The sequence below is a fragment of the Triturus cristatus genome, chromosome 3_1 (genome assembly GCF_964204655.1).
Source record: "Triturus cristatus chromosome 3_1, aTriCri1.1, whole genome shotgun sequence".
In the NCBI taxonomy this organism is placed as follows: domain Eukaryota; kingdom Metazoa; phylum Chordata; class Amphibia; order Caudata; family Salamandridae; genus Triturus; species Triturus cristatus.
The window spans coordinates 535,059,041-535,203,219 of NC_140583.1; the positions used below are offsets into that span (position 1 = coordinate 535,059,041).

At 45.5% G+C, this 144,179-nt stretch overlaps 1 long non-coding RNA gene across 1 annotated transcript; it reads left to right on the forward strand.

Annotated features, from left to right (window-relative positions):
• The first annotated feature begins 4,857 nt into the window (after window positions 1–4,857).
• Window positions 4,858–97,643, forward strand: LOC146860549 (uncharacterized). Its single transcript, XR_014979167.1, has 3 exons — window positions 4,858–4,998; window positions 12,234–12,380; window positions 97,154–97,643. It is a non-coding gene; the product is annotated as an uncharacterized LOC146860549 (long non-coding RNA).
• The last annotated feature ends 46,536 nt before the right edge of the window (window positions 97,644–144,179 follow it).

The window sequence follows — 144,179 nt, forward strand, 5'->3', positions numbered from 1 at the left end:
TCCCAACTAGCTGCAATTAACCATGGCCTTTACGGGCCCGCCTTGAACCCGGCATTTGAGATGGACAGGACGCTTCTGCCCGGTGGCGATTATAATCGAGCGCTCTACTCTGGCGCGCCCGACTCCCGTTTGACGGGACCGACGCGTGTCATGGTGCGTGTCTGGCACGCGGCCAATGCAGCTATGGGGTGGAAGGACCGTTTGACCCGAGCGTCTCCGCTGTATGCATCTGAGAGGTTGGGCTCCCTGTGGACGTCGAAGGGCTTCGAAAAGTGGGACACGATCGGAATCAGCACGGTGGGAGATCTCTGGACGAGGGGGGGATTCAAAACTTTTGAGACGCTGCAGGCGGAGTTTCAGCTGCAGGGCAGTGAGTACTTTCGGTACCTACAGGTCCGCCATGCGCTGGGCTCCGTCTTCCCGGATGTTGCATCCATTCCGGAGTCTTCCCCCCTGGAGGACAGAGTGCTAGATGGCCATGTCCCGGACAGCACGATCTCCCTCATATACAAAAAATTGATTAACGATAGATCGTGTCTGCTGACTAGTCTCCGCGAGGCGTGGGTTGCCGACGGGCTGGAGCTGGACGACGAGGATTGGATTTCCGCGGTGGCCTCTCCGAAAGAGGTGGCCATCCCGGCTCGCCTTCGTTTCGTCCAGCTCAAGATCCTTCACCGGGTCTATGTGACGGGGCCAAGGCTTTTACGTATGGGTTTTGCCGGTGATGGAATGTGTAAGCGTGGCTGTGGTGCGTTGGCGACTTTCATGCATATACTGTGGGAGTGCCCGAAGGTGGAGCGATTCTGGCGTGGTGTGCATGAGGTTCTACGAATGGTTACGCGTGTCGCGCTGCTGCCTGAAGCGAGGAGATGCTTGCTGAATGTCTGGGAACCAAATGACTACTCGGTCCCGCAGGCGCGGTGGGTGACGCTGGGATACATGATAGCCAAGCGTGATATTGCCCAATTGTGGGGATCCCAGAGGCCCCCTGCGGTGTCTGCCTGGAAAGAACATATGGATTGGTGTATGTTTCGTGAAAAGGTGGTGTATGTGGCGAGGGGTAAGCCTGGGGCGTGGATGAAACTCTGGGGCCCCTGGAACGCCTACCGCGGGGGTATTTGTGAGCCGCCGCTGCTACCAGCGGCCTCGCCGGCTCCGTCTCCCTAGATGGCGCCCCTCCCTTGGCCGCGGGCGCGCGGTCCCCCAGTCCCTGATCTACTCCCGTCCCCCTCTTCAGAATTTTGCTGCTGGTTTGGATCCCCCACTTATGGAGCACGTGTTGTCACTTTGGATCGAGGGTTGCCTTGCGGTTGTGGTTTGTTTATGTTGTTTTGTATTAAGAAAATGGAACCGTACTGTGGGCATGGAGCTGTGAGGCCTGCACCATTGATCACTCCTGTCTTCCTACTGTGCACCGCTGAGAAAATTTTTTGCTGTATGTATGTAATATGCTTTTGATGCTCTAGCGGCCGGCCGTGTGGTTGTAGGCCCATACCTGTAACTTCTATAAACTGCAATAAACGGTTTCAAAAAAAAAAAAAAAAAAAAAAAAAAGAAAAGGTAAAACTACCTGCCTGGTAGGTAAATACTATTTTAATGTGACCTCCGGTTGGTATGTTTAAAAACAGGGAAAAGGTAGAAAATATATGTCATAATGTACCTGTCTTGCTAATGGTCTACATATTTGAAGCCAAACTCAGACCAAGGATCTAACTCCCTGATACCACTACTTTTATAGTGCTGAATAGATGCACACGCTCTGCATGCTAATAATATACAAACTACGGGACCTACTTGGGGTTTACTCCTTGGCAATCTGTAATATATAATTGGAAAAGTTACCCTGCCAAAATCTTGCCAGTATACAGAATTACACACAATGACTGTGCTTATAATATTTCGCTTGTTGTATACGCTTAGCAATCAAAACACCTCATTGGGAAAGTTGTGGTGAAATATAGTATATTGTTGGTTGAGGTGAGCACATCTAGTAAAACCAGTGATCCTTGTGACACACAACACAGAGCACAATGCACATTTAAAATCTCAAAGCCTACATAAATAATTCAAAACTCTTGCATCATGGGTCCTCCGGTGGAGCGGGGCACTTGTAGTCACTCTATATTGCAAAATGAGAGAGATAAATATCGGCATGTGCAGACCATGAATGCTATCTTCATTTGAGGAAACATCAATGCTGTGGTTGTTGTGGCTATGCCGTACTTACTATGCCAAAGCGTCTCCTTAATGCAATGACCTAGTTATAACAACCCGGGGCCCAAATCTTATCTTTCTCTATCCCCTGTGGGAATCACATACTGAATGCTGGTAAGCAGAGCACGTGGACACGACATCCTTACTGCTCCGTGTAAATAAAATAGACAGCTATTCCGTATTCTAGATGGCGGCTACAAATGGAACAGCTTTGTGCTTTTCGGCACTATTTTTACTTAAATCTTTAAAAATGCATTTCTCCGGTTCTGCTGATTGGATTTTTGTCATTTGGTTCTCAAATCATTAATTACATTTTACTCTAGTTTTCGAAGTTGGTGTGAGATTTCTCTTGGTTCATGTTTTCACTTTAATTCTGTTTGAAGTGCTGCATAAATACTTAAGACATTTACTCTAGAGTTGAGTCGGGCTGCTTTTGTGCCAAGCTACCAGAGGACTTAGCAAAACTTACTTTGTAGTTTGCTTGTGAGTTCACCCTGATAGGAATTGTGGTTTCTGTTTGAGTAGGTTCCACCCCCGTCAACAAGTAACCCACTTTCCTACACCTGTGAAACCTCATTTCTTGATTGCAGCTTCATAAGGCTAGGTGCTGCCTCCGAAGGCCAGGTGCAGCATCATAAAGGTTCCTTAGAACTTCCTATTAAGAATAATTTCTCTTTTCCTATTGCCCGTTCATGAGATGTGCCTGTGCCTGAGCAGGTACCAGTCATGACGCACGATGGAAGATGTGGCTGCACATGAGCAGTACTATTTGCACAATTTACTGGATCCAAAATGTTTTCTTCTTCATGATGTCACAGACACAAAGTATGGGTGGTAAAGAACATTGTGAAAAGATGCTGCATCCCCCAGTTGTCATGCACCTGGAGCAGGAGCCTCCAAAGAGACAAACACTATGCAGAGGGAGTGATAGGTCTTCAGTTACAAGCCTCCGCCTGGTGCTCAGACAGAATATCGAGTTTAAAATGTCGACATACACAAATATTGAGTTTTAAATATCTTGATACAGAAATATCGACAGGAAGAACATCGTGGTCAAGAATATCGACTTGCAGGTAAGAAATATAGTTTTTGGGAATATCAAAGTTGTTAATATCATGTGCAAAAATATACTGACTCCATCCCTGGTGCACGTTCCTTCCTCAACAGAATCTGTTTTTCTTGGATTCCAGTAGAGCCTAACTGCGGCAGGCTCTGGAAGTGAATGCATAGGACATTTATTACTTATAGACAGGGATTGATGTGCTGAACCCTAGGTCAGCCGCTGTTGGGAGTGTTTTTTCGGTTGCAAAAATATAGTTGTTTAAAATATCGATGTTTTAATTAGTGTTATGTATTTTAATATGCATTTTAAAAGTATGTAATCTATTTTTTTGTATAAGAATTTTTTTATTTTTTTTATATACGTGTTACATTTTCAGTAGTTATTAATCTTATGTTATTAAGTTCTGCAGCGGGTTGTGGATTTATAGGGAAATAGGGTGAGAAGTAATTTAATTATATTAAATTAATGATTATTTTTTATGTATTAGTATTTATTTAATGTAGATTTTTTTAGTGTTAATTGTGGAAATTAATTTATCATTATTTATTTATTAATTAGTTGTTAATTATTTTTAATTAATTGATTGGCAATTATGTTAATTGTGTCATTTGTTTAGGAGCGGGTTGTGGGTTTATAGGGGATTTGGGTGGAAAGTAATTTAATTATAATGAATTAATTATAATTTTTTATGTATTAGTATTTATTTAATTTATATATTATAGTCTTAATTGTGGGAGTTATTTTATTATTGAATATTTATTAATTTTGCTGTTAATTAATATTAATTAATCAATATGCAATTAATTATGTTAATTGTGTAATTTTTTTAGAAATGGGTGGTGCGAGGCCCTGCTTTGAGCATGCACCCACAGCAGAGATCCCGGGGGCTGAGGGGCTGCGAAGTAAGGTCCTGCATCAAAATGACTAGCGCTGCAGCAGTTCCAGGAGTTTTGTGGCTGTGATGCAGGTCCTGCTTCGAGGAGGGTTTATGCAGATGCGGCTCTGATGAGCTGCGGGGTCCTGTGTAGGGAATGTGGTGGTACAAATGCAGAGCTGCCATGTGTGCACCTTTGAATACACTGGAATAAATGAAAGAAAAGAAACAGTGAAAAATAAAGGACATGGATATAATGAAGAGGACTCAGGGGTCGAGTTTCCGGTCATGGCCAACCATTTGTAGCAGGGGAATGGAATCGGCATTCAGTGGACTGTAAAGTTGTCGTTTTAAAGCATGAACATCAACTATTTTTATATATAATAACAAACAACTATGCCGAAATTTACAGATTCGCATTGGTGCACGCAGTGCTGGTTTATGATTAATTATAGTGGTTACGCAGAGGATTGCACTGGTAATCTGAGGGTTGGGGAGTACAGATAATCGAGAAAGACATGTTTTTGGGGGTTCTGGGTAATGTAGTATTCATTTGTAAATAGGAGTGAGTGAGTGAGTTTTGAAGATCAGAAGTCCGTAATCCAGTGTTTCTGTAGGCTCTGGTCCCAGACACATGTGATCAATCACCTGGGAGTAGCCGGGGAGTTGAGATAAGAAGTCGTGGTTTAAACATTGGATTCCACCATGAGTGAGAGGAAGGCGTGTGCTTCGGCACGCTTGGAAATGTGAACGAGATACAACGCATTCAAAACGCTTGTTTAAACAAAAGCCGGCATGAAGCGAGTTTGGGTGCTTTTATAATGCACGGAAATCATTATGTGTCACGGTAAGCATCTTTAAAAATGTGTTTGAAGAGGTGCTTTGAATAAATACGGGAGAGGCGTCTTCTTAGTGTAGGAGGTCCAATTTGATATTTGTGGCAGCTGATAACGATGTGGGTGTTTTTGAAAGGGGATGGTTGCTTTAGTTTGGTGTATGACCTTGGAGGTTTAAATGCAGTTGTTTATATAGTCAGCATGCAACTATGCATTGGACTGGAATGAGTAATTGAAGAAGTTTGAAAAACTGGAGAATAAGGAAATAGAGTAAATTATGGATTAACAGAAGAATAAAAGGTTTAGCATTTAATTGATTGGATTCATTCAGACACACAGTTGTGCAGCTTGAGTTGGGGTACCAAATGAGGTCCCCGTGTGTTCTGTTGCATTGTACGCATTAGGCGGAGCGCGTCAAGCATGCACACCATCATGGTTCTGAAGAAGTCAAGTTTTTAAACATTGTGAGTACGCTGATGTGCATCTCACCCTCAAAATTGTTAATTACTTTATAAAAGTAGCATTTTCAGACTTGTTACTTGAAATCTGACTTTACCATTAAAGCCGGTTTTAAATTAGAATTTTTAGGCACCAAACTACCAGCTCCCATTTGAAAGTTAATCATTTATTAAATGTAATATGGTAGCCCAATATTATCCTATGGGAGCGGTAGGCCTTGAAATAGTAAAAAATTAATTTAAGAGTGCTTCACTACCAAGACATATAGACGTTAAGAGTACATGTCCAACTTTTTCAATACACTGAACCATGCCCTGTGGACTATTTAGGGCGTACTGTGCGAGTTACTTATATCTATTAAAAAGGAAGGCTTAGGCCTGGCAAGAAGAATAGCTTAATGAAAATTCCGATAGAATGCATTTCAGCCATCAAGATACCATTTTCAACCTTTACTTTTTTTTGTAACTTTAAACAATATTTGGTGTGCAACAATTGTGTGTGTGCTCTGCCCACCGCACGCAAGTAAACCGATTATAGAAGCTGGGGACCAAATGGTAAATCAGACCCAGAATACACAACCTTTAATCCCATAGGCTGTCGCAATTTAAACAAGATTATTAATGGTTATACAGTTAGTTGAGACATAAATGATGTTCTGCAATGATTCAGTTGCTTTAATTAAGGGGCTGATTACTGTGCTGTCCGGTAAGGCTTTGAACGGGATTCAGATTCGGCAAATCTGATTCAGAACCTATGTTTTCAACCGAATCGATTCGGATCCTATGTTTCCAACTGAATCAGACAGATTTTCGAACGACCAATTACAATACAAGGAAACTGTTTGGCTGTCCGAATCAGTTTCCAAATAGCATTCTGACAGCCCGAATTGTACAGCTTTATGGACATGGTTTTCGAGCGAGCGATTACGATGACCGATTTGGACAGCTGTACTGATTTGGTCTGTCCGACACAAAACAGCTGTCGGAATCTGACTTTGGGGGCCATAGTAGGCCCCCCTTAACCAGGATGCCTCCGGTTAGGCCCAAGGGACCCCTCTTTCCAACCATGCACAGTATGGCCGGCACCATGGGGTGCCAGTCACAGGGTGAAAGGTTTTCCCAACAACCCCTTTTTTCAACGGGAGCCCGAGTTCTCGTTCGGATCACAGCCTCTCATTGAAGTCAGTGGGAGTCCGACCGAACAATGTACGGAAGCATCGTAATCGGTCGGTCAGACTCACAGAAACAGATTCGGTTGAAACTAATTCCGAAACCGATTTGGTCATTATCGGCCCCTTAGTGATGATAATATTCAAAACCTCATACAGTTTACTGCTCCAAACACGTAGCTGCAGAAACTAAAAAATCCCAAATCCGTCGCTAATTGGCAGTTATGATGTAAACCCAATGCATTTCGGGAAAACCCTTAATCAGGGGTAATTGTAATGTAAAACAAAAGAAGATCTGTTCAGAACAGTTTGTAGAGAGCTTCAGAGTATTCATAGGTGGCAATCGATAACCAGGATGAATGCAACATGCAAATTCAGGTGCAAAATGGTGTCCAACACAACATGTGATCTCTTTCTTAAATTAATTTGTGCCTGAGTGCCTCAATATCAGAGCCTCATGCACTGTGTGAACACTGTGTAAACATCAATACTACACAACTGGAAGAAGCAATAATGAACATGCGCCCAACCAAACAAAACCGTGAAGTAAGCGGAAATGCAACCCAAATGCAGTGCTTCTGCATGATAAGCCGCTAGGTGTTGCTCCCCTCAAATATATGGTTACTTATGATAACCTGTCAATCCATAAACATGAACACATCTGTGATTGAAAAACTCTGTGGTAATTCTCTGAATGTTATTCTGTGTGTTAGCTAACTAAAAATGAGTTGAAACAAGTCTTTACCTCTCAACACGTAGACTGACTCAATACGCTGAAGATTTATGTGAATGAAAACACATGCATCCCAGACTCGCAGCATACTATGTTACACCTCTGCTAGTGGGGCAAAATTCTACAAAATATAGAGAGAAGTAGTTAGACTGATGATAGATAAATTATGAGGAAAGCAGTGGGGTAAAATGTGAAGGTGTGTCATTTACCTTGCAGAAATGAAGGGTGGATAGCCTCCCTCACAGACGAAACCCAGAATGAGATCTGCATGCCTCATGTAAAGCATATGGTCCGGAAGGGAACGAAAAGTGTGGTCAAAAGAAAAGACATACTCCCATATATGTGCAAGATGCATTTACTATTGCACAGTATCTGAAAGATATCAATTGCCAGGCTGCCATGCTGCAAACTGTGCGGCAAACACAAACAGTCTACAAAGGTATCAATATTAGGTTGCACTAGGATAAACAAAAGTGAAAGCATGACAAATGTGAACATAACATGAGAAGCCATTGAGCATTAAAGCTGTAAATGCAACATGGTTACAAATTTACACAAACAACAACAACTAGTGACATGCTAACACAGCCAAGACCTCATTGTAAACATGCTCATTATACAAATACTTTCATGTGGTAATCAACATTTGTATAATTGTTCAACATCAGTGTATACAAAACAGCCTAGGATGGTATAATATTCAGCAATGATTTGAAAGGTTCCGGAAGGACCCTGTTACCTTGTAATAATGCATGAAAACACCATGCATGAGCAACATGTTATCCGTAAAGGTTGAGAAACCAATAGATACAAACTATGTAATGGTAATAAGAAACTGTGCAGTATAATGGATTATTATCTGTGATATGAAGTGCACCAATCATAAAAAGCACAGCATCTCAATTTTGTCATTTAACCTCTGGGTTAAGAGAGTATCAAATTTCTTAATCCAGTAGGTTTCTCGTTGCACTAACATTTTATGTATGTTCATTTTAGAATTAGACCTGACAACATTGAAAGTGAATTTGAGCTATCAAGTATCATGCGTTTGTGCTCAGTAATGCATATCTTAATTTTCCTTTCAGCTTTTCCAACATACACAAGTACAAAAGGACATTTATGCTGTAAATGACATTTTTGGTGTTGCCACAATTTAATTGATTGGCCTGTTTTAAGTTGTATGGCTGTGTCGTCGATGAGGACATCATTGCAATGTATACAATTTGGACATTTTTTAGTGCGAGGGTGTGTTTCCAAATTCACTACTTTTTTTTAGAGGCAAGTATTACTTTGAGATGTCTTGTTTGTTGATGAGCAAGGATAGGTTTGTGTGCACACAGTCCCTTGAAGTCTGGCTCAGTTTGTAATAGCTCCCATCGATGGTTGATGATGCATTTGATAACAAGAGACTTTGTAAAGAATTTAGGAACAAACGCCAACCATGAAGGTTTGTTAGTTGTGACTTTTTGGAGCAGGCTTATTCGATGAAAAGATGACACGCGTTGTATAGCTGCATCAAGTATGGCAGTGGGATAATCTCTTGTGCGGAACGCAGATCTGTATTCTGGAAGGCTCGATGACCACTTCACTTTGTTAGATGTGATCCTTTTGATGCGAAGATACTGGGAAAAATGTAGATGCTGTTTTAAGCACTGAGGGTGAAAACTTTAAGAACGTAAAGAATTATTTTGATCAGTTTGTTATATGCTTTGGTCTTGATGCCCGTTGGCGTTAGTTCAATAAACACATTAAGAAATTATATAGTTTTATTGCTGATGGTGTGGGTGAATTGAATCCATGTTTTTTGGGGTTTAATTGAAAGATGTGAGTCTCAAGATCCTCTTTTTGACCCTTACAAATGAGGCAGAAATCATCAATGTATCAGAGGTATGCAACTAGGTGTTCCTGCCATGTCTGTACAGTGAAGATATAATGTTCTTCAAGCTTTTACTTGAGAAGTTTATATAGCTAGTTGCCCCCCAAAAAACTCATTGATGTTGAGTTCTTTTGGAGATAAAATCCACCATACCACAAAAAGTGACTGTAATTTAAACAGAAATGCAACAGTTCAAATAGGAATACTTTGTTGGCACCAATATGTTCTTGCTGTAGTAATGCCCATTCAGCTGCTTCTATGCCATCATTGTGAGAATTAATGTATAAAGTGCAGTGACGTCAATGGTGCAAATCCACCATATTTTGCTGTCAATTGCTGTTGTTTGTATGATGCTATTCAAAAAAGAAGTGGTGTCCTGTATGAATGACTTGCACTTTGGAGCAAAAGGTCGTAAAAAGATGTCTAAATTTTTCGAAGTGGTTCATGCAATGATCCACCAGCTCATACTATTGGTCTAAAGGGTGGATCTTTGGGATGTTGTGTATTTTTGGTAACATGTATAGTTTCAGTCTTTGAGGAAAATCAGTGGTTAGAAACTGTTTAGTCTTATCATTAATCCACTCAAACAACAACGCCTTCTTTAAGACTTCTGCCACTGTGGCAGAGATATCCATGGTGGGATCACGGTTCAGATGAAATGATGTATTTTCATCAGACACATGAGCCGTTCCATTAGACTTGTAGTAAATACAGTCCACCACTACTAGGGCTCCTTCCTTGTCTGCTAGTTGAAAAGTCCAATTCTAGTTATTTGCCAAAGAGTGGAGCAAGCCAATTCTTTTCTACAATGCACAGAAGAGGAAGCCACGTATAAAGAATTTAAAGTTAAACGTACCTTCATGGCACCCACCTCACGTGACACTGGACACATTTGAATCATTGGTCAAGAAAGAGTTCAAATGCCTTATATTCAAGAACCAAGAACAATTACAGAAAAAGAAAGGGGCCTACTCAGCTCAAGGGGAAACACATTTATTTGAAGATGGGATTATAAACAAGTTAACCCAGCACCTGAAAAAGAGAGATCACTGAATGTTTCAAAGTAAAAAGTTGAACTGGAAGAAATTATTAGAGGATGTTTAGATTTTGAGAATTTGACCCAATATCAGAAAATATAATTAATTTACTTGAGTAAGGAAATTGCAATATGTGCAGCAACTACATATGATAGACTGATTGATTTGACCCGAAAACATAAAATTGATGTTTAAGAAAGTTTTCCATTTCTGAAAGGTTTCAGGGTAAAGATGGATGCTGAAGAAATTGAGACAATGCGGTCTTCAAGAATGCGATTACACATTGCAGAATTAGTCAAATTCATTTGTAAATGGAATGGTTTTGAGAAATTGGAAAGCAAGTGGCCAAGGAAACATGAGAAGGAATAGAAACCACCAGACCTAGTTGGAGTGTGTGTTCATGTACCATAGAACAGAGGTGAAAGTGCAACATTTGTGAACAATATTTCAAAATTTAGAGACAAGCATGTATACTGGTACCCACAAGTTGATGAATTTGTTAAAACTTTAAAGGTGTTGTGGATCGATTTTTGGTTGTTGGGCAATAGCCATGTGAGGAGACAATGGTAGATGGTTGCATTAACGCACCATCTTCTGTAGTTATGGAGAAACATGAAGCAGTGATTTCTTTCATGAAGGGCTGAGTGCCACCAAAATAATTGAATTGAGTTCATATTTATCCAATGGCCCAAGACCCAAAGATATCGGTTCATGGATTTTATGAAAGATTGCTTCAGGAGTTTCAACAACACAGTAGGAAAGAATGTCCTGATGCCAGCGACATGAGATTCTTTGAATCCCAGTTTATTATGGATTAATGATCTCTGGTCAGATCAATGTGCACATACGGTAAAGTTTGATTTGTTGGCAAAGAAAGTTGATAGATGGTATTCTGAGGTATGAAGGGTACTGTAGTGATGGGCAAGAAATAATGCAGAAAGAGATCAAGGTGGAACTTATGATATGATGACTCAGAGGAAGTTTGCTCAGGGAGGATTTCAGAATAAGTTGTTTGCAGGGAGTGAAGGTGATATGCAAGGTGATGTTCCACAAGCAGAAATACAAGGAGCTCAAGGAGGTTTTGGTGTTTCACTGGATAGAGGTAGAGGTGTTTTGGTTGGTTCAAATTCAGTTATGGATGTTGCAACGGTGAAGAAAATGACCTTTTGCCATCTTTATAACAGATTTGACCATTGGAAGAGGAAGTGTAGACTTAATTCTGACACAGTAAATGGAAATGTGAAAATACAGAGAGCAATGCAAATACAAAATGAGCTAGTTCAGCAAATGTAAATGTCAATTCAAAACCAGGACCCAATGATACAAGTTGCATAAGCCCAGATACTCCCACAAAAAATGTAAATCCCTAACAATAATTTAAATCCGTTGCCCAAAGTGAATATGAACTCTTTTCAGAACCAAAATCAGAACACATTTCTGTTTTTGAAAATTACAGTTTTATCCTCAATGTTTCTGACATTATCAGATCCATTGTCAGAACAGTGGAGGTTTCTACACCTACCCCAATTTGGAACGAAGATCCAAGTTGTAGGAGTTTTAAACAAACAAATTACAAATCCAGTTTCAGAGAAGGCTGCAGTAAAAATAGGTTATTTTGAGGAACGTCTCTAATTTGTGACTCCAGACTCTAGCTCCTGTATTAGTGTTGCATCTGCAAACTTTGGCAGTAGACCAACTATCAGATTGATGGTGACTCGTCTACCATCTTATTCAGCAGCATCAACACAAAGAACTACTAACATGCAATCTCATTGCTCATATGCTTGAAGTTAAACTCAAAGAACGCTGGGACATTTTGGAATAGAGGAACTGGTAAAGTACTCCGACTTTGGGGTACATGTTCAGGAATCACATTTGTTGCTGGATATGGTAGAATTGTTTCAACTGCAGCCAAGATGGAGCCCTATAAATATGGCAGGCCTTCTTAAACAGGATTGTTTTCTCTTCAATAGCAGGTGGAAACACGTCCTGTAAAAAGCAAGATAGCAGAGAATGATGAATGGTGGCAGAGCGAAATCTGCTGAATAAAAGAACTAACATGACCCAGACATCAAGGAGCGCACCAAGAAAGAGAATCAGCAGCATGCCATTGTACTAAGGTAAATTATAAACTGGATAGGGAATCCCCATTGAGTGCTAAAAGAATAATCATTCTATGCATGAGGAAAATAATTCCCATTTATTCTTGCTCATAGGTTGCATGACATCCACCCCAAGATGATATTTGTGTTTTTATTCAACAGGAGCACAATTTTATTCTAGAAACATTGTTGCAGCGGAATCCCTTTTCTTTTTCTTTCATTTCTCATATATGGGCCCATGTACTGAGTTCATTCTACCATACATTAGAAATCAAATAATTGTAAGCACAGTTTCTGTGGAACGAACATGAATACACAATTAACAAAGACTCTTTTTTTTATGGGAAGTTTTGGATAACTGCTATTGCAATAAAGCTCAGAATCAATGCATAGAAGTTTCATGTTATGCAGTTCAGTCACAAGTCTTACAGCTTGTAGTATAAAACCACACATTTATTCAAATAAATCTATTGCCGAATAAAAGAATCCATAAAGAGGATGGCTCGGGTTAAGATTTCCTGCCGCCAACAAATGTGAGAGTATGGTTCAAAAAAGTTCTCTTAGCATGGGAAAAGGGATCAGATTAAAGTCCACTAAGGAAATGTACATGGGCATGGGCAAGGGGAATTGAGTTATAATTAGGAAAGTTCAAGTCTGGTCTCTCACCAGAGTGCTCCAAATCATCAAGCTGGTAAGTTAATCAACAAAGGGCAAAAAGCAAGGGAACGAAATGTGCGGCGCTAGGAATGGTAGGTCAGAAATTGAGAGAGAGATTCCATGGCTCCTCTTTATAACGTCACTTTTCATCCCTAAAATAGTTCATTTGTGACATCAATTGTCACTATACGATGGTCTGATCATCATGTGACCATTAGTAACTCACAAGGCACAAAATGTGTACTTAATTTCAAATTGAGTCACAAAAAAGGTAATATAAGCTCATAAATTCATACCAAACATGATAAAAAGAAACAACCTTGTATTTTACAATACAAGACAATGTAGCACCGAAGGAGTATGCAGTTCCTGTAGGGTGGGGAAGGAAGAAAGAGGCTAGGTTGGCCAACACCCTTACTCAGTAGTGCAGTGTGGGTGACTCTGTAATGAATGTGGCTGCTCACCATCAAGCCACACCCAATACCCCAACACTCCCTTAAAACAGAGGTAAACACAACATTCCCTTAAGGTGAGGTAAAACACAACACTCCCTTAAGCCAGAGGTAAAACACAACACTCCCTCAAGGTGAGGACCCTTTCACCACTGCACCTTTTTAAATAGTACACTTTGCACAGCACCACCAAAAGACAAGGCAATTACGCAGCACTTCCTCATGGTGGGGCAAGAAAACAAATCCTAATGTATGGAATATAACACACATAAGTTTATTAATGTAATATTTATCGCAGATTAATAAAAGGTTCAAAACGGTCGGCCAAATATATCAGTAAAGGCAGATTCTCAAATGCCAATTACCTAAAATAAACAATTAAAATAAAATGCAATATGTACAGGTAGCAGAGAGTAGAAAATATATATACAAGAGAGAGAGGTTAGGAACACCTCACCGACTGGCTATGCAACATTCTTTCCATCGTCAGCTGGGGAAGTCCTTTTAACAGCCCAGGAAGAAGTACTAGTCAGGACTCAAATTTCATCACCAATCCACAGCAACACGTCTATTTTGTGGTGAACTTCCGCTTGGGCTCCAAAAGCCTCTAGCTTTAATACTATTCAAAGTGAGGTGAAGCTTCCAGCAAACCTCCCCCCCCCCCCTTTCTCATTAGAAAGAACCGAGCTGGCTTGTACTACTCCTGGGCGTAGTTTACGCAACTACGTGCTACGAGAATTGCACGTAGCACAGTGCAAAAACGCGTAGCGGGCATTTTTTGCTTGCTCACGGTCCTCAACATCAGGTTGGCGACCGCGAGCGAGCAAAATTACATTCTGGAGAGACGTTTTGCTCGCTAACGATCAGCAGCATCAAGTTGACGATTGCGAACGTGGAAAATAAACCTCCCTGTGAGATTATCAACGCGGAGAGGTCAGGTTTCTCATTGCGAGTGGTCACGTATGCTCGCAACCGCTCGCGATGAGAAACTACCAGTCCGCGTTGTGAAAACTGCCGCTCGAGTACAAATCTACTCGAGCGGCAGAAAACGACAGCTTGCACTGTGCAAGTCGCCGTTTGCAATGATTGCACAGTGCGGACAAGCATCCGGCACTGTGCAATCAGTGCGAACAGCATTTTCCCTACCGCACTACGCAGCTCGCATAGCTATGCGTAGTGCAAAGTGCACTTCGCGTAGCTACGCATAGCGCTACTACGTAAACTACGCCCAGGGTTAGCTTGTACCAGTCTGCGTCCAGGCCAAAAACAGTGGCTGGCCAGGCCCCTTTATAATGGCTCCGAGGCCAAGTGTGCACATTCCACAGATAATATCCAGTTCTCTCTGGTCTGTGAGGTGCGAAAAACAAGTGAGTAGCGAAAAAGACCTTGAATATGAATTGCAAGCACAGCTGTGTAGGCAGGAGCAAGGCAAAATCAGACATGAGGCCATGTCAAAGCCAATAGTAAGAACTCCTAATTCTGTGCAGCAGAAGCAAGGCAAAGTCAGAAAGCAAGATGGCATGAGACCATACGAAAGCCAATAGTCAAAGAACAAGATGATATGAAGCCATGTCAAAGCCAATAGTAAGCCCTTATATTATAAATGTACGGTTCTACTCCATGACAATTCCCACTAAAAGAGAATAAGATTACAAAACAGAAGAGAAGCAGGCATATGCAGGACCGTACTACATTAAGGCTAGGGTAAAATAACACACTAAAGTCATGGAAAATGGTGGTAGTTGAGGGTCGTCATAGGGTGCCAAACCACAAGAGTGGCTCTTTTACTACAGTCTCCCAATTTGGGAAGGGGGCCCTCACACACCCATTAGGGTGTCATGCTTCATCACAGGGCTTTCTCTTCATCAGGCCAGTGCTGCAATGCCTGACGGGCACCCTATGAGGGGCTTGTTATCAGAGATCTTTTTCCCAATTCATACAGGGGAGGTGCGTGTGAGCAGCCTAGTGGTGTAGATGTGAGGAGAAATAAAACGAGGCGAGGTGGTGCTCCAAAATGAATTTTAATCTGTGAGCCCACTCGTCTCAATTAAAATCAGAATAGGGATACCACCAATTATAATGGTAGGAGGTGTCTATATATTTATTTCCCTATGTGTGTAAATCAATCGGCAATTCTTCAGGACCTATCTTAATGCACAAGCTACACGTGTGGTTGGTTATGGAAAATGAACCAATCACTCTGATGACCTTTCAATGAAGTACCTTAATAATACAAATCACGGGACCAACCTAATGGGATTCAAAACAGAGGGAGAAAAACAACGGTGCATGAATAAGGTATGCACATACAGTAATAATGCCTCCACAATGAAATTAAAAACATGCACATGCACAAGTGGTTAGTGCAACTAAAGAGGTTCATGGTCAGACAACCATAATAAGCAGACTTGTGGCACACCTGACATTTACAAAACCTACTGGTTTCATTGGTGGTATCCAACCACCGTAGGAAATGGCGCAATGGAACTCACCCAATTCGGGTTCAAGTCACGCCTCATCAATAGTTAGGCAGGGCAACGATCATTACAAAAGTTAACGTCATGCTGGTTTTGAGGAGAGAAAGGGGGAAGATAGAAACACGATGGGTATAAGCAAGGATGGAAGGCTGCCCAAGGATGAGCATCCTGTCAAAGTAGCATAGGTCTCTGGTGCCAAAAGGGGGCAGGGGGGAAGAACAGTGGGGCAGCTTACTTACAGTTTTCCTGGAAAACAGGGGCCGGGAACCTACTCCTCGCTCTGCTTTGTTGGGAGGAAGCAAGGTATGTGAAGCCAGTGGGTTTAAGTAGCAGGGAAGAACGTCGGTCTTAAGATATACACGGGGATCTTGGCCAACCGGCTTGCACCTTACATGCCTGGTCTTATTGACCCGGACCAGACGGGGTTCATTCCAGAGCACCAAACACCTGACAACACGAAGCGCGCTCTACATCTTGTCGAGAAGGCCTTCCGTACGGCGGGAGAATATATGCTGCTCACAATCGATGCCGAAAAGGCGTTCGATCGTGTCCACTGGCCCTACTTGGAGCTGGTGCTAATGCGGATGGGACTGGGAGAGAAATTTCGCACTCACATTTTCAACTGCTACAAGTTCCCGTCGGCCTCAGTTTGGGTGAATGGCCACACGTCCTCCAGATTTCCTATAGAGAGGGGCACGAGACTGGGATTAAGTTTGGGGGATATGATCATACCATCAGCCTTTATGCGGATGATGTGCTTTTATCGTTATCCAACCCGCGTGAGGCGCTGCCGGCTTGCCTAGCGGACTTGGACACCTTTGCACAGGCCGCGGGGTTTAAGGTGAATATCGACAAGTCGCTGGCTCTTAGTCTCTCCTTGTCTCAGCCCACCTGGGAGCATCTTTTGAGCCTACTCCCCATCCAGTGGGCGGGGTCTACGGTCGCATATTTGGGGATTCAGCTGGCCTCCACCCTTACGCAGAGAACTCGGTCAGTGGAAACACTACCCTCTCTCTTGGTTGGGCAAAATCGCAGCAGTCAAAATGACAATGCTGCCTCAGATCCTTTACCTCTTTCGCACTATCCCTCTACATCCGCCCACTGGCTGGATACAGCAGACACAATCAGAGCTCGCCCAGTTTATCTGGAATGGTCGGAAGCCGCGCATGAAGCGGTCACTGTCCACCCTCCCGCCCAAAAGCATTGGGCTTGGGATTCCCGACCTACAACTCTACTTTGAAGCTGCCCATTTATGGCACTTGGTGAAATGGAGTCGTTGGGAGTCAGAGAAACACTGGCTGTTTCAAGATCAAGCTGTGGCAGCACGGCCTTTGCAGGAAATCCCCTTCCTACGCAAACAACATCGGCCCCCTAATCTGTACAACTCATATATCACCCGTGTTCCTCTGGAAGTGGAGGACCGCATCAATGTTCACCATGAACTCACCACCTTTCCCTCTCGGCTTACCCCTTTGTTCGATAATCCAGAGTTCTGCCCGGGGATGGATTTGGCGGCCTTCGCCGGCTAGAAGCCGGCAGGATGCCAATTTTTTTATATTATATGTACGATGCAGACGGAGTTATTCCGTTCCAGCAATTCAAACAGGAATACAGGCTGTCTGAGGCGGAAAGGCTCAGGTAACTACAAGTTCGTCCATTTGCGGATAGACCACTTTCCTAATACGAGCGATAGCTCCTAACGCGCACATCGGACAAACAGCTAATCTCTGACATATACAGCATGCTACAGGTTAGATTTGTACACACTTACAATCCCGGCAGGATGCGTTGGGAGAGGGAGCTGGGTAGGAGACTGACTCACAAGGAGTGGGAGGGTATTTATTACAGGGCCAGACATTCAGCTTATCACATGGGGCTTACAGACCCCCTTACAAAGGTAGTGACATACTGGTACTACACCCCGGAACGTCTACACGCTATGCATCGGACAAGGGATGCGAAGTGCTGGAGGGGTTGCGATCATATAGGCACCCTGGTACACTTACTCTGGGAATGTGAACACAATCAGCCATATTGGACTCAGGTGATCGATGAGGTGGACAAGCATTTTTACACAGCGATACCACGCTTCCCGGTGTATATACTGTTAGGCCTCCCAAATCCCTTGACATATCCGCTTAAATCACGCAGGGGTCGACAAATGGCCATTGCGTTGGGATCAGCGACACAGAACATACTTATTCACTGGCGCACCCCCACCATTCTGACCCTCACGGGCTGGGTATACCGTTTGTGGCATTTCCTTGGCATGGAGAAACTTACGCTAACGCTGGCTGGGGAGGGCACCAAGTATGGGGAGTTGTGGAAACCTTTTCTGGCGCTCTTGTCCTCTGAATTCCGAGAGGTTACTTACCATCGTTACTTGCGCTTGTTGCACTTATCAGATGAGCAGGGGGAGGAGAAGGGATAAAGACTTGACGGGGGAGTTGGAGGGCTGCGTTGATGGAAATGGAAATACCCAATTCACCAACAATATCGATCTGCAGGCCGAAGTCAGACAATCATAGAGGGACACACAGGTCATGCAGTAGAGTGATTTCAAGTGGGTGAAGTCCCCGCATTGGGATGCAAATACTGACCCCTTCGGTTTGGTCTGACAGGCATCAGTCCAGATCACTTTTCTTGGCTGCTTCCTTGAAGTCAGTTCTGTCAAGGGGGCAACAATGGTCCTTTATCCCTTGGAAAACTGTCTGCAGTACCTAATGAGACCTAAAAAGGTCCTCACCTCTGTCTGGGTCTTGGGGGGCTCCCAAGCCAGAATGGTCTTCATCTTAAGCTGTAGGGTTGCCACCCGGCCACTTCCTACATGGTGCCCTAAGTACACCACAGATCCTTGCCCTATCTGACACTTACTGACCTTGATAGTGAAGCTTGCCTTCTACGGAGCCTTCAACATTTTGCAGAGGTGTTGCAAGTGTTCCTCTCAGCTGGAGCTGAACACAGCAATGTCATCCAGGTAGGCGGCACTGAATTCCTCCAGCCCGAACAGTACCTGGTTGACCTGTCTCTAAAATGTGGCAGGGGCGTTCTTCAACCCAAAGGGCATGACACAGAACTGGTAGTGCCCCTCTGGCATTGAAAATACTGACCTCTCTCTTGCCCCATCAGTCAAGGCAATCTGCCAGTACCCTGATGTTAGATTAAATGTACTGAGGCACCAGGCAGCTCGCAAGTGATCAATAAGCTCATCAGCTCAGGGGATGGGGTGCACGTCAGCTTTTGGAACCAAGACCACAGGGCTAGCCTGGGGGCTGCTGGAGGGCTCTATTATCCCTAACGCCTACATCTTGGAAACTTCTTCTTCCTTATTGTTCACCCTGACTTTGTCAGTTACTCTGTAAAGTTTGTGCTTTTACAGGTAAATTGACCCAGTGTCAATGAGTACACCAACTGGTGATTCCTGGAGTCAGGGAGAACAGGGAGGCAAACAGTCCCAGCACCTGGCAACAGTCCCTTTGCTGCTCTGGGGTCAGGGTGAGAGAGAGGTTCATACCATCCACTGATCCATAATATTCCTTAGCAGACATGAGGTCAGGAAGAGGCTCACTCTCCTCTTCCATTCTATCATCTGTAGCCAGGATAATTGTCACTTCAAACCTCTCAGTGAGGTTTGAGGCGGTTCATGTGCAGGACCCTCAAAGGATTCCTAGGAGTCTGCAAGTTCACCAAGTAGGTTACTTCACTCTTGCGCTCCACCACCTTAAATGACCCAGTCCACTTGTCTTGGAGCTCACAAGGTTCCACTGGTGCCATCGCCCACACCTTTTGGCCAGGCTGAATCTCAACCAGAGTGGCATGTTGGCCGTAACATCATTTCATCTCCTCCTGGCTCACCTGAGTGAGTTTCCTGAAGCGCTGAGTCTGGTTCCTGGAGGCGAGCATATAGCTGAACACATCTGCGGGGGGGGGGGGTCTTACCAGGAGTTTTATCCTAATGCTCCTTCACCAGACTGAGAGACCCTCTAACAGGGTGCCCATGCAGCAATTCAAAGGGACTGGACCCTAAGTATTTCTGCCGTACCTCCCTGAAGGCAAACAACAGGCATTGTAACAAAACATCCCACTTCCATCTCATGAGTTCTGTAAGACCCTTGATCAGGCCTTTCAGGGTTCGATTGAATCTCTCAACCAACCCATTTCCTTGAATCTCATACATTCCACCATACTCCTCCCACAATGACATCATATACCTAAATATGAAGTTTGCACTACGGTCAGAGAACGCCTCTGGGAAACCCCACATGGAAAAAGATCCCCATCAATGCACGGCTCACCACAGGGGCCGTTATTGTCAAGAGAGGGACAGCTTCCGGGTACGAGTTGGCATGGTCCACCAAGGTATACTTGTTGCCTAACGCTGTCTTGGTTTCCAGCTAGGCCTGGGTGGTGAATTACGTTCCGCTCGGGGAATTTGCAAAATTTAGGCAATTTTGCATTCCGTGGAAAACACAGAATCTGCCAAAATGTTTTCGCTTGTTCATGCTCTCAAAATGCGTGTTTGCGAGATATTTCCCCCCGAGCTAGCAAACAGCATTCAGGAACAGGAAAAAAGCATCGCGAACGAGCGGAACAAGCAATGCCGCATGTTCGCAGAATTTCTGCGTGCTCGCGGAGATTTTTTACCATTTTGCGGACCTTTGCGTAGCGCGACTATGCAAATTCCGCCCACCCCTAGTTCCAGTGGCTCCACAATATCACTACTCGCCCACTCGAAAGGAGTGCACACCACAGGGAAGAGTTAGAGGGGAGCCGTACACTTCCCTCCAATCTTGCTGCTTTCCTGGCAAGTCTGGCAAGTCCTACAATGAGTGTCAGTGCTCTTCTACATTTGGGGCAAAAGAAGTGGGTTGCAAACCTGTTAAAGGTCTTGTCACGCCCCAAATGTCCTGCTAAAGGCACATAATGAACTAGACCCAGTAGGAAGGCTCTGAAGCGCTGGGTACCACCAGCACCCTGGCTGACCCTGGTTCATCAACCTTAAGCTCACTGTAAAGGGGACCATTCTCCCAATAAATCAAATGTGGTCCAATCTGATCACCTGTGGCCTGGTCTTCAGCCTGCTGGTGCAAACCAACAAGAGTAGGGCACTCCATCTGCACCTTGCAGAACTCCTCCCTGGTGGGACCCCCTTCCTGCTGCCTATGGGTCAGCTCAGGCAGGACTCCCACTTCGGCCACTTGCTCCCCTGAAGGTTCCAAGGCACCCCCTCAAGATCTGCCTCCTCCTGTACCAGGGGAACTTCAGGAGTGGGTTTCCCATGCCCCCTGCACTTCCTCTTTCTGGTAGGCACCTGGGCCACTGTTTCAGTCCCCAGGTCCTTTTGATTACCCTTACTGGCTGCCATTGACTGAGTGGTCACATACGCCCGCTCAGGCAGACCGAGTATCTCTAAATGAGCCCGGGTTCCAACTCCTTCCAAGGAGAACTCACCAGGACATTGCCATGCAGACAGTCAATAGGCATGGATGAATTCACAATGACCTCTAAAGGACCGGGGGCCCCCACCAACTCAAAGGGAACCTGCGCCACCTTACAAAGGCGCTCAAAGTTGTCTGCAGCAACTACACGGTGAAGTACATTAGGGATGACCAGCTCCTCAGACACCCATTGCCATCTGACAGATGTCGCACTGGCTCCTGTGTCTCTCAGACCTTCCACCCTCCTTCAATTGATGGTCACCAACTGCAGGTACTTTTTGATGTTATCCAGCAGACAGGTTTCCTGGACCATCTCTTTATCTCCTAATGAGATAAGGGGCATAACAGCTGGCTCCCCACCTTTACTAGGAACCAACTCCTCCCCCAGCACTACACTAACTAACCCCAGTTACGGTTCACCAGAGGTTGCTGGTGGCGCTTTAGGGCACTTGGGATTACAATGCATGTAACCTTCCTGACCACATGCATAACACTTGCCGGGCCCAGGTTGTCTGGCCTACCCCTAGGGGGCATGGCTTCCTACCAATAGGGGGGTGGGAATCTTTACCCTCTGAACTATTTTGGGGCCCTTTAGAGAACTCCTTTTGGTTAACCTTGTCCCCCCACTCTTCTGCTGGGGACCCTGCCCCCATTGGCTGGGTCTCCCACATACCCTTTGTAGACCCTGGTACTCGTCCTGTGGCCCGCCTCCTGAGCAAGTTTCCGAGGGCAGGCAGCTTACTATCCATCAGATGCTGGGGCAGCTCTGGAACACAAAGACTACTCAAGTGCTCCCAACCAATCAATTGTATAACCCCTAGTAATCCGTTACCTTGCTGCCCTTTATCCAACCATCCATTGCTCTGCAATAAAGATTCGCACATTCAACCCATGTAATGGATTTGAGCTTCTTGAAAGACCTAAACATTTCCCTGTACTTCTCAGGTGGGAACCCATACCACATTGGGATAGGTCAGGGCACCCGCCTCCTTCAAAGATGTCACGGTGTTCCTCTCATTGGCCTCAAAGTGTTTGCACAGGCCCGCCCCTCAATGATCATCAGGGACCTTATTCATACGCAGTGCTGCCTCATAAGATGCAAACCAAGCATAAATATTCTCCCCCTTCCGGAAATACTGCACTTGGTCTTTGGGAATCTACATCTTACCCCCTTGCACTGGCTGTACGCTACCACCATTTGCACTGGACTCTGCCTGTTGGGCCTTGATGTCCAGTTCCCTCATGCTTAACTAATGTGCGACAATCAATTTCTTTTCCTCCAGGGCACGAGCATTCTCCTCTGCACGTGTTTAGTTCTCACTGTTATACTTGAGCTTTTAAATCTCCCTCTGGTGCTCTCTCTCCTGTCGCCTTCCATCCAGTTCCTCTGGGGACAGAGCTCTAGAAGACAAGCTGCTGCCAGGCCTGGGGCACCCTCCCCCCACTGGCAGGTCTTGAGCTCCAAAATTCTTCTTGCTGGCTATGGAAATCCAGATCCACATCATCATTTCCATTCACCCCAGCCTCTCCGGCTTCCTACCAGGCCCCTAAGGCCTTCTGCAGCACCTCTTTCCTAGAGTTGCTCCTCATGGGACATCCAAAGCTCTTGCTGAATTGTTTGAGTTGTTCTACTTTGTAACTACTCAACATTTCAATGTCAAACTCCAATTCTCCAGCCTCACTTGCTGGTTTACCATTTAGAGACATGGTGCGTGGATACTTCAAGGCTTAACAAAAATAGAACCAAAAGAAAAACAGTATGTGGTTGCATACTGAATGAGTGGTCTGCATTAAACTAGTGATGCACACCAATCACTGTGGGTCAATACAAGTTCCATCCTCACCGCTGACCACCAATGTTAGAACTGGGGGTCTCCAATTGGCAGAGGTATGTACCTTTGTCCAAGTAGGGACTCTTGCTTCTAGTCAGGGGGATACACTTTAGATAACCCCTGCTCACCCCCTTGGTAGCTTGGCACGAGCAGAAAGGTTTACCCATAAGGCAATGTGTAAGTATTTGTACTGAGAACACACAGTAACACAATGATAACACCACAAATGGACGAACACCGCACCAGTTTAGAAAAGACCAAAACAACAAATTCACAACATAGATGTAGTAAAATAGCACTTCAATACAAATATTTCAAGAATAAAGCTTGTAGAAAACAAATAGCTCCTCCTGGGGCTATTACGACATCTGGACAGCAATTAATCCAAAGTATGGCGCCAACAACGAGGTGCTCAGCGTCCGGCATGGAGTCACAAGGATCCCCAAACAAAGAGTACCTTGGAAAATAAAGTCTATGACCAGGCACTGCATCATGGAGGTGAGGCTTCGGTGCCGCGGTCAAGACCAGCTCCCTGGCAGCCACGTGGGAGGTGAGGCGTCCTGTCTGCAAGGAGGCAAAGTGTTGAATCCAGGACAGAGGAAGCCGGTTGCATCAGTGATGGGGTGTTGGTTCCGGTGAGCGATGCAAAGTCGGCAAGTTCATGGAGTCACCCTTGGTGGTTATCCGCACAGCAATAACAGGATGCAGGAGCTGGCAATGACAGACATTGAAGGGCATCAGAGCTACGGTGCAGGCTGGGCGGTACATCGTGCACTTCACGAGAGGTGACCCTGGCCTTGGTGAAGTGTCGCTGATGGTGTTGGAGATTGCTTTTCTTCCTTATTTAAGGTTTCTTCAAGCTCCCAACACTAGGAACAACCAACAGAAGCCCAAAACTGGAACAGGTACCTCCTGGCAGGTCACAGCTCTCAGCAATAGAGATCAGGGGACTGTTTGTGTCCCTCAGACTTCAGAACAGGATGCCAGTACTAACAAGCTCTCAGAGATTTTTCTTCAAGCAAGTTTCTCAGCAAAGGTCCAGTCTTTGTCTTTTCCATGGCATAAGCAGCAACCGCAGGCCAGCCCCACACAGCAAAGGTGCAGTACTGCTCCCCACAGCTCTCCAGCTCTTCTTCGTGGCAAAGGTTCCTCTTGAGTCCATAACTGATCTAATGTTTTGGGGTTTAATATGCCCCATTTTGTCTTTGTTCTTCTTTGTGCAAGGGTCTCTGAACCCAGTCCAAACCAGTTCTGTCCTCACTGGTGCAGTATGACCACAGGGGGTGAAGACCGCATTGTGCAAGGGAGACAGGCCATATTCACGTGCAAGGAAAACTTGTCCCACAACTCTAAATGCATCCAAGGTCTATTCAGCTCCGCTCTGAGTCATCCAGGAAGGCCCAGGCATACCTCAACCCCTCAGTGGCTGTCTATAGTAAATGTGCATCCCCAGTCCCTGTCACTCCAAAACCAGACAGTCAATCCACAACCAGGTGGAGGCACGCAGAATTGTTAAACAAGAAACTGCCTACTTTCTAAAAGTGGCATTTTGAAACACACAATTTAAAAACAGTATTCACTAAAAGATGTGGTATTAAGGTCTGAATCCCAAGAGCCTAAACGTTATTCCTCCATCTTGCCCAAATGGGAAATTATACTTGTAAGGGGTTACAAAATATCTCCTATGCTATCCTATAGGACAGATAGCCTTTCAATAGTGGAAAACAAATTTGGCAATATTTCACTATCGGGACTTGTCACACACACACCAGTACACGCCCTACCTTTAACATACACTGCACCCTGACCAGGGGGGTACCTTTGGCGTACCAGAGGGGTATCTTGCATAGAAGAAAAGAGAAGATGAGGGCCTGGTAAGTGAATGCATTTTACAGATTGACATAGAAGTTTAAAACTGAGCTCAGACACTGCAGTGGAAGGTTTGAGATACATTTTCAGGGCTACTCATGTGGGTAGCACAATCAGTGCTGCAGGCCCACTAGTAGCAATTGATTTACAGGCCCTGGTACACTCAGTGCACTTTACTAGGGGCTTACCCGTAAATCAAATATGCCAGTCATACATAACCAATCACATAGTAATTTATATAGGGAGCACTTGCACTTTGACACTGATCAGCAGTGGCAAAGTGCCCAAAGCATCTAAACCAGCAAAAACTAAATGCAGCACATCATCAAACAAAATACAGACAGTAGAGGCAAAAGGTGAGGGGAGACCACGCCAAAGATGCCAAGTCTAAAAGTAATCAACTCATAAATATGTTAATGTTATTATTCTATTAACCCTGCTACTTCTACAAATCCAAGCAGACTTTGCTTGTACTTCGGCTTTTCTTAGTTTCGGTGCTGTTTTTCTAAACCTGTGCAAAGTTCACATTATAGTTTCATTGTAATAATAATTTTTATGTCATGTAAAGAATGATAAGCTTCTACACTGCATCAAGTCCCCCTCTGATGTCGAATCAATCTCACATTTATCCACATCCGATCATCACAAATTTCAGGTTTTTTTAAAATCTGAAACCATTTTTTTCTGGATTCCATTCTTCCAGAATTTTCATTTCATCAAAGTATTTACATTGCTTGTCTTTTAGTTCAAAATCAGATCTTGTTCTTTTCACTTCCTGTATATTCTTTTTATGTCTACATAATTTGATAGATAATATCATATGCAAGATGAAATTGCCACTAATGGTCTCAAGATAGAAATCACTAGTCGATTACCTAAATTACCCAACCAGTTGCTGACAGTTGACAATCATTTTCCTATAATTTCCCAGGCACTATCAGCTTTTAATCCTTTCAGTTCTTTGTAAAAATCAGTTATCTTTTTAATATATTTTTCTAATTTTCTGCTCTTATACAGTGTGTAGGTGCCACATTGTTGGACCTTTAACAACCGACAGACTCCAGCCTCCTTTGCGGGAAGGATGAGAAGTCGATTTTGCATCACCATTAATCTAATTGAAATCCTTTCAATATCTACAACAAAAATTCCTCCAGTTGTACTGGTGGCAAATTTATCAACTATAGTTGAAGTTTTCTAATTTTATGTGAGTTTAATGCTACTCCTACAGATGGTATGACCGCTCCAAAAATATCACCTTCTATTTCACTTGCACTAACACTCCCATTCTGCTCTTTTAATTTTCCTTCAATTTGTTTCACATGATACATTTCTGGAAAGACAATTCCCATGTTACAACTTTAAGACCATCCTTTTGGCAATTTATACAAAGCATTCTTTCCACAAATAAAAATAGACTGCAGGAAAGACAGGATCGACTCCTTCTAAATAGCTTCCCCAGTTCTCATAAGCATTAAAAATACGTTCACATTCGCTAAAACTTACAAATTCGGTGTTAATATTTGAAATTTTTCGATATATACAAAACATTCCTTTATGTTAGCATTCTAAAGCTAATGTAGCCGTTCCTTCTACTATTTTATGTTCTTGTTCCAGCAAATTCCAGACAGTTAGTTTAGGAGGTGCAGTAGTTTTAACAACTGCATTGTTTTATCTTGTTTTTACTAAATCTATGAATTTCTTTTTGGCTCTCCCTAGTTTACATGTTAGGTCATTTTTAATGTGCATAAGCCTTGTCCAAAGATTGAGTTGTTATAAATACATAGCCCATAGGTTCAGCTAGTGAAGATTTAGGATGTGGATTTTCGTTTTTTAATACAGGAAGTTCTGAAAAGATCAGATCTTCCTTTGTATAATAACAATGCAAATGATCAGTACCATAAAACAAACTAGTTAATACACTGTAAGACATTCCATATGTTAATGGTAAACTATGGTAGGCAACACCTTCAGCATCTGATGCAGGTGATTGCATACATACGTAGCAATCAATCAGAAATTCAAACTTTGGAATCAACTCCCTCAACAACAATTTGGCTACTGTGAGACTGTCATTTCTTTGTGTTGGATAAGCTTCCACCATATTTCAGAAAATGCAAGCAATGACAAAAACATATCTCAAGCTCTTGCAAAGGGGCATTTCAATGATCCATTTGCATTTAGTTAAAGTGACCTCCCGATCTCCATACATGTCTCATTGTAACTTGTGTTTTTCTTCCAGCATTTTGTTGTTGACACACTGCACATCAATGACACAGATTCTCAGCAAACAAAAACCATATCTTCCTACATGCACAGGACCATGCTAAAGTATAGCCATCAGTGGCAACAAATTATCAGGTAATACAGGTCTGCCGTCAGTGTAAACCCAAACTTTGTCTTCCCTCTTCTTGCATCCAACTCACAACCAACTTTGCTGTTCCACTTCTGTAACTTCTTCCTGCTATCTTATGTTATAATAACTTAATATAGCACAACCACTAATCATCGAAAGGCCATCTCGGGACTTGAATAGCAGAGTGGTTAGCCATGTGCCGTTAAGAGTCAGGTCTTCAAATATCTTTTAAAACTTGAAAAATTGGGACATGCCCTAATGTGGAATGGGAGCTGGTTCCAACGGTGGTGGGCAAGGTATGAGAAAGAGCGACCACTATACTTTGGAGTTTGAATACATCAAGGTTGGAGAAGGAGCTGGTTGCTTGATCTTTGCAAAAGATATGGGGATAGTTTATCCTGTAGATATCTTGGTCCTGTACCTGACCTCGCTTTGAAAGTCGGACAAAGTAGTTTAAAGATTGCTCTTTTCCTTACAGGTAACCAATGAAGGGTCCTACGCAGAGGAAAAGATGGGGTGCTGAGTGACAATTGACTTCCCAGTCGGGCAACTGTATTTTGCACCACCTCTAGTTTTGATAGAAGGGATTAATTGGATTCTACGAGTAAAGCCTTTCGGTAGTACAGGTGACTGATTATAAACGCCTGGACTAGGGTGTTAAGGTAGGATACCGGTAGCCATTAGAATGTTTTCCTACAATCTCTTTACCTCATCCCATGTATCAATAGTGGTTAAAAACAGTTTAGAATGTGTGACACCTGATGTATTGTTGATCAAATCCCTAATAAAGGTATGAGCCTTTAATGCCCAATATTTAGCAATCCCATAGATGTATCTATTGCCACCAGTCATGCAGTCAGTGCCTTGCCTGTTAGCTACACACTTAACTACAGCAAAATGGCCAGACAATTGCAGGGACCACAAAAGGTTCATCACACTTTCTCGATTTTGTATGGGCAATCTGGAGGAAGTCATGAACCCACACTGTGACCGCAATTGGACGAAGTCATTTACGACTCCAAAGCCATGCTGACTATCAATTAAGATTGTCACCCTGAGTTGTACTGAAATGCTGCTAGCCCATGTCAAGGTAATCAATTCAGTAACCTGTGCTGAATACACTCCTTGCAACCATGACGCTTCAACAACACCTGTAACTCTACAAACGGTATAAGCAGCTTTCAGATTTCCGTCGTTGTCTCACAAACAGGAACCATCAACAAGCAACACATGATCAGATTCAGGCAAAGGTTAATCTTGTATATCAGGTTGATGCTTTGTGCATAACTCAGTCACATCCAAGCAATCATGTTCAATTTCATTGGTCACAGCTTCATTTCCAGGGACTGGCAACAGAGTGGATGGTTTCAGAATTGTGCACCTTTTAAGGGTTACATTCTCTGTGCCTAAAAGTATTTGCTCTTACTTCTTCAGTCGACTGTCAATCAGATACTGTGTCCGAGTATGGGTCAAAAGTATTTCCACTGATTAGGCCACAAAAACAGTCAGTGGATGTCTCATCACTATGCTTTCACACTGTTCAAGACTCGCAAATGCAGATGAAACTGCTTTCAAACATCCATGCAAAGCTGCAGCAACAGGGTCAAGAGTTGCAGAAAGGTAGGCGATTGGCCTGCAACTACTTCCGTGCATTTGTGTCAGTACTGAAAGACTGCCATCTTCCCTTTCACTACAGAACAACACAAAGCACATGTTATAATTTGGTATTCCCAGATCCGGTGCCCTAAAAAGGCATTGTTGCAGCTCAGTCAGGCAGTCAGACAAGACTTTGACTGTTAATCTCTGGAGAGCGTTTGCTGTCAAGAAAGAAATTGGAATCCATTGTTGACAGTAGCCCGCCATTCCTAGAAACATATGGACTTTTTTGGGGTAGTTGATTTTTTTGGGTAGTTGGTGGACTCGTGTTGAGAATTGTAAAGAATATTTCTTGTAACACTTTGATTGCTTCTTTTTCAATGTGGCGTCTTATGTACATGACTTCAGTTGGCAAAATTGTATCTTAGTCGGGGATACTTTATGTCCATTTTCAGTGAGATTATATAAAAGTGCAATAGTATCAATCTTGCAAGCTTCCTTAGCATTTGGCACCACCAGCAGGTAATCAATATATGGTACTAGCACTGAGTGATTTGGCATTACAGGAAAGTCAAGAATCTGTTTGAGAATCTGCTTGAAGATTCAGGGGCTTTCCACGCCATGCCAAAACGCGATTGCCAAAACAAAAAGCAAAAATGAACTGAATATCCTCATACAACAGAATAGAGAAAAAGGCCTGATATAAGTCAATGACTGAAAACCATTCGGCCTTCTGGGAATCTAAAACAATATCACAGCTGGATTTGGGATCACAGGACAACATGGGACAGCAATAGCATTCACTTTTCGTAAATCATGCACAATACGATACTTGCTATTTGGCTTCTGCAACCCCATAATGGGAGAGATTCTTGGACTCCCCATTATCTCCTTTAGGATTCCTTGCTCAATCATTGCGTTGATCACAGGAGTAATACCATCAATTGCTGGGATTAAATTGTATTGTGGGAATCTTGGAAACTCTCCTTTTGGTTTTAAAGTGATTCAGCCTGGTTCCAAACCTTTGATTAGTCCAATATCTTTACCTGTAAAGCCCCAGATTTTAGGTAACACAGTGTCTCTCAATTCAATGAGCAAGTCATATCTCTTCAAGAAAGGGTGCATTGCCATGTCAGATCTCTGTTGGGCTAGTTTAAAAACAACATTCTCATCATTAGTATGAAATTCAATACCTTTTGGAGTGCAATAGATGGAACAATTGAGCTTGCACAGTAAGCCACGTCCAAGTAGATTCCCTGGACTTGAATCACACACCACAAATCGATGATGATTCTCAAAGGACCCTCTTAAAATCAGTCAATCAATTACTTGGTACTTGTAAAGCACGGCTTATCATGGTGAGGGTGTCCAGGAACTGGAACTGCTTCAGAAATTGGGGTAGACAACATTTTATTTGAAACCCCTACAACTTGGATACTCTCTCCTGAGAGGGGTACGTTGGGAAACTCTGCTGTTGTTACAGTAGAGCGGGTAGCACCAGTGTCAACAAGGAGTGAGACATGACTCCCATTTACCTCTCCGTGCACCTAAGGACCACTCTGATTTACCTCAAAGGCTGTGCCAAGCACGCATTCCTCCTCCCTCAGGCAGCATTAGGCGGGTGGGTCCTGAATGAAATTGTCTGAATCAAATACTGTTTCAATGCATTTTGATTTGGGAAAGAGTTTCTGTTTGTCTGCTGACTCTGATTCATATTGAACCTTTGTACCTGAGCATTCTGTTGAGGTATTGGAGCATGTGGTATCTGCATTGATTGGGATGTATTAGGATTTTGCACTCTTTGTGTTTGAGTCTGGATCATGATATTTCCCTAAGACTGTGCATACCCTCCATTCTGCATCTGATTCCCAGCACTGTCCACATTAAATCTACACTCGCATTTCCAATGTCCAGATTTTCTGTACAAGTGACATGGATTTGTATTATTCAAAGCTGACACATAAACAACCATTCTAGAATCTACTGGAACACCATGACCTCAACCCTGTGACTGAAAGTTAGTTCTGTTGTTGAAAACATAAAACATTAACACCGTGCATCATTCAAACTTGATTATATCTTCCTTGCACCGGAACTGTGTTTTCAAACCCTGAATGAATCAAAATTTCTGCACAGGTTTTATTTTTGCAGTCATTAGCTTTTCTTTCAACTTCTTGTTTTTCACTTCAAGATCTCATCAAGTGGTTTGCTCTGCCAACAGATTAAATGCTAATGAATCATAGAAGAAATCTTTGGTCTCAAACTATTCACAAATCTGTAAACAAAATGTCCAATATCTTTCTCAGCCACATTTTCCATTCCGCTCTACTGTCTGAAAACCTGTATCAATCTCTTAGAGTAGGCATGACCTGATTCTTTCAGTTCTTATCTCATTCTGTCAATCTTTACCAATCAAGCTCTTTAGGATCTTTAGGGGAAATCTTGGTTTTCTAGTGATTTATTACCCCTTGGTATTTCTTTAATACCACTGGAGATGATGCACCTGTTTTGGGATCCCTAGCTGGTTCTGCATTAGGCCAATCCAGAGAAACTTTGCACTTGGTTCATATCACCTGAAACCACAATGTCAAAAGAAGGTATTCAAATCAATCCATAAAACCTTTACAATTTTCACAAACCTTTCAATCTGTCTGTACCATTCCGCTAGATTTTCTCTAAAATCCAGGAATTCATTTGTTAAAGACAAAATATCAGACATAGTCTAAGGCACATGTACATATTCTCCACCGAGTACTCCCCTCAAAGGAAGCATCTGTATTTCTTCATGTCCTCCGTCGATAACAACTGGAGATGTCTCAATTCTAACTTTCTTTGTTTACTTATTTTTTGCCCATGGACCTTCCCATTTCTCTCTCACTCACTCACTCACTCACTCACACTCTCTCTCTCTCTCTCCTTTTTTTGGTTAGTGTTATTAGTACCTTAATCTGCAATATTATTCCAGCTGGCCTCATGTTTGCTGTATCTCTGTCATAAAAGTCTACTCTATGTATCCTTTGCAAAACCTTTGATATCTGAACATCACTTTCATATTTCTTGGCCAATTCAACTTGCTTCTTGTGTTTATGCCTAGCTTGTTGGGTAATGTCTTTACAGAGAAACATTAGTTCCTCCTCCTGGTAGGTATCTAACCGAGATGGACTAAGGGTTCCTAAAACCATTTCTTCTAACTCTATCTTTAGCTTGGCCACATCTAATGTTCTTCCCTTTACTGGGACTTGAACAGCTTCAGGACTTAGATTATTACTTGGGATATTAAACCGTTTGAGCCAATCATCCAAATCTTGAGGAGTACATCCTGATTGTTCTCTTGGTCGAATTTCTACTCATTTCTAGTTGCATATTTAATGCAGACATACAATGCTACTGTCCCCATGGGAATTACAGTTCCTTATAACTTATTTCAGGAGGCTCACTTCTTTGGAGATAAAAAGGCGGTAACTTCGGAACCATTCTGCATAAAGGGTCAAACTGTGTCTGATATTAAATGGAACCTGTACTCTTAGTACCTGTAGTATTGCTTCCAGTCGGAACCATAGGTGTCTGAAGCAAAGATCTTGTTGTCAACTCTAATGGATAGCCATGTGTAATATTTACTCCAGCAGGTATATTCAGAGTATGGGCAGTATTTACCTGTAACCTAGATTTATAAAGAGGTACAACATGACCAACAGTAACGGGAACAGTTAAAGCATCTGGAGCATTCAAATCAAGTGGGTGCAATGGAGCTGTTCCCCACCGTACAGGAGAAACCAGTGTGGTCTCTTTGGCACTTCAAGTACAACAGGGGCATTTGGAAAGTGCAGCTGTATTTTCATTGGTCAAACTGTCATTCTGAGATTCCTTGTATGGTGGTGGAGGATTCATCAACAAGTCATTCAAAAAATCATCTGTCACTACTTTCTCCTTTTGTTTAAGCATCACTCTTTTCTGTCTCAGTATGTTTCCGCTTCTCCTTTTGTGTTCCCCCAAAGTCCCCTTCAACAGCTATCAATGGATACATTCCTGTCCCATGAATAACATCTGCTCTCCATACTTTCTGTTGGGCATCCCATCTAGTTTCTACACACTGATCTATGGTTCTTCTATATCTTCCCTGATATTTTTCTTTCCCTTTTTTATGAGCTATGTGTACTCAAGTATTTAATGTCTCAAATTGAACAGGTCTAGGAGGTGGTTTTATGTTGTATAATTTCCACCTTAAATTCTCAATGATTCTCACCATGCAAATGCAAATGATTTAGATCGTGGTGCCACTTGGCATGTATAGGGAATATTGTGTGCCTCTAAATGAACCAGGAACATTAGAGAGGATTCCTTCTGCTTCTTTAGTGTGAGACATATGGACAGGACCTTAAAAACAGGCCCTCTTAGTGGCTCTTTCTTGGTAGGTGCAGAATTTTCATGCACGTCTCATCCTAGTGGTATATAGCTTATGGGGATATTTAAGCCCACAAACTAGCTGTCAATGTACTTATTTTATTTTGAGTATTTATATAGGGTGAACATAGCCACAGAGGTCAGACAAGCGCATTACAAAGTATGGTAGAAAACAAGGCACGCATCTTTGTATGTGAGTTACAGGAGCATGGGCAGATGATTACAAAGGAGGGGAGAATAGTTTTTCAGCGGATGCAGTATTGACAGGGCAGGGTGCATGTATATTTGTGATAATGAGTTAACAAGTTAAGCAAATATTTACAAATGTACAGATTTACATAATGTACTTAGTTTGCCTAATTGCTGTGTAGTTTCCTTGACGCAGGAGACGTAGGACGTTTCAAAAAAGTTGAATGTTGAGTTGAATTTTGATTGAGATTAAGAAGGAAAAAGTTTATTTTAAAAAGAGTGAAAAATTGTTTCGGAGAGTATGAAAACACGTTTCTTTGTTTTTTCATCTCGGGTTTTGGCAACTTTCAGCATCGATTGCTTGGTGCTGATCAGTTGTATAAGACAGGCCTGTGAAGAAGAATTTACTTTCCAGGTATTTAGGTTCATGAATGGACGTGGCTTCGCGATTAATGCATATTCATTTGAGTTTTATGCATGCTGGTTGTGAGAAACAATGAGGATTCCTGAATGTAGAGATGATGGGAGCAAATTTCCCTGTGATGAAGTAAGTAGCCATAAGGTGGTTTTCAGAGGGATGAGAGTGCAGTCTGAGAAGCCAAACAATTGCTCGTCGTCTCTTTTGATGGGGAATACAATGACGGCTTGTACAGTTTTGCTGATTGTGTGCTTGTGCAGGTGGAAGACTTGGTGCCAGGCAGACTGGTATTTATTTTCACGTGAACTTTTAAAGATAGGCAGCAGACATTGTAGTAGGGATCTGGTATTGTTGAAGAGGGTGAGAGATGAAAACAACACGTTTATTTTGTTTAGCCAGCTTGCCAACTGCAGTTTTCCACCATGAATATGAATGAATTCCATTTAGTCGGGCATACAAACCTGAGTTTTAGAAGTTCTATAGCAGTTTCAGAGAACAACATAGGGTTCATTTGTGTGTCATCAGCGTGGTGGTGGAGGGAGATGTCATGATAAACAACACACATAGATGCTCGGTGCAGATGCTGAAATGACCAAGGAAAGAGCTGCCATTCCGAGTATGTCATAGGCAAGAGGGGATCCTGACGAATGAGTGTGAACATATTGTATTCTATTTGTGAAAAGGATGCAAACCATTTGCGAGTTCTATGGGATACCCTTGCAGGTAGAGAGAGCATCCAATAGCACTTGTTGGTCTATGGTGTTGAAGGCTGCATTATCTATGACTGACAAAGTGTCATCAATTATGGGTAGCGTTGCCACTTTTATAGGCTTTTAATAGATTATGTGGTTTAGCATACCTTTGACGAGAAAGTGGTTCTTTCAGTCTTTACTGAGAAGGGGTTTAAAGGTACAGACTCGCCTCCTTCTCTTGTTGCCCATACATTAAAGAGATGGCACTCCAAAAGAGACCATAGAAGGGTGCCCGTGAATACATAGCCGTGCTGGTAAGGGGGTTATTGTGCCACGAGCTCCTTCTATTATTTAAAGTGATACAATAATCCAGCATTGCACGTGCAGCGATACAATAGTTAGAAAGCAATAAAACCATATTACAGTAGTGTGGTATCTCCTAACACAGGTGTCCTCTTCTCCCTGTCGTCCGCACCCCTCACCCCAGGGGTCCCGAAGGTATTGCCGTCTCGCCCATTGGCATTTGGAATGTTGGTGCCAGGGAGTTCTATGTTGAGCTCCCTGAGGCAGAGTGATGGTGACAGTTGGTGATGCTGTCGCTGGGATGTTCTCCAGTTATATTTAATAAAGTATTTGCTCCAACCTACCAGTGTCTCCTGTGATACCCGAAATCAGAAGTTTCACTGGCGACAGAAGACAGGATAAAAAGATGAACAGAGTAGGAACATGACAACACGCAAGTAGGAAAGGCTGGTTTAAAGTGTGGCACCACTTACTACGAAGTTTTATTGTGAGTACCCAGGACAGTTAATATACATGGAATCTTTTCAGTGCTTCCTCTACCCAGAGCGGCATACCCAAAGTCTCTAAGGGTCAAGTTGGTGGATATACAGTGCTGTCTTTCCTCCGCGTAGTATTAGCATAAGCGGGCATAGCTGTGCTCACCAGTGCCAAAGAACAGTATGGGCAAGATGCGTGTTAGCACTACGATACGTGGTTGAACAGTGCACGTCCATAGTTCCACCCCGAAAACACACTAAAGAGACCTCGGAAACACTGTGAGAGGCCCGAAGCGGGGAATGAGAAACGGTCAGCTGGAGTGCATAGCTACAGCGCAGTTCATGCGTGAAGAACCCTGCCTGACTTGGGCACAAATGTTGCAGGGATGCTAAACGAGTATGAAATTAGCATAAGGAAGCTAGACAACCATTTCTTACCCAAAGTTAGCACCATAATGGAGTGCTACCACTTCAGGAAAAGGGGTAACAAAGGGGGAAAACTGGAAGAATGTCTATCTGACATGAGGAAACTGGGTGACAGTTTGGGGCTACATGTGAGGAAAGGATAAGGGATCAGTTCTTATTGGCATGCAAAATAGAATGAATACATGAAGAATTATGGCTAAAAGACAATCCCTCCCAGGCAAGGTATTAATTGTAGCCAAACAGATTAAACACATGATGCACTCTGTCATGAGGAAAAAGCTAGAATTAATGAAGTCCCAGGAGAAGGAAGTGATGTATTGGTGTTCGGAGGGACAAGAGGTGAGCTCAAAGAGACAAAGGGTGGGGTGACGTTTAGAGGAAGTTGCTATAGATGTGGGAAGGTAGGACACGTGGCCAACAGCAACAACTGTCGAGCATTAAAAGCAATATGCAATGAATGCGTTCAAAATGGTCATTATTGAATCTGCTGCAGAAGCAATATATATCCCAGAAAGTATATTAAAAGTGGTGTGACCAAGTGTGTGATGAGATTGTTCTACAGATAAAAGAGGGGGAGGCGATCCACCCGAAAGATATTGTAAGCGTTGAGAAGCAAAATGTGGAAGTAATGTTTGATTCATGTTTAAAGTTGACAATAATTTCAGAGAAAATATTTGTAAATATGTTTAATGGAAAAAATATACAGTATAAAATGGATGCCAACCCGGGGGGGAGGGAAAGTGGGGTATTGTGGCCAAGCCATACAGATGAAGGGGTATTTTTGGGGAAGCACTGCATACAAACCTAGATGCACTGTTACTAAAGTATATGTCTCACATAAGGGGGGAGATATTTTGGGATGGCCGGCACAGAAGGATCTAGGGATATATCTCAACCCCAAGAAATACCCCCAAATATTTGTTCAGAGCATTGACAAAACACCAACTAGGGTGGAAGAAGATTTTCTGAGATTTTCAACGATCAGTTAGGGTGTCTGAAACACTATGTCCACCGATAAAACTGAAGTAAGATGCCCAACCGTTCGCAGCATGGGTGAGAAGCTTGCCTTTGTTCATGCGCAAAGAAGTTAGAGGGGAGCTAGAAAGGCTCTGCAGCCTGGGAGTAATCCAGCCAGTAGAAGCCACCGAGTGGTTGGCACCCATAGTGGTGGCCAACAAAACAAGATTGGACGGTGCACCTTTGCATAGATTTGAGAGCACTGAATAAGGAAGTAGAAGTACACACCTGCCCCTACCAAACATCACATAAATTATGACCAAAGTCGCAGGGGCCGAGATCTTCTCCACTCTTGACCTAACTTCTGCAAGTTACCAAGTTAGACAACATACAGAATCCCAAGAGCTCACAGCGTTCATCACTCCCATGGTGGCCTAAAGGTGCAGGTGCATGCTGTTCTGACTCATATCTGCAGCTGCAGTTTTTCAAGGGATAATGACCGGTATGCTCCAAGGGATCACTGGTGTGTTCTGTTACCAAAATGACATTTTGATCTTTGGGGAGAGCAAAGAGCAGCATGATGAAAAAATCAGGCAGGTGTTGAGAAAATTCAAGGAGCATGGTAAAGAGGGAAATGTGTAGAATAGGCTTCCCTGAAATAGACCACTTAGGCCACTGGATAACAGCAGAAGGCACACTACCCGAGTCAGAGTTAAAAGACTCAATAATGAAGTCATACACAAATCAAGCGGAAAAACCTCTTCCGCTTGGTAAAGGGCCGAGAGGAACTCGAGGAGGAGTACACCCTCCCGTGTTATAACACTATTTCACAACAATTACTCCCCTGATTGCCTAACCGCTTTCAAGTGGTTTAGTATCCTGAAACAATCCCTGGATTGTTCCAGAATACAAAACCACTTGACAGCGGTTAGACAATAAGGGGAGTACTTGTCAATAATGAAATTAACATGTCCCAAAAGCAAAAAAGAAGTCAAGTTCTTCCTGGGACTACTGGAGTTCTACAGCAAATTTGTCAACAACTATGCTAAAAGCACATACCCCATTTGTATGCTGTTGAAAAATGGGCTGTATTCCGACTGGAGCGAGGAGTGCCAAACAGGATTTGTGGACATCAAAGCAGCACTTGCAACAGCACCCAGTCTAAAAGCATTCATACCTGCCAAACAAACCATAGAAATGATCAATGCCAGTTCCAAAGGCCTGGGAGCACTAATTATGCAATTGAGTGAGAAGTGTGAAGAAACCATTGCCTTTGCTTCTCGATCATTGACACACGCTGAAAATAACTATTAAGTATTAGAGAAGGAGGCTCTGGCAGCACACTGGGCAATCAACACATTCAGGAATGATCATTTGGGGAACAAGATTCACATTGAGGACTGACCATAAACAAAGAAGCCTTCACAAAAAAAGGCTTGGACTCCATCTCAAGTAGGATCTGATACTGGGCGTTTAGCCTCAAAGAATATTCTTTTGATCTGTAATATGTTCCCTGTGCAAAGAACTATGCAGCAGGTTGCCTCTCACACTTGGTGAGAGCTCAGAGGAGGAGAAGGAGTGTGGGACACTTCGGGGAGAAGAAGAGGTAGATATGCAAGACATACAGGTGTGTGTCATCACCAAGGGAAGGGAGAGGAAGCACAGTGGAGGGAATAGCTGTAGTCTGATCTCCTGTTACAGAGGGTATGCGAAAAAAACAGAAAGAGGGTGAGTAGGTCAAGAGAAACATGATGTGTAAGTTAAACCATTCTGGATGGTAAGAGAGGAACAGTCCTTAGTGAAAGAGTGTCTCTTCAGGGCACAAAGTTAGTTCCTCCCAAGTCTGTAAGAGACAAACTCATCAATTTAGCCCATGAGGGACACTTGGGGATCACCAAGACAAAACGGAGAATATGCCTGGATTTTTTTTAGCCAAATATGGACCTAGACATAGAGAGAAAGATACAGGAGTGTGTGCTGTGCTTGTCGAGCAACAAGGTACTGAAACTACAAACATCACTTTTGCACTGCAGAGGTCTTCCGGAGGGGCCGTGGGTAGACATGGTCTTGGACATAAGTCCCTTGACAGGGAGAAACAATCACCCTACATCCTAGTACTACTGGCTCTTTACTTCCGTTGGCTGAGGTTTGAGTTGTCTTGGAGGTCAACACCAAAACAGTCATAAAGTTCCTGGTGGATATTTCTGAGAGAAGGGTTGCCCAGCTCCATACTAACGGACAATGGCATACATTCCTGCTGTCTAGAAATGAAGGAGTTCTTACATTGCAATGTTATTGAACACAAACTCTGTGCCCTGCACCACTCAGAAACTAAAGAGATGATAGAAAGGCTAAATAGAACCATCAAGGAGGGCAGTCAGTTAGCTGGAATCAATGGGTTGTGTTGGAGAGAGGAGGTATGGAAGCATACAGATTGACATCCCACCCATACTACAAGGAGACACGCTTTGAGCTGATTAGGAAATCCAATTCCATGCTAGTACCACGGTGAATGAAGTGGCACAAGGGGTGTGTAGACACCATAAGGAATGCACACCTGAGAGAGAGTGTGTGTAGGGCACAGGAGGAATGGAAGGGAAGGTATGACAGGATACAGTGGGCCAGAGAAGTCAGTTTTATAGTAGGCGAGCTGATTAAGGTCAAGGCTCTCACTGGAAGAGCAAAGTGGTCAGGATTTACGGAACTGATGAGGATCGTAACACTATTCAGAAATGCAGTGAAAGCCCAAGATGGGAGAATATGAAACATAGGTAAAGTGGCAAAGTGTACCATCCCGGAGAGAAACCCCAGTAATGGGGAAGGTCATGGGGAAGGTATGTCCGAGGGAGCTTGGGTTTCTACAGCACCCAACCTAGAAAAGGTCAAGGGTCCCATCAGACCAGGTGGGAGGTGGATGCACCATCCAAGTTACCTAAGAGGGTACATAGTTTCTACCACATTAACTTTACAGGTTTTTAACTCTTCCCCCCTTTGCATCTCTCACAATCTATGTTAAGTTCCAAGGAGGGCCAGGGATATTTTTTGTTCTCTGCACAACTTTTCCCACTTCACCTTTTCCTCATCTATATTGTGAAGTTGTCCTAAGTTGTAAAGAGAGGGGATGTGTGGTATCTCCCAACAGAGGTGTCCTCTTCTTCCTGTCATCCCTAACCCCTCCCCCTGTGTCCCAAAGGTATTGTCCTCTCACCCATTGTTAGAAGGGCATCACAAGGCATTGGGAATGTTGCGTTCATGGAGTCCAATGTTGAGCTCCCTGAGGCAGAGTGACAGTGACAGTTGGTGATGTGACAGCTGTGGCTGGGATGTTCTCCAGTTATGCTTCATAAAGAATTTGCTCCAACCTACCAGCGCTTCCTGTGATACCCCAAATCAGATTTAACAAGTAGGAAAAGCCAGGTCCAGTAACAGCATCAACAGGCTAGTCCTACCACAGCACCAAACATTTCAAATAAACAACAGAAAATCTTTTTGTGGAAACAATTCTCCTTTTAACCCTTTCGGTGCGCAATTTCATACGCACGCTAGCACTAAATTCCTTTTTCTTTAGCTTCGGGAGGTTTGGGGAGAGATTCCCCAAACTCCCGAGGCATTTTCTTTCCTCTGTGAAATGACGATCAGCACGCACCGGGGTATATTCACAAGAACGTGTGATAACTACCGCAAGAGTAGCCTAACGTAACTTCCAAAATTGCAGCCCAAAGCGGGAAAATCACGCCGTGCCAACCAAGTATTCACAACGTGGCGCTAGCATGCGATAGTCACCAGATAACGCGCCAAATGGCCGCGCAAAATCCAGCGCCACACCGCAAAAATGCAAAACACGAACGCAAAAAATCATGTGATGAGGCCAATCGCGTTAAAAAAAATAGCAAAAACCAGCCACAGGCCTGCAGATCCCATGCGACTGGTGGGAAAATGCACTATAAAAGAAACAAAAAAAACCACCAAAACCGATTCAAACTGCGTAGGACCATGGATGCACCCTGACCGAGTGCAGAGGACATGCCAAACTCACCAAGCCCCACAGAGGACCAGCACGGAACCCCGGGGTTGGGGAAGGGCAAGGAGAAGAGGAAGAGGAAGACGGGGTTCAATCCGCAGGAAGACCGGATCATCGTCACGGAGGTGATAGAAAACTATCAACAACTGTTCGGTACCTCCCCTGTGGCACTGGCAACACAAACGGAAATATGGCACTCCATCGTCACAAAAGTCAATGCAATCGGATTGTCAAGGAGGTCAATGGAGGAGGTCAGGAGGCGCTGGCATGAAGTGCACAACCAAACTAAGGAGAAACTCACCGCCAACAGGAATGCAGCAACGGCGACTGGAGGTGGGAGTCCTGCGACACTAGAGGAGCTGGATGTGCTGGACGAAATGGTGGCCAGAGTCAGCAGTGTTGAGACGATGGCAGGAGTTGTGGTCCTGGACACAGCCCGATACGACCTGACGCAACAGCAACAGGGAGAGTAATAACCAGGGACGGGGGGATGGGGAAGATGGGCACAATGGTACACATGCACAAATATGTGGTGCACACTGCACACCCACAATGATCGTAGAACATGTCCCTGACAGCCTTGGCAAACTGCAGCGCACATAAACACCAAGCAGGACCCCGTCCACTATGTGTACAAAGGGGCCCCCCTCCCCAACACCAATATCACAACCTACTCATGCACATGTGCTGAATCCAGGAAAGCAGCAGCTCTGTGAGCCACACTGACTATGCAAGTGACAATGCATGACAGATAGCATGGCTGCAGTCACAATACATGCCATGGCCCACGAATCGAAATGGAGGTGCCCCAGTGCAGATCACATCCGTAAAGGAGCAGGTCACACTCTGACATATCCACGTGCACCCACAACCCATGTTGCACAACACATGCAGTACACAAACAAGGCACCAGGCCACAAAATCTGTACAGGAGCACATATGACCCTAGTCAAAAACAATACAGCCCCCGAAAAGCACACAATTCAAAGGCACCTCGCCTCAAAGGGAGAAGGGTACACAAAATCAGAGCTGTAGGGGCAACTCCCCCACAATGCATCACACACACCTAGCAATCACAGTACACCAGCAATGACGGCAACGTGGTACAATGCGCAACCCCAGAGGACAGAGCTCACAACATGTTTCACTTGTGCGTATCAACTGTCCACTCACATCATGCATTGCCTGACACTGTGTGATGACAATGTACGGGTACTACCACACATCCGTCATGTAGTCGGTAAACCCACTGTCTCCCATCAAATATCCAGCTCCACCAAAACAGTCACAATGTACATTGGCATGTAGTCTGAATGTAAACATCTGCAATCCTTCAACATACATGTGCAACACTGTTAACCTGCATCACCCCTTTAAATTTCAGAGGGACAAAGAACACCTCGTGCAGAGCACACCACACTTCCCATCAGTGATGATGAAGAGGACAACGCGCACATACGTCAGCACACCCTCCAACGGATAGACAGCCTCCGCACCCCATTCCCAGGAGCAGGGCAGGCCAGCTGCCTCGAGGTGACCCCACCACCTGCACAGACCACACAGCAGGAAACACACACCACCACGGCAGTCTCCCAGGACCCCCCAACCAAGACATGGAATTACAACAGCATGTGTGGGCATGCCAGGTGGAGTTGGCTGATCAGCTGCGGGTGGGATTCGAGCTCATGGCAGCCAAACTCGATGCCATATGTGGGTGTCTGAGTCCCATCATGAACCATGTACAGTCCCTATTGGACACCCACTGCATGCACCATGCTCCACCACAGACCTTAATCGGATACAAGAACTGTCGGGTCAGACAGGCACCAGCGATGACAGCACAGAGTTGGCACATCTGCGGAGGGCAATGGAGACCATGGAGCAGATACAGGCTGGACATCTGGCTGCCATGTCTGGACTAACCCTGGGTGTAGGACTACGCTACGCATGCGTAGTTTGTGCATCTACGCGAATTGCAAGTAGCACAGTGCAAAAACATGTATCGTTGTCATGTTGGAGGAACACCAGGGTAAGCCAATCCATTAACTGGTCCGGGCAGGTGTGCTCTGCCCACGCCGTTTCCCCAATCCGCAACACAGCCCAAAAGGGGAGCGCCTCGATGTGGTCACTGCATACGAGGAATTGTGTAATCTCCCATGCACAACTGCCAATACATACGCAGTATGTCAATGCATCCCATGCATGGCTTTCTCGGTTACACTCCTGTTCGTGATCCAACAGGGGGCGCAGACACAAGTCATAGTCCAATTCATCTACGGTTGTGTTGGATAGGCAGAAATCCATGGGACACTCGAATGTGCATGTTCGGCAGTGGAACCAGGGCTGGACGCAGGTGACGTAGACCTGGCGGAAGCTCAACCGGTAGCTGATCCACAGCACTGTCAGTGGCAGTGCGCCCAGTGAATGCAGCATACGTGCACGGTACTGTTCCATGTGACAGGGGTTGTGCATGTGCCCGGGATGGCCTGACATTGCTTTGTTGCATCTCGTGGAACCAGCACTCTTCTGGACTGCGGCAGTTGTGTGGAGGATATGCCACAGCTCTGGGCTATGATTAAATTGTGTGTGCCACGTTGGGTAGAATGGGTTGCTGTTTCTGTGAGTGTCAAGGGCATCCCATGCAGGGATACCTCAGGCAGGTCCTTCTGTGTGTGGGGTGTGGATCAGTTGGATTGTTCATTTGCACAATGCATGGTGTGGGAGTCGTCCACGTCTGCCATGGCATCTCTCTCAGGGTGTTCCAGCCGCGTTCAGGACCAAGGTCGGAGGTGCAGGTGTCTTCCCGCCTTCTGCATTGGTACAAAGGAGCTTTCATCCCTGATGTGTGTCTGCATTTTTGGCATGTGATGTGGCTTTGGCGCAGAGATTGGGGCAAGGCCTTGGGCTCATGGTGTCCCGATAGCGATACACACACACATGTTGGCATGTACGGGCAGGTGCCCGGGAGGCCTTGCACTGCTTGTGGAGTCTCACTCCATCTCTCTTCCTCCCTCTCTCCCTCCCTCTCTCCCTCTCTTTCCTTTGTTGTGCGCATTGCACTCCTTCTTCTCTTGGAATTTGTCTTCCAGGCTGTGTCCTACAGATTGTCCAGTGCAGACCCGCTAGGACTCATCTAAATGCTGTTTGGGTTTTAGTTTGAATGGCATTTTGTGTTGGTGATTGCATTGCTGTATGACTGATACTCCATTTTCTGGGCACGCATGTGTGTTGGTATTCCTACTTGTGCGACATCAGTCAAAGTATTATTTTTTGGGAGATTCGTGGTGTTGGTGGGCAGTTGTCTGGGGGAACTGGGGGGGGCCAGGGTAGTTGCGGGCCTGGGTGTGGTGTTGGTGGGTGTTGTGGCCCTCTTGGGTGTCCGTGCTGCATGGGCAGCTGCTCGGGGGCATCTGTGGTTCTTCATGTGTGGCTCTGGGCTGGACTCCCTTTCGTGATGCAGGCTGTGGTCCGACTTAGCACCAGGTCAGAGCAGGTGTTATTTTCCTGCTGCTAACACGCCTTATCGCCAGTTTTGTGTTCTTATCGTAGTTCTGTCTGGTCGTTGTGAATGTTGTGGAGTTGTGTTGTCGCGTTTTTTGGCACCGGAACACCTACTCTGCATCTCATTAGCGATAGTTGCAGGGGTCATCCGTGGTGATGTTTTTTGCGGCTGCTATCGCGGGTAAACTGGTGCTGTGGGCTGTTAACACCAGCTAGTGAATGGGGCAATAAATTTATCGCAGCCAAAGTTGTGGTAAAATTATTGGCCCACTCGGCGATAGTTCCTTGTAAATATATGCCCCACCGTGCGCTAATGTCTTTTCACTGAAACCAAAACTGAAATGAGCACATCGTTGCGTTTCAGTTTCACTGTCTATGTCCTTGTGGGGCTATCTCAGCCCCCGAGAATCTTCCCTTTCCAATGGCACCCTTCCCTAGTGGATCCCTGCCTGGGGGTCACCACAAGCAGACTATCCCCCAGCAGTGGATTACCCACTAGAAACCAGGGAGAAGGGAGCAGCCCACTTGGCAAGTGCTTTTGTTCCCCCTCGCCCCAATGTTTTGGGCAAATTTCAGTCTTTCTGCCCCCCCAAACTTGGAACCATGGATTTCTTTCATTTATGTATATAGGGGTGGGGGCAGCTCAATATGGGCATACCAATGCCCCTACCCCCAAGACAATTGCCACAGTCTTTCTGCCCTCCCCGGGAGGCAGGTGGCAGAAATAGCCCCTTATCTGCCTCGCCAGGGGGCAGAAAGCCCACTAGGCACCAGGGATTGTGTTTTTTATTATGTGTTGTGGTGGGGCTGCCCTGAATGGGCATGCCACCCACACCCCAAGAAAATTTGCCACAGTCTTACTACCTCCCCTGGGAGGCAAATGGGGGCAATAGCCTCTGATCTGCCCCTCCCCAGGGGGGGCAGAAAACCCACTAGGTACCAGAGATTATGGTTTATTTTGTATATGTAGGGGTGGAGGAGAACGTGTACTGACCTTTTGGCTGTCATTTTGCTGGGGCTGAGTGTGGCCTTGCACTTGGCTAATGGTGTGCCCCCATCCTGGATTTCCCTAGGTGTCTAGTTTTCAAATATGTACAGGTATGGTAGGTTTCCCAAGGTGTCGGCTGACTTAGGGTCCAAAATCCACAGCTGGGCACAATGCGAAAAAGGGTCTGTTTTCACTGAAAAAATGTGATGTGTCCACATGGCGTTTTGAGCTGTTTCCTGTTGCAGGCACTAGGCCTACTCACACAAGTGAGGAAGCATTTTTATCGGGTGACTTAGGGGAACACATAATTGTATAATGAGTGTTATTACCAATTGACTTTCTAAGCATTACTGCCTTTCAAATGTAAGACAATGTGCAAAATAAAATGAAGTTAGAAAAACGTTCTCTAATTCACATACTAGTATGGGTACCCAAAATTTTGGAGATGTGCAAATAACTAAACTTAATATGTTGTTCCCATTTCAGAAATACATAGGTGTCCTAGTTGATACCTATTTTTCCCCTCTGTATATTTTACCAAATGCATTGATACATACCCAGTACACAATGAAAAACCATTGCAAGGTGCAGCTCAGTTATTGGCTCTGGGTACCTTGGGTTCTTGGTGAACCTACAAGTCCTATATATCACCACAACCAGAAGGGTCCAGCAGGCATAAGGGTATATTGTTTTAAAAAAACTTGACATATTTAGAAGCAGTTACAGGTGAAAACATTGGCACAAATGGCTGTTTTCAACTCAATTTCAATATTTTTTTTATTTCAAACTGTTAGTTTCCAAAGGTAAACATTGAATGATCTACACAAATGACCTCTTGCTGAATTCAGAATTTTGTCTACTTGTCAGAAATGTATTGCTTTTCAGGATCCATTATTGCTTTCATACCCATTTCTACCACTAACAGGAAGCTGGTTGAAAGTCCCAGTAAAATGCCAAAATTTGAAGAAAATGTTGGTGTTCTGGTAAAATTCTGTCTGTTCCTGAAAGCTGGGAAGATGGTGATTTTAGCACCAGAAACCCTGTGTTCATGGCATTTTCATGGAAAAAATGAGACAGTTTCTTCTGCAGCACTTGTTCCCCATTTAAAAAAAAAAAAAAATTAGCTGTACTTTGGCTAATTTCTCGGTCCCCTACATGGGAGTCCACAAACCCTGGGTACTTTTAGAATCCTCAGCATGTTGGTAGAAAAGTAAAAAAAAATGAACGTAGATATCATATGTTGACAAAACGTTACAGGGGCCTAAGCGCAAACTAATCCAAATAGCCAAAAAAAGGCTTAGCACAGGGGGGGGGGAATAGGACTAGCAGCGAAGGGGTTAATAGAATGTTTGGCACAATATCATGATTACGGGACTAATGAGGTAATTGCCAATTTGCGCTATTACAGCAAATTAACTAGAAAGAATGACTGTCTCAATGTCTCTGTCACTGATGACACAGGTGAACACAGAACTCATAGGCAAATCGTTCGCTTGTGAGTACAATACACCGTCAACATTTTCTATAGAGTAAAAGTTAGGAATAATATTTGGTTACACCCAGTTCCAACTGAAATGTATATTTCTGAAGGTGCAGTTTTTAAAGTGTTATAATGGATTATCAGCACTCACTACAAAATCATTCAGTTGCTGCCTAATTGCCGATTTCACACAAAAAAATATATCTGACACAGATTTAAAGTTATTATAAAATGCAGGGAGCAGAGGGTGCAGTTAAGTGGCAGACACTTGACAAAAGTTAGTAAATCAGCTCCATCTGAAGATTGCTGTATTCAGTTATTAAACAAGCATCAAAGAGGTAAAAATGTATCCAGATAGTATTAATGCCTCTAACTGATGGACTGGTGATAAGCATTTGACTATAATTCTATATAACAGGAGTAGCCCAAATGGCGAGCGTAGCTTGGAGGCCAATAATGGCGGACGCTTGAGCCTGTTGATCCGCGCCGGCCCGATTATATTCTTACAGCATCTGAGCGCAGGGCGGGCAGCAAGACATATACAAGGTGCCTACAGTACAAGAGTGTACATAATCCCGGAGGGGAGCAGTCGGATCTCCGCGAGAAGCCTAATAGCCGGGTCGAGTCCACAATCTGCTGAGGGCCTGGAGGTTCAAGACAGATCTAGTCCTGAACCCGGGCGGTCCTGCTGCCCAGGGATGTCACTGCACTCAGCAAATGGCGAGAAGGCTGCAAGACCCTGAGATAGGTAACGGAGTAGCCCTGTCTGCCACAAAGCTGTGAGTCCCGAAGAGACAGCTGGAGCAGCCCTGCGACAGAGGATTGTCGGAGAGGCTGTGGTGCTCTGGTTGATGCAGCGCCCTACCTGAGGGGACTAGCTGCCGCAAAATAGACCTGCCCGGACTGCTTTGGGAGTGAAGTTGTGTAGGGCGGCACACCACGGCTGAAGGAGGGGCGGAGATCACCTGCACCAGAGGGGAGACGGAGCTCGTACCGGGATCTGGCCTGGTCCTGTGGCAGTGCTTGACTTGCAGAGCTCCTTCCTGGCGACAGGCATGCAGGCATCCATACTGGTGAGCACAAGGGGGAGCTTTATGAGCTCTGCTGGGCGTTGAGGCCTGGGGTGTGTATGGTGGGAGACATTGCCCCCTCCCTCCTCCCTGGGCATCTAGGGGAGCCTGATGAGGGCCACTGTTGCCTTTGGGGAGGAGCCTTACCTTTGCCATGTGTTGCTCCTGGTGGGGACCGTCCCTTAGCCCCAGGCATTCTGCCTAGACTTTGCAATTTGCCACAATTGGGAGGACCTGTAGACGGACCCCACCTCTCTGAGGTGTATCGTCACTAGCCAGCGGTAGCGGATTTTGGAAAGCCTGGAGATCCAGATAGGAAGGCGGTGTACATCTTTCGAGGCAGGCAGATGTGGCAGTAAAAGGGTCCTGGTCAGGACTGCGGAGACTCGGGTCCCAGATCGAGGCCCAATGGTGGTCTGATGGCTGCTCTGGTGCAGTGCGGGCCCTGTCTAGACCTTTCACTGCCTTTCTCTACTACTTGTCAGACTTCTGATACACAACTAAAATTGCGGGGGGATCTATGCTTAGTCATATGCCCCGGATGGACTTTTCAGGAGACGAGGAGTGGGGAGATCAACCTAGAGGGGCCTCAAAAGGGAGCACACCACTGCTGTAGGTTCTGGATGGTTTTACTCATATAGAGAGCTCTCACACCACACCCCTTGAAGTGTTTCCTATGCCTGTGTGGGACAGCTGGGAGCCCTGTGTAGATATCGGGCTTTGACTTGCCCTACATGGCTCAGTGAGAAACGTGGATTGTATTAGGGGCCGGCTACCTGGAGACATACAAGCACCGCCTCTCCTAGTACTTCCCTACTGTTGGGCAGGGAGAACTGCACTTTCCCCAGTTGGAGGCCTGATAAACATAGTGCATGAGGATGATAGAGGGCCAGCTGGGGGCAATCTGGGATTGACGCTGCATAATCCTCCTACACACAGAGCAGTACTGAGTTTGTGTACCCTATTGGTGTACTGTTGAGGCTCCTGCAGAAACACGCTCTGTGGTGATGGGAAAAGCCAGAGTGAAGGTGGCATGAGTGTCATCTAATTGGGAAGATGATGCCCCTGAGCAACAGCAACAAACACCGGGAACAACAGTTTTGGTGGACCCAGTACAGCAACAACTGGCCAAGAAACTTGAAGCCATAGTGGATACTGAGGCCACCATGCACCAGGATATTAGTTTGGTGTCAGTGGGGTTGGGAACACTTAAAACAGGACATCATAAGCTGGAGGTGAGAGTGAAGTTTTCAGAAGCCTCAAGCGCAGACTTGCATCCTGCACAACACTCATTAGCACATCAGGTTGCAGAACTCACTGAACAGGTCTGCACGCTTGAACACAGGACAGAAGATGCAGAGGGTTGCAATAGGAGAAATAACATTAGAATGGTCAGGCTGCCAGAGGGGACAGAAGGTAAGGACATGATAGCTTTCCTTGAACCTTCGCTCCACACTGTGGTGGCCCCAGAAGGCCTCTCGACCTTTTACACCCTTGAGAGGGCACACCAGGTCCCCACCAGCCCACCCGTGCCGGGTCATCCACCACACCCAGTGGTGGCAAGACTCCTGCATTTTAAAGACAGGGATACCCTCCTGCAGAAAGCGAGAACAGACGGCCCTTTTGTGATAGATAATAGTAAGGTATCAATTTTCCCTGACTAGATGCCTGAAGTTCAAAGGCGACATGCCTCGTTTCTCAAAGTCAAGCGGGCGCTACATGAAGAGGGCTTGTAATATTTCCTAATGTTCCCTGCTTGGCTTTGCATAATACTTGAAAGAACAAATTATTTCTGTGATGATCCTGGGGTGGCCTGGGAGTGGTTTGAAACCTACAAATCTGGGGGACTACCGCCGAAGACGGACACTGCTGCTATAGGCCAGGATCTACATTTCAGGAAGAGGGCCCGGAAAAGGTCCAAACGGAGACTGTCTAAAAAACCAAGCCCATCTCAAACTGAGTAAGAGCTGCTGCACTCCAGGCTGTAACTGAAACCATGAAACCTAAAGAGTCTGCCTCGGAGGCTGGCTCACAGTCGGTGAAGGGAATGAGGGACTCTGACTTGGACTACTCCCGAGCAGACAGTGTCTTGCTGCCAATAGTCACCCCAAGAACACCAGATGATCATTGAACAACGGGACCCTGCTTCATGGGGTCGCCCATTTGGATGATATGGAACGCTCTGCTGATATTGGAAGTTGAAGGGCTGGAAGTTACTGGTGTCCAGACCGGCACGGGCTGATCCAGAAACTGATGCTTGTGAGCTGTAGCCCACCCCCTCTTGGAAGACCGCGCCTATGGCTGGTTGGGGTCTTCTTCTGAGACTGATGCAATTTGGGTGACTGGTCATTGCCAGACTGATCTGGGAAAGAGGAGTTCTTGTTTGTGTTTTTTTTCCATTGTTTTATTCTGTTCTGCTGCAGGGGTGGTACCAGATTCTTTTCTTGGGTGTGGGATGTGTGGGGAAGGGGCAGTGCACTGAGACTGGGAATGAGTTCCTGATAATGGCACCCACACACTACACACTGAAATTCCTGACGTGGAATATTAGACAAGACAAGGTGCACCTCCTCCAGAACATCTCGGCCCATATAGCTGAAGTAACGGTGGTGGATATGATCTTAGGGGGTGATTTTAATTGCGTAGCTGTTGGACTTGGCCCTTTTTGCAGGGTCATCCCTGAACTTTTTGCCTTCCTCCTATATTTTTCTGACCAGTTGTTGGCTGTTTTATGACTCTGGGCACTTTACCACTGCTGATCAGTGCTAAAGTGCATATGCTCTCCCCATTGTAAATTAATGTATGGATTAGTGATTCCATGATTGGCTGATTTGGTTTACCTGTCAGACCCTAGTAGAGTGCACCAGGAGTGCCCAGGGCTGGTAATCCAAATGCTGCTGGTGGGCTTGCAGCACTGGTTGTGACACCCACAGAAGAAGCCTGTAAAAGTGTGTCTAAGGCTTGCCATTGCAGAGCCTGCATGCAGCCTGGTACTGGCATGCTGACTGGGCAAGTGCACCCACTTGCCAGTCCCTAAACCTTCCCTTTTCTTCATATCACAAACCCCTATGGTAGGCCCAAGGGCAGGGTGCATTGTAAGGATAAGGTAGGACATGCCCTGGTGTGTGTGACATGTTCTAATGGTGAATTACAGCCATTTTCGTTTTTCACTATTGCAAGGCTACCTGTTCTCCATAGGCCAGAATGGGCAGTTTGATTATTACATCTTATAATCCTAACTGACTCAGGGGACATGGTAGAAATTCGAATTTAGTATTCCTGAACTCAGAATGATAAAATACATCTTTTAGTGAAGTTGGTTTTAACATTCTGTGTTTGAAAATACCACTTTTAGAAAGTAGGTATTTTCTTGTCTAACCATTCAAACCTGCCTCTGCTAGGCTGTGTATTCCTTGTCTGGAGTTTGAGTGACAGGGCTGGGGAATTCCAGGAGACAGGGTGAGGTAGCCCAGTGGTGAATAGAGAGATCTGCATCTAGATGGGAGGGAGGAGTTGCACCTGGGACCTGAATAGGGTTGTGCCTTCCCTCCACAATGCTGGCTCCACCTCCTGTGGTGCATCTGATATGTCTGCCCTGCACTCTGAAAGGAAAGAAGGAGACAGGTAAACAAAGTGCTCCAGGACTGACCAGAACTGTTTTGAACAAGGCAAAGGCCTCTCTGCCTTCAGAGAACAAAGGAAAACTTAGTATAAATATTGGGACCCCAACCCAAGAACTTTAGATCACTTTGGGAAACGAGAAGAAACCATTGCTGAGGAGAGGAACCAAGAAGAAACTGAGGAGAGACTATCCCTGAAACTGGGGGATTGGCCTGCAGGGGTTGCCTACTGCCAAAGAGAAAAGAAAGGAACTTTGTGTGTACTTTTCCTCAACTTGTGAAGGATCTCCAAGCGCTTGGAAAAGAGCTTGCCTACTGCTGAAGTCTCAGGGACAACTGACTTCAACCCCCAGCTCCCCAGAATTCTTTGGAAGTGCCTGCTGCTGTTTTGGGCCTTCTGAGGGGCTGCGTGTCGCAAGGAGCTGGAAGCGCGACTCACGAAGAAGAAGCGTGTCGCAGCCGCTGCTGTCGCATCACTGAACAAGGGTGTCGCCGCTGTAGCTGTCGCATTGCACCGCATCAAGAAAAGCACCTCGCATCCACGGAGAAGCGTGCTGCCATCGGAGCTGCTGCCGTCACATCTCTGAAGAAGGGTGTCGCCGCTGTAACTGTCGCATCGAGCGGAAGCACCTCGCATCGCTGGAGAAGAGTGTCGCCGCCAAAGCCGCTGTCGTCGCATCACTGGACAAGGGTGCAGCCGCTGTAGCTGACGCATCGAGCCGAGGTGTCTCGCAACATCGGAGAAGCGAGCCGCATCAGGAAGATCTTCACATCTTTATTTCTTTGCACCAAACTTTCATCACATCAACATCATTGCAACACTTTTGTTGCCCTGCGTGTCGCATCTACAGGTACATTGACTTAAAGTGTTGCATTTAAGAACTAAAGAGAACTAAGCTAAAACTACCATATAAAGTAACAGTATTGTGGATTTTTGTCGTTTATGGTCTTGTGGTAAATCTATATAAAGAATACTTATTTTTTATATAAAACTTGTGTGGTGTCCATCTGCAGTGTTGTCACTTGATTACTGTATGTGTTCACAAATGCTTTACACACTGCCTCTGAGATAAGCCTGTCTGCTCGTGCCAAGCTACCAAGTGGGTGAGCAGGGGTTATTTTAGGAGTGTACCCCTTTACCCTGACTAGAGGCGAGGGTCCCTATTTGTCACAAGTGCATACCTGTGGCAACTAGAGACCCCAAGTCTAACATTGGTGGTCAGTGGTGAGGATTCTGGACTTGCATTTGTGACTCATGTACATTGATTGGTGAACACTTTTTGTGAGTGCAGACCAAAACGCAACCACATACTTTTGGTAGATTTCTTTTTGGGACTTTCTATTTTTGCCAAGTTTAACCATCATGGAGGAAACCGCATCCACAGCATCTCTTGATCTTGAATGGGAGGAAGAGAAACTGGGAAGCTACAAAGCAAGGGAGCTGAAGTACTTCTGCAAGAAATTCAATGTTTCCACTGCTGGGTGCAAAAATAAGCCAGAGCTCTACAAGGCGAGAGGGCCTGGGTAGAATCAAGAAATGCCCTTGATAATGAGAATGCAGAGGAGCAGCTGGAAGGGCCATTGGGCCCAAGGGGAAGGAAAGCAGTCTCCCCAGCAAGTAGCAGTGTTTCTTCCAGAGGCCTGAGTTGGAGGACAGGGAGAGATGTAGGGTGCATGAGATGGAGCTGACCAAGCTCAAGATTAGTGGGCAGTTGGAATTTGAATTGCAAATTAGGAAATTAGACCTAGAGGAAAAGAGAATACAGTTTGAGCATCAGTTAAGAATGAGGAAGCTTGAGTTAGAGCTCGAGAGGCTTGAGGCCATGAGTGTCTCAGCCCAGCAACAAGAAATATGTGCAGCTCCGAGAGTGAGCTTTGCTGAGTTGGAGGTAGAATCCAACTCAGATGGTGGCAGCAATATAGAGTTATCTAGTGCTAAGAGAGTAGTACACACACCCAGAGCTGTGGCGCCAGACTTGAAGGAGGGGGATAATTTACACCAGGAGGTTCAAGGAAATGAGGTAGCTCCAGTGGTGCACAGTGTCCCTGGGATGGATTGGGGAACTGGCACAGGGGTTCATAGTCCTAGTGGCGGGAGGGACACTCTACTGACTCTAGATGTGAGGTGCAGGGAGAGGAGTTCCCCCATGGTTAAAGTCCTGGTGTGTGAGTGTGAAGACTGCCCAGAAGAGTGAGGGTTGAATGACAGAGACAGTCAGATACTGTCTTGCCAATCTCAGGAGAGTGGTGTGGTGTACGTGTGAGTAGCACTGGATGGTGTGGTGAAGGATAGTTTAGTTAACCCTTGTAGGGGGCTGTGTGATCCATATTGTAAGTCCCTGTTTTCCAGAGCTATGCCAACACCTATTGGAGAGTGAGTTCTCTGACGCAGGGAGCTCACATTGGAGGCAGACCTTTTGGTGGATTCCAGAGGGTCTGGAGAGGCATTTGGGGGTGATCCTAAGGACAGTGATTCAGGTATCTTCCCGCCCAGAGTGGGGGAAGAGGTTCAGTGTAGCCCAGCTAGGTCCGAGTGTAGTGGGAGGGGTGTAGGGACCCACATCCTGTCTCCGTGGAGAAGGAGTGAGTGTGGGGCTGCATGTCCCCCGGTGCCCGAAACCCAGTCTCAGGGCCTGGATGGTTCTTTAAGGGAATACCAGGAAGGGAGCCTAGGCTGTCCTGATGGGCCGCCCGTTGTGGGGGATCCCCCAGTGTCTGGTGAACTGGGAGTGTCTGTAAGCAGGCCTCCATCCATTCTGGTGTCTGGCAGTGCCACTACTATGTGGAGGGTGCAGAAGTCCAGACTGAGGGGTGGGAGGGGGAAAGAGTCCCCAGTGGAAGAACCAGTGCGTCAGGGGCCAGCCAGAAGGGCTGCGTCACCAGTGAATGACCATGGTGACACCACTTCTGTCCTGGGGGATCTTTGCGCACTGTCAGATGGACAGGGGTCGGAAGATCTGCTCCAGGCAGACTGTCACATGACACATGAGTTGTGTCACCCTCGGGGGGCATAGGTGCTCCCCAGGAAGTCCTGGTGCACCGGGCGAGTGTTCAACTGCAGGGGTTGGTCCCTGGGTTGGGAAGCCAGGTTCAGGTGTTGACTGACCTGGAGGAAGGGGCAACTGTAATCAGTGTCCTGACCGATGTAGCTTATAGGTGTACCACTCCAGGTGAGAGGGTACAGCACTCTGGAAGGAGGTGCAGAGGGAGGGAGTCCTCGCCTCGGACCCCGGTGCAGCCTGAGGGTTTAGACCCTAGGTTGGAGAGCCAGGTTCAGGTGTTGTCTGACCTGGAGGGTGGGACAACTGTAAACAGTGTCCTGACCGGTTTGTCTTACGGGGGTACCGCTCCTGATGGGAGGGGGCAGTACTCTGGAAGGGGGTACAGAGGGAAGGAGTCCTCACCTCTGGACCTGGTTCAACTGGAGGGTTTAGACCCTAGATTGGAGGACCAGGTTCAGGGTGTCCCCCCTGACCTGGACGCCCAGTTGCAGGATAGAACCCCTGAACTGGTGGGCGAATTGAGCAGGACACCTGCCACAGGTGCCCTGGCAATTCTGGAAGGGGTATCACTCGAGGTTGGAGGGTACAGACCCCCAACAAGGAGGAGGAGGACCGGGTGTGGGAAAGCCCACCCCAGTCTCCTGTCCAGCCGCCGGGTACAGGCCTGGGGCTGCTGGGTCAGTGCCAGGATGTCATGCCTGACCTGACAGGAGGGAGAATGTACAAAGGGTGCCAAGCACCTGGGCATACTGCCCTCCACTCTCTGACGCCGCAGAGGTTTGAGAGCCCTGAGAGGCATAAGGTCTGGGTCTCATCACTGACTACAGCCAGTGGCCACTGTGGCTTGCTGTCGGTCTGTTGGGACACACCTGTGAGCAAGTTAAGGTTAGGTGCTGCACAGGTGGTGTCCACAGGTGAGGAGAAGGGTTCCACATGGGTTAGCTTTGCGGGCCCTGAGAGTATGGACAGAGGAATTGGAATGGGTTCAGATTGGTGTAGAACTGGAATATGCCCCTGCAGTTGCGGGTCAGGTCCAGGTTCTATCACCCAAAGCAGAGAAGCCCATCAAGGTAGTGATTTGTCTACCCTGCGTTTTGGCTGGAAGGGGGTTGTGTTGGACTTAGCCCTTTTTGCAGGGTCATCCCTGAACTTTTTGCCTTCCTCCTAAATTTTTTCTGACCTGTTGTTGGCTGTTTTATGACTCCGGGCACTTTACCACTGCTGATCAGTGCTAAAGTGCATATGCTCTCCACATTGTAAATTAATGTATGGATTAGTGATTCCATGATTGGCTGATTTGGTTTACCTGTCAGACCCTAGTACAGTGCACCAGAAGTGCCCAGGGCTGGTAATCCAAATGCTGCTGGTGGGCTTGCAGCACTGGTTGTGCCACCCACAGAAGCAGCCTGTAAAAGTGTGTCTAAGGCTTGCCATTGCAGAACCTGTGTGCAGTCTGGTACTGGCATGCTGACTGGGCAAGTGCACCCACTTGCCAGTCCCTAAGCCTTCCCTTTTCTTCATATCAGACACCCCTATGGTAGGCCCAAGGGCAGGGTGCATTGTAAGGATAAGTTAGAACATGCCCTGGTGTGTGTGGCATGTTCTAATAGTGAATTACAGCCATTTTCGTTTTTCACTATTACAAAGTTACCTGTTCTCCATAGGCCAGAATGGGCAGTTTGATTATTACATCCTATAATCCTAACTGACTCAGGGAACATGGTAGAAATTCGAATTTAGTATGCCTGAACTCAGAATGATAAAATACATCTTTTAGTGAAGTTGGTTTTAACATTCTGGGGCCGATTCCAGCCGCAAAACGTACCGACCGACACGGACCCGAACCGGAGACCGACCGACATGGATCGGCGCCGTACGACCCATGCAATACGATGCAACGCGTGTGAATTACAACCGACACGTACGGAATACAAGCCATACGACCAAGCTGTAGGGAAAATAGTGAACCGGCCGGAAAACTGACATGAGTTGCACAGACCGACACAAACCTGGATGAAACTGACCGACACGTACCCGCAATGTCCGATCAGCGCAGTACGATGCAATGCGTGTAAACCCAGACTGACTCGCACGGAGCCCAAGCCGCATGACTGAAACGCACAGAAAACAGGGCCCACAAGTAATAGAGATCTCCACGACCGACGCGTATGAAACACAGAAGAAAGTCAGCGTGAACGAGGTGGAGAAGTCCGCACGAGCCAACATCAGCGTCCACCTCGGTCAGAAGAACTTCTCCTTCATGCCTAGAAAACCCAAAGAAAAAAGACAAAAAAAGGACCAAACAAGCAATGACAAAGCCAATAAATATCCCCCCCAAAAAACTGGGACAAAGCTACACCCACAACTATATAAAGGACATCAATCACTACCATGATCCTTTGCAAATAGGAGACACAGCCAGCAGCAAACACCATCACACAGCAACCACAGACACACTCGCAACTCACCCATCACACAACTCACACACCATTAGCACCTCACTAAAAGCACTCACATACACAGCTAGCTAAACCAACACTAACCCACCCTCATTTGTACCCTCACACACACATCACTCACCACCACCACCCATCACCATGCCCCCAAAGAAGAATCCAAAGTTCACAGATGATGAGTTAGAAGTGCTGGTAGACGAGATCATCAGAGTAGAGCCACATTTGTTTGGTACATTGGTTCAAAGGACCCCCATGTCACAGAAAACAAAGATGTGGGCCAGGATTGTGGACAAGGTGAACGCACAAGCACCAACCTTGTGCAAAAAGGACGATATCCAGAACAGGTGGTATGACGTGCGCAGGAGAGTCAAGAAACTCATCGAGAAAGATCACGCCTTGAGTCAGTGCACCGGCGGTTCGCCTCTTGCCAAACCAGTCTACTTCAGGACCTGGGAGGAGAAGGTGCGGGACATCCTACCACCAGAGAGCGTCCATGGTCTAAAAGACATACCAGAGCCTGGTGTGTACACAACATACTCAATATTGTGTGGCAAGGGGACTATGAAACCATGCGCCGTAAACAAAGCCACAGTAACCAATAGATAATCATCCCAAGATGTGTATGCTAGGCAGACAAACACAATACCTGCTATCTCATAGTGACTTGGAACTGTTTCATGACATGTACAAACCTAACAACAAATAGAGCAAGCCAGTGGCACAAAGCCAAATAAACACTGTCAGACAGTTTGCCACCACAAACACACTACCTCACAGTGCAGCTGACAGGAAGGAATAGTGGGTATGCAGGTGAAGTGAGTGTATCCAAAAGCATGATGGGGTTTGTAGTCACAGATAATGCTCCCCCTCAAAATTGGCCCGTCAAGACCTCTCTGAAACATGCCCACATCACAGGGAGTGGAAAATGACTGACAAGATAGCTGACACTGACAGGGTCCTGCTGTGGGGAGCACAAGGCCCTGGTAGGGGTTGTGTGCAAATCACAAGCAGGTCACCACTGACTGACATCCTGAAAGACCACTTGCACGCCCTCCAATGGAAGCACGTTTCATGGTGGGATGTCTGGCCGGGTGGGAAGGAGGACTGACAGCTCTGACTATACTTACCAGCATGTGGAGACAACCCCCCAATGCAAACTCCACACAACTCACCGGGGAGAATGCATTGACCCACACCTCAGTGAAATATCAGCAAAAGATACCCCGTACTGGGTGCTGCTGTGTGAAGCACAGGGGCTCTCTTTGGACTTGTAGCCAAACAAACACCAGGATTTCACAGTCAGCCATCTTGCCATTGCTGTCACACTCCCTCACAGGGAAGCAAAATCAAGAGGAAGGAAGTATGGGCATGCTTGGAAGGGGGGTGTAGCCAAGAGCATGATGGAAGTTGCAGTCACAGACAATCCCCAGCCACCCACATGGCCCAGCAACCTCACACTTAACCATGCTCGCCTCACAGGGGGTGGGAAGGGATGACAAGATGTCTGACGCTTAGCTCTGTTGTGGGGAGCACAAGGCCATGCTGGGAACTGGGCAACAACAAACACCAGGACTTCACAGTCAGCCATCTTGCCATTGCTGTCACACCCCCTCACAGGGAAGCGGAGTTAAGAGGAAGGAAGTATGGGTATGCTGGGAAGGGGGGTGTAGCCAAGAGTATGATGGGAGTCACAGTCACAGACAATCTATACCCACCCACATGACCCAGCAAGATCAAACTGAACCATACTTGCCTCACAGGGAGTGGGTAGGGACTGACAAGATGTCTCACACTGGGCTCTGTTGTGGGGAGCACAAGGCCATGCTGGGAAATGACAAACAACAATATCAAACTCTGTCCGTGACAAGCTGGGAAAAAGCAGTGTACAGGCAGGCATCTGTTCGAAAAGTAGTAAATGTCATGTTTGTGAACCAACGATGCATGTAGAAACATAAATCACATTGTGTGTCTCTTCCAAACACAGGTGGTGCTGGGCACCCAGCACCAAATGATGAGGATACCCAGTCCCAGACTCTGGTGGACACTGAGGTCTCTGGTCTGACTCTCTCACTGTCCTCTTCGGATGCCGACGACCAACCTGGCCCCTCCGGTGTGAGCCATCATGCAGCACCAGCAGCATCAACATCTGTCCCCCCTGTAGCCACGCCTCCAGCATCTGGACACCAACAGGGCACCCCCACCAACACGGACAGACCAAGGCCAATCAACACCCACAGCACAGGGACACAGGACCCCCCCCCCCCGGAAGCTACAGCAAACACCACCAGCAACACCACCCAAGGGGTCCCCGTGTCACCTGTGCGTCCCGCCACTGGTCCTGCCTGTGTGGAGAGGGGTGCTGGGAGGGGTGGGAGGCACAGGGCGCGCCTTGCAGAGGGGTCTGGACTGCATGATGACCCCCACCTGGCACGCATCTTAGATGCGTACCAGGATAGCACAGGAGGATTTGGCCAGGGAGTGAGGATCCTCAAGGACATGCAACATGAGCAGGTCACCCACCATGCCCGCATGGAGGCCAAGTGGGATGACATTACTGCGGTGCATCGGGACATACTACAATTCCTCCGCCAGATCAACACCAACCTGTCCACAGTCTCCTGTGTGCCCACAACATCTGTCGCAACACCATCTGCCAGTGCCACAGGGAGGGAGGAGGACTCTGGCGGAGAGTCCCCTGCACGGCAGAGGCCTGCACATGAGGATCCCCCCACCGGAAGAAGAGGGGTCGTCCGAAGAAGGACATGTGAGAGGCAGATGTCCCAGCACATCCCCCAGGGCCTCTAAACCTGTTCTGGACAATGTCCTTTGTGCGCAACCCATTCACCTTGTCCAGTGGCACACAACTCGCCCACATGATATGGAGGGTTCATGTTAGGCTAATGTATCAGATGACTGTGGACTTTACTCTGGATATTTCATCTACCAACACTTTCAACTCCAATGTGAACTTTGGATTCCCAAACCAATATACAGCACCCACCATCCTGTGCACTTCCCTCACACATGTTTGTAGATAAACTCACCAGTACAGCATACTTGCCTCTGTTGTGATTCCAACTTGTCATGTTCAGGGAGATGTCGATCTGCTACACAACACAGTGCATGCCAAATACTGCAACAATGTGACCAAAGTAAGGTGAGTCATGGGGATGTGACACATGTGAGGGAGACACACCTCTATGGGAACACAAAACCTACTCACCATGGCCATGTTACTCATCTCACACAATTATGTAGACCTGAAAGTCATTGGCATGCACAGACACAAAACCAACCCCAGTCAGTGGTAACAAGTTAGCAGGTGAGGTAAGAAGATTGTCACTCAGATGTGGGAAGACAGATAACGCATATAACAAAGAGTAGCACAGGTTCATTACACATCAGCAACACGTTTATTCCACAATAGTTGCACGGTAATTCTACGTAACAGTGGACACACGCTCACAATGTGTTGGAGAATGGAAGTCCAGGGATGTGTGATACATCAGTTGATGGAAATTGTCAACTTCCACACTGGTGTTGGCTTCTGGGTGTTGGGGGTCAGTGTTGACCACACAACAGGCAAAGTACCCTGGGAAGGACAGACAAGATACAGTCAAAAGCACAGAAGAACAGGAGAGAAATGCAATACACATGCACAAAACATGTTGCAAGACACCTACACAAACACTAGTTAGCAGTACTACCCTATTGTGGAGTACACACCAGCTGAATGGACACATCACAGCACGCATCCAGTTAAGTGGCACACAGACACACTCAGACAGCAACAGAGCTGGCACAACACATTCCAGGTTACCGCCATACATTCACATAACAACCCTGGAAACTCACATTCAGGTGAAGAAGTTGTTGATGAGCTGTGAGCGGACGTCACCATCATCTTCATCAACACTGGCATCTTGGCACAGGCCGGGATCCTCCACAGGTGCCGGACGTTGGTCATCGTCATCCTGGATGAGATGCACCTCCTTCCACACCGCCATGTTGTGTAGCATGCAGCAGACCAGGATTATTTTGTACACCTTTGCAGGCTCATATGGGAGGGCCCCTCCGGTCTTGTCCAGGCAGCGAAAGCGGCTTTTCAGGAGGCCGAATGTCTGCTCAATCACCCTCCTGCTCCGACCATATGCCTCATTGTAGCGCATCTCGGCTGGTGTCACAGGGTTCCTGAGAGGTGTCAGCAACCACGGCATGTTGGGGTATCCGGAGTCACCTGCACACAAATAATTGAACAATTAGCTGAGTTTTGTAGGAGTGCGGAATACAACATTGCCAAACACACACAATGGTAAACCGTCAGTACACACCGACAAGCCAGGCACGCTGGTCTGGCATCTGTGACGTCAGCATTGCAATGTGACTACTCCTCATTATGTAGGCATCGTGCACAGAACCGGGGAACCGTGCACACACGTGTTATACACATGTCTGCAAGACATACCACCAGAACATTGATCAAATGGAAATGTTTCCTGTTCCGATATGCCTGCTCATGTGTCTGTGGTGGTATCAGGGCCACATGTTTCCCATCAATAGATCCGATAACGTTCGGCATTCTCCCCAGTGTATGAAAGGCATCCTTTATTTCAGGGAGTTGAGCTGGGCTAGGGAACTTGATGTACAGGTAAAGGAAATGCAACATCCCCTCCAAGACATCGTATAGCACACGACTAAACATAGTTTGCGACATACCACCAGCAGTAGCCACAGTGTACTGGAAGGTACCAGTAGCAAAGAAGTGCAGGGCTGCCATCACCTTCACCTCTGGGGTCAGTGCTGTTGGGTATGCCCGGCCAGGTAGCAGATGTGGCGCCAACTGGTCCGCCAACTCCGCAATCAGTGGCCTGGTGAAGCGGTACCATCTGATGCAGTCACGTTCCTGCATGGTTGCAAGGTCTGGGAATGGCCGATGGACAGCTGGTGCCCGCAGTACAGAGATGCACAAAGGAAGATTGTCAATACATCCACCCATGTGGCCATGACCATGATCAATATCACATGCTATTTCATGACATTACACAATGTACTGAGGTGTGTGCTGTTGGTCATGGACACATATGTCACCTACATGACCATCACCTCACATCTCAATTCCACAAGTCCACATAAGTCCCATGTAGTGCAATGGCCAATCATTGGGCTGTGTCACCCTACCTATGTACTACTGTGACGTTACAAACACACACCACAGTGACAAGTGAGGCCTGATGTCTCTCAGGCATCACAGATCTTTGCCATGCAGATACCCAGGGTCCCTGTATTGCCACATCGCCACTGGCATGACCTGGCATATCATGTACATGCCACAAGGTAAGCGTGAGTCCCACAGGTAGTGGCCACTGTTGTCTCTGCAGGCCCTACATGTACGTCTCTGAGACACACACACACACACACACACACACACACACCATCAAGGTTGCTGCACATACCACATGGATGTGGAGACTGTCTCCCATTGGGCACATTTGATCATCCACATCTGAGACACAACATGCACACAGACTGTGGGTGCACATCAGAATTGTGGCTACAGGTCTCACTGTGACGTACATGCCATCACCCCAGGACTCAGGGTGTATGTGACATGTCCTAAACATATCCAACCTGCAACTGTGTCCATGACTCATGCCCATAAATGTACAGTTGCACATCACAGTGGTAATGTGCACAACACACAAAGGATTCTGCCCCAGGAACACATGCACAGCCTGGGAGTGGCTGAACAAAAGTGCCACACAACAAACCAAATGTTGCCCCCCAACACACAGGGAATGCAGCCTTACATGCCATGGGACACTGTGTGCCCAAAGCTGTAGTGTTTTAGGTGTGCACATGTGTCCCTGGCAAATAATTGTGTGTTGAAGCCGTCAAATAGTCACACCAATGAGCTCCGACGCGGGTGACAATGCGTACACATTGCACGGTTCATAACCGAGACGTGCGTACGCTTTGCCATTGAATGCAATGAGGTCCGACGTGGGTGACCATGCATACGCATTGCACGGTTCATGACTGAGCAGGGTGTACGCTTTGCCATTGACTGCAATGAGGTCCGATGCGGGTGACAATGCGTACGCATTGCACGGTTCATGACCAAGCCGTGCGTACGCTTTGCCATTGACTGCAATGAGGTCCGACTTGGGTGACCATGCGTACGCATTGCATGGTTCATGACTGAGCAGGGTGTACGCTTTGCCATTGACTGCAATGAGGTCCGACGCGGGTGACAATGCATACGCATTGCACGGTTCATGACCAAGCCGTGCGTACGCTTTGCCATTGACTGCAATGAGGTCCGACACGGGTGACAATGCGTACGCATTGCACGGTTCATGCCAGAGCCGTGCGTACGCTTTGCCATTGACTGCAATGAGGTCCGACACGGTGACTATCATGCATGTGCATCGGGCAGGCATGTTCCGAGGCAGGCATACGCCTTGGCCATTGGATCGTATGGAGACGGGTGCATGTGTATTTTCAAAATATGCGTTGTACAGTCAGTTGACCGAGCCGTGCGCACCCATTGGCTCTGGACTGTCATGGAGACGGATGCAGATTCAAAACTTGTACGAGTTGTGTGCTGGAAATTCAGTTGGATGCCTACAACAATGTTTCAATTACTAGGGTTTTATAATGGTGAAGATTTGAACGATGCGCAAGACGTGTACGAGTCGTACATTTTCATGGATTGGCCAGATTCATAGAATGCAACCATGTTGGATCTATCACTGGGGACACATGGCACAGAGTCTGCCTCTGCAGCACAGATATAAGGCTGGCTGGACCCCAGGGAGCTCACTTGCCTGCACTACATGCTACTGGACCACATCCCTGCTACCACTGTTGCTGTCCCTGCATCCTCTGGCTACTGCTATGGCACGTACTCTGGAGAGGGCCCCAGCCTTCACTGAGGAGGAGAACCAGGCCCTGCTTGATGGGCTCCTTCCACAGTACAGCAAGCTGTATGGGAAACCAGGGGAGCAGGTGAGTGTGCAGTCCACTGCCTTCCTAATTGTGCATGTTGTCTGACTAGCAGTACTAGCAGTGTGTACACCAGTGGCAAGTATACTCACTGAGTACTTTCATCCCCCAAAGTGTGTAGGTACATGTAATGAACAGGTGTTCTGCAGCTAAAGTGCGTTTGTGCAAGCTTAACTTACCAGGCATTGTTAACATGTCAGACATGCAGGTCATTTGTCATTTTCCATGGGTGCACTACCTGTGTCACTCATTTACCTTTGTGATGATGTCATGTATATCCAAATGTGTGCAGCACAAATATGGGGCATGTGTGTTAATGTACTTTTAACTTTGTCATCCTCACAGGTTGATGCCCACCAGAAGCAGGAGATATGGCTGACCATCGCCCAGGCAGTTAGTTTGGTGGGGGTCTACAAGCGCCGGATCCGCAACTGCCAGAAGAGGTGGCAGGACCTTCGAGGATGGACCCGGAGGATCGCAAGGGTCCAGCTGAAGCTGTTGCCTCCTCGCAGGAGGGGCGGACACCGGACCCTGACCCCCCACATGCTCCGGATACTGGCGGTGGTCTTCCCGGACTTGGATAGGCAGCTGAAGGCCAGACAGCAGCAAGGAGGGGGTAATTTCATGCCTAATCTGTGTACTATGTCTGACATGCTAATTGCAGTCTTTTGGCCTGGTCACACTTCCACATTATGCAGGTCTTGTAGTCCAATACTCAGGTCCCTCAATTGTGTGATGCAACCTCCTCATCTGATCCACAGGTGTGACCCCTACAGTCTGTTGCTTGTGTCACTTTGGCACTGTGTCCCTGCAGTCAGCTATGCTTCAGCTTCCGGACAGCATCTGTTCCCGTAACTCTGTTGTGTGTTTCATGGGTGGGTCAATTGTTTACCCAATGCCTGAGATCTGACACATGATCTGTGTGTGCCCTTGATATGTTTTCCAATTGCTGGTCTGAGTCGCCACATGTGGCTCGGGTATTTCAAACAAACCCATGCAGCAGGTGACTCCAATGTGTGGGCCTCAGGAGTACGTATATAAAGTATGTCTCACTTGCTTAGCCACCTGACAACCGTCCAGGGCCACACACTGTTTCACATAGACCTGGGCAGTCATGCCTACTCAAGGGCATTTACAAACACCCCTGTAATCCCACTCCTGTGTATCAACTTACAGGCTGTGCTTAGTGACATGTGCCATCAGGTGTCTGCCTCTTTGTCATTGTGGTGTGGTGCATGTCGGCACATTGGAGTATTAGCATCCAACATGCAACAGACATATGGGTGCAAGTCCAGGAGGGATATGTGTGCTATAGTTGATGGTGAGACTGACAATTGGCTTATTCTAAACAGTGTGGGCAGTGTTCAGCTGATGATGCCAGGCCTTGCCCTGTGATGTGATGTACTCACTGTGGTGTGTGCAGTCAGTGCAGGTGACTGTTGTTGTTCTCTTTCTTCCTATTTATATCCAGATACATCCACGGCCACAGGAGGGGACAGCTCCACGGACCAGGAGGAGCCACAGAGCCTGACTGGGACAGAAGGAGAGGAGTCAGGGGTACCCAGTGGCACGGAGAGCGAGTGGAGCCACACCGAGGAGTCCTCAGCACCATCCACCCCAGCTGAGGGCCACAGCAGCTCGGAGGATGACTCTCTTATGGAAGTGGGTGTCAGCAGCCACCAAACCCCAGCTAGTGAGGCTGTCCCCGCCACCGCCACTGCCAACACCACTGCCACCACCATCACCACCCTCCCATCGGCTCCCATCCCAGAGGTCCGTGGAGGCTCCCGTGTTCAGGAGCATGTCTCCTTTGTGCCAGGCACCGCACCCCCTGCCCCTGTGTCCCCTGTTGCCCTGAGTGAGGAGTCTGTGGACTTACTTAGACAGATCCATGTAGGGCAGACATCAATGCTGAGTATCCTCCATGCACACACCAGTCTGTTGATGCAACTGGTGTCGTTCATGGAGGGCACTTCATCGGGCATGTCTGCCCTACAGAGGACCAATCAGTCCGTGGCATCCTCCCTGACGGTAGCAGTGTCCCTCCTCCAACAGTCCCGCACCCCTCCTACCCCTGCACCACCCACGATTCCTAGCACCCTACCTGACCCAAGCACACACACCTGCACATTCTCACAAAGCCACAGACACAGGCAGCACACAAACACCCAAAACAAGGTCTAGACGTGCACACAAGCAAGTGCAGGGGACTGATACCACACTCACAGGGGATGGTTTGCAGACACACACAGTCATCCACAACCACTCCGCAGTCCTCCGATACCTCTCCCTCCCAGCACCCTTCCCTTGCCTCACCTTCAACCCCATCTCCACAGAAGCTCTTCCTCTGTGACCTTGGCCTCTTTCCCACTGACCCAGCAGATCCAGATTACAAGGGGAAGAGGAAGTCCCCACACACAGAGGGGAGTGCCCCTCACACCCGGACACCTTCCCCCAGGCGCAGTCAGACTGAGGCCCTCACCCACAAGTCCCCCCGGAGCTGGAAGAGCAAGACCCCACCCATGCCCCGCAGCTCCATGGCGAAGTCTCCGTCCTCCATTCCCAGGCCACCACTCCTGAGGTTCTCCCTAAGGGTGGGCGTAGTTCGCGAAGTAGCACTTCGCGAAGCTACGCAAAGTGAAGTTCGCACTACGCGAGCTACGCGTAGCACTTCGCGAACTGCGAAGTAACATGTTCGCACTGTGCAAGATGTTGTTTTCAATGATTGCACAGTGCGGACAAGCAACCGGCACTGTGCAATCATTGAAAATGGCATCTTGCACAGTGCGAGCTGTAGTTTTCTGCTGCTCGAGTAGATTTTTACTCGAGCTGCAGCTTTCTCAACGCGAACTGGTAGTTTCTCATCGCGAGCGGTCGCGAGCATACGCGACCCCTCGCAATGAGAAACCTGACCTTCTCGCGTTGGGAATCTCGCCGGGAGGTTTATTTTCCATGCTCGCGATCGCGAACAAGGAAAAAGTCTCGCCAGGATGTCATTTTGCTTGCTCGCGGTCGCCAACTTGACGTTGAGGACCGCGAGCAAGCAAAAAATGACCGCAGCACTACGCTACGCGTGTTCGCACTGTGCTACGTGCAGTTCGCGTAGCGCGAAGTAGCGCGAACTTCGCAAACTACGCGAGCGTAGCGTAGTGCTTCGCCCAGGCCTAGTTCTCCCGCCACACCCTGTCCCGGGTTCCCCCACCCACACATACACCATCCCCAAAATGCTGAGGCCCTCCCCCCCTACCACTTGCTCTTCCACCCCGGTCAGACGGTTAGTGCCACTGATGTGGCGACTGTGTCCCCCCCCATGTCCTGCCGACCTCACCTGAACCCCATTCTTCTCACATTGAGTTAGGCACTGCAGTGGAGTCCACGACCACCCTGTCTGACTTGGGTACTGCAGTGGGGACCCAATCCACTCCATCTGAACTGCCCACTGAAGTTGTGCTGGCACCCACCCCATCTGACTTGTGCCCCACAGTTGTGACTGCATCCACTACTTCAGTCAGCTCCACTGCAGTTGCCAGTGACTCTCCTGCATCCACCACCCCTTCACTGCCTCCTTCTGCTGTGCCCTGATCCTGTCCCTGCGGTGCCTGGCCTGCCCCCATGTATGCCCCTCCGAGGGTATGTCACCTGTCCTTAGCAGTGCAGGCAAGCAACGTGTGACAGTTGTCACTCAAGTTCACTTCTTGTCATTTGATAATGGACTGGTCATTGGCCTTTGTTTTGAACGGACATTTAATTTTTCATCTGCTGAATAAAGCTTTTTTCTTTATCCTTGTGAATTTGATTTAGCTGTACATTATGTTGATGATGTTTACCATGACCTTGCAGTTGTAATGCTAGATTTCAAATGTTGAATACTGAGGTGTTGATGTGAGGTACTCCATGAGATATGTATCCTATTCTGGTCGGTATCCATGTCATTCTTTGCAGCTAACTGGGTGTGTCATGATCAACAATTTGTGAACATCTCTGTGAACATTTCATTTGCATGGTCACATCTGTGGCTTGCACATATGATGTGCTTCCCATTGTCCAATGTGTCTATTTCCCTGACTTTGGGCGCATCTCCACTGGACCTACAGGTGTGGGCATCATTGGTGTAGGAGCAACTGGGTCCTCTGTGCAACTTGCTGGACATATGTGTTGAGTATGTGCAGATGACTTAAGGGACACTCTCGTACCCAGGCTGTTGTGACCAGAGGCTTCATTGTGTGGTAACTGATGGCTGACTGACCAAGTGTTCTGCTGACATGACTGAGACCTGCTGGGACTATGTTTGGCACAGCTGAGCTTCCACAGGAGTTGTCCCCTCAAGTAAGTGTGTTCCGTGACATCGCCTGGGCCTATGGTGTGTGTTGTTTGAGCATGCATGTGTGTGTCCACATCACTTTTCATACACAGGCAGTGTTCCCTTGATATGTTCCTGTTGTATATGCTTGCTGAGTGGTACTGTGTTCATCCCACAACTTTGCCATGGGCTTCCAGATGTGTGGGTGCATGACACACTACTGTTAATTGGTGTTTCGTCATTGGGATTTGTCAGTTCTGAGTGGTGATGATGTTGTTTGTTCGCAAAATCATGTAGTTGTCCCTAGGTGGTACCTTTCAGTGTTTGAGAAATGTGTGTGACTGCTCCTACTTGTCCAGTTCAGGGCTGCGATGTTTGCAGGTGTCAGCATGTGTGCCTTGTGGTTCTCCTTGGCTTCTGTATTGTCCTGGGACTGTGGCAGGTATTCCGCAGGTTACGTGAGCTTTGACGTCATGGCCATGTACCGCATACTTTGAAGTATGTCTGTCATTTACCAGGGTTGTACACTGTCCTTGTGGGATGATTCTGTGCATCTTAGTTTCTCCCAACATTACTGTGTTTGTCATGGGTGCATGTGCAATGTCACCTGTTCATGTGGGCTTCACAGATGCACATTGGTGCAGTTCAGAGTGTGTGGTGTTGAGGGTGGACTGATGTAAATGTTTGCATGGATGTGCCCCTAGCTCCCATTTGTCCATGGATGACGGGCTATGCTGAGTGATATGTGTTTGTGTAGGTGTGATGTACGTTTGTGGCACAGGACACATGTCTGGGTTTCTCAGTTTGTACGACATCTACCTTTGTCAGCACAGTGGAGGTGTCATGCATGCTTGTGTCACCCCAATGTCTGGTCCCTGGGGGTAGTGTTGTTGTGTGTCAGTCTCTTGCTGTGTTAGTTTGTGTTCATTCCAGCTTGTGTCACATGTGTCTGTTGTGCTACCTCTCATCTCACAATGCCTGATTGCTCACTAAGGGGGGCCCATTGATGGGTTACTTTTGTATGGCACTGTGTCCACATCTGTTGCACTGTGGTTCAGCCCCCCTCATGTGTTGTGTAGTTGCTTGGGGATACTGAGACACACACACATGTTGTGTCAGATGGGCAGTGTGAGGTGGGGAACAACCTTTACAACGCAACTTTTACAACGCACTACACTTACAACGCATTTTTTACAACGCAACATCCACTACAACGCATTCCATTACATAGCATGACACTACAACGCATTTTTAAAAACTACCTTTACAACGCATTCCATTACATCGCATACTACCTTTACAACGCATACCATTACAACGCATAATATTACACTACACTATCCAACACTTACCCTACTGTTGCACCCCCTGGAGTTAGAATAGTAATTTTTACCCCTATACTATCCAACACTTACCCTACTGTTGCACCCCCTGGAGTTAGAATAGTAATTTTTACCCCTATACTATCCAACACTTACCCTACTGTTGCACCCCCTGGAGTTAGAATAGTAATTTTTACCCCTATACTATCCAACACTTACCCTACTGTTGCACCCCCTGGAGTTATAATAGTAATTTTTACCCCTATACTATCCAACACTTACCCTACTGTTGCACCCCCTGGAGTTAGAATAGTAATTTTTACCCCTATACTATCCAACACTTACCCTACTGTTGCACCCCCTGGAGTTAGAATAGTAATTTTTACCCCTATACTATCCAACACTTTCCCTGCTGTTGCACCCCCTGGAGTTAGAATAGTAATTTGTACCCCTATACTATCCAACACTTTTCCTACTGTTGCACCCCCTGGAGTTAGAATAGTAATTTTTACCCCTACACTATCCAACACTTACCCTACTGTTGCACCCCCTGGAGTTAGAATAGCAATTTTTACCCCTATACTATCCAACACTTACCCTACTGTTGCACCCCCTGGAGTTAGAATAGTAATTTTTACCCCTATACTATCCAACACTTACCCTACTGTTGCCCCCCCTGGAGTTAGAATAGTAATTTTTACCCCTATACTATCCAACACTTACCCTACTGTTGCCCCCCTGAAGTTAGAATAGTAATTTTTACCCCTATACTATCTAATACTTACCTTAAATGCAATTTAATATTATGCGTTGTAATGGTATGCATTGTAAAGGTAGTATGCGATGTAATGGAATGCGTTGTAAAGGTAGTTTTTAAAAATGCGTTGTAGTGTCATGCTATGTAATGGAATGCGTTGTAGTGGATGTTGCGTTGTAAAAAATGCGTTGTAAGTGCATGCGTTATAAAAGTGTGCGTTGTAACGACATACATCCTTGTGAGGTTGCCTGTTTGTGTTTGTGCATCTGCACCAGTGCATTGGTATTGCTGTTGTGGGCCATTGTCTGGATGTTGTTTTTGTGATATACCCTGCTGTCCCTGTGAGTCATATCACATCATTCTGCACATTCATCCTGGTTGTTAGGTGCCATTGCTGGCATGGAATGAGAGTTTGTGACCTGACACCTACAGTCTACACAGGTTGTTTTGATTAGTGTGTCTATTTTCGAGATGTGTGCATGCTTTGTGATGGTCACTTCTGCTCTTGTGTCATTGTACACTATATGCATTGTCAGCCCCCATGGGTGGTGCTTGTCTGCACATGGCCGGGAGAATGTCAGGTAATCACAGCACTGTTAGCCTCACCACATCTCTGTGGGTATGGGACACAACCACTACTTTGCCCCAAAAGTGTTTCATGTGTTGGGACCAGGAATCATACATGCTCTTTGGCATTTGCAGCTATCTCCATGATGACACTTACCTTTTGGTCACTGTGATGAGGAGGGTTTTAGACCCCATCACCACAATGCTCAACATCTGCTGCAGTTTGGAACCCCACACTTAACTTTTGTTCTACACAGTGAGGGGTGTTATCTTTACGTTGCCAGAGTGCTAGTGATGCTTGCCTTGTGTAGGCCACACTCATTTTTTGGTCACACATGTGATGGTAGTTACATTGTATATTCGAAGTCATGATCACTGTTGTGGGCATTTGTCACAGACTACACACTGTTGTCATGATGTTAGGGGGGATGTATTTTGCTGACTTGCATGATGTTGGTGTATGATGGATGTGTGGCACATCACACATCCTATGAGTGGGGGTGGCATTAGTGATGGGCAACATAGGCCGCCCTATGTGTGGGGGTGGCAGGAGTGCTGGGCAACATAAGCCCTATGGGTGGGGGTGGTAGTAGTGATGGGCAACATGAGCCCTATGGATGGGGTTGGTAGTAGTGCTGGGCAACAGGTCCCCTATGAGTGGGGGTGGCAGGCGTGAAGGGCAAAAGGTCCCCTATGGGTAGGGGTGGCAGGAGTGCTGGGCAACATAGTCCCGATGGGTGGAGGTGGCAGGAGTGCTGGGCAACATAGTCCCTAGCGGTGGGGGTGGCAGTAGTGCTGGGCAACAGGTCCCCTATGAGTGGGGGTGGCAGTAGTGATGGGCAACATAAGCCCTATGAGTGGGGGTGGCAGTAGTGCTGGGCAAGAGGTCTCCTATGAGTGGGGGTGGCAGTAGTGATGGGCAAGATAAGCCCTGTGAGTGGGGGTGGCAGTAGTGATGGGCAACATAAGCCCTATGGGTGGGGGTGGCAGGAGTGATGGGCAACATAAGCCCTATGAGTGGGGGTGGCAGTAGTGATGGGCAACAGGTCCCCTATGGGTGGAGGTGGCAGGAGTGTTGGGCAACATAGTCCCTAGGGGTGGTGTGGCAGTAGTGCAGGGCAACATAGTCCCTAGGGGTGGGGGTGGCAGTAGTGCTGGGCAATAAGTCCCCTATGAGTGGGGGTAGCAGGAGTGATGGGCAGCAGGTCCCCTATGGGTGGGGGTGGCAGGAGTGCTGGGCAACATAGTCCCTATGGGTGGGGGTGGCAGGAGTGCTGGGCAACATAGTCCCTAGGGGTGGGGGTGGCAGTAGTGCTGGGCAACAGGTTCCCTATGAGTGGGGGTGGCAGGAGTGATGGGCAGCAGGTCCCCTATGGGTGAAGGTGGCAGGAGTGCTGGGCAACATAGTCCCTATGGGTGGGGGTGGCAGGAGTGCTGGGAAACAGGTCCCCTATGAGTGGGGGTGGCAGGAGTGATGGGCAGCAGGTCCCTTATGGGTGGGGGTGGCAGGAGTGCTGGGCAACATAGTCCCTATGGGTGGAAGTGGCAGTAGTGCTGAGCAACATAGTCCCTAGGGGTAGGGCTGGCAGTAGTGCTGGGCAATAGATCCCTTATTAGTGGGGGTGGCAGGAGTGATGGGCAAAAGGTCCCCTATGGGTGGGGGTGGCAGGACTGCTGGGCAATATAGTGCCTATGGGTGGGGGCGACAGTAGTGCTGGGCAACAGGTCCTCTATGAGTGGGGGTGGCAGTAGTGCTGGGCAACAGGTCCCCTATGAGTGGGGGTGGCAGTAGTGATGGGCAACATAAGCCCTATGGGTGGGGGTGGCAGGAGTGATGGGCAACATAAGCCCTATGAGTGGGGGTGGCAGTAGTGATGGGCAACATAGTCCCTAGGGGTGGGGGTGCAGGAGTGCTGGGAAACAGGTCCCCTATGAGTGGGGGTGGCAGGAGTGATGGGCAGCAGGTCCCTTATGGGTGGGGGTGGCAGGAGTGCTGGGTGACATAGTCCCTATGGGTGGGGGCGACAGTAGTGCTGGGCAACATAGTCCCTAGGGGTGGGGGTGGCAGGAGTGCTGGGAAACAGGTCCCCTATGAGTGGGGGTGGCAGGAGTGATGGGCAGCAGGTCCCTTATGGGTGGGGGTGGCAGGAGTGCTGGGTGACATAGTCCCTATGGGTGGGGGTGGCAGGAGTGCTGGGCAACATAAGCCCTATAGGTGGGGGTGGCAGTAGTGATGGGCAAAAGGAGCCCTATGGGTGGGGGTGGTAGTGGTGCTGGCCATACAACCCCTATGGTGGCCTGTTAGTGGCCAGGATATGGATCCCCTGTGTGTGTGTGCCATTTTGCAGGTACGTGTCGCATGTTTGTGTGGTAGGTGTCTTACTTACCTTCTGCGCCGTCCACGTCTGTTCCTGATCCGGTCATAGATGTAGAGTACTGGTATGACCTGCGTGATGGGCTTCATGATGTGTTTGTCTCGTACACACTGCTTGTTGCTCCGTCTCGTACCCGTTGCAAGCTGGTCCATCTCGTAGCCGTGGATTGAGTTCTGGTGCGAATCGTAGCTGATATGCTTCTTTTCCGGATGCCTTGACGTGCCGTATGTGGCGACCCGTCCGGCGCGTAGGAAGTATGCATCGTACTTGTCAGGGCCGAAACTGCTATGGATACTGCTTCTGGGCGACTCGGTTCGGCGTTAGGAGTTACGGCTCGGACGGGGAGTGAAGCTTGAATCACAGCCTACGTGTCGGTCGGGTTTTTGGCAGTTATGCGCACCGTACTTCATCAACAGGATGAACCGGGTATGTGTCGGTCGCAAGGTGAGGCTACGAAAAGCTCTCAGAGAGCTGTCCAACCCGGATCGGAATCGACCCCTCTGTGTTTGAAAATACTACTTTTAGAAAGTAGGTATTTTCTTGTCTAACCATTCAAACCTGCCTCTGCTAGACTGTGTATTCCTTGTCTGGAGTTTGAGTGAAAGGGCTGGGGAAGTCCAGGAGACAGGGTGAGGTAGCCCAGTGGTGAATAGAGAGATCTGCATCTAGATGGGAGGGAGGAGTTGCACCTCAGACCTGAATAGGGCTGTTCCTTCCCTCCACAATGCTGGCTCCACCTCCTGTGGTGCGTCTGATGTCTCTGCCCTGCACTCTGAAAGGAAAGAAGGAGTCAGGTAAACAAAGTGCTCCAGGACTGACCAGAACTGGTTTGAACAAGGCAAATGCCTCTCTGCCTTCAGAGAACAAAGGAAAACTTAATATAAATATTAGGACCCCAACCCAAGAACTTTAGATCACTTTGGGAAACAAGAAGAAACTGAGGAGAGACTATCCCTGAAATTGGGGTATTGGCCTGCAGGGGTTGCCTACTGCCAAAGAGGAGAAAGGAACTTTGTGTGTACTTTTGTTCAACTTGTGAAGGATCTCCAAGGGCTTGGAAAAGAGCTTGCCTCCTGCTGAAGTCTCATGGACAACAGACTTCAACGCCCAGCTCCCCCGAGTTCTTTGTAAGTGCCTACTGCTGTTTTGGGCCTTCTGAGGGACTGCGTGTCGCAAGGAGCTGGAAGCGCGACTCATGGAGAAGAAGCGTGTCGCCATCGCAGCTGCTGCCGTCGCATCACTGAACAAGGGTGTCGCCGCTGTGGCTGTCGCATTGCACCGCATCACGAGAAGTCCCCCTCAACACCGAAGAAGCATGTCGCCGTCGCAGCCATCTTAGCTGATGCATTGCACCTCATCACGAGAAGAGTCTCATCGAGGAAGAAGCGTGTCACCGTCGCAGCCGCTGCCGTCGCATCTTGGATGACACCGCTGTAGCTGTCGCATTGCACCGCATCAAGAAAAGCGCCTCACATCCACGGAGAAGCATGCCGCCATCGGAGCTGCTGCCGTCGCATCTCTGAACAAGGGTGTCACATCCAGTGGAAGCGTCTCACATCACTGGACAAGGGTGCCGCCGCTGTAGCTGACGCATCGAGCCGAGATCTCTCGCAACATCGGAGAAGAGAGCCGCATCAGGAAGATCTTCACATCTTTATTTCTTTGCACCAAACTTTCATCGCATCAACATCGTTGCAACACTTTTGTTGCCCTGCGTGTCGCATCTACAGGTACATTGACTTAAAGTGTCGCATTTAAGAACTAAAGAGAACTAAGCTAAAACTACCATTTAAAGTAACAGTATTGTGAACTTTTGTCGTTTATGGTCCTGTGGTAAATCTATATAAAGACTACTTAATTTTTTTATATAAAACTTGTGTGGTGTCCATCTGCAGTGTTGTCACTTGATTACTGTATGTGTTCACAAATGCTTTACACACTGCCTCTGACATAAGCCTGTCTGCTCGTGCCAAGCTACCAACGGGGTGAGCAGGGGTTATTTTAGGAGTGTACCCCTTTACCCTGACTAGAGGCGAGGGTCTCTATTTGTCACAAGTGCATACCTGTGCCAACTAGAGACCCCCAAGTCTAACAGTAGCTGATAGCACGCTAGATCAGTCACATCCCCCACTACTAGGGGCCCAGGCTCACCGCAAGGTGGCAGGATTCTGGAATTGGATGGGACACTAGGGATTGGAGGACAAGTGGAGAAAACAGCACCTGGGAGATAGAGATTACTCGTATTACTCATCCATACATCAGTTACATACAAGGCTTGACACTTGTTATGCTTCCCTGGCCTAGGACATTCCATCACCCATACAGAATACCTGGGATGCACGTTCTCCGATCATAGCCACCTGCTGTTGACTTTTCAGCTTGTAGGTAAACACCCTCTAGTCCCACTGTGGTGACTCAATTGCTGATGTTAGAGGATCCTTCTTTAAGGAAACCATGGGTGCCGCCATTGATTCCTACTTTTCTACCAATGCGCAAATGGCATCCACAGCGCTGGTGGAATGGGAGGTATTTAAGATGGTGACAAAGGGGTACTGCCTGGGATAGTCGATAGGGGCACACAGAGAGCTGCACCAGGAGCTGAGAGAGCTAGATAATAGATTACATGGGTTGGACAATGCACAGGGAGTGGAAATTACAGACCAGGGATGTTTAAGGGAAACACAAGCCCTATATCATCAATCCCTTGAAAGGCTGAGGTGTCATGACTACAGGGGGTACCTTACAAAGGTACACGAGGAAGAAGGGAGACCTGGACGATTACTGGCATGGCTGATTAGAACAGAGATCCGTGGATCCCCGATTACCCATGTTCTAACCAGAACTGGAGAATCTGTCCATGACCCAGAACCCATTAATGCTTTGTTCCATAACTATTACGAAACCCTGTACAGAGCACCTCCTTAGGTCTCCCAAGAGGAACCAAGAGCTTTTCTGACTCCGTTATATCTTAAGTCGCTGGACCAACAGGCGAGGGAAACGCTAGGTGGCCCGGAGACAGCTCATGAGATTTGTGTGGCTATTAAGAGTATGGCCACAGGTAAGACCCCGTGCCTGCATGGTCTCATCACAGAATTTTACTCTGTGTACGCCTCAAAACTGGCTCCCCACCTGGAAACCCTATATGCAGAATCATTGCAACTCAGGCAGCTCCCTGAGTCTTCACGGGACATGTTAGTGATTCAGTTCCCCAAGACAACTACTGAGGGGGCATGTATTACAGATTTCTGACCACTCTCAATGCTCAACATGGATTTTAAAATACTTAGCAAGATACTGGCGCTCTGTTTACTCCCATACATATCTACGCTAATTCATACTGACCAGAACAGCTTTATCCTGGCCCGGAGTACCTCATTTAACTTATGCAGATTATATTCGGTGCTGTATCACCCTGGAGTGAGGCTTTTCCCCCAAGCGACCCACTTGTCAATAGACTTGGAGAAGGCCTTTGATACTGAGCAGTGGGATTACCTGTACGAGACCATGGAGTACATGGGTCTTGGGGATGATTGCGTGAAATGGGTGAAGGTGCTTTACAAACATCTCATGGCAAGGGTCGAGACAGGCAAAATAGTCTCCGCACAGTATGGAGTCTTCTGTGGCACCGACAGGGATGCCCACTATCACCCCTCCTATTTGCTTTGGCGATTCAACCCCTGGCTGTGCTGTTCCAACAGGGAGGCAAGGAAGTGGGCCTGACTGTGGGGGGGCATAATCATATAATTTCTTTACATGCAGATGATCTTCTGATATATCTTAGTGACGCTCTGGTGGGTTCTGCAGTGGCATTAGACCTCTTGGGAAGATTTGAGCTTATGTCTAGCTTGAAGGTTAACAAAAGCAAGACATCTGTTTACCGTGACCGCAACCCTTCTCCGCCCCATAGACCTCCCAGTGGACCTTAATTGGGTTCCCTTCACCTTTTAGATATTTAGGAATTCACATCTTCCATTCGCTTGAGGGCCTGAGAGAGAGGCATCTTGGGGTCAGTTTGTGCAGTACAAGGCTCTGGCATTGACATTCAGTGTGTTGTGGAGTAGAGGAGAGGAATCCACGACATGTGGTGTTGCACTCTGTACTTACTTTAGGAGGGGCAAAACACCAGGTGAAATGGCTTCACGCCTCATTGTCAGATATGTCCTGTGCCCTGTTACTAAAACTGAATAGTAGATGGGAGACAGTACTGGACAGGGAACTTTCTGATCCAGGATGGGGCAGAATTTTAGCATACTCCAAAAAGTTTTCCTGCAACACCAGGATGACATACACGCAGTTTAATTATACACATATGATATATATGACAGCCCATAGGCTCCGTGTCACCTACGGTGGTGAAATACTTAACTGCTAGAGGTGTAAATAAAGCAACGCTGATTTTATATACATGACCTGGGGCTGCATTATAATAAGCAGTTTCTGGGACGAAGTTTTGAAGGTGTGGCAGTGGGGCGTACACTGGAACCCACGATTGGAGTTTGCCTGCTGGGGCTTTTCCCTGACTGTCTAAATGGAAGGTGGGAACTACATTTTTGAATGTCGCCTTGGTCCTTGCTAGGAGGAGGATAGCGCTATGCTGGAAATCTGCCAGTGGCCCCACGATCGGACACTGGAAGGGCCCTGGCTAGGGAAGAAGAACAGGGACTGACACTGCCTTAAGGCGGAATCCTGAAGTGAGGTCCTTCAGAACCGGGAGCTCCCGAAAAGGGATTGTAATGGAACATTTGAGAGTAGAGACAGTTCTTAGTAAGATGGGGAACACACCCGAGTAGGTGTAGACCCTTATAGGAGCGATGATGAACATGGGGAGTAAAATAAATCTTGGTGAGGAGCTCGGTGGCGCATGGGCAACCAGGAATAAAATAGATGATCCACCTTTGGTGAGCCACCCCCTTGACCTGTCCGAGATTTGGGAAGTAACGCTGGTGGTCGGACTGGTGGGAACCGAAATCGCCTGACCTCCCACATCTCCCAAACGGCACCTGGAACCAGGGGCGGTACCAGTCAGGGCTTCAAAGTAGAGAAATGCAGAAATATTGATAATCCGAGTTTTAATCAATAATAGTGCACAGAAACGGTTCAAACAATCAAGGTAACGAAATAAAACACCTTTTCTTGCACACCAAGGGAGAAAAGTACGCCATCCTGCTCTCTTTTCTGTTCAGCACTCCAAAACCTGCCTGCGAGTGGCGCCAAATGAATTAAAAAGTAAATACATTCATCCTTTACCTATAAGTATGCTCTATACTGAAAAAGAAAATACGCATACCATGCAAGACAGACTGCAGAAGGTGAGCGTTTGTATAGCAGAGTCTGTTGAACAAGACAGATGGATAGATGGAGCTCGCGTGTTGCATCGATTGTTGCCAAGGAGTAATTTGAAGTGTTTTCCCAACTGATTAAACTAATGTGATGACTGCATCTGTTTTATTCTATTTTCCACTCACTCTTGCCTTTTCCTTACCTTGACATCCTTGTCTTTTTTTCTCTCTCTCTCTCAGCTATCATTTTCCATTTCTTTCTGCAAATATAGATTTTCATCACCCTTCTCACCTCTGGTACACTCCCTCTATCCACCATTTTGCTCTGTATTTTTCCTTGTACATCTGCTTTTATCCACCCTCTGTTTCGGCAGATCCCTTTTGTTGCTATACTTATGTTTCAAGATCTTTCTGCTGTAGCCAAAAGTGTTTTCTACTCATCCTGCGGAGTACATCTAATAATCCACTCAGATGTGGAGAGACAGGAGTAGGAACAGGATGCAGACATTAAATGGAGGAGAAAGAGCCGAGATTCACTTCAGAAGAAGAAATGAGTGTGCTGTTTGTTTTCCCATCTCTCTCCTCCCCCCTCTTTTTGCTCTTATACAGCTGTCTCTAATACAGAAGGAGGCCGCTAGAAAGACAGGAAGTTACTGAAAGCGCAAGCAGATGGGAATGCGGGTCCAAATCTCATGAAAGCTTTCAAACCCTTAACCAGAAGAGGCGAAGGCAATATGCTGACAGCTGCTTCTATGTCATTACACAGCCATTGTGCGGTCCTGGTTGCAAGCAGCTGCTATTTCAGGGTAGGTTATGCCCGTGTCCCGGAGACAGGTAAAATGCACTTAGTCGAGTCTCCAATCCATTCAACGTCCCTGAAAAGACTGCAGATAGACCAACATCGCGCCCGTCTGCGCCCAGTGCCTCTGAGGACTATGAATGTAGGGAAGTTGTATAGGGTTGATTTATGAAGCTATTGCAAAGACATGCCGAAACTAGTAAAAATGTTTTAAAAGGTATGTTAATAACTGCACAATGGGACGGAAAGATTCTAGGACATCAACAACAAATCGTGCACCTGCAGCATAGTTTGGAGATGCATCCTGCAGATCCGATGAAGCCAAATCAGAATAATTGTTTTTTAAAATCTACATTCTGTCCAACTGGGAGTAGGACACAGGAGAGGGCACCAGCTGACCCCATCCATAGTAGCAATCAGCATTGTAGAGCCCGGGACAGGGTGCCGACACAGGTGACAGATGACCTGCTCTTCTTCTGTCGGTTATACTTATTGATTTTTGTCATTTGGAGGCATTTTATTTATGAAAATGTATATTTTTCTACATTGTTTTGGTAGTTTTCTTATGTTGTGTTTTATCTCAATTACTTCATTGAGTACTGCATAAATACTTTGCACAGTGCCTTTAGGTAAAGATGGCTGCTCTGCGCCAAGCTACCAGAGGGTTGAACGCAGGTTTATATAGTGATTATAGTGGTTGACCCTGACAAGGATTATGATTATTGTTTGAGGTGGGTACTTTCCCCCACACTTAATAACCTAATTTCTTAAAAGCATATATAATTCAAAAGGAGGATAAGTAGAAGAGAAAGTATATTGTGATTTTAATAACACACGATTAACCATCCAAATCTCTGCCTTAATTCATGTGGTTACTGCATATAATGCCACAGTTATTACAAAATGAACCATATGTATTCATATTAGTAACTGCGTCCTCCCTGACGAATCTGTACAAATTAAACATACAAAACTGTGCTAAGCATGTTAGCAAACTAGCTAAACATGCTGAGCATCTGCCCCAGTTACTACCAAATCAATCAGTAAATTTCAAACAATCAGTAGATTTGTGGAGCACTCCTTGTCACCCGTGAGGGTATCCAAGCACTGGATAGTTCCTTGAAACCCCTTTACTTATGCCCCCATTGATGGATTGGCACAGCTCGGCCCTGTGGTAAATGCCGGCGGGTACGGATGAACAAAGCAGAGCCTGGTCACCCGCTAAGGGTTGGGTGCATGGCCTGGTCAGAGTAGACAGCAAGCTCCTGCTCCTCATGGCTAAAGATCTTGTGCATTGGTGATTGGCAGAAAATAGAAGGTTAAGTATAAGAACAGTTGAAGGTGGTACACTGTAGTTAACTTATGTTTATGTTTTAAAAAGCTTAGAAATTCACTGAAAAAACCTAGTTAAATGAACGCATCTCCCTCTCTGATAATCCCCCAGGGGCACCTCTCTAATCCTACCGGTCCCTTTCTAGCTATGCATCTTCCTCCCGACGCTTCTTCACTGCCCCCTTCATATTCACCGCTCACCATGAGACAGAAGCTCCTGACGCTTCACTCGTCTCTGGTTTTCCTCATAGGATTTCCCCTGCATCAGGCCGCCATTGATCACCGGCCCGTATAATTAAACGCGCACTGGATTGCTACTCAACAGCACGTGCACCATCATTCAGGTAACCTTCTTTCACCCGCGCTCGCTGCCCCTGTCTCCAGTCCTTGAACAGTCTTGCCCAACCTTCGACGTCGGTTCCACACTTACCCCTATGCCTTTCTCCCACAGATTGCCTCATCTACTCACGCTTAAGGAATTAGCCGTCCTCCCCAGGATCAGGTAACCCTTCACTTTCTCACAATCTATTTCGGCACTTACAGCTGCTCCCTTCATTAATCTACATTATCCTACCCCCACAGCTGTCCCGGGATTCGTTCGTACGCTGACCTACCTTGGACCCCATTATTGTTTATACTGGATCTCTGACCACCCATATTTGCTTCTATCTTGCGGCTCCCATGTATTTCCACCGGCTCCTGTAGCCTCTTAAATACTCCTTTCTCCTCCTTTGGGCTGCTTATTCTTTTCCTTTTCCTTTCCCCCCACAGAACTACACTTATAATCTATGTGACCATTTGTCCTGATGATGACCTGAAATTGATCAGGTTGAAACGCCGTTGACTACCCAGCACAGAACCTTGGTGCTGTAGTGGTCAATTTAACTAATGCAATTGGCAACCAAATGTGTATATACTTGTCTTCTCATTGACCATTGTCTGTAGTTATTTTTCGCCGTTCACGCTGTTGTTTACACTTTGTGTCACTGTGCCGTCACTTATCACTGGTGCGCCCAGTACCCACTTGTGTAATTTGGTCACTATTATCTTTAATTGTATAGTAGTGCTGCTATAACTACCTGCAATCACTAAAAACTTAATTTCATCTTTACCTTGTGGTCTCCCTTTGTTCCATTCCCCTTATGTATGATAGAGACTTCTTTCTCTAACTGTTCTTGCTAAATGTTTCCCAGTTGAGACGTTGTTGTATTGCTATACTAATTACCCGGTCTCACCTGGGTCAACATGTTCTACTCCTGTTACTATTACCTCAAAGTAATTTAGGGCCTGATCACGATTTTGGCAATTCATTGAGCCGCTGAACCTTTGGTGGCAGTGTGGTGGCAGTCGGGGAATGCCGCACCAGCGGTCCGACCGCTGTATTACGATTACCGCGGTCGGAACAGTTGGAAGCTGCCACAACTGGTTTTTGTGGATTGAAGGATTATGAACTGCAAATACATAACTGTACTATGATTCTTATTTCATTTTGGGAGAGAAATGTTTGCTATTGTTAAATGTATTTGTTATTTTGTGTTTTTAAATTAAATGGTGTAAATTTAATTTAATTGGTACGAAAGGCCTGTCGATTTGGATTTTTAAAAATTTGTTTTATTGTTTTTTATGGTATGCATATATATATTTATTAATTTTGTGCTAAATAAGTTTTATTTGTAGGTCTTAATGGATTTTGATTAAATTATATTTCTAAATTGGCCAGATTAATATAGGCAATTTAAATGATCATTATTAAAAAATACAATTTAGTGTGTTTCTTGGCTACTTAATGTAAGTTGGATTGTTACGTGGTTTATAATATTGTTTATGCTATCCAGTTTTTGCTTTCTAGTTAGTGGAGACCTTTGTTATTTATAAAGAGGTTTACTTTCTATTATAGCATTTTGTACACTTCTTTGGTCTTATTGGGTATTTTAAGTTTAATTTGAATTAAAGATGCTCTAGTCTAAGGACATGATTATGAGTTTAGCTTAGCAACCTCCTGGTCTGTCAGGCAGTCCTTTAGCATTCCCACGTTCATGTCTATTAAAAAGACCCTGAAATGGGAGCGTCAAAGCCTGTTCTTGCACGGCATGGACTGTCCAGTCCATGCCGTTGTGGAAAGGAGTGCATGAAGGCAGGGGGCACACCACGTGCCCCCATATATGCATCCAAAGACCCTGAGGAAACAGGTTAGTTTCCTCAACACCACAGTTTCCATGAAAACTGTGGATGAGAAAACTCATCATATGCTTGGCAGTGCCACAGCACCACTGCCAGCATATTGCTGGGCCAGACCGCTGCGCCACAGCCAAGGGATCATGGATCCCCGGTGGTTGCGGCGGTCCTGCACTTGTAATGCAGCGGTCGGATCACCAATGTAGTGGGTCCCATCACGTCACCACAAGTTTTGCGGTCCACTGGATTACCAAACTCGTAATCAGGCCTACGTTCTTGGTAGCTTAGGACTTCCAGGAACTAGTATATGGTAGGATGACTTCATCCTGATGTGGCTTGCAATGTGTTGTGTTTCTACTGCATTGTTGGTTTTGGGCTGTTGATTCATGGTGCTGTCATACACATTCCTCCATGATATTTAAACTTGGGTAACATTTGCCGAGCCAAGTGTTTTCTAAATAGTCCAATAGGGGACTTAGTTTTTATTCGTGTGTTTGGTATTATATATACTTCTGTGACTGGTACAGATGCTAGGGCTTCTTGTTTCTATAATTCAAAAGTAAATTGGCTGCTTGTTGCACATTATACACAGGGAGCCTCATTTTGATGTTGGGCGGAATTCCTTCCGCCCAACACAGACTTGGTCCTGGGACCAACTGACACCTGGTCAGTGGTCCAGACCAGCCCATACAATGTGACCGAACACTGTTTGGTCGCATTGCACTTTTCTCAATGGAAGCTCGGGTTGGCCGTAACACAAGCTCCCATTGAGAAAAGGGAGGTGCAGTTCATCCCTGCAGCCCAAGACATGCACATCAAGGTGCCTGCCACAGGTTGCAGGGATCAACAATGCCCCCTCGGCCTCGAACTGGAGGTCATGCACCCAAAGGGGCCCTGCTGGGGGCCCCCAAAGTCGAGATTACAGGCTAGATTCCGAATTGCCAGCCAGAATGACTAGTAGGTTTAGTTTTTGGCTGCCTCCATCGTAATGAGGCAGTCGTAAAGTAAACCGACCAGTCCATTACAATGTGGCCATGGAGACTCTGACCAAGGGTCTTACTTTGGTTAAAATTGTAATAGCAGGCTTGTGTTGCTGTGGGGGTAGATTTTCAATTTTGTTTGTATCATTGCTTGCACAAAGTCTGTTCTGATTTTTTGGGGTAGTATAAGTTAACTTTTATTTTAATTTGGCTTAGTTTTTCATAGTCGTTGGCAGTTTGTTAGGAAACAGTGTCTATATTTGTGGTTTATTACCATTATGATATTCACCATATGTAAGCATGCCCCTAGGAGTCTGGATGCGCTTGCCCCACTCTGATTTATCCTGCATTGCATTGCCTGGCATATTGGAATACAGATGACTAGAGAAGGCTGTGCCCACGGAAGCCTTCTGAGGTTGATACCACTGACCTACGATCACTGAGGCTTCACAGCTTCACAGCTTCAAAGCAGCAGAGCGGTAAGTGAGGGGCAGGGGTCTGGGATCAAGCGTGAGGCACAAAGAAAGCAAGAAAGAAGTCAGAGAGAGCCCCATGCTCCACTTTCTTTTGCCAAAGTCACCCTGCAACTCAACGGAGATCAAAAGGGCTCCTGGAGCCTCGGAAGCAGCTGAGGTGCTTGTGCCACTAATAAGTCTTGTTGGGGACTCTTCCCTTGCCTGTAACTCTTACCCAGCTGCCTGATGCCTAAAACCTATTTTGCTGGTCTGAGAGCTGTGGTTTGATGGTGGTGTGGGAGTTCGATCATTCAGAATTGAGCTACTTCACCGGATGCATCGGCAGGCCGCCTCAATGCGGCTTGAGGAAGGGGTGCAACGGTGAGAGCCAGCACCAGAGACAGCATATTAAATCAAAGGAGTTGCTTGATTATCGGCCCTCTGCACATCAGATTTTTTAGATGTTTTTCTACTTCAACAGCACTGGAATCCTGAATCTCCTCTGATCCTCTTGACCAGAAAAGCTCACAAGGCCACTGGAATAAAGGTGAACCAATTGGAGGGTTGCATCAGGACAAAGATAAGTCAAAGATAAGCCTTTATTCTCTTTCCAAGGTGATCTTTTGGCGCGGCTGAATGAGACCCTTTCTTTGCACCCACTTCATTAGATCTTCACCCTAAAATCTCTAATTGTTCGCCTCTCAATCTCTGGATCTTGTGACTGCTCAAGGCACAAAATAGCAGACCCAGAAAAGCATCTGTAGGTTGCAGTTCGTGGACCTATTCCCTCAGAAAAAACAAGGAATATGCACTTAACAAGATCGAGGACCAAAGACCACACTACAAAACCTTCACAAACACCAAACCAAAAAAGGAACTGGTAAATGGTAAAGTGAACTATAGCGAGGAGGAAATATTGGGCCAGATCTCACCTGAGAAGCATGCTACACTGACGTCGATTAATATCAAGCTACCACAGAATCTCCCGTCACCCATGGAACTTGATAATCACAATAATTATAATAATCATAATTCAGTGCAATGACCTCCCCTCATCAGACTTGTATGCCCTCACAGCCATCTTCCTTCCTATTAATGATAATTGTGCCAGCTGGAACCTGGACGTAAAAACAAACAGCACATCGAATAAAAAGTTTACAAGTAATACATTTACTGACTCTCATCCATCAAGTACAATTATGGATTTACAACCCTTGGTTGATTGCTCATTGCACCACACCATTAGAGATTGCACAAAGGGGACAAAGGTCACAGAGGCCTTAGTGGCCTCAAATCAATAGACCTGACTGTATCAGGACACTGTGGATATCACCATACCATTAACATTCAAGCAAACCTCACTAGAGCCCAAGTACATCCAATCTATGCAACCTCAGTTGAAGAAGACCTGTTACCAGTCTTGCTTTTGAGTACTTCTTACCTGCTAGCTGCAAATGAGGAAAACACTAGGCTAAGAGTGGGCAGCATCCAATCCTCTAGACACCTGGATCTCCTGAACCAAGAGAACTCCTCCTTCAGTTTTGCGGAATATATAGCTCCACTAGACCTATGTCATTCATCACATTGCTGGGCATCAATCTATATCAGCTCATTAAACACTACTAGAAATAACTCTGCAAATAAAGGAATGATCAAGGGAAGTCCTGTGAACAGCAAACCAATGTAATAAGAAATCAGACACCCCCCTGCCCAGCCCATCCTGGCAATCCTGTGACCAAAGTGCAGGATATTAGATACTACTGCTGGGGCTTTAACCCAGCAAGCTTCCAAACTGGACACAGAATTGTTAGAGGTGCGCAAAATATCCACAACAGTGCAATTAGTAGTAAAAAAGATGCAGGGGTGCGTATCACAGGACTTCGCCCTATGTGTTACAAAGATACAGTTGCAATTGTTTTCTGGAAATATCTTTGAACTTTTTTCAGCCTGAAGACAAGATGCAGCAGCAGGGCAACACACATCCTCCTCCTTCACCAGTTCCCTTCAATTGTCCTGCTAGCATTACTTAGAATTCCCTCACATCACACCTCACTATTACATACAGACCATCCTAAACTTAACAGCAAGCCCAAACACCCCAAAGCCTTTATAATGAAGAAAGAAAAATAACCAAAATCAAAGCACAACAAAATAGAATACCCTACATTTTCATTTTTTTACAAACTGTAACCTATGTCAATATATACATATACTATATAAAAAAACGAGATATTTTAATTTACATAATTTTCGGACCTTTTTTGTGGTTTTCTTAATCTTTTGTTGCAGTCCTACTTACCATGATGCACAAAGGATTCAGAATCATCTTCACTTTCATTCTATAAGCAATTATCAAACACAGGTTCTTTTAACAAATCCATGTCGGTAGAGAGGAAGATGGCGGCCGGTTAACACTGCCGGTCGGGAGCTCTCAGCCACCAGCCACCAGTCCGTAAGGAATGCTAGTCCACCACTATAGCCCTCTATAGTGATCTCAAGCTGTTGTAAGTAGCATAAACTACACTGCCGTTTCGATTTAAAAAATGAAATATGACTTACGCGCGGAAATCGTGAACGCAGCAGTGAGAGCTACGGAGATCCCGCTGGCGCCGCACTCGAACTGTGACACCTCGCTCGGCGTCTGGGCGGAGGCTCGTGAGGCAAGGTCCGGCTTCTGGCGGGCAGTAGCGGGGTTTTCCTTCCGGGTCGGCCAAGGCAGAGCAGCGGAGCCTGAACCAGCCCCTGCTTTGAAATTGACACAGAGACGGATCTTGGAAGACCCATCAGGATTTCAGAACCAAAATACCGGCGATATTAGAAAGAAAACTGTCCCTGTTCTAGTAAGAGGGGATTCGACGAACAAGGTAAGAGCAGAGGGCTGTATGAGGAGGGTAAAGAGATTCGAGGGAGTTCCCCCTGTGAAGGTTGCAAGTACTAAATCCTCTCCCGTAGTTAATAAGCAAACGGAGGTTGGAACCCCCAATGTTAGCTCAGTTCCAGCTCTAACTCCTGTTCTAAATTCGCCCTCGCAAATATCACTATCAGTACCAGTACTAGTAGGCAGTGGTGCAACTTCGGGGAATACGGAAGAGGTCGATAGTGATTTTGGGGAGTTAAATAGGGGAATTAACTACTGTCTAAGGAATAAGCAATTCCTAGCAGATTGTCCTCCAACCAGCCCTAACCCAGATACCCCGCAGATTACCCCTATCAGTACCAAGAAAGTTAAAGGTAGAAAGAGAGGTATCGTGACAAAGCCACTTTCATCAACCTCTTGTTCGAAACCAAAAAGTAAACAGCACAGAGGAAATAATTCCCTCTTAGAGACAAACCTTAAACCCAAAGTTACACCCTCTCTTCGATCTTTTTTTAAAATCCAGACCCAAGAGGAAAAACGACTGGGTAATCAAAACGCTGTAGTTACCTTGCATGCTAGTGTAGATCACGCTACACCCGTTCAAGATAACATCTTAGCAGAAACCCAAGATATGGCCGATATAAATTCGATATAAATTCGACAGGGAACCGAGCCAATGTCAGGAGTAGCTCAAGTGAGACAGAAACAGCGACCATGAATGAATCTAGTTCAGACCTAAGCTCTCTACCAAAGACTAGGGCGGAGAAGAGTCCAGTTTGCACGCCTTCTGGTGTCACAGCTAACGAGCCCTCACAGGTCGATTCATCCGAAGGGAGGTCTTTTGTTCCAAATATGGTTGACCATCAGTCATTAATGGCTCCCTCGAGTAGCCTCCTCGAGACCGTCTTGGCAGAAATGAGAAGCAACTTCGCAATCTCAGAGAAGAATCAACTAAAAATCCAAGAGACGTGCGATGCCTTCGACACCAAGCTGAACGCTCTGGGAGAGAGAGTTAAAATAGTAGAAGCTACGGTAGAAGTTCTGAGTAAGGAGGTAGCATCCTCGCAAAGTGAGATCAGCACTTTGAAATCTAATGAAGCCGCCCTTCGCGATAAGTTGGAGTCGCTTGAGAACCAAGCTAGAAGAAACAACATAAAAATTCTCAACATTCCAGAGGGTCGTGAGGGTGGAGATATGAAAGGCTTCGTTACAGGGCTACTTAAAGAATATTTCCCTTGGTCAGACCCTATAGTGCTAGCTGAAGATATACAAAGAGTACATCGAGATCCCTTTGGGAAAGATAAACTCAAAAAAACCCCGAGAAAAATCCTTGTTAATTTTAAAACTTACTCTCTCAAAGAAAGAATACTGGGCGAAGCTTTAAAACAGGGGGTCTACAATAAGGATGATTGGTCCTTTAGAATCAGATCTGATGTCGCTAAGGTCACTCAAGACAGACAATGGCAACTCGGACAATATATGTCCGAACTAAAATCTTTTGGAGCGACGGTCCAGATGAAATTCCCGGCTTCCTTAAAGATCATGTGGAGAAATAAAATGCACAACATTAGAGATCCAAGAGAGGTCGAACGACTACTGACACAAATGAAGGAACAACAATAAAAAAAAAAAAAAAAGTAAGTAATGGGCTGGTGGTCTGGTTGGCAAAGAGCTCAAAACGGGCAAATCCAATTTGCCAAATGGAATTAAGGGAGGCTTCCTCGGGGTGGGTTTCTAGAGTCACTGTAATTCTAACAAATAAAATAATGCACAAAAAGGGTGGGGAGCAAACTAGGGAGAAAAAAAAAAAAAAAAAAAAGTCCTCACAATGCGAACAGGAAGGTGGAAGGGGATCTAAAGGCAACAAAAATTCTTCTCAGCACGAAAGAAAAGAAAAGATAATATCCAATGGATGATTTTTTGACTGTTAAAATTTTATCTTGGAATGTCAACGGCCTTAGAAATACAAGTCGTAGGAGGGTGATTTTAGAGTATTTGAAACTGTCCGAGTGTAACATCTTGATTCTCCAAGAGACTCATCTTCTCAAGGAAGAATGGGCAGACATTATAAAAAACCACAGATGGATAGATTCATATGTTTGTACGGACCAGAAACACAATACAAAGGGAGTCATTATTATATTTAAATCTTCCGCCAAAGTATCTGTAACAACGAGCCTAGTTGATAAACAAGGGAGATGGGCTATAGCCAATATAAAACTACAAAGCAACGCGTTTACAATAGTAGGCTATTATGGACCCAATTGTGACGACTCTGAACCCCTGCAAAACTTATATACCCAGTTGTTATCATCTACAGCCCCCATAATCTGGGGAGGGGATTTTAACATCATTTTAGATCCAATACTTGACAGGCATCCTTCAAGGAAAGAATTAAATCTACCAAATATGAGGCAATGGTTATCGCTGTGCATGAAAGATCTGGGATTGGTCGATATTTGGAGAGGGAAAAACCCCGGAAAAAAGGGATCTACCTTTCACAATAAAAGACTGGGCCATTTTTCTCGAATTGATTTCTTCCTCCTGGACTCCAGTCTTGGGCCATGTACCTCTCGAGCAGACCATATCCCTGCTCATTTATCTGACCACTCAGCAATAGCCCTGGACATACAGGTGAAAAAAAACAACGTTACAGGGCGCTGGACAGTAGATCGTACGATCTTTCTGGATAATCAGAATATAGACCTTCTCACGTCTGAAACAATAGAATTCTTCAAGATAAATAAGAAGGAGATGACACCACAAATTGTTTGGGATACTTACAAAGCAGTTATGAGGGGTAAAATCCTAAACATTGCTGCCTGGAAAAATAAAAAGAGTAAATTCACGATTAAATCTATGGAGGATGAACTAAACATTCTTGATACCAAACTGGCAGAAGAAACATCACCCTTAAACAGAGCGCAATTGATGGCAGAAAGGGCTCAAAAAAAGTCAAATCTAGCCGACCACTTAGAGATTAAATTAAAGGAGAAATGGGAAACTGTCAAATTGTCACACCATGAATATGGCGAAGGCTGTGGGAAGCTACTAGCATGGAAGCTAAAATCTGAACAAACTAGAAATAAGATTCCTAAGATACGAAAGGGCCAATCGGGAACATTAACAATAGAAGACACAGAAATCAGAGAAGAATTTCAAAATTTCTTCAATGAACTATATAAAGAAGACTGCTTTCCGACCGAGACCCAACTTCAAAATTATCTGGAGTCTATAGATCTTCCATCTATTAGTGAGCAAGAAAGGAAAGAAATAAACAAAGAAATAGGTGAAGAAGAGGTCTCAGAAGCTATTAGGAATCTAAAGAGAGGAAAAGCATCCGGGCCGGACGCTCTACCAAACGAATTTTACCAGTCACTAAGTAAAACACTAATTCCCCACTTAACTGAACTAATGAACGACATATTCATCAATAAAAAGAATCTTCCCACTTCATGGAATGAAGCGACTATCAGTATCATCTTGAAACCCGGAAAAAATCCAGAACAGTGCGAATCATATAGGCCCATTTCTCTTTTAAACTGTGATTATAAAATTTATACGCAAATTCTGACAACAAGACTAACCAAAGTAGTCAATCCCTTAATTGGAAACAACCAGAAGGGTTTTATGAAGGGCAGACAAATTCAAGAATTAACCCAAGAACTTATTACAGCTATTGACATAGCAACCGAGGAAAAACTTCCATTAGCTATCATCACCTTGGACGCAGCCAAGGCGTTCGATAGGGTTAACTGGGCATACTTGAACAGGGCTCTGAGTAGTTACGAACTTGGAGACAATTTTCAAGATTCAATTAAATCAATATATAAAAATCCCACAGCCAGAGTCCTAGTTAACAACAATCTCTCAAATAAAATACAAATCATGAGAGGCACTAGACAAGGCTGTCCTCTGTCGCCACTTCTTTTCAACCTGTACATAGAGCCTTTAGCAATAAAATTAATGAATAACTCTAACATATCCCAATTTTCATATAATGGATGGACAAAAAAAGTTGCCCTTTTTGCAGATGACTTGATGATTTTTACTGACAACTTTTCAACTTCCCTTCATGATATTGAGATCTCTATTAACCAATTTGGTGCACTCTCTGGATATATGGTCAACCAGGCCAAATCTGAAATCATGGTATGGAATTGTACGAACACTAATAATCATCCCCTGATAAAAACAAAAATAAGATACCTAGGGCTAGACATAATTACTGACATAAATAAAATTGCGGAAGTAAACTTTAAGAGGGTACTCAGCGAAACCAAAAAGCTCCTAAGAACTTGGAGTGGCTTACAGTTAACTTTTATGGGCAGGTCAAATATCATTAAAATGATGATACTACCGAAATTCACTTATATTTTCAGCACGATCCCGCTAGAATTTAACAGAATATCAATAAAGTCACTGCAGGGAGAGTTAAATTTGTTTACTTGGGCCAATAAAACCCCTCGCATTGCATGGAATAAACTTAGAAAGAAGAAAGATCAAGGGGGTATTGCTAGCCCAGACCTATTGCACTACTGCTGGGCCTTCCAGTTTAAATACGCAAGAATTTTATTAAACGATTATAAATTTTACCCACCACACCTGCAAGCTATAACAAGTCCTGTGGGAAAATATTTATATAAATTTGGTCACCCAAAATTTTACAAGAAAATAAAACTAAAGATCCTCCTATCTGCTGTCAAACTGTGGACACAAGTAAGAAAAACAATTAGAATTCCATATTACAGTGATTATGCTCCAATCTGGGAGTCCCCGGGCACGCCAGAATGCCTCCGAGATAGTCTCTCAACTCCTCTTTTAACAAATGGGATTACTAGATGGGGACAACTGATAAAACAGGGCAACATCATTAGTTGGCCACTCCTGAATGACAACACGGGAGGGACATTATCTAAATTCAAGTTTTACCAGTTATCCAGTTGGATCAAAACTTTGAAGGAACCCTATGAAGGAGACAGAGAAATAGAAATCAAAATGCTCAATATCGGAGCGCAAAAGAAAGAAGTCTCCCTATGGTACTGGACACTTACAGAATCAGGAGAAGACAACCTCAAGACACTAGAAAAGATCTGGAGAAACGCACTGCCGACAAACGACATCGAAAACCTATGGCAAGTATCTATGGGGAAATGCTGGGGTGTTATAAAATCTGCTGCCCTAAGAAGAAACCACTTGTTTACTCTACATAGAGCGTATTGGACGCCGAAAAAACTTTCAAAATTTAACAATTCAACTCCGAAAAAATGCCCGAAATGCGATGAAGACGAAGCAGACGACCTGCATATGTTTCGGCAGTGCCCTCAGATCGATGTCTTTTGGAAAGAAGTGTCCAAAACCCTGGAGGAGGTATTTAAACTCCCAATCGAAGTAAGTACCCACTTGGTTATTTTTGGGATTAGAGAAGAAGAGGCAAATCTTCCTAAATTAACGAAAGAGCAAGAAAACCTGCTCTTCACCTTAATTCTTCTCGCTAGAAGAGAAATATGTGTGAATTGGATAAGACCTGTAACTCCTACACATATGGGGTGGATAAATAATGTACATAGAATTTCACGTTTGGATAGGAGTGGGAGTGTAAATAAAAGATTTAAATTTTGGGAAATTTGGGAAGAACAAAATGGTTTGACTAGCTAAACTATAGGCTGTTGCAATTGAGTCCAATGATTAAGCATTAGCAATACATCTGATGTCTAGAAGACTGGAGTAGCCTGAGGGGCTATCTCTCCCCAGTTCCCGGAAAAAAAAAAAAAAAAAAAGGGTTAAAGAGATACAGTACCCTTGACAACTCTCCATAATGGGTGCCACGAAAGAGAGTAACTCAAACGTCAAGAGATCCCTGAGAAATCTCAAAACCCAGTATTGCATAATGAGGACTAAAAAAAAAAAAAAAAAAAAAACAAATCCATGTCAGACAAAAGATGAGAACAACTCAGTGCACTTGTCCAAAACATCTGGCTCATCCTTTGAAAGGATTTTGAGGCCCTTCAAAAGACTCTTTCTGAACGTTTTTCCAGACATCTGAGGGTCCCAAAACAACTCGATTTAGAGTCTACCCTTCTACATTACTTAACCTGACTGCATTGTTCAAAACTTCCACATCTTCAGGTTAAAAAAAATTACTTTCCCCTTTTGAGACTCACCCCGGCTTTCTGATGCACACCTAGTCACCAACATTAACATTAACTAACTTTGCTTGTCCTTCACTAATCCTGTAATGAACAGCTTCCACAGATCACTGCTCAACCCCTGCCCAATATAATCACGCTGGGTTGTACTTTGTTCTAGTGTTGCTCCCTGCCATCACTACAAATAGTGAAATACTTGTAGCTTCATTGCTGGTAATGCTATGAGCCCTTACACATTTTCCATGTTGAGTGATCCAATCCTCGTTACTCGCTATGGCTGATTAGGTAGCCGCTTTGATTACACAGTTGAACCTCTCAACCATACTATTCCCACTTAGATGGTACAATTAAGTGGTCCTATGTTTCACACCAATTCTTTCAAAATAAAGCTTCACTTTATTAGACAAAACTACACTCCATTATCATTTAAAATGTTTTTTGAAATAACTTCTGAAATAAACTCTTGGTCAAGAAACTCCAAAATTGAACCTGCATCGGCGTCTTCCACCACCTTCACAATGGGCCATCTGGAAAACAAATCCATAAGAACTTAAATATATTTGTCAGGAAGCCCAATAGGTTCCATTATATTCACAGATATTGATTCCCAAGGGTTCTGCTGACTCAAATCACAACACATAAGGGTCTCCTGGTGCCTTCCTGTGGTGAAAGCATTTGAAGCTGTGAGGCCTGAATCAGGGTAACCTGAACCTTAAGCCCAACAAGTAGAAACTAATATTGGCGAACAACTCAAACTCGATAGACAAAATCCAGAATTCTGAGGATAAAACTGTTCTTTGGTGCTCAAAACATAATGAACTTCTTGACCTAGGATCTTTGACACAAGCAAGGTTCCAGAGCATCATGTCCGTAACTCTGAGAATCGGGAACAAATCATACAATGATTCCACCAAATTCTGGGACTTGGTCAGATGGGGGTGCAGTGGGCCAAAGAAGAATCCACCTGCAGTGAATGGTGGGTACAGCCATATAAGGAATTCTAATAAACCACCTAAATAATAAACATCAAATAAGTTTCATGTCAACAGATGCCCCAACCTTGAATCTCTTGAGGGAACCCCATGCTGACTGTGACCCATGCAAAGAAGCTACCAGTGCTCTTATACCAAAAGCGCCATTTCCTTCATCCCAAAGAATTCCCAGAGGATGAAGTGCGACTGTCAATCTAAAGCCAGAAGCCAAGAAAAGGCTCAGGCCCAGATAAAGTACTTGTGGAAGTCTTCTGAAATTATTTACCCTTGTGTGTCCTAGCCTTAGCTACAGGATTCAATGCTGCATGGTTCCATCAGCAAGTCCCATCCTTATGAAACAAGGCAATATTAATTAAAGTCGATTGAAAGGAATCTGTAGAACAGCTAGAATTCACTTTGGGAGGAGAAGGGAAAGCACTCCTGACATTAATACCGAGACGGCATCTGACAGGGGTGCGTGCTTGCACCCCTGCTCTTTAAACTTTTCATAAAAAATATGGGTAACACCCTCTTGAACTTGGATCTTGACGTTTAAAAAAAAGGAGGAATCAAATTTTCATTGCTGCTCTTTGTTGACGATGCTGTCATCTGATCCCAGACAAAGCGCCTTATTATGAGTTTGGCAGTCCGTGAACCCCCGTGCCCATGGCCCAAATGCCACGAGCTCAGCAGTTCAACTGCCATATTGAGAGATGGGCGGATTGCTATTGCAAATCCCACTGCTGAACCGCCGACACTGCCAGCACACCACAGACCTCTGGGGTCGCGTCGGGGAAAAGCAGCTGCCATAGGGCGGTACAGTATTGCAAGTTAGCTTTCCAATGATCTGACCACAGAGGTGGGAATGGCAGTTTCAAGTCAGTGGAAATGAAGGATTTGGGGTGCATACTTACCACTTTCCTGTTATTCGGTCCGAGTTCGACATGGATCCCTTTCTTAAGGTCCCCCCTTCACAGCAGCATCTTCACACCTAGGATAACCCTGTTTAATGCATTATAACCAAACGCATGATGACACAACTGCTAAGACAGTTGAAATTGATGTTTAAAATACACAGAGTAAACCTGCAAATGTCAAACATTTTCGGTATCTGTCCATACATTTTGACAAGAGGATGACCTGGCAGGTGCAATCATCCATTTTGCTGATAACTTTGGCGGTCGATCCCCGGAACATGCCATTAATTCCTACAAAGAAATAGCAATCTTTGCCAGATTGTACGGGACGGAACTATGGGGCTATAGAAAGAGTGAGAACCTCAAAATAGTGGAGAATACATTTGTTCTCCAGCTGTTACGATTAGGCCCTCGGGACCCCGATGCCACCCTTGAGTGCAATCTGGGTCTTCTGGGTATTACATTATCAATTTTCATCAAGTTCATCCTGTATTGGGCCAGGTGCTGGACACAGAAGTACTTATCTCACATTGGACATTTTTGCGACTGAAGGCCACACAAAGATGGCAATGTTTTCTCTAGTTATGTTTATCAGTTTAATATTATTCTTATAAGTTTGGTTACATTTGTTGTACTTTTTTAGTTGTTTTGTAAGTAGACATGAGTCTTTAAAAAAATATATAATTATATATTTGAGTTTTTACTGTAAATTCTGCATTGTGTCTTTTTTATGGGCTTATAAAAGTAGTTATTAGTTTAAAATATGTCGGTTTAATAGTTTTTAAATGTATTTAAACAATATACTTGCAGTCAATACTATTGTTTTCAATATTTTTGTTATTTTGTATATATTTAAGGTTATAACATAATTTTGTATTCCTATATTTGTGTGGTCAATATTTAGGATATTTTATATATTTTAAACAGCAATATTTTTGGTAGGGATATTTGTCTATTTCCTGTTTGAGTACAGGGTCATGAGAAATTGGCAATCACTTTGTTTTTGGAGTCTTATGGTAATTATATATTTTGGTGGTCGATATTGTGTCATACAACCTCACCTATACCCCCTTGTAATGGCAGAGGTTTATTAGGTGGGTGCCAACACCCAGCTAATAAACAAAATGCATTGATAGACTTCAATGAGTCCCCAACTTTTCTCACAATTTCTTCTTAATTTTCTTTTACCCTAAGGCTATACACTGGTATGTCTTGTACCCTCAATACGTACATGATTTAGTCACTAGACCTAAACTGTCCATAAGCAAACCTAAACCTAGCCCAAGCCCAGATGTTTTAGGCCTTATTCCAGGAATAAATGTATATGTGCTACACTAATAATGAATTGGAGGAAGAATGTTGTCTGCGACGGTGAGGCTTAATATAGAACTGAGAAGTAGGCAAAAAAGCAGGGCCACAGGATTATTGTTATTTACTATGTGCCAATAGTTCTTGGTCTAGTATACTATCCTATCTGGTTAGCTCAATTAATGTTGATTGATATATAATCAAATAAATTGTTCAGCAATGATTTAATGTGCCATGTTTCTCTGTGGTGATATATATAGCTTTGCAGTTTAATCATTTTGTAAACACATGTTCAGTGTCTGGTCAAAGTGTCACTCCATGAGTTTATTGATTTACAGTTTTTATCTATTTTATCACCATTTTTAAAAATTTGCAGGTGATCAACTTGTGGATTAATTAATGCTACATACTCCAAATGGTATGTGAATTATATTATTTTTTCTATGAAGTTTAGAAGCACACGGAAACACACCAGTGGCCATAGAGAACCAGTAACTTTGTGTGCCTGCTTGACTATACAACGTGTTTCTCAGTGGGTACTATAATTTGTTATTTTCTTCTTCCCTCAGACCATCCAGCTGTCCCCACTGGAGCATTAGCCTAGCATCCAAGGGAAAGGATTCAGGTCATCACTGGCCAATGGCAGAAGATAGCGGCTTGGCTGCTTCTCTAGAACAGGGACACCCACCATAACAGTGCCTTTTTGCTGGCTAGTGATCCTGGAGGAGGAGGTGCAGTCACTGCCTCCAGTGTTCAGCCAGCAGAACTTAGACACCACCATGACCTCAGCCAGTACAAGCAGCCAATCCTGGTGTCGCCCACAACAGCAAGTCCCCTCAGTCCTTCAACTAGAATCATCCTCCAGCAGACAGTGAAACCCCAGTAGAAAGTTAGGAATACCGAATGGAAGGAAATGAAAAAACTGAACTATATGTAGAGGGGCAGTTATAGAGACAGGGTGGGCCTGTTGTGGGTGGTGGGTGAGACAGAACGTTAAGTGGCAGGTTTATATAGGACAGTGTTTTGAGTATTTAGGTAGGGTTTGGTCCTGTTGTTGATGGTGAGAGTGGGACAGTTAGGGTAACTGAAGGGTTATTAGGATACTTTTGTTTAGGGTTTTGATAGGGGGTAGTGAGGGTAGAACAGTTGATGAAAGGGTACATTTATCAGGATATTTTTCTGAGGGTTTAGGAAGGGGTGGGCCTGTTATAGGTGGAGTGAGATTGGGAAATGTTAAAATAAATACTTTCTTTTTTCTTACAAATGGGGTTTTGAATGTTATTGCTGCTTATTAATATGGCTAGTTCCATTTGTTGTACTTTTTGCTATAACATCTATAAAATAGGAACCTAACAATTGTCAAAGCAACCAGGCACATAACACAGATTGTCCAGTTATCCACACTTTGTCCTCTCTCTAGTCTACTATTCTATTTAGCTTGAGCTCCACCCTTCTACAATCATAGTTGAAAAATTGATGATGCTTTACCTTTCTCGGCTTGATGTTTCTAGGACCACACACCCTCTCATTGGTCAACAGTAGAAATATCTGTGTATTGCCCTACCCTCTGCAGCTAATCACCACCTCTATGGAGAAATACTACTTACAACAATCAACAGAATACAGTAGATGTGTTTATATTATGCATACTGCACAATCCTGTCCAATCCCAAACCCAACCACTCATTCCTTAGAGTTCTTACCATAGCAGAAATGTATTTTATGCTACCTACCACAATTCTTGCTGTTGATGGAGGTAACTGCTGGTGGCCCTAACAAGCCCAAACAGGGAAGACGCCACAGTGAAAACAAGGTTCTGCAGCAAACCTGCAAGGATTCTCATTTTGCTAAATGAAACAAAAGGAAAAAAACAGAGTGAGTGGAAAATCCAAGACAAATATCTGCCTAAATCGCCACATTGTTAAGGGGAGTGAGTTACTAATGTAAGCGCAATATATATTCAAGTCGCAGGAGGATGTTAGCATCGGTAGAGTCATCTTGTAGATTTCTCTCTGTGGGCCACAGATTGTAGAAAAAGAGTGCACACCATCAAGCCTCAGCCTAACACTGTTATATAAGTTATTCTCATTACAATGTTGTCCCTTTCTTGCTAGGGTAAAACTAGAGGTGTGGTGTCGGCAAATTTGCAACTTCATCAGTCAGTCACCGCACCACTGGAACAGAGACCAGGTAGTTGGACAAACTGATTGCAACAGCAATAACAGATGGAGAACCCAACCCGACTGGGCCAGGGCCACCACCGCGGCAGGGAGGGGTAATGGTTTGGGGAGGTAATGCCTTCACACGGATGCAGAACCCAAACATGCAGTAAGTTAAAAAACCCTAATGCATACCGCCCATTTTACCCACACCTTGAAGTCCGATGTACCAAAAATAAAAAAGAAAGACCAATAAGGCAAAATTAGGAATTCAAGCCTTTACTTGCATTCAGGAATTCAGGGCTGCTGTATGTACTTTGTTGATCAGGTATCCACTGTATAATTCACCATTTAGGGCTCCTGCATGAGCCGAGGCCCCACTTTTCTGCGGATCCCCCAGGGCAGGACAGGCTGGCCACAGCCCAGGAGGAAGGCAATCTGACAAGTGGGGCACAGCAGCTCCACAACAAGTCCTTAAAAGAAGGCACCCAGGTCCCTATAGCCAAGTTCAATTGAAACAGTTTCCAATAACTAAAATAAAAGATCCCCATTCTCAATGTTCCTTCATGACTTATAGCCCCAACAGTGCCCTTAAAAACCAAAAGCTTCCAGCCAAATGGAGGCCCATTTTTTGTTCCAAAATGAAGCTCTCCTTCAAGTGTTGGGAGCCAGGGTTCCCATACGCTTGGGATAGTGAAGACCCAATAACCTCCACCGGACAAGAACCAACAGGGTGCAAAGTGCGGATTGGCACAAAGTCAGTTGGGAGGGGGAGGTCCACCTGAATAACCAACTGTCCCAATCCATCACCTCCATTGCGTGAATTTTGGTGAGTTCCTGATCTTACAAATCCCAGATTCTCAATGCAGCAATGTCTTTCCTTCCTTTTCCTCAAATTTTCCAATCACCCAAAATTGTTCGACGGGTCATGTCCCTCAAAATAATGGCAGACGCATGCCACCAATTAGAAGGCTCTCACCACAGCTAGGAACCACAGGTTCAAATACACAGGGAGAGACGTGGTCCAAGGTAGAGTGTCTGAAAGATGGGGGTCTGGAAAATCCATCACAGCTCTGAAATAGAGCAGAACGCAGTATTGCTCACCCCGTATCGGGCCTAGCAATCAGCTATCGCACCAGGCTTTACATAAATCATCTGGAGAAAGCAGCAAGCCTAACCTATGACCCCAGGAAAATGACATAGGCAGGGGTACACGGGGTCCACTGAACAGCTTTCTGACCTCCTCCATGCTTTCCATGATAAATGAGATAGCAGATCATTTGAGACCTAGGGAGGGACTCAACATACCCACAAACAGAAGCTCAAGCTAGCCCAAAGGACGTCTCTTGAAAAAGGGTGTATTCAAGACACCTGGCACCACCACGGTGCATGCTGTATGCCAGGGACTAGAGGGACATACACGGGACCTCAGAGCATCTTGCAACCACCAACAGCTCTCAAAAAGTGACATGCCGCCTCATTACATATTATTCCGTGCACATGTAGGTCTCAAGATACTACCCGCACCAATAGCATCCCCTTGAAGATTCTAAGAAAAAAGGCTGGCCATGCCCATGGAATCTTAGCTAAAATTGATACCATTCTAATACTCATGAGATCACCCCGTAAAGAACCTTCACCAGTCTAACTCCCAGCTAGGTACAGAGAGGGGGAAAGGCCTTACAACTTTATAAAATACTAAAGCTCTCCCAGACTCCCATGTAATCCATCAATAACAGATACCCCGACTGGGGCCACCTTCTGGTGCCTCAATAAAATTATATGAATGGACTGTAGTGAACACACCCATGAATGAAAGCACAGGAATCCACAAGAAAAGTGATTGGCTAGGGCACACGCAACAATGCACTGTTTTCTGAACCAAGCAATGAACATAGCTTTTCTTCAACAGGTCGGCAATCGCACATCTAATTGCACCACCTTTTCAGCGGCCACATCGACAAGATTACAGTGTGCAAATTGAGAAGTTATGAACTGTACCATGAACTTTTTGCTTCGATCTAATTAGGCCAATAAGACCCCAAATCATCAGAGCACTATGACAATCGCCCAAGGATTAATCCCCAGTCCTGCAATGTTCAATAAATTATGTACTGTTGCACTTCTGTATACACTTTGTTTACTATGGGTGTTGCCACATCCATTCATCATTAATGCCTAGTAAAATGAAGTCTACCCCGAAGCAATCATCGTGCTTGTGTAAGGACCTCTCCTATATCACTTATAATTACACCGAGCTCAACACTAGCATCCCACATGCACTACAGAGTGCTCTTTTACACTACACCTGATATCAGCACCTGGCACTGTGGGCACCAAGACATCAGCCTGGTCATGTTATGTCTGTTTGCTGATACCACATGCAGTAGGTGCAGACAGGCTTTACTTGTCTCAAGAGGTGGCCCCTGGAAAATACCTTCTCCACCAATCCCAATGTAGGATTGGGGCAAAAATACAAGCTAACAAGGTAGAACCCCACAGAGTAGTAGTCAATCTGACCCAATTCAAGACCAATCCAACAACACTGTACCTTCTCACTGAGCCTAGTTATATTCAAACAAAGCTAAGTAAGATGTGCAGAATGGGCACCTAAGGGAAAAATACTGTTTGGCCACAAGACTTTCCAGAAGAAAAATTCTAGAGGTAGCAAAACCACCAGACAGTACACAAACATGTCCACCCTTGGTTCCATCTACTGTCCGAGGGTGGCCATTGGCATATCTGGGGCTGTCTTCTTTCATTACAAATGGACCCCATATTTGGAATCCCAGTGTAGGGCCATTCATCTGGATGACACAAAGGAAAATGAGACTCTTTAGGAAGGGTTGAGCAACTGCTTAGATACCCCATGTCAGGAAATCTGGGCTAACTAAGTGGTTGGATATTTGTACGGAAACGTACACTGCATTCTCTGTGTTTCAGAGGTAAAGGAACAATGCTATGAATAAAAACTGTGACACAGTCCTACACATTCTGGACTTGCAATGGGGCACCACCACGCTGATAGATACATTTTGGCAGTGGGACGAGTTTGCCTACACTCAGCTCATCCCTGGATGGTGTGGTCTCTACTACCTCATCACCATACACAACCCGACCCTGGACATTTCCTGGGAAGAACTGTCACATTTGCACCAACACCCTCTAAGGAAGAAGGCATCTCTGTTGTTTCAGGCTCATGAAAAAAGAACTGCTGAATGTTTTGGCTGTGCTCAGTACAAGCACATTACGGAGCAATTCAAACTGTTCTCTGATGTACAAGTATTCGCGGGAGGGTCCATGCCCTTCTTTACCTAACAAACAAAAGAGAACACCCACTGGTTGCAGATAACCAGGGGGGAAATGCTCAAGATGATGAACAGCACTGAGCTTGGCCTTAATTCGATCAAGGAAGAACTGAAAGCCATCTGCCTCATGGTGACGCAACATTGATATTTGTTGGACTTAATGACTGCAATGGAGGGAGGGGTGTGTGCCAAGATTGGTGTGTCCTGCTGCATGTTTATTCTAAGGAATAATATGGACAACAGGACTCTTACTCCTGCCATCCAGGCACTGCACCACTTATAAAGAGACATGAACGAGGAGGGAGGTGCCCCTGAGCAGTAATTGTTTTGAGTTGGTTATACTGCCTCCGCGGTGTCTCTCCAGAATGTGCACATCACTGCTGCCCATTTCCTTGTTGTTATTGTTTTTGTGTGGTTTCCTGCATTTATTGGTTTATTGCTGTAAAAATGTAGTCCTTGAATTGAGTAGAATGCAAATAACTAGGAAGATACGAATAAATAAAACTGAAGAACAAGAAGTCCCCAATAATGTGACTGTCATGAAGTACAGGTTGGTTAATGTAGTTGGAAATTCAACTAGAGGAAGAAATATTAATATTGATAAAATTGATGCCAATGTTTATAATGATAAATTCATATAGAAGAACGAAATTGCCTCTCTATTATCAAATTCACCTGTCATGAACTCTCCATCAACCCTGACTCAGAAATACTTGGTCAGGCAGGTGCTGAGACCTAGTCCTGAGGTTACTGAATAACAGGCCACAGGTGGGGTGGCACATAGCTGGCAGACAAATGCATGAACAGAAAACTCCAGTCAATCCCTCAGATAAGCGCAGCGACACCACAATAGTCCAGGGAGATTGGCTCCAATAAAGCACATATGGCCAGAGGGGAGCACGCATTCCTCAAAACACCATAAAGTCAGATGCCGCGTGAAGTTAGGAATGCACAGCCAATCAGGACAAAACACACACAGTACACGCAGTGGTTACACGCCCCTCATGCCGCACATCTGTACACGTTACCTATTGGCCCCATTGTGTTCACGCAAAGTCGAGGCCCGTGCGCTTTATCAGGGGCCTAATTTACGACTCCAAAAGAAAAAAATGCCCATATTCTTTTACCAAAAAAAATCAACTGAAGCAATTTATGATACCCAAAGAAATCAAAAAAACTTTGCTTAGATTGATTGTACTTTGAGACAGTCCTCCGAACCGCTTCTTTAACGGTGCTCCTAGCCGAAGTGTTTCATTAAACCAACTGTACCTGCTCTGCCAAATGCCTCTTGTCTTTTGTATTTTCGAGGTAAATTAATATTTGAACATGTGTTACATGCAAATCAAGTAGGAGGGGTCTAAACACTTTGAACGCTGTCAGGAGCAAGCAAATTCTGAGCACTTCAAACTTTCCAACATGTGAAACATGTGTTCAAAAGTTGGTAACCTTGAATCAAGCACTCACAGGGTGGTGGAGAGCATAATAGTAAATAAAGCAAAAACACACTACTACAACAAGATCTAAGAGTTTAGGCGAAAGATCGGGAGGAACAAATTACAACTCCCATGAACACTTGCAGGCATGCTGACCAAGCCTAGCAACTAATTGGTAGCACTGCGCACAATCCAGAAGTGCTATAAAAACCACTTCCGCTTGTGTAGAGGGGCAGATTATTCTTTCATGTAACCTATCCTGTAAACCACAGTGATCCTAAAGCACCGGAGTGAGGGGTGGAAAGAGTGCTTCACACAAACTCGTTTGTTCTCTCTTGTTGTATCCTGTACTGTTCTGTGAGTAAAGTCAGCTTGGGTTAATGCAGCGGCAAGTTGTTCAGCATCAGCTATCAGGAGCACTGTGTGTTTATGGCCAGATTATTTCCGTCTGGTGTTACCATGAAGCTCATTTGTAAGGGGCTATATTACAATTCCAACATGGGACTGCCGCAGTCCTGGTCATTGTTTCTCCGGAATGAGCCAGAATCTGTTCTTGTGATTTACGGCGTGAATGCTGTCATTGATGATATTTCTGTCTAAATATTTAGACTTGGGCTTACGAAGACTATGCCTTTTACCTGCTATATGCATAGTGTATACAGATGGTGATAAAACATTGTTTGGAATGCAAAAAACGCAGATTATGGTGAACACTAAACGCTTTCTATGCTACAGAGATGAGTAAGAATGAGAAAGCGCTATGACAAGGAATATGTGCCCCATTTCTCTTCTGATGTTCATTATGATTACTATTTGCCAATCTTAACAGGAGGATCCTTGAGTCCTTGAAGTTGATTCTATCCCTATGAGGCAAGGCATCATACTTATTTTGGTGGTTATTTGCCAGATTCATCACAATTAAAAATAGGTTCTAAGGAATCTTGGAGTTCATGAATAACAGACTCTTTGTATTCCAGCTAAACACTGAAGAGGTGTGTAGAAGTATAACAGAACTCACTTGTTATCTGTATCTCTGCTCTGAAACAAAGTAAAGATATATTTTTGTTACAGGTAACACATGTTAAAAGGTATTATATGTTAAATAAGGTGTTTCAGAGTAATTGCTATATGAGTTTGCATTACATGTATCAATCCCCAGCTGTCCTTTTCCATTCCTTCCCTCATTTGATCTCCTCAGGCGTTACTGCTTTAATAGTAATCAGAATTGAGGCTGTCGAGAGGTGGCCCTATTCAGCAACAGACCGACCCTGAGGGATTTGATTGTAAGAGTGTTACAAATAGTGTCCGTGTAAGAGCCCTCATACAAACGATACCAACTTGTTGGAACTTCTACATGCTGCAACACCTGTTTGAGTAGTGTAAGCAAATTCTAATTAAAGTTGTGTTATTGTTTGAGTGATCAGGGTACATGCAGCTAGTTGTCTGGCTGACTGGTATCAGTACAAGATTGGCTCGGTAAAACAGCCTGTCTTCCTCACTCTGGCTCCTTGCGTACCGTGCTTATGTTGCCCCTACAGTATAATAATTTTCTTTCTTCTTCAAGGAACATTTATGGCCCTCCTGCTCTGCTGTTCAGCGCTGCACTCAGGACAAACAATGCCAGTTGTATACAGTATCATTTTTCTTTACTTATATCATAAATATTTCTTTACTGATCCTCATTATTTTGCATTCCAGTCTAGGTATATAGCAACTCATCTGGGATTCTATGGGCTGCTAAAGACTGGTTGAATAGCTTTACTCAATTGTTATCTTCCTTCCTTAACAGCTGTGACATGCACAGGGAGCTGGCGAGTGTTGTGTTTGTCTCTCTCACCTTTCTCTAAACCCCCACTACCCATTCATTCATTAACTTTAGAACGCTCTTCCTGAAAGTTATGTGACCCCTTGTGCTGTTTCTATTTGCCATCAACAGATCTCTTAGTAGGCTTGCTGTATGTGGTGTAAGCAATTCTAAACTGATCCAGCAGGAAATTTCCAAAAGTTGCAAGTTTTCCCACACCACCCCTCTAGTTTTACCCTGGCAAGAAAAGGGCAACATAGTAATGAGAATAACTTATATAACAGTGTTAGGCTGAGGCTTGATGGTGTGCACTCTTTTTCTACAATCTGTGGCCCACAGAGAGGAATCTACAAGATGACTCTACCGAAGCTAACATCCTCCTGCGACTTGAATATATATTGCCCTTACATTCGTAAATCACTCCCATTTACAATGTGGCGATTTATGCAGATATTTGTCTTAGATTTTCCACATTTGCCTGCAGAACCTTCTTTTCCCTGTGGCGTCTAACCTGTTTGGGCTTGTTAGGACCACCAGCAGTAACATCCATCAACAGCAAGAATTGTGGGAGGTAGCATAAAATAAATTTCTGCTATGGTAAGAACTCTAAGGAATGAGTGCTTGGGTTTGGGATTGGACAGGATTGTGCAATATGCATAATATAAACACATCTACTGTATTCTGTTGATTGTTGTAAGTAGTATTTCTCCATAGAGGTGGTGATTAGCTGCAGAGGGTAGGGCAATACACAGATATTTCTACTGTAGACCAATGAGAGGGTGTGTGGTCCTAGAAACATCAAGCCGTGAAAGGTTAAGCATCATCAATTTTTCAACTATGATTATAGTAGGGTGGAGCTCAAGCTAAATACAGTAGTAGACTAGAGAGAGGACATAAAGTGTGGACAGTTGGGCATTCTGTGTTATATGTGCCTGGTTGCTTTGACAATTTTTAGGTTCCTTTTTTATAGATATTATAGCAAAATGTTAAACAAATGGAACTAGTCATATTAATAAGCAGCTATAACATTCAAAAACCCATTAGTAAGAAAAAAGAAAGTATTTATTTTAACAAATCCCAATCTCACTCCGCCTACAACAGGCCCACCTGTTATAACCTGTTGTGTTGTGTGCATCTTCCTTATTACTATTCTGTCCCTTGCTGCTCAGCCATGAGTGATGTCACTTAGAATGTTGGGTGTGAGGGACTGGTGGAGTTGGCAGTTGGAAGAGATGGGCTGAGCAGCAGGGAGGCTGCTCCTGGTGGGGTTTCACAGAGGGCTTCACAGAGGGTTTTACCTGGGCTCTACTGATGATTTACTTGAGGCTTTACTTGAGATCTACCATCATATTTGATCCTGTAACCTGCCTAATAAATATACAACCTGTTCTACGTTACCTGGCTACCTGATTGATGCTTCATTATTACACTGGCGATGACTGGAAAGAACCTACTTCAATGGACTATGGTTTCTGATGCTTGAAGGATTTTCAGGAGAAAAGGAAAAAAACTTCAAGAGAACTTTCAAGCTGGTTTTTGAGAAAACAGATGTTGCTGATGGAAACTGTAATGGAACTGGGAGTAAAGAAATGTAACTAGCTGTGTATTTTCAGGAAGCTGACACTCAAGCCCCACCAGTGACCACTCCATCGGTCGCCCGAATATGTAAGTGTCAGTTTCTTTCTTCTGTACCATGTGTGATGATCAAGAGATTCTGATACAGACACTCCTAGTCATTTGTGACAAGCTTGAGGAATGAGACTGTGTTTAAAAGAGCTAAGGAACTATTGGAATATATTAAAGTAACTGGAAAAAAGGAAAAGGAAATGTAACGGAAACGCTCTACCAGTGACCATCATGCTCGTCCTACTGTTCAGGTGCTAGTTCCTGTTGCCTGCCTGCGAGAACCCTAAGGATTGATGAGGTGTTTGACAGTAGTAATCTGAGGCTAGTCGTGCCTCGAAATCTGCAGCGTGTACATCGATGTCTTTCATATTTCAAAAGTTGGGGTTTGATTTTTTTTCTCAATACGTTTGCCTGGGGTGTTTGACGACTTTAATCTGAGCACAAGATTGACAGCAAGCATGGAAATCTACAGTGTGAAAGGCGGTGTACAGTGTTGCTGCCTGAGGAGACTTGGAGACATAGACATAGAGGTACACCCTGGTGAAGTGTTTTTGGCATTTTTCGCATCTTTATTTGGGGTTTGAGTTGAGCCTGTGCGAGACTGTGGCCATTACGAGCATGCACACCTCTTTCATTCTTATGCAAATATAGCGCGATCAGCGTTTACTGTTGGTACGGTTGGTTCGTTTAACTTCTCTTTTAAAAAGCTGGGGCGCATGCTTCAATCAGCGCGTGGACACTTACCGACATCTGGGAGATCGCGCTGTCTCTTCGCTGACGTCCTTGACTTCCATGATGATGGTGGAATCTTCTATTGTGCTTCCTAACGGTGTGTGCACTGCATGCACAGACGAGCCGTGAGACATCCAGCCCAGCGTCATGTGCGTGCCGCCATCTTTGGTTTACCTACATTGTACAGTTGGTTCTTACTTGCGTGTGAGATCGTCATGGGATCATCGCGCAATCTTCTGTGGCCAACCATGGTGTTCCTTGCAAATTCACTTCGTCGAGGGGCTGAAGAGGGGGCTGACGAGGTTATCTGCCGTTGGAATTGCTGAACTGTATCTTTGTGATTTCATGCTCATTGCTCTTTGTTTTGATCGACTATTGAGGTACTGTGTCAGAGATATACTCACTTCCGACATTGTACGAAGTTGCTGGTAGTACATAGTGCACAGTTGAGGTGCGGTTTTTGACACTGATTGGGTTAAACTTGCTGCACACCAGTGTTTTGGAGGGCGGCGGTTGCATGTAAAAGTTCGTTATTTTTATTCCTGCAATATTGTTTTGTGGGGGTGTGAATGAGTGCCTCTATCCTGTGGGGTTGGTGTGTGTCTCCGTTCTTGTTCAAGGGTGTTGTGTCATGTTAGTGGCTGGTGAGTACCCATTGTTTTGGTAGGGTTGTGGAGCTGTGTGGAGCGATGTGTTCAATTTTGAGGTGTTTTGGGGGCTAATTGCCCAGTTCTGGATCATAGGGGGTTGTTCCCCTATTTCTGAGTTTAAGGGAGGTGTTTTTCCCCTATAGGGTGACATTGTTCCCCTATTTCTGTGTTGTGTGATGGTGTATCATAGGGAGGTTTATTTTCCCTATTTCTGAGTTTAAGGGAGGTGTTTTTTCCCCTGTAGGGTGACGTTGTTCCCCTATTTCTGTGTTGTGTGATGGTGTATCATAGGGAGGTTTATTTTCCCTATTTCTGAGTTTAAGGGAGGTGTTTTTCCCCTATAGGGTGACGTTGTGCCCCTATTTCTGTGATTTGTATCATAGGGAGGTTTATTTTCCCTATTTCTGAGTTTAAGGGAGGTGATTTTCTCCTATAGGGTGACGTTGTTCCCCTATTTCTGTGATTTGTATCATTGGGAGGTTTATTTTCCCTATTTCTGAGTTTAAGGGAGGTGATTTTCCCCTATAGGGTGACGTTGTTCCCCTATTTCTGTGATTTGTATCATTGGGAGGTTTATTTTCCCTATTTCTGAGTCTTTGGGAGGTGTTTTCCCTTTTACGGTGTTCCAAGTTTCTTAGGGTGGTGAGTTCCCCTATTGCAATTACAATGTTCTGTGTGTCTAAGGGAGGTGTATTCCCCTATAGGGAGGTGTGATTCCCCTATTACGCTGTTTTGGATTCTAAGGGAGGTGGTTTCCCCTATGGGGTGGTGTGTTTACCCCATTGCTGTTCATTTGTTGGTGGTGTTTTCCCATCTAATTAGTTTCCCTAGGGAGGGGGATGGGGTTCATTATTGATGATTTGATATATATTTACTTGCATAATGAATTTTCTGTTTAGTATTTTGGTGATATCTTGATTTTATGCATTTGTATCTTTATGCTTAGTTTTCGTAAGGAAGGGAGATGTGTTATAACCTGTTGTGTTGTGTGCATCTTCCTTATTACTATTCTGTCCCTTGCTGCTCAGCCATGAGTGATGTCACTTAGAATGTTGGGTGTGAGGGACTGGTGGAGTTGGCAGTTGGAAGAGATGGGCTGAGCAGCAGGGAGGCTGCTCCTGGTGGGGTTTCACAGAGGGCTTCACAGAGGGTTTTACCTGGGCTCTACTGATGATTTACTTGAGGCTTTACTTGAGATCTACCATCATATTTGATCCTGTAACCTGCCTAATAAATATACAACCTGTTCTACGTTATCTGGCTACCTGATTGATGCTTCATTATTACACCACCCCTTCCTAAACCCTCTGAAAACTATCCTGATAAATGTACCCTTTCCTCAACTGTTCTACCCTCACTACCCCCTATCAAAACCCTAAACAAAAGTATCCTAGTAACCCCTCAGTTGCCCTAACTGCCCCACTCTCACCACCAACAACAGGACCAAACCCTACCTAAATACTCAATACACTATCCTAAATAAACCTGCCACTTCCCGAACTGTCTCACCCACCACCCGCAATAGGCCCACCCTCTCTCTATAACTGCCCCTCTATATATAGTTCAGTTTTTTCATTATCTTCCTTTGGGTATTTCTAACTTTCTCCTGGGCTTTCACTGTCTGCTGGAGGATGACTCTAGTTGAAGGACTGGGGGGACTTGCTGTTGTGGGCGACACCAGGCTTAGCTGCTTGTTCTGGCTGAGGAGATGGAGCTGTCTAAGTTCTGGTGGCTGAACACTGGAGGCAGTGACTGCAACCTCCTCCTCCAGGATCACTATACAGCAAAAAGGCTCTGCTATGATGTGTGTCCTTGTTCTAGAGAAGCAGCCAAGCCGCTATCTTCTGCCAATGGCCAGTGATGGCCTGAATCCTTATCCTTGGATGCTGGGCTAGGGCTCCGGTGGGGACAGCTGGATGGTCTGAGGGAAGAACAAAATAACATGAATTATAGTACCCACTGCAAACACTTTGTATAGTCAAGCAGGCACACAGAGTTACTGGTTCTCTATGGCCACTGGTGTATTTCCGTGGGCTTCTAAACTTCATAGAAAAAAATAATATAATTCACATACCATTTGGAGTATGTAGCATTAATTAATCCACAGGTTGATCACCTGCAAATTTGAAGAATGTTGATAAAATGGATAAAAAGTGTAAATTAATGAACTCATGGAGGGACACTTTGACCAGACACTGAACATGTGTTTAAAAAATGATTAAACTGCAAAGTTGTATATATCACCACCGAAAAATATGGCACATGAAATCATTGCTGAACACTTTATTTGATTATATATCATGCAACATTAACTGAGCTAACCAGGTAGGATGGCATAATAGACCAAGGACTATTGGCACATAGTAAATAACAATAATCCAGTGGCCTTGTGTTTTACCTACTTCTCAGTTCTATATTAAGCCTCACCGTCCCAGACAACATTCTTCCTCCAATTCATTATTAGTGGAGCACATTTACATTTATTCCTGGGATAAGGCCTAAAACATCTAGGCTTGGGCTAGGTGTAGGTTTGCTTATGGACAGTTTAGGTCTAGTGACTAAATCATGTAGGTATTGAAAGGTACAAGACATACCAGTGTATGGCCTTAGGCTAAAAGAAACTTAATAAGAAATTGTGAGAAAAGTTGGTGACTCAAAGAAGCCTATCAATGCATTTTGTTTATTAGATGGGTGTAGGTACCCACCTAATAAACCTCTGCCATTACTAGGGGGTATAGGTGAGGTTGTATGACACAATATCGACCACCACAATATCTAATAACTATAAGACTGCAAAAAAACAGTGATTGCCAATTTATCATGACCCTGTACACAAACAGGAAATAGACAAATATCCCTACCAAAAATATTGCTGTTTAAAATATATAAAATATCATCAATATTGACCACACAAATATAGGAATACAAAATGATGTTATAACCTTACATATATTCCAAATAACAAAAATATTGAAAACAATAGTATCGACTGCAAGAATATTGTTTAAATACATTTAAAAACTATTAAAGCGACAAATTTTAAACTAATAACTACTTTTAGAAGCCCATAAATCAAACAGACACAAACTGTTACAATCCAGAACTTACAGTAAAAACTCAAATATGGAATTATATATTTTTTTAAAGTATCATGTCTACTTTCAAAACAACTAAAAATGTACAACAAATGTAACCAAACTTATAAGAATAATATTAAACTGATTAACATAACTAAAGAAAGCATTGACATATTTATGTGGCCTTCAGTCGCAAAAATGTCCAAGAGGACATCTTTATAAAGAGATAAGTACTCATGTGTCCACCACCTGGCCCAATACAGGATGAACTTGATGAGAATTGATAATGTAATACCCAGAAGACCCAGATTGCACTTAAGGGTGGCATCGGGGTCCCGGGGGCCTAATTGTAACAGCTGGAGAAGGAATGTATTCTCCACTACTTTGAGGTTCTCAATCTTTCTATAGCCCCATAGTTCCGCCCCGTACAATCTGGCCAAGATTGCTATTTATTTGTAGGAATTAATGGCAGGTTTGGGGGATGGAACGCCAAATTTATCAGCAAAATGGATGATTGCACCAGCCAGGTCATCTTCTTGTCAAAATGTATGGACAGATATGTCCACTTCTGGGCATACCCTGCCAACTTAGGGTGAACAAAGCAAACACGAGGAGATGATGGATTGGGCGCTAAAACATTTCAGCCACTCACCCCTAGTCACAGATCTGGGTTCAATCCATCAACATTCTTTATTTCACTTCGCCACCCCAGTTCAGACACAGCTATATGAAAATTAGTCTTAACCCTATGCCTCATGGGAACATTCCAGGCTCAACTGCCAAGCCATGCCTTCCCTGACCGGACACAAGTATCCTGGGACCGATTTCGGGCTAACAGCCCTCATCAGCCAGGCTAGCTTGAATCCAGTCGCAAAGTGAGCAAGGGACCCACGTCTTGGCATACCCTGCAAACTTAGGGTGAGTTTGGGCTGGACTGTTCCCATTGGGTGCAGGGTCAAGACTGATTCTTCTATGCATCCATGGTGCGAGTGAGCTCTCTCTCTCCATATTTCACGCCTTTCCATCAAATCCCATCTAGGTTGGCTCCTTCGCTCTGAGCTATGCGCTGTCCTTTTTGGTTGGAATTTGCCCTCAAATTTGCTTTCTGTTGTGCCTTCAGCTACCTCCGTGAACCCTGTAGCTCCACCTTCAACATAGGATCCCAAAGGACTGGGACTCTTTCCCTCACCCTCTCTAATTGTACCACTGTCCAGAACTGCTGTGAACCTCCCAGTCACTCGAGTGTGCTCGCCTGAACCAGTGGGAGTGCATGTTATTAGCGCCACTGGGGTTTGACTAGGACGATGCTGGGATTGCCTGTGCCTGTGGGCTTTTTAGGCTCTCAAGTGTGTACCAAAATGTTTGTTGTTCGGTAGGGGACCATTCGGTTCTCTCACCTGGCAGGCTGATGTATCCTAATGCAGGGGAGAGCAAGCATCGGAGAGAGCACCTCCTTACCTGGACATGGCGGGGGAGTTGGGGAAGCCTTGCTTGTTGTCTGTGCGGTAGGATTATTGGTCTGGGCCTCCTCAAAGATGGCCCAGAGCTCTAGTGTGTCCTTCTTTCCTGAATATCTTTTCCATATGTGTGTTTGTATGTGTTGGATTAGATTAATGTTGAAAGTTCCCTCTTTTAGCCAGGGAAACGCATGTTCCTTAGTGGATGTATGCAATTTGTGTCAAAACTTATTACGTTATTTGCTTGTGTGGGGAACCTGATTTGCATGTGTTTTGGTGGCGATTCCATGATGAGTTGGGTACTTTTTCAGAGGACAGATGCTTCCTAGTTCCTCTTATTTAAGGAATCGTTTAGTTTTGCTTAAATGATGGCAAGAATATATGTAGAAGGGTTTACTGATTACTTCTTACTATGAGCTCAGTGCTATCTACAGATGCAGCAACCTGAATATGTCATAAATAATAATAATAATAATAATAAAGCCATTTCTAAAGCGCCTGGCTGCACTAAAGATAGTGTGTCCCCGCGCTGGATTGTTGCTAAGTCAGGAGGCAAAGAGTCACGAGAGCGAAGAGGGGAAAGAGGAAAAAAGGAGATTAGTCGGGAGGAAATAGGTAAGTTTTCAGTTTAGCACGGAATCTGATCTCTGAAGGTTCCATACGGAGGTCAAGCGGTAGTTCATTCCAGTGCCTAGGGGCCAGGTACCTGAACGAACATCCTCCCATTCTAGCTCTACGAATGCGGGGAAGTTTGAACAGCATCGCACCGGATGACCTAAGATTCCGGGTGGGGCGATGAATAGTGAGGAGCTTTTGCAAGTATCTAGGGCCTTTACCATGGGCGATGCGGTGCGTGAAGCATAGAGCTTTGAATATGATGCGCTCCTTGACCGGGAGCCAGTGGAGTTTAGTAAGAGCATTCTTCCCAGATGCTCTGCGGGGCAGGTTAACTACCAGGCGGGCAGCCGCGTTTTGTACGCACTGAAGACGATGAAGACCTGATTTACTTAGACCTAGAAGTAGAATGTTGCCGTAGTCAAGATAGGGTGTGACCAAGGCATGGACGAGAGTTTTTCTAGTGTTGATGGGGAGCAGATCGAGGACTTTGCGGAGAGTCTTTAATGTACTGAAGCATCTACCTGTAACTTTGCTAACCTGTGACCTAAAAGAGAGATCGGAGTCGATCATTACTCTGAGGTTTCTGACAGATTTGGCGGGAATGGGAAGATTTCCTAGTTCCACAGGCCACCACATGTGCGTCCAGGCATTTAAAGATTTTCCGACAATTAAGAGTTCCGTTTTATCGCCATTAAGGCACAAACAGTTGTTATTCATCCATGTTGCCACAGATGAAAGGCATTTGGAGAAATTAGTGGCATCTTCCGTGCGGTCGTGCGTAAGCTTGATCATTAGCTGTGTATCATCAGCGTAGGTGACAATCTCTACTCCAAAAGCTTCAACAGTATGAGCTAAGGGTTCCATATAAAGATTGAACAGGGTTGGACTTCGACTGGAGCCTTGAGGAACCCCATGGGTCAGTTTGCGGGGGGAAGATTTAAAAGGAGGGCAGTGCATTTGGAAACTCCTGTTCTCTAGGAAAGATTTTATCCAGGCAAGGGCGGACCCCTTCACTCCCATATCAGAGAGGCGAGACAGCAGCGTGGTGTGCATCACGATGTCAAAAGTTGCACTAAGGTCAAGTAAAACCAACGCTGCTGTCTGTCCTTCGTCCGCCCTCTGTCTGAGGCTTTCGGTGGAGAATAGGACAGCGGATTCCGTTGAATAGCCAGCTCTGAACCCCGATTGGGTGGGGTGGAGAAGGAATTCCTCCTCTAGATAGGTCATGAGTTGACCGTTGACCACTTTTTCCAAAATTTTCGAGCAGAAGGGAAGAAGGGAGATGGGACGAAGATTCTGAAGTTGGGAAATGTGAGTATTGGGGTTTTTTTTCAGTGGGATGACCTGGGCTGTTTTCCATGCATCGAGCACATGGCATTCTTGGAAGGAGAGGCTGGCAATGTGAGTGATCTGATCAATCATACTATCCAGAACTCCTTTACAGCGCTTGGGGGGACACACGTCACAGGGGGAGCCCGATTGTATGCTGTAAGCAATGTTCAACAGTTCCTGTCTTCCGGGAACTTTGAAATGTGTCAGACCAGATATTGTGGTAGAATTGTCTGTAGATGTCACATGCTTACTAGAGATATCAGTGTGGGTTGTGAAAGTGGCGTGTATTTTATCAACTTTGCCCACAAAATGATCTGCAATAGCATCACATAACTCACTGGAGTAGGTGTCTTGCGCTTCGAGTCTGGTAGGGACCGTTAGCTCTTTGTAGATGGTGAAGAGTTCTTTGGTGGGATTATCGGCGAATTCTATTCTACTCTTGAAGTGGGCACCTTTCACTGTTCTTATAAGTTTATGATATTTATTTAGTTCTGTTCTGTATAGTGACTTACTGTTATGGTTATAGTTTTTCCTCCATTGTCTTTCCAAATTTTTACATTTAACTTTGGCTATTTTAAGTTCCTCGGAAAACCAGGGGGCAGTTTTGGTATGTCTTGCGGGTGGTTTCTGTGTCCAGGGGGCTACCGTATCTAACGCGTTAGACATCCAAGTTTCATAATTATTCCATGCCTCCTGTAAGGTGTTACTAGGGGGTGGAGGCTTTTCGAGTAGGGCAAGTTTAAAAGCTTCCTCATTGAATTTTTTCCATTCTCTCCGTTTCTGGGGTAGGGATTTGTTGGATCTAGTTTCTGAGGGGGTGCTTTCTATATTGAACGGGATTATAAAATGATCTGACCAAATAGTTCTGATCGGGGGGGAAACCATTACACCCTCCCAATTAGCAAAGATAGGATCGAGAAGATGGCCAAATTGCTGCGTGGGAGAATTGGATTGAAGGTTAAATTCTAGGGCTTTCAAAGCTTCTACTACGTCTTGAGCCTCCCTACTATCAGTAATGTCGAAATGAAGGTTTCAATCACCTAAAATGAGGAATTTTTTATATCGAAGTGCTGGTTGGGTGATTAGTTCTGTAAGTTGGTCGCCGAACTGAGCTGCCCCACCGGGCGGGCGGTATATGAGTAACCCATTAATGATATTGCTGGTTCCTGTTTTTATTGTAAAAAAACCTCCCTCGCTGTTAGGTAGCGAAGCCTTCCAAAGGGTGCATTCTAAATCTATTTTATGCAATAGTGCAAGTCCCCCACCTCTCTGTTTCTGTCTATCTAATCTAAGTATGCAATAGCCAGAAGGGATGGCTTCGAGAATTTCGGGCGATGAAGTTTCATCAAGCCACGTCTCGGTAAGGAATAGACCATCCGGACAACTTTCCGTCAATAGATCATGTATTTCCAATTTGTGTTTCTTCAGAGATCTGCAGTTTAATAGCAGCATTTTTAACTTAGTTGTTGTCGCCCGCTTTTCCTTTATCGGGAGTTGAAAAGTGCATTTGCAGGTTTCGCAAGTGTGGGGTAGAGCGTCCGCCTGTGTGGTGTGGAAGCAGCTATCTTTAGATGTAGGGCATAGGGATAATAGTTCATGTTTAGTGTAGTGTAACTCCTGTCTGTGGGCTGCTGGGATGTCCCGAGGGGCAAGAAAACCGGGGGGTAGGGCCCCGGGCCTCGTTCGGCAGCGGACGGGCGCAGACGGGCTTGCCTTTGGCGCGCCTTCGGCGCGCCAAAGGCGTGCCCGCTGCGCGCGTCCGCTGCGCGCGTTCGCGCCATCGCCCCAGATATAGTGCAAGGGAGACAGACGCTAGAACTGCTCCCTGCACTACACCCAAGATGGCGGCCGCGTCAAATAACCATGCATATGAAGGGTCACAACCTAAAAGAATGTGTAATTGTTGAGCAAACGATATGAAATTTGATATAAAATAACACATTTTTGCTCTGGCATCAAATAACGACTGTGAGAAATAGCTGCACCTTCCTATACCACTTTGAATCATCGATAATAAACAACACTTAGGACAAAAAACTGTTGTGTTAATTTACCAGTACCACCGCATCAAATATACCTTGCATTAATTTCAATACTGATAATAAAGAAAAAACTGACAGAGACAGTGGCTGTCCTGTCTGGAAGGAGTTTTGATGAAGTTCCACAACTGGAGGGGGCTTGATTCCCTACCCAAGCCACACTGCACGGGCTTCTGCAATGCTGTCAGGCTCCTGTCTGCACCCTTCCCGCCTACAGGTGTCAGCCCACCCCACCTCCTTCAGATACGCTCTCTGCAAGCGCTAGTAGCTCTGTGCGACCTGTCTGCAGCCTACCCTGACTAATACTGTTAGACATACGCTGCTTACGGGGCAGGCGAGAGCCGGGAAAGAAGCGCCAGCAGGACTTCCACCTGAGTGATTCTATGTGTGGTGACTGCCCGCTTTGAAGAGGTGCAGCCGGTGGGGGAGTGCGGTCTGGCCCCATGCACCAAGGGATGGTGCAGAGCTCACGCTCTCTCTTCACAGCTGGAACCTGCTCCATATCCTTTATGAGCGGTGGAACCACTTGCTACACCAAAACACCACTGGTCTGGTCTTCTGTCCTGGACATTGTCTAGATTAGAAAGATTCCTATTTGAAATAAGCATTTCTAGGGTACATTCTAAGCTGGGAAGTCTTTGGTTAGCTCATGCTGAGTCCTTTCATCGCAACTAACTGGGGCAGACCACAAGCCACAGGGAGCAACGTGGCAGGGAGTTGCAGAGGACCTCCAACAGCTCAGCTGCACCCAGAGGCACTTGTTGATCTTGAGCCGTGGGCTTCCAAAGTGCCAAGACCGGACCAAGACCAGGCCCGTCTTTGCTGGCCATCGACCTGAAGAGGCCAGGCTGGGCGTATTCTCTTTCACGCCAATACCACCGTATTGATGCTATTAACCCATGTAAGTTTGGTTTTCAAAATTAAAAACCTTCCTTTTTTTAGGGACTTATTGGCCATTTCATTGATGTTCTAAATCCTCATCTTCTACAAATATGGGCAAACGCAAGGCAGGTAACCTGCGAAAATTGTAATCTACCTCAAATAACCACAGAGACCTAGGAAACCTTTACCTGAGCCCTCCCCATCAGATTCGAATACATTGGCTGATATTGGTATGCTAATAGAAGAAGTAGAGTTGCTTTTCACCACAAGTGAGAGAAATAGAAAGGGTAAATTACCAAAAGTTCTAGAATACCCCAGTCCCCTGATGTGTGTATGGTGATTCTTGTGTCAGTCAAGTGTAGCATCTTCTGACCACTTGGATCCTATAGAGCAAGTTCCTCCCAATCCTAGAGACACTTGCAGTCTTGAACTGGTTGGTATGGCCCATGCCCTCTATAAACTAAAATAAACATTGTTCCCAATGTGCCATGTCACAATCGTTTTGATCCATTACAATCTATTGGTTTCAATGAAGATACTCTGACACACAATGTGCCTGCACCTGAAAGTAATCCAATCCAGTCTACTGAAACGGTACGCAATGCCCACAGGGAAACAATTAATATTGGAACACTGGACTGCGTATTGGATCAACTTAAAATTCTAATTTTCTCTTTGTCTGCTCTGGTTACTAATTTACTAGATGAAACTTGCTATTACTGGCAGGACCATATGTGTATTAAAGGTACTTATGAGCCTCTTTTAAAAATCCATCAAGGCAAAGTTGCAATACTACAACTAGTGGGGAATCAAATGTGACCATGAGTCCATGAACACTAGAAACTGCAATAAAATAGGTCAAGTGGATGTTCCTGTAAGACCACCAAATAGAATTTTCAATTTAAAGCCCCTTGTGGGCTCTTATAGCTCTTATACACAGGATATGCTAAAGCACTCAAAATGGCCAACCACCAAAGCACTGCCGGCAGATTATCCAAGGATCCAAAGGTCCCACTATAGTGAAACTCGCTCATATCCAGTAGATAATATAGGACCACTGTTCTCTTTTTCATTAGGACAGCATCCTACAAAAGACTATTTCAACCTGGCACAAGAGTTTCCGGTCATTTTTACCAGACAATCAATTTACATGGTCCAAAGTTCCGAAACTGAAACCAGAATCCTTCAAGGACACAGAAGCCTTAATTAATAAAGTGATCCATTGGCTTAGGGTAGAGCGAAACTATCTTTCAGTGGTCAGATTTTGCATTGTGCATGCAAAAAGACGTTCACCTAATCTATACTCATATAATTACATACAAGTTGTCTTGTGTTCAAATCAAATGGTTGAAAATATTATTAACTTTGAATTGCGGACTTCTCATCTTGCTGGGGTCAAACTGTTGGGAATAAGGCAGAAAGCATTCCCTCCACCAACGGTCATAATAAGAGGGCTCATTAGTAACGTTTCCAGCCCTCCCTCCAGAGATACCACAACCCCTTTGCCTGTTGCCACATCTAACCTGGAGGAAATTGATTAACTAACAAACTAATTTGAAGTGAATCCTTGTTTTTCTAACAAGAATATATTTTGCAAAGTAACCAATGCAAACTCTAAGGTGATTAATAATGGTAACTGAATTTGATCCATAAACAAAGACGATTTAAGTCAGGTTATTGACAATAAGAATAACCTTTTGATAAATTGCTGCACTTTAGAAAACATATATGTTCAGTTAACTCTGGCAAACATAGACCGCATCTTTAAAGGGGATATTTCCAGCAGGAATAATTGTTCGCTAGCAAGTGTTAAGTTATTATCATGGAATGTACCGGGGTTAGGCTCAAAGCTGGCTGATCCAAATTGAGTGTCGCTCTTTGAAGAACAAGACAATTTTTTGCTCCAAGAAACCTGGACTGCAGAAAAAGGTTTTATAGATGGGTTTACCATGTTTAGCGCAGAAGCAAAGCCTGCAGAGTGATTTGGGAGAGCAATGGGGGCCTTATCATCTTAGTTAGAAAGGGTGCATCAGCTCACTTACATTAATGGACATTGATTGCCCTGATTTAATGGGGATTATTGTGATTTGCGAAACAGGTCCCCGTTTGGTCCTTATAAAAATCTATGTTAGAATGACATTGGCAACTGACAAACCATTCACTTTATCTTTCTTGGAAGAGGTCTTAGATGCCTTACAGCTAAACACAAAAAACATAGTGTCAGGGTATTTTAATACTGCTTATGAACCCTTGATATATTTAAATGAGATTACTGGAGAGGAAGATGAAATGTGGGCTATCCCGTCATTGATAGGTCAACCAAGGAAAACCGTCTCCACCCTTGCACTCAAACTGGCTTCCTTAACAGTTAGCAGGGGACTCAGAGAGGAACTTGTACCAGTGTCATAGATTATGTCCTCATTAATTTGAGATTATGGTCACTTTTAGTTGACATTTAAGTGGCAATGTGTTTAGATAGGAACCACAACTCTTTGGAAGTAACACTAACGGGTGAATCTCTGAAGTAAAAAGTTAATACTTCTTACACTATAGTTCCAGTCCCCTCAGAAACTAACAACCACCACTATGTTACATGGCCTAATGTCTTGTCAAATCAAAAACGATACTCCCAGATTTATAGTTTATATGTTGTATATCTAGCGGAATATGTGCGACTTAATGAAGTAGAAATCCCCATCTTAAATGTACACAACCAGATGTTTGGAGAGTTGCAAAATATTTTTTATAAGGACGTTTTTAATTTAAAACCAAGTTCTACTAAGGAGTCTAAATGGTTTGACCAAGCGTTTAAATCAGCCAAGAGCTCAATAAGTTAGGCCATCTTGGATGGCCATAGGACTAAAATTAGTAAAGCCAGATGTACTTATAAGGGATTATTGAACCAGGCAAAGAAGAACTGGGATGAAAACCCTGGCAAAATGTGTTAGCTGCAAGCAAAACAAATGACATTAGGTATTTCTGGCGTTTAGTAGCGCAATCTAAATCTGATAGTGTGAAAAATTATCATTATAATATTTCACATGATATATGGGTGGTGCACTTTTCCACTGTTTATGCTACAAAACATTGTAATGACCGGAGGACTAACAGCAGCTTGAATGCTCTAAAAAAAAATGGATAAAATAAACCCTGTAGAAGAGATGGCCCCAGTGTCATTAGTCTTGAGGATACAAATAGAGCTATTGATTCCTGAAAATCTGCTAACACTCCAGGCCCAGACAGAATCCCTGGAGATTTATATGAAATGGAGCCCCAGATATGGTCAATTTACTTAAATCTATTATTTAATGCAATAGCAGCTGGGGGTAAATTGCCAGACTCTTGGCCTGGGGCTGAAATTATAACAATATTACAAAAAGGCGACGCAAGTGACCCTACAAACTACAGGCCGATTAGTTTAATCGATAATAGCCCAAAACAATTGCTAAATGAATATAGAGAAACTACAAGATTGGGCAGACTCTCCAGGCTGGTTTTAGGGCAAAGATTAGTACAATTTACCAGATTTTCAGGTTTACCATTTTATATTGGAATTTGTTTCACTACAACACCAAAAGCTCTACACCACGTTTGACCTTATTCCACATTCAAACCTATGGCAAGTTTAGGCAAATATGGGGGTTCCAGTTCATCTGTTTCAACTTATAAGTAAACTACAAAAAGAAAATCATGCTCAAATTCGATGGGGTCCAAATGGAGTACTGACAGACCGCATTCTCATTAAGTGTGGTATGCATTCTTGCACCAACATTGTTCTCTTTATATATGAACAATGTTATGAATATCTTGGAACACTGCAGAAACGATTCTCCCGTTTTGATCAATAGAAAGGTACCAATTAATTTATTCAGGAGCGATTCCCTTCTTATTTCTAAGACATCTATGGGCCGCCAAATTTTAATCGATAATTGTTTATGTTTATGTTTATGTAGGTCTAGGGGCCTGGAATTAAATGTAAATAAAACCAAATGTATGGTGTTTTGTAAGGGTAAGAGAAATTTTTTTAATATTCACGTCGGCAGGAAACTTTAGAAAGGGTACATCATTTTGACTACTTAGGGGTTAGATTCTTGAAGAACTTTAAGTAGACAAGTCAATTAAATAAGAGTAGTCTTGTAATTGAACATAGATCCAATGCTAGTATTAGATTTCAAAAGCAAACAACATCACATGCTGTTTCACCATCTTTGGAAATTTATCGGACCAAGGACCAAGGCGCAGAGCTTTATGACACTGAGATTTGGAGTTGTGTTGACACTAATCGGATAGGATAGTAGCGCCGAAGCTGCACTAAAGGCAAGCCTGTCTGCATCTGGACGGCGCGAGGGGCCAGGTATGCTACCGGTTTTAATTTTGGGAACACGGGTGCTTTGTCAAGAACCTACTCAAGAGTGTGCAAGTGAAGTGTACAAAGAAGTAACAGAGATGAAAAAAGGAGGAAGCGGGGTGGAGAAAGAGGCAAGAGGAGTGCAAAAAGAAGCAAGAGAGTTGCAGAAACATGCAGAAAGAAGCGACAGAGGTACAGAAAGACAGATGAGGTGCGGAGTAAGAGGCAAGCAAAGTGCAGAAAGACGCAACAGAGATGAAAAAGGGGGAAGAGGGGTGGAGAAAGAGGCAATGGGGTGCAGAAAGAAGCAAGAGAGTTGCAGAAAGAAACAAAAAATATGCAGAAAGAGGCAAGAGGGGTGCAGAAAGAGGGAAGATGGGTGCAGAAGGAGGCACAAGGGTTGCAGAAAGAAGGGACAGAGGTGCAGAAAGAATCAAGAGAAGTGCAGAAAGAAGCAACAGAGGTGCATAAAGAGGGATGAGGGGTGCAGAACGAAGCAACAGAGATGCAAAACTGGGGAACAGGGGTAGAGAAAGTGGCAAGAGGGGTGCAGGAAGAAGCAAGAGAGGTGCAGAAAAAACTATTCTTAAAAATTATTTTTCCTACCTTAAATTCGATATTCTTGACCACGATATTTTCGCTGTCGATATTTTGGAATCACGATATTTCCAAGTCGATATTTGTGTAAGTCGACATTTCCAACTCAATATTCTGTCTGAGCACCACGCAAGTTATCATCTCCATTTCTAATGGCCTGCAATCGGTTGCGGAGAGTTTCAATCAGTGTATGTACAGCATTATCTGATGGATGAAGGACAACTCATTGAGGATCAGCGAGGACAAGACTGAAGTGCTGGTATTTGGTGCACAGAATTCCATCTTGTCAAATTCTTGGTGGCCGGCAGTCTGTGGTCCCCTCCCTATCCCGGTTAAGACAGCAAAAATTCTGGGGTTAATTTTTGATGATGGTCTGAGCTTCTTTTTATATACTGGGGATTCTGAGAAAGGTTTTAACTTTCATTCCAACCGAATCGATCCAGTCAACCATCATCACTCTAGTCACCTCTCGGCTGGACGATTTCAGCGCTGTGTACCTGAACATCAATGTGGTCTCCTTTAACAAGCTCCAGGTGGTACTGAACGTTGGAGCGCAGTTGATTTTCAAACACCCCAGGTGTCAATCTGCCAGGAATGGGATTTGCTCCTTGCATTGGCTCCCCATCAGGAAGCGTATATGCTTTAAGGCTCTGAGCATAGTATTCAATGCCATGCATAGTAAGGGTATATTTAAGGGTATATTATTGCTGCAAAAACCTGACAGAGAAAAAATTATGACTTTGACATGCTATCCTCTAACCAGCGGAAGCCCTGTACAGTACACAGGACTGATTGAGCCTGACAGTCTGTCAATATCAGCTCCATGACAAAGAAAATGACAATTCTTTTTTCGCAAAGAAAAGAATATCTTGAAGAACCACTGGCCCCAATTTGGCCGAACACAAGCAACACCTAATCTCACAGATCCAAATCTTTTTCCATAATGTCCAAATCGTATCCTGTATCACACCCAGGGTTGAAGAGTACCGTCTGTGTCACACCCAGTGGTCCAAGCGAACAAAACCTTTCACATCTTTTAGATACAAACAGTGTTGAGAAACCGGTAGCAATGAGAAAACCCTTTTACAATAAAAAATAAGATTGAGGTGCCTGCCAAATTTCACACCCAATGCAAAGAAACAACTAATATTCACCTTTCCTAGAGTGCTGACGTTCGAAAATAAGCATTGGCATAGATAATAGTTCTTGCCTTTGGTGTTTAGCCATGCAGCACATTATCCTGGGTACTGTGCCACCTGGAATTGAAGAGCTATACAATTGATTTAATTACCATTGACAATTGCATTATTGTACACACTGTAGTTATCCAGTATAATCTGGCTGTTGTGTCTATACACTGTGGTTCCCATCTATGCGAGATATTGACACAAGAGTACTGGAAGCCAAAGTTCTCCATGGCAGTGTGACATACCTCACCTCACCCTACCGTCACATGTTGTTCTTGTGGGTGAAAGGTAGCTGTGCTGGGACAGTAGTTTTTATGCAAGGCATACATATTTCCATTTAAGATAGAAACACTTTAGGTGGGACATTATTACTCATTTAAGGGGGCAAGTGAGAATTTTATGGAAAGCACATAGCACTTACATCCATATTGTGCAAAACCTCCTCGTATACAAAGAGCATCACCAGCAGCTTAACAACACAAACACACAACAGCAGAAATTATTCTTTACCCACAGAAATTATACAGCATATGCAACAGCGGTGTAGTATCTGACAAGTAGACTATGTATGGCATGGGGATTAGAAGTGAAAGCTACTCTTAAATACACATACACACAGCAGTGCAGACTTCCTTTGCACACACATAACAGATGCAGAATGGGAAATGGCAGCATTAGATCCTATCACACACAGAACAAAGGCAGGCATCGAAGCACTACAGTCACAGAGGACAAAAAAACAGGCGAGAAGCAGTGCAAGTTCCTTAGCACAAAGAAGAGAAACACAGACATCAGTCCAAGCTTCGATCACACACACACATATGCACTTACATCACAAGCACAACAGTGAAAGATTCCCTCACACATAAAGAGGGGATACACCAGTGGACTCTTTCTTCACACATACAAATCAGGAACAGCAATAGTCACACGTATACAAAACAGACATAGCCTGGAAAGCAGGTGCATTATTTTCCTGTGAAACAGCCTATTTAAAATCAGAAGCCAGGATTTTATGAAGGACAATGACACAAGCCAATGACAAATATAGGCGGAGCTTCAAGTGAATACTCCAATACAGCATGCCTTGCAGAGCAGCGCATGCGCTGCCCAGGCTTGACCTAAAAATGAATTTAACAGTGTGGCTTAAAAGCCTGACAAGCTCTGATGTACTCGACATTTACAGGCTGGCGTTGCTGCAGATAGAGAGGGAGCTTATAGCACAGGCAATTGGGGATGGCCGACCGCTGCCCTCTGTGTTGGCAGGTTTGAGCCGTGCCATGTGATAGAATCGGCAGGTGGCGCCCACTAATTCAGAGAAATGAACATTCAGAAAAATCCCCATCAACAATGCGGGTTTTGATGGGGTTGAAGAATGTGCTAAACTTACCTATTACAAGAACTGCGCATAAAATAGCATTGCACAGCACCAAAGGGTTAGCTGATAGAACATGTCCCAGTAATAGAATAATATGTGGCAAACTCATAAAATTGCAACATTACTGAAGTGCATGATGAGGAACTAGACCTAGACACTTTACAAATGTTTTTTACACTGTGGGTTCATCAGACATGAGTTTAGTTTAAACAAGGGACACAATGTATAACTATGCATGCTGGTATGCATCTGCAAAAGGGATCGCTGGGGAATGCTTTGGCATAAGTAGGTACAAACCATGTGCGTAGACTTTTTGAACTATTTCTCTCATAAATATGTTCTCAAAGGTGCAGTAATCCAGTATTATGACTCGGGCCACTTTGACGGGCACAGCAAACATAGGGGGTGATTACGATGGTGGACAGAATTGAGCCATTGTCACAGGAATCGGGACCACCCGGCAAAATGGTGGCGGTCCCGCAATGCAGATTACAATGCGACCACCACTGTGGCGGCCGCAAAAGCCGTTTTTAACATTGCGGCGGGTGTTACTGGCTGCAGCACCCGCCACAATGTTAAAAATGCATGTTGTGCATTTCCCTGCACTACGTGGCAGGCACCACATGGTGACTGCCACCTCGTGCAGGGAACTGTAAGGGGCCACCATAGGTGCCCTCCAAGTGCACAAATTCAGGGCACCTGAACAAGGGGGGCCAGCAACAGGCCCTCAAAGTCAATCTTTGACAACCTTTGAATGGCGGACAATCGCCATTCAAAGTCTGGTGGAATGCAGCATCCAAATCTGGCGGGCGGTGCCTGCTAGGCACCGCCACCATTTTGTGGATGCTGGCTGGGTCCAATAGGCAATCGTAACAACAGACGTGGTTTTCCATCCGCCAGCACTCTGCCAGCCAACCTTATCTGTCAGGAGGAGAATGGCCGCACGATGGCAGGCTGCCAGTGCCGGGTCCACCGCTATCATAATCAGGCCCATAGTTAGCACAAATAATGGAGGAGTAGGAGAAATAGTGTGTTCAACCACCAAATGCTCTGTGACAGTGGGCACTATTTGCCATATTAATTCAAGGTCGAGTAGTTAGGAGCAGTGCTCATTGGGTCCAAGTGTGCGATTTGGTGGTCCTCATTTTATTTCAATTTACTACCACAGCTAAATTTAAAAGGGGCCTCTAAATGAGACTCCTTGATAATTAGTACCCGAGTCAGTCTTACAGATGCAAGCTAGTATCGAAAGATCTCAGAGGCCAACCATTATTGTGGAGAAGTGTGGCTCACTGGTTAGAGCAGGCAGACCCTGAAGCAGAGGTCAGACCCGGGACCAGGGTTCAATTCCCGACGCGGCAGGGTCTTGAGCTCAAATGTCCATGGACTCGATAATTCTCGCTTCGGTGCCTGACCTAATCATGGGTTCACACTCTGCAACTCTGGGCATTAAGCTTGCTTAATCTCCACAACGGCCCCCGCGGCGGGATGCCTGGCTTTCACCTTGGGGATCCCCTGTAGGGGCTATCTCACAGGGAAAAGCCAGGACGGGTTCCCAAGGCAAGCGCGGAGATACCCCTTCGGGGGTCGATTCAGGCGCTATATAAGAAACATAATAATTATAAACTGCCATCCACTGAAGTAGAAGTTCTTCGAATTACGGCTAGAAAGTGAACAGCAACATATGCAGGCTTTGCTGGTGATGGATGTCTTAATGTCCATGTTATTATTAACGTGCTGAAGGATGAGTGAATTAGAATCTGCTGTAATAGACATTGCAATCTTTCAGATACATAGAGATCTGCTATTGCTGCATTTGAATCTAGATTCATACTGCTAAGGTTCATCCAATTCTTATTTATCAAAGCATTAACTTCTTAAAAAGCCCATAAACTAGAGCAGAAAAAGTCTGATTTCTAGATGTCCACAGTTGGCAATCTGTTGCAGAGACGGATCCAAGGGGGTTTAGGAAATCAAAAATACTGTTTGTAAAAAAAATATAAATACATCAAGGAAATATCAGCCAGTAAGATTACTCTGGCCAGAGGGACTGTTCAGTACATTCCTATGTTTTAAGACGACAGGATTTATTTTAAAGAAAGCAAAAGTACAAGACACTGCCCACTGGTTTAATAGCCAACAATATTTTTCACCCTTATTGTTCCTCTACATTTTTGTATCGCATCTTGGGGCTCCAAATACAGCGTTTGAGTTCTAGAGTAGCGTGCTACTCATCAAAAAGCGCTTCGGCACCTTATCGGAGGTAGCAAGTGCTATATAAATGCAAACCCTTCCTTCTTCTATCTCTCCACAATCCTTTTTCAATCCAAATAAACTCACATGTCCACTGCTCAAATTAATTTCATATCTCACTATATTAATTCTATGTCAGGACCGGAGGCGAGGATTATGCTATTCTTTCTTCACTTTATTGAATAGCAGCCATTTGTAGTCAATTAAAACAAACTACTATTCCCATGAACCATAGGGAATAACAACAAAAACAATAGAGAGTTTCAATCTAGAGTGTCCATGCTCTGCACCAATCACAGGCCTCCAATGTGTAGGTAGTCCCTTGTCTCTGCCCATTCCTCCTCTTTCTTCGCTGCTTGCAGCCAAGATAGGTCCAAATTGTTTAACCTGTATTACTGTGTTATAGTCCTGTTTGCAGCGCGTAGTGCTTTACTTATAGCGCTGTTACTTGGTTTTAGCACTGTTACTGTGCTTGGTTTTATTGCCTTAGGTGCGTAGCGCCGTAGTGTTTTTCATTGAAGTTTAACTCACGGCAGTGTGCAGGTGGCGCGCGTGTCAGGAATCGCACGCTCGTCGTGTTTTCTACTTTGTCTAAACTTTGTTTTTCCTGTCAGCGTTTATTTTTCTGGCAAGTCTGCCGCTACTCAGCGGCTCGTGTTCGGCCGTGGGAGCGTCTGAGCTCCCTAGCGGCCGCGTTCTGTGTTGCCTGCGACCTGCGGTGACAGCGCTGCCTCGTTAGAGGGTGCTTGGGTCGCACGCTTGATGCGATGTGCGTGCTCCGGATTCCGTGCATTCCGACATCGCGTCTGGATCCGGAGCACCGCTGCCGCGCGAGACTAGACTGGTCCTTGCCTGCTGAGACACCCCTGACCTAGGTCTGTTTGTGTATCTGGGGAATTATCCCTGTGTCTTCGGCTGGGGAATTATTCCTGACCTGCTGTTGTTGATTACGCCCCCTGAACGCCTGTAATTACGGGTCAGTACCTGCCGTTAGACAGTTGACAGCAAGCTTGCTGCTTACTTGGGGGTTCGTATTTTCTAGGCCAAAAACGCTCCTCTTTGGGGAGTCAGTATCGCTGACAGTGTCTGCTGGGGACCCGTTTTTGCTGCAGGCTGACCTTCAATCGGTTGGCACCAGGGCTGTTGGGGTCCAGGGCTTAGCCCTTGTTGTGATTGTGTGCATTGCCCGCATTTATTAGGCTGTCCCCCAGCCCCCCTTATTGTCTGAGGTATAAACCCTCACCTGATTCCTGTTCATTTTCCCCTGGTGCTTAGTGGTTCACCATGGCGGAATTCCAGGATGAAGTTTATGAGGATGACCAGTGGGAGCAAGACCCCCTTGCAGCCCTTCAATGGGACGATGTCACTGTAGATGCGTCCATCCTCAAAGCGGTGAAGCAGGCTATGACACCCCTTGAACAGAGGTTGGTTCGTAAAATAGATCAAGCCTGCAGTCGCCTGGCTAGAGCTTCTCAAGACCTTTCTACAGCCCTTCCTTCTTCTGTTCCTCTAGTGAACTCTCAACCACCGGCAAAGCGCGCCTAACCCACTGGCATAGACACCGATGCCTTTGACCGCCTCAAGCAGCCATTTCTTGCCAGGACTGCCCCACAACCGGCCCTTCCCAATACCCCTTTGATGCCTCCGGTTCCTGTTGGTCAGGGCGATGATGATGATGCAGCCGGCCCCTCGCGGCCTTGGAGCCCTTCTCGCCCAGACCCTTCCTTGGACGGGCAGAATCTCTGTGTGGATATGTTGGATCCTGATGATGTTCTGCATCCGCGTTCCTCTGACTGGGCCCCCTCGGACAAGGTCGCCCAATATGTGGCCAGTCGTATTCGCTGCCCGCTTGAACCCGCAACTGGAAACTGTCTTAGGGCAGAATGTCCTCACCCCTCCATGGAGGGGAAGGTGGCCGCCACGCCCGACATCAACCCGAGAACGGCCACCTTCCTTCAGAAGTTTATCAAAGATCCTAAAAAGGGCATCGACAGGTCCTAGCGGGCGTGCCAGGACAAGCTCCTTGACATCCTGGGCCCAGCGACTAAGATCCTAGACATGGCGGAGGAAGCCAAGGCTTCTGGTTCCCTCATTTCTCCTTCACATCTGTCCTCGTGGGCTCAGCGTGTGGTTGTGTTCCTGGGCAATGCAAACTGTGCTATATCCATGGAACGGCACCGGTCCCTCCTGATTAAAGTAGACCCAAAGTTGGGGGATCTGGCCGACTCTGAAGCGGGCGCTGTGGCGCAGGGAGGCTTCTTTGGCGAACCCTTTATGAAATAGTTGGGGAGGTTTGTTAATACCTTTACCTCCATGGACTGGCCTCTGTCCTCTATCAGAAAGGTGTATCGCCCTTGGGTTTTCCGAGGGGCCGGACGAGAAAGGGTCCGCTCGTCCAGCTGTCCCAATCAACACAGGGGACAAGGCTCCGGTAACGGGCAGTACCCGCATTGGCAACTTTTACCCCACCCGAGGCCGGTAAGGCCAGAACAGAGGAGGCAGAGGCGGTGGCATCTCCAGTTCTTCCGGTGAGTGTTCTCCCTTCTTCCCTTCTAAAAGTAGGGAGCCGTCTGGTGCATTTTTTCTCAACCTGGATTTCCATCACCGGGGATGCCTGGGTCCTGCAGACGGTGCAGGGTTTTCGCATAGAGTTTCTCGGAACTCCTTCGCAACCCGTGCCTCCCCGTCCATCGCAGACTCTGTGTTAGTCGATCAAGAGGTACAGTCTCTCCTGCACAAAGGGGCTATTGCTCTAACCTCGCCTCACCCCCATGGGTTTATTAGCAATATTTTATAGTGGACAAACCAGATGGGGGAAAGCACTCGGTTATAAATCTGCGTGAGTTCAATGAGTGGTTAGTCTATCGCCACTTCAAGATGGAGGGCATCCATCTGCTGCACGATGTTCTTCGCCCCAACGATTGGCTGGCACGTCTCTACCTACCGATCCCGGTTTTCCCACCTCATCGTCAGTTTCTGCAGTTCTCCTGGAGGGGCAAAACTTACGAGTTCACCACTCTGCGTCGGGCATGAGACTCCTCGTCTACCTAGACGACATTCGTTTGAGGGCTCAGGATCCTCGGAACACCATTGCGGCACTTGCAGTCGACTGTCGATCTCCTTCAGAGCCTCGGCTTTGTAATCAACAAGGCCAAGTCTACCCTGGTCCCGTCTCAGATGGTTCTGTTTCTCGGCTTTACGATAGACTCCGTGGAGTCCACCCTCAGCCTTCCCTCACACAAAATGACGGAAATTCGTCACGAAATTTGGAGGCGGTTGTGACATTTCTCAATAAACATTCCAACCAATGCAATAAGGATTCCAGAGGAGAAGACAGAATCCCTAATAAGAGCCTCAGTGATGTGGAATGACACTTATGTACTGCACGCAACATGTGGCTCTGATCCCTATGGTTGCTGAGAATACACAGGTTAGACATATAGCCCCCACTGGCTGGAGATCTCAGGCATTGTACACATATCTGTCAGACACCATAGTGGTGATTATGTTGCCTATGAAAAAATGATAGGGGGGTGTACATGATAATGTTTCCACTATCCTTTATGAGGCTTAAACAGTAGAGGCACTTGGCGATCAAGTATTGGTTATCTGGTCACCTACCAGGCGTGATTGCTTCTTGCTTTCCAGCAAAGGGGGTGAGTAGCTACTGTGTTAAAGTTGGGTGAGAGAATGAGAAGGGGACACCTGCTGGGAATTTGGGGACCAGGTAGGTGGGGGAGAGGGTGAAACAAAAAAGAACAAAATCTGTTTTACAATGTTATTTGTAGCCAGACAGGTGCAGCAGGGGGCAATGAGTGCTACACAGTCTTAACATATCTGATACATTACTATGAGTAGAGGAGACCAACAGTATCTCTAAATGATGACTTGGAATGTTAGGGGCCTTAATTACTTGAGAAAGACCCAACATGTGCTGCCAATGCCCCAGACATTGCATAGACGTGCTCCTACTGCAAGAGATGCACCTGGTTAAAGATAGGTGTGATGATGGCTAGGTCCTGAGTGCTCCACAGATATTTTTCATTCTTTTCAGGAAACCCTAGAGGGGTGGCGTTGCTCTTTCGAAGAGGCATTGCTTACCATCACATAAATTCTACTGCTGACCCAGATGAACGATACCTGATAGTCTAAGGCATACTAAATCCGGCTCTTGTCTGTAAGGTTTTTACATGATGGTAAATACTGAAACCCAAAAATATATTGTAAGACACCTGATGTCCCTCCAGTGCCCATGGGGCCCCTTTGGGAGACAAGGGGGCAGGCAAAATTGTATTAATTAATAAATAGTTGGGTTCTCCCCAAGGCACACAGACCCCTATGGGAACCTGGGGGTGTCACATTATTATAAAAATACCTAGTGTACCTTCATGGCCCAGGGTCCTCTGTGGTAGGCAGGCAAAACAAATCACAAATTAATAATAGTTGATGTCCTTCTAGGGCTAATATGGTCCCAATGGGAAGTGGGGGATTTAGGCAAAAAAATATATATATAAAAAATATGTGGGGGTCTCTCCCGTGGTCAAAGCGCCCTTATGAAAGAAAGGCAAACATTGAATAGATTAATTAAAAATAATGTCTGGTATCCCTCCTGGGCACATGGGATACAGGCAAAAATTGAATAGATTAATTAAAAACAACAACTGTGTACTATAGACTATTACAATCAGCCACAGGCACAACTAAGTATATCAGGATAAATATATTAGGAAAAAAATAAAAATTAACAAAAATGACACAGCCTTTTTTTAATATCAATGCTCATTGAAAATCAAATAAACTAATGAATAAACAGAAACATCCACTGACTCAACAAAATGGTGGCCACTCACCACATGGCATTGGTGAGTAAAGAAGGAAGTGTGGTTAAAAAATACAAAATGGCCAGAGGTAGTAGAAACAGAGAGAAAATGTTTGCTATGAGACAAACACACACACACACACACTGGCTCATGCTAAAAGGCTGTCACTGTGTGGGTTGCAAAGGAGGAAACATGGAGCACAAAGACAAAATGGCTGCCTTTGACACAAATACAGACACACGTACAGGGTTCAGAAAGTAGCAGTCACACATGGAGGCATGTTGGAGCCCCTTCCGCCCCAACCATTAAAATTTGCAAGATTGCAGAGAAATAATTGCACAGGTATATACCAGATCCCCCTAAAGTAAGAATGTGAAAATAATAGATTAAAAATTCACCCCAGCCCAATAGCTGACTAGGACCCAAAGTAAAACATATCACAATATGAAGACAAATCTGGATAAAATTCACAAAAGCAGAAGAACATTTAGGAAATGTATTAACTTGAGACCTCCACCATCCAAAAATATTAATTATCCCCTAACTCCACATGAGCCTGCCTGCACCCTCCCTAACTTAAACTCTAGGAATGTGCAACAAATAAACAAAATGAAAAAAGGGAACCAAAATCTTGGTGCATGCCAGCACAACCATTTTGCATAGAACTGCACTGAACTTTCTTGCATTCCAAACTATTCCAACTCCCAAGGCTGGATGATGTAGCAGAGATTGAAGAAGAAGGAAGAGTGATACTTTCCCTCCAAAATCCAAATCCAAAATGATGAGAGCATGACAAAGCACAGGGAAAGGTCTTCAGGGCTGATCGAGTAATCAGAATCTGAGCACTGCTAGGAGTGGCACAAATGTAGGACAATCATGTGAACTTAAGTCATATCCCACAGCACGCTTTTGCAGAAGAGGAAAGCTTTGTTTGAGAAACAAGTACTTTTGCAATCGTGCCACTGGTAAGAATGTAGTCTGTCTTCAGGAGATAGAAAAACAGAAAAGAGATGGCAGGATAAGAGTTTTCCGTATACTGGAGCAGGTGACATAAAAAGAGGTTACAAAGCAAAAAACGAATTGTTTAGAAATAAGTTGATAGCTGTCTCTCATGACGTGGTAAAGTCTCGTTTGGAATCCAAACTAAAGCATTCGGGCAGCAATGCCAAGTCAGGAATGGCAGGCTGATGATTCTTCAAGAAAGCGATGATGATGAGATTGCTAAACTAGTGGAGGAGTATGTGGCAAATAATTGTAGCATCTCTGTCTAGCCTCCCGACGTCACGTGACTCGCCACAATGCATTGCGAGAGTGACGTGACGCGGGCGGCCGTTAGGATCGCGGCACGAAGGTGAGCAGTCGGCTCTCCCCTCGAGATATAAAATAGTTAATAAAGAAAAATGAGAAGTCCTCTGCCTTGTCCATGGTCTTCATTCTGGAGGGGCTCACTCCCATACACCACAGTGGCGACGAGGCGGCAGAACCCAGGAGCCATTCCGGCTGCCATCATGGTAGGGGAGAGCCGGCAAAAATGCTGTGGCGGGCGCTGCTTGTTCAACGCATCCACTAAGGTGTGAGTGAAGGGGGAGTAACATTGGCGCCCGCCCCACACCCCCCACCTGTCCTCATCACCCGCCTTCTATACTTGCTTTAGAGGGCTGTGTCAACACCAGACACCCCCCGCATGAGAGGTTTCGTGAGGGCCTTCCATGGCCACTCATCAGGCACAGCGACCCCACAGCCAGCCAACCAGCGCGTGGGGCACCCAGCCACAGGAACAGGTTATCTACCATGCAGCGGGCACATCAGGGAGCACGCAGCAGCGGCGAGACAGCACAAGGGGTGCCCTGCTCCCTACAGGGTTTGTCCCACTATTAGGCCACAAAGTTTTCCACACGACTTCTGCCCTACAGCATGGCGCACCGCCGTCCAAGCCACCCGCATCATGTGCACACAGACCTTCTCCCTGACCAACCCAGTACCCTTCCTGCCATGAAATGGGCCGACTGGAAGGGGTACTTCTTGAACTATCTATCGGCGCTGGAAGATGAAGGTGAGGAGGAGTTCTTCAGTAAACGCCGGAAGAAGATCCACCTACATAATCTGGATCCAGAAGGCCTGCGCGTTTACAAAAACCTGGTGGAGAAGCCTAGGGCATCTACAGATGACAACGTTTTCCAACATGCCCAGGAAGACCTTGATAACCATTAACAGCCAGTAATTTGCACAGCCATTGACCGGTACAAATTTTTCCAGCGCAAACAGACCGAGTCGGAAACAGTGGAGGACTACGTAGCAGCCCTCAAGAAGTTGGCCATCAACTGCAAGTTCGGCCCCCAGCACGACGACCTCATAAGGGACCAGACCACAATGCACACAACCCACTCAAGCGTCCAGGAGAAGTTGTGGTGAAGCGTCTCTCCCGGAGATCATCGCGATAGTCAAGAGAGCTGAGTTGTCCAAACAGTGCACACTCGCCGCCAAGAAGGAACTGGTCCAACAGCCCACAGTGTGCAAAGTGACAGACTGGAGGGTTCCATGGACAAGCATGGAACCTATTACAGATGCGGCAGCCAATCCCACATGGCAAACGATAGGAAGTGTCCAGCATTCCACGTCAAATGCTCCTTCTGCAGAGTCACGGGACATTTAGTTAAAGTCTGCAGACGGAAGCCCAGAAGCTCTGCAGTCAAATATGTCCCGGATGACTCCGACGACCTAGATTGAGCAGACTAATCCGACCAAGATTGCATAGTCTGCATTGAGGACCAAATCTTAGGCATTGGCGACGTTGCCAAGTAGAAGCCATCCTGCATGTTATTGATTGGGGGCGTCCAGATCGCCATGGTGGCGGATTCCGGTTTGCCATACACCATCATCCAAAAACAGCTTTGGGACAAAGACTTTGCCCAGGTGGTGGGGAACTACCTCCATCCCACTGACGTCCACCCAGTCACATACACAGGGAAACATATCCCCATGGTGGGGTTCCGGCGGCTCCTGTTCCAGTTCAAAGGCAGGCACACAACAGCGAAATTGGACATCATGCAGAAAGGCTCCTCAGTCCTGGTGTGGGTATACCAGTGAGCGCTGGGCATCTAACTCAACCCAGGCGGTGACACTCAAGTGCTTCTGATGGACGACTCATCCACGCCAGCCTCGTTAAAAGCAGAGTTTCCAGCAGTCTTCAGCCACCACATCGGGAAGATGTTGAAGTTCACCCACAAATTCTTGCTTAAAGAAGGAGTGGTGCCAGTATCCCACAAACTCAGAAATATCCCATTTAACTTCAGAGAGTCAGTACAGCTTGAACTTAAACGGTTGGAAGACAACAACATCATCTAACCAATATAATGCACCGAGTGGCTCGTGCCCTTGGTGGTGGCACGCAAATAAAGCAGGAAGATAAGCCTTTGCATTGACCTCTGAGAACTCAACAAAAGCATTGTCGACAAGTTCACGCTGGCCAAAATAAACGAACTACTAGCCCAGGCCAAGGGGGTCAAATGGTTCTCCACCATTGACCTCAAAGCTGCATACCACCAAGTGTCGCTCCACCCATCGTGCCGGAAACTCACCTCTTTCATCACGCCCTTCGGCTGCTACAGGTTTCGACGGCTGCCCTTTGGTCTCTCATCCGCGGCAGCCGTCTTCTAAAAACTCATGCACACGCTCTTCAAAGACATCCACGGAGTCCTCTACTTCCAGGACGACATCCTCGTCATGGGGAAGAACAAAGCAGAATACAATGACATCCTGCACACCGTACTGCATACACAGGCGGCCAACGGCCTCACAGCGGAACTTGAGAAGAGCAAATTTGGCTTACGCAAGGTGACCTAACTGGGACACGAGATCAGCGACACAGACATCTCCCCAAAAACAGCCAACATGGAAGCCATCATGTCCGCGCCCTCCCCTAAAAGCAAAGATGATGTCTGCTCATTCCTGGGGCTGGCGGAATTTTATAGCAAATTCATCAGGAACTTCGCTACCAAAACGCACAGCTTACGTCAACTGCTGAAAGGAAAGAACGCCTTTGCCTGGTCCGACAAGTTGGAAGCGGAATTCTCGGCCATCAAAAGGGACATTTGCGAGGCGATTCCCTTACACGGCTTCGCTGGCAGCGCTCCCAGCATCCTGACCACTGACGCCAGCGACAAAGGATTGAGCGTGGTCCTCTCTCAGAAAGCAAAGGATAGCATGGAGACCACCGTGGGATTTGCCTCGCAATCCCTCACGCCCAGTGAAGAGAAGTACAGCGTGATCGAAAAGGAAATGCTAGCATCCATCTGGGCGATGGAGAAATTTCGACAATATCTGTGGGGATCCTGATTCATGCTCCACACCGACCACAAACCCCTGATTAAGGTTCTCACATCCAGCGGCAACATGACAGCCACCCCACAGCCACCCCACACATCGTGAAGATGACAATAAGTCTCTTAGACTTCGTGTACAAGGTGGAATACATCCCCGGCCCACAGAACAGGGTCGCGGACTTGCTCAGCAGGGCAGCTGCCATGGAAGGAGAAGTAACGCAATCGGACTGGGACAAGTACAGCGTAGCATTTATGATGGACCACAAACACACAATCAGTGCCCAGGACTGGACAGATGCCTATGCGCAAGATATCGCAGGTCAAACTGTACGTAACGCACGGCTGGCCAGAGAAGAAGCACACAAAGGAAAACTTCAGAAAATACTGGGAGGTCCGCGACGAACTATCCATTATATTACGACACTATATTCCTCCTGCGAGGCGACAGAGTGGTGCCCCCTAAGGAGCTGTTCAATCGCATACTCCACATCAACCAAAAAGGCCGTCTGGGCATCGTCAAAGCGAAAAGAAGAATGAAACTACTGTACTGGTGGCCGGCCATGAACAACCACGTAGAAAGATTTGTGAGAGCATGCGAACACTGCGCCAGAGCGGACAAAACACTCACCCCCTACAGCCGGTGGGAGTCCTTATCCATTGACATCGTAGGCCCCATTCTGGATTCATGGAGCACTCCCAAACACCTCATCGTTTTGGTGGATTGATACTCGAAGTGGTCAGAGGTCGAAATCAGCGAATCAGTGGACACCGACACCGTCATCGCCTTCCTCACCAACATCTTCATGAGGGAAGGCATCCTCAAAACCATCACAAGCGACAATGGACCCCAGTTCACATCAGCCAAATGGACAGCCTTCACCGACCGCAACCGTATCCAGACAAAACACACACCCTTTATTAACCGGGTGATCATGGGCTCAGTCCGAGCAGCCATCAGTGCCGGAAAGAACTGGGAGACCGAAGTCAAAAGCACAGTGTGGGCGTATTGCATCACCCCCACCCTTACAGGCTACAGCCTGTTTAAAATCCTGAGAGGCAGGGAACCCTTTGCCAGAGACAATGCAGCCTGGATGACCATGCGACTCCAGAGCAAATGGTCCCCAGCCATTATCCGGAGCAACATCGAGAAAGCCCAATGCATCTACAAAGCACATTATGATAAAAGGCATAATGTATGGGAAGCCAAGCTGACGGAGGGCGAATGGGTCCGAGTCAAAAAGGCCACCCAGGAGAAAAAGGAAACAGCAAATTCAGTGAGCCTCTTGGAGTAGTGGAGCTATACACACGTTTGGCCTTGTTGAGCGACGGCAAGGTGTGGTCACAATCTAGCATGGCCAAATGCATCAAAATCCTTCAGTGGGGCATGGACAGTAGCAAGAGTGACCTGGACGAAAGTAACAGTGCCACTGGGATAGAAGCACTGACCACAGAACCAGTGAGAGTGGACATGGAAGTCACCAACAGGAGCGGGGCTCGCACTTCAGCAAATGCGGAAGGACAGACAGCCAAGCGACAAACACCGAGCTTGCCCAGCCAGGACACAGACAAAGCGGGCATCCCGCAAGAGACTTCCGATACACAAGATAGAGACCTGGAGGAGAGCACGAGGAAAGCCGGATCCAATGGAGGAAGAGAGCAAGGGATCCGAGCATCCGTCACGCACACCCGCAAGGGCCATGCAGTGAAGCTTCCGAAACGTTTCAGTGAATTCAAACTGTGATCTCTCTCTCTCTCTCTCTCTCTCTCTCTCTCTCTCTCTCTCTCTCTCTCTCTCTTTCTTGCTATCTCTCTCTCTCCCTCTGTCCTCTGCCCCTCCGCCACAGTTCCTTTGTTATTGTTGTTAAGGGGGAAGATGTGTAGCGTCGCGGTCTAGCCTCTCAACGTCACATGACTCGCCGCAATGCATTGTGGGAGTGACGTGACACGGGCGGCCATTGGGATCGAAGGCGAGCAGTCGGCTCTCCCCTCGAGAAATAAAATAGTTAATAAAGAAGCCTGAGAAGTCCTCTGCCTTGTCCATGGTCTTCATTCTGGAGGGGCTCACTCCCATACACCACAATAATAACCAGTTTTTGGCAATTTCTCCCTAATTGTCCCTGGAGCAACATTCAAAAGCAGATTACTGCTATGAGGGTAATGGTAATAACACACTGTATTGCTTATGTTATGTTAGCCTCATTTTATAGCGCGCACAGATACTAAAAAAAGTGTCCCGGCGCGAATACATAAAAGGTGGTACTACCTTCTCTCAGGAACAAAGGGGAAGATGGCAAGTAGGAGGAAGAAGTTGCTTACACTGGAGGGGTACGGTCCACACAGCCACCAATTACAGCAATGGATGAGGCTATTGCGAGCACCCTGACTCCCAAGGCTATATTTGACCTTACAAATATCAACCTCTCTAAAATTCATCTGCAAAAGCCAGCTTAGTGCATGCAAACACAATTTCAAATAAGGCAAAACAGATTTTAAAGTTTAAAATTAGTTTATTGTAACTGTCAATTAATTTTGTCTAAACATATTATATTTGAGTTGGGCTCATTTAGAGTCAATGTAGTTTTAGCTTATATGCTCTAAAAAATCATTATGGTATTTGTACCCCAATATAAGTCATAGAGCCTATAGGAGTAAAAAGAATGTATATTTTATTACTGTATTATACGTGAATGATGTTCTAGATTAGGGTGCTTTTTTTTAAGTACCATAAACCTGGAAAAAACATATTAGGTCCATCAAAGATTTAGCCAGCTTTCCCATGTACATAGGTTTTTATGTGCCATACTAAAAATTTAAAAATGTGATGCAAGATATATCACATTTTACATACAGATATATAGGAAAACATTACAAAGTGACTTGATCACAAAGTCGATGATGCACAGGATCAGGAGTATACCAGCAATGATCAGTCTATACCAAATGAGATTACACCCACAGCGTCTAAAACAACATTGCCTCCAAGAAGACACTGACAAGATCTACTATATATGTGCAGCCAGCTATACGACTGAGAACAAACGTTTATGTACAGAGACTTAAAAGGAAAAGATTCTTACCACTACGACCACAGCTTCAAACAAGACATGATGGTACAAGTGCCACATCTTCCAGTGCGGAATTTTTTAAAAATGAGAAATTAATTTTAGATGATTATACTAAACAATTAGATGCCCTTAATATGCTAGCAAGAAACATGGATGGAAGCTTGCCTGCTATGATTAATAGAATTGACATTTAAAAAAAAAAAATGAAATCATTCTGTGATTCAATTGTTGAGGAGAAATTACAACAACACAGAAGACACCAACATGTTGTCTTTAAAATGCAATATTTGGGTAAAAGTAGAGAGAAATTGGCAACTACTACAGAAATGTTCAGTCGTAGAGCAATACATATTCAGCAAGAAATGGCACACTGTAGCAAAGATATTGCAAAATGTTTAGGGCAGGTAACAAACATCGGGGCATATTTCATAGCTCATTTAGCGGCACTTTTTCGCCACGAAAGTGGCAATAGACTTATAACCCTATTCACAAGCCTGCGCTAACAGCAGACATCGTCAGTTTACTTGCAATAGCTGCCGCTAAAAGCATTGCCAAGGCTGACAGCGGCAACTAACGCTAATCATATGCAGAGTAGGAGTTCCCGTCCAAAAACTCACGATAACACCACTTCGCGATATTCTCAACGACCAGCTAGAACGGTGATGCGGTCCAAAAACAGGTGATAAGGCACATTAGCAGCAGGACTTAAGACCTGCTTTTTTCTGGTCTTAAGTAGGACGAAAACCTGCAGTGTAATGGGATCCCAGCCCAGAGCCACATCTGAAGACCAACAGATGCCATGGAGCTACTAATCATGCAGCTTGGCGACCCAAGAGGGCCACAGCACCCACCGCCACCACCCCCAGGACCACTCCCACCCCCAGGATCACCCCACCCCTCGGACTGCCACCAAGGCAGCGCAGAACAAGACAGCAGACCTTCCGAAAACACACCTGCCTCAGAGACTTAACGCCAGAGGATGTCATTGCCCACTACAGGCTCAAAAGGACAACCATCCTCCGCATTCTGATCCACATTGCCCAAAGGCTAACGGTACCAACATAGTGGACAACTAACATCCCCCCACAGAAAAAGCTGCTGGCTGTGCTGCACTTGTTGGCCTCTGGTACCTTCCAACCAATAACTGCCAGAGTCGGAGGAGTCTTACAGCCAGCCCTATCAAAGTTCCTCACACCTGTCTTGGATGCCATCATCAGCTTGATACCCCAGCACCTTCACTTCCCCCACACTGCGCAAGAACAGCTGGAGACCAAGCAAGGCTTCTACACCATAGCTGGCTTCCTGCACGTGTTGGGGGCAATTGACTGCACACATGTTCTACTTGTGCCCCCAGCCGACACTGCACACAATTACCGCAACAGAAAGCACATGCATTCCATTAATGTGCAGGCAATAGTGGACCACCGGGGACTGTTCACCAATGTCGTTGCCAACTTCCCAGGCAGTGTGCATGATTCCTATATCTTCCGACAGACCATTATCAACCAGCGCTTTCAGGATGCCTCAGACAAATCCATTCCAGTTCGGACTTCCAGGCCAACTGCATCATCGCAGGCTGCACAACCGCACAGCTCTTCAGGTGGGCCTACCTCAGTGCACCGCAAGTCATCACCATGTGCCGGTAGGCCCGTGCCAGACGCAGTGCCTTAGGTGCCACTACCTGCATCACAAGTCATCGTCCCGTGGGGCTACCCGACAAGCCTGCCTCCAGCAGCCCACAGCATGTCCTCGGTAACGCCACTGGAGCCATTCACAGTCACGGGGCCACCCCTGTCCCAGGCAGGCTACTAGAAAGCCTGGGTGGAACGTCTGGAGACGTACTCCAAAGCGCACAACATCGCAGCGCTGCGGCGGTGGCCCATGCGTAGGTATGTGAGGAGTGTGAAGAAATGGCCCAGGATTCTGGGCGTGGTTCAGTTCTGGGCTCTGGGCGTGGTTCCGCTCCTGGCTGGCCGCAAAAGTAACTATGGCGTGTGTCTCGGTTGTAGTGTCGGCGCACCCGGCCCTTAATCAACAATGTTGCAATGTAGCATGCACTCGGAGGGCGGGCTCGCCCGAATGGATAAATAAAGGAGCACAAGACCGCTCGGGGTCTTGGCTCACACATGCCTGTTTTGTGTATCTTCATTGCTGTACCATAAGCTAAAGGCCTAGCCTCAAATGCAGCGCGAGTTCAGCCAGGCCTGAAATCTACATCAGGGTCCGCCCTATCCTTATCATAGGCCTACACACACGTGGCCGCCCACCTTCAATGGACACGCAAGAACAAAAATAGGTGTGGCTCTAATCAGCAAGGCTGAGCCCATTAGCATAAAGAACAAATTGATTGCCAATGCTGATAAGCAGTTTAAAAAAATGAGTGGAACGCGGAGGAGCTTCAAACACACCACGTCTGTACTAATGAATAGTATTTATTCAAGGAACATCTTTTTAGTTCATTTGAATTTTTCATGAATAATTTGAACAAACATCAAAATGGAAAACACCACGGTGAATTATTACAAAAATAACGTACCACAAAATTGACTACAATGACTAAACTGCCAATTTGGCAGATATCCCCATTAACATATTCCCTAAATCATTCATACACCACTCCCCATTCATCAAAACACACTCATACATACATTCAGAACCTTGGTTACCTATAACAACAATTTGAATGAACCAAAGGTCTAACCAAACACTAAAAAAGGTTAACCGTATTGATTTAATGTGCATCAATCCTATTGTTGGAAAATCGTTTTACAATTGAACATGGTTCTTTTTATAATGCACAGAAAGGAACAACTTAGACCAGTGTTTGGAATAAAAACGGACAAGGGTCTACGCGTTTCGAGACCCAATTGGTTTAGACAAAGGGGTTCTCTTTAGGACCAAGACACGAAATCACGGCTCACCAATGAGGGCACTTTCGGAATTCTCTAATTGGACCCATATGTGGATGGTGAATAATCCCGTGGTGTTCAAAAGAGGCTACTGCCTCTGTTGATATGTTTTCATCTCACACAATTAAATGGGAGCACAAGCTCGAAGCTTGCGTATGCTTTAATTCTGGAACTGCAAATCGATAGAATCCCCAGCGGTCTAAAAAGATCCTAATGGGTACCAGCGAATCTAATTCGGAGTAGGGACTATGTTCTTGGAGCATTTCTTCCTGCAGTGTGTAATTTAATTGCAACTAAGACGGCCGTCTGCCGGAAGAAACGCTCCAATGAACTAAAAAGATGTTCCTTGAATAAATACTATCAATTAGTACAGACGTGGTGTGTTTGAAGCTCCTCCACGTTCCACTCATTTTTTTAAACTGCTTATCAGCATTGGTAATCAATTTGTTCTTTATACAGCTTCATTACAGTATTGATGTCAGGCTTGCGGACATGCGCAGACAGGCATGACAATGGTGTGCCGTAGGAGTGCAAGTGATGCAACCGCACAGCGCACACAAGTAAATAGGCTCGGGGGAGGGAGGAGCAGCTGTGAGGTTACGTAATACACATTGATCCCACACATTTGCCAGAAGCAATACATGTCAAAGATGAATCCCAAAGTCACACAAATCAAACGCCGCAAAACTTGTAAGTTTGCCAACACAGCATGCAGAACCACCAATTTACACGAATCTCACTTACCTCTCACAGGTGATCAAGGAGATGCACTCTGCCCGTGGATGATGACACCCCTCCAAGCCCCGAACATCCCGGCCCAGAGGCAGTACAATGTGGCCGACAAACGCACCCGGGGCATTGTTGAGCAGGCATTTGGTGTGTTGAAGTCATGTTTCAGGTGCCTGGACATCACAGGTGGAAGACTCCTGTACAGCCCAGAAATAGTGTGCAAGATGACCATTGCATGTTTTGTATTGCACAGCATATGTGTACGCACGAATGCCCCATGAATCCAAGTGCCAGATGCACCAGACGATGATGAGGAAGATGAGACAGGTTGACCACACCGCACTGCGGCTGCAGCAGGAATAGCCAGAAGAAACACAATCATTAACAATTTCTTCACATGAGCACGTCACATTGTGACTGTCCTTAGCAATCATGGAACAGTACAAAATGACCACATCAACAGCATGTGCAAATAAATTAATTGCTACACACATTCCCTGTGTGCATGTCAGTCCTCTGCATTAGCACATCACTCGGACTAGTGTAAGTGCAACATTAAGTGCTAGCAATATCACGAATACAAAATAGATGGTGGGTATGTCCCCTCTGTACAGAGAGGCTGTTTAGGGTGTCACGTATTCAAAATGCCATTTCAGGGTGTCAAATGTAGTATGTAATCCCACTTATCAGCAAATCACATCACATGTGTACAAAAACATGACATGAAGACTGTCATTGGTGTTCAGAAAAAGACAACAGGGTGTCATTTGGGGTAAAATAAGACATTTCGGGTGTCGTTTGGGGTCAAATATGAACCACCCTGATGCAGAGATGCACCCTGTGACTCAAGTCCCACAACATGAGCAACAT